The sequence below is a fragment of the Xenopus tropicalis genome, chromosome 1, assembly GCF_000004195.4.
Source record: "Xenopus tropicalis strain Nigerian chromosome 1, UCB_Xtro_10.0, whole genome shotgun sequence".
Taxonomy (NCBI): domain Eukaryota; kingdom Metazoa; phylum Chordata; class Amphibia; order Anura; family Pipidae; genus Xenopus; species Xenopus tropicalis.
The window spans coordinates 186,202,297-186,346,475 of NC_030677.2; the positions used below are offsets into that span (position 1 = coordinate 186,202,297).

At 38.9% G+C, this 144,179-nt stretch overlaps 4 protein-coding genes and 7 long non-coding RNA genes across 14 annotated transcripts; 5 read left to right on the forward strand and 6 right to left on the reverse strand.

Moving 5' to 3' along the window:
• Positions 1–10,361: 10,361 nt before the first annotated feature.
• LOC116407907 lies at positions 10,362–12,216 on the forward strand. Of its 2 annotated transcripts, XR_004220595.1 has the most exons (4): positions 10,362–10,782; positions 10,877–10,924; positions 11,382–11,417; positions 12,183–12,216. It is a non-coding gene; the product is annotated as an uncharacterized LOC116407907 (long non-coding RNA). The 2 variants fall into 2 exon arrangements; XR_004220594.1 differs by having other exon boundaries at positions 10,362–10,924.
• Positions 12,217–12,491: 275 nt separating this feature from the next.
• Positions 12,492–12,775, forward strand: LOC116407908. Its single transcript, XR_004220596.1, has 2 exons — positions 12,492–12,619; positions 12,708–12,775. It is a non-coding gene; the product is annotated as an uncharacterized LOC116407908 (long non-coding RNA).
• A 6,523-nt stretch (positions 12,776–19,298) lies between these two features.
• On the reverse strand, positions 19,299–34,004 carry cdk7 (cyclin-dependent kinase 7). Its single transcript, NM_001017219.2, has 12 exons — positions 33,874–34,004; positions 31,625–31,684; positions 30,949–30,982; positions 30,653–30,720; positions 29,129–29,197; positions 24,398–24,508; positions 23,754–23,872; positions 22,547–22,646; positions 22,331–22,417; positions 21,770–21,919; positions 20,274–20,421; positions 19,299–19,497 (listed from the first exon to the last, which is right to left on the reverse strand). The coding sequence occupies exons 1-12, from the start codon at positions 33,955–33,957 to the stop codon at positions 19,469–19,471; spliced, it is 1,059 nt and encodes a 352-aa protein (NP_001017219.1). The 5' UTR covers positions 33,958–34,004; the 3' UTR covers positions 19,299–19,468.
• Positions 34,005–44,496: 10,492 nt separating this feature from the next.
• LOC100486571 lies at positions 44,497–52,363 on the forward strand. The gene is made up of 3 exons (XR_004220599.1): positions 44,497–49,111; positions 49,756–49,969; positions 50,586–52,363. It is a non-coding gene; the product is annotated as an uncharacterized LOC100486571 (long non-coding RNA).
• On the reverse strand, positions 50,326–75,795 carry LOC105947847. Of its 2 annotated transcripts, XR_004220597.1 has the most exons (8): positions 75,693–75,795; positions 74,190–74,249; positions 71,991–72,024; positions 71,683–71,750; positions 71,103–71,171; positions 69,898–70,008; positions 53,400–53,620; positions 50,326–52,862 (listed from the first exon to the last, which is right to left on the reverse strand). It is a non-coding gene; the product is annotated as a cyclin-dependent kinase 7 (long non-coding RNA). The 2 variants fall into 2 exon arrangements; XR_004220598.1 differs by lacking the exon at positions 53,400–53,620.
• An 8,042-nt stretch (positions 75,796–83,837) lies between these two features.
• On the forward strand, positions 83,838–85,234 carry LOC116407909. The gene is made up of 2 exons (XR_004220600.1): positions 83,838–84,974; positions 85,063–85,234. It is a non-coding gene; the product is annotated as an uncharacterized LOC116407909 (long non-coding RNA).
• Positions 85,235–90,436: 5,202 nt separating this feature from the next.
• On the forward strand, positions 90,437–94,455 carry LOC116407910 (transcriptional regulator ATRX homolog). Of its 2 annotated transcripts, XR_004220601.1 has the most exons (4): positions 90,437–91,675; positions 92,116–92,151; positions 93,409–93,444; positions 93,656–94,455. XR_004220601.1 is itself a non-coding variant. In XM_031893971.1 (2 exons), exon 2 carries the CDS (start codon positions 93,827–93,829, stop codon positions 94,244–94,246), a length of 420 nt encoding a protein of 139 aa, XP_031749831.1. In that variant the 5' UTR covers positions 93,001–93,444; positions 93,656–93,826; the 3' UTR covers positions 94,247–94,455. The 2 variants fall into 2 exon arrangements, 1 of the variants encoding a protein (XP_031749831.1); XM_031893971.1 differs by lacking the exons at positions 90,437–91,675; positions 92,116–92,151 and having other exon boundaries at positions 93,001–93,444.
• A 9,627-nt stretch (positions 94,456–104,082) lies between these two features.
• Positions 104,083–117,878, reverse strand: cenph (centromere protein H). The gene is made up of 9 exons (XM_031893977.1): positions 117,638–117,878; positions 116,913–116,968; positions 115,471–115,519; positions 114,507–114,578; positions 110,229–110,285; positions 109,275–109,338; positions 108,300–108,351; positions 107,525–107,685; positions 104,083–105,285 (listed from the first exon to the last, which is right to left on the reverse strand). The coding sequence occupies exons 1-9, from the start codon at positions 117,769–117,771 to the stop codon at positions 105,190–105,192; spliced, it is 741 nt and encodes a 246-aa protein (XP_031749837.1). The 5' UTR covers positions 117,772–117,878; the 3' UTR covers positions 104,083–105,189.
• Positions 117,879–122,076: 4,198 nt separating this feature from the next.
• LOC105946425 lies at positions 122,077–131,992 on the reverse strand. The gene is made up of 5 exons (XM_012956147.3): positions 131,814–131,992; positions 128,081–128,226; positions 125,944–126,112; positions 123,527–123,662; positions 122,077–122,724 (listed from the first exon to the last, which is right to left on the reverse strand). Exons 1-5 carry the CDS (start codon positions 131,860–131,862, stop codon positions 122,439–122,441), a joined length of 786 nt encoding a protein of 261 aa, XP_012811601.1. The 5' UTR covers positions 131,863–131,992; the 3' UTR covers positions 122,077–122,438.
• Positions 131,993–133,298: 1,306 nt separating this feature from the next.
• LOC116408336 lies at positions 133,299–133,968 on the reverse strand. The gene is made up of 2 exons (XR_004220881.1): positions 133,805–133,968; positions 133,299–133,699 (listed from the first exon to the last, which is right to left on the reverse strand). It is a non-coding gene; the product is annotated as an uncharacterized LOC116408336 (long non-coding RNA).
• Positions 133,969–139,657: 5,689 nt separating this feature from the next.
• On the reverse strand, positions 139,658–139,918 carry LOC116408337. The gene is made up of 2 exons (XR_004220882.1): positions 139,830–139,918; positions 139,658–139,723 (listed from the first exon to the last, which is right to left on the reverse strand). It is a non-coding gene; the product is annotated as an uncharacterized LOC116408337 (long non-coding RNA).
• Between the last annotated feature and the right edge of the window lie 4,261 nt (positions 139,919–144,179).

Below are 144,179 nucleotides of genomic sequence, written 5' to 3' on the forward strand. Positions count from 1 at the left end.
ATACTGAGAATTGCCTCTGCTAAAACAAACATAGAGACAGTTATCAGTAAGGGTTGAAGCAGGGAGTTGGTGTGACACTGTGACATCACAATGAACAGAACAGGGTTGAAGCAGGGAGTTGGTGAGGCATTGTGACATCACACTATATGCAAATGAGCTGAAGAGGAGTCAGGAGACACTTGGAATCTTGAGTCATTTCCAATTGTTTGTTAACATGGAGACATTCAGATTTTTACTATTTTTATTTTTTTTTATAATATTCTTATTCTATTCAACTGCATATCAGACTACAGGTAATAATGTTGTTTTATAGAATATTTATCAATTTAGAACTAATTTGCAAGTGAATACGCAATATTAATATTTCTGTGTAATGTGAACTACCAATCCCATCATCTGTATTTATACTTTATACTAACTGAATGTATGTAACTGAGTGCTAATTCCTACCATACAGTGAGATATTTTTTGAAAAAAACAAATACTGGACAAAAAAAAAACATTTACATATAAATCAATTGACTTAATTAAAATATTCATTTGCAAAAACTGGAAGCAGCTGCGGGATTTATGATTAAGGAATAATTAGTTGTTCCCTCTCTTGCAGAATCAACTTTAAATAATGATGATGATGCTTATATAGATGAAGTTACTACTGGTGAGATATAAACTCATTTTTGCCCATTTCATCTATACTTATTTATGGTTAAGTTATATAAAGATTTAATTCATCTTTTTTCTTTTCATTGCAGTAGAAAATTCATTTGCACAGATTGAAACAGATGAAGAGCGCACAAATAGTAAGATTTCTGCTTCTCTTGTCAATATAATCACTCTCATGGCCCTTGTAATCCTAATTGCTATTTCTATTAACTATATACTTATCAGCTCATTTATTATGTTAGTAAATACATTACTATTTGTGAATAAGGTATCAAGGATTCTATATTTCAGTAAAGAAACAGATGAAATTGCACTAATTATGATTAGTGCAAATACATGAAATATGTTTCTAATTGCTACTTTATTAAATCATAGCTAATTCTATTAACTAAATAGTAGGGCTATAAAATGTAAACAAACACAGTGGCCATACAGTATGAGAGGTACAAAGCGAGACGATGATGAGCTTTTCCTCTATATATTTCATCCTTTCAAGCAGACAAAAACTAGCAGACAAATAACACCCACAGATAGTTAATTAAAAGCTCCATACTCTATATATTTAATATTATATAAAACTATTTTTATTTTCAGAAAAAAGAAAAGAAAACATCACTCCTGTTGATGAAGGTAACATTTTATTATGGTCTACCTACTATGTCTACTATATCAAATATACATAGGCATATATGTTTCTTAAAACTCATTCATACATTTTATAATAGAGCTGCTGAAGAATGAATCAGTCTTTTGAAGAACTGACTGTTAATCCATTATATACTAGGCAGGGTTAATTCATATAGCAGCCCATTGTGAGCCAGTTTTCATTAGACCTCCATAATGCCATTAATCTATACTGGTATATAGATTAAAATGATGAATTTATCAAAGATTCTGAAAAACGGCATATATTGGTTTATAGTAAAATATTGGTGAACTCAACGGCAAACTGTAGGGTTGGGATATTGTAGTTTCACAACAGCTGGATGCATGAAAAATGGGTATTCACAATTTGCATAGTAAATTAACCTTTATTTGACCAGTGTTTTATTATTTTTTATCAATTTTCGAGTTTGAGTGAATTTGAGTTTGTTTTTCTAAATGGAATAAATGAGTTTACAATCTCAAAAAAACTCAACTTTGCAAATATGGCTTGACTTTGCCTGGGACAACTGCCATTTTCTAAAGAAACTTGCAAGCTTTTAGATTTTTAGATTTACATTCAAGTTTTCAGGTTTTTTGCACTTAACTACCTGACATTCTCATTATTTAACCATAACTCGAATTCAAGTTTTTAAAGAAAAAATCTCGAATGCTGATAAATGTTCCCCTTAATGTCCATTCTGTAACGATGCTGATGCAGGCTTCAATTCTGAACTGATTGTATTTTTTTGCAGGAGACGATGAAGTGAAGTGCATTCCAGATGAGCCAGGTAAGATTTAAATGAACTTTTTTATATGTTTCAAGCTTTCCCTTGCCGAGACTATTAGTAAATATGAACTTATTGTATGCGCCAAACTTTCCTTCTCTCCATTTTGAAAACATACATTAAATGTGTGCTGCCATACTGTTTGTTTATTAACCTCCCAATGGAAGATGCATGCTATTCTGTAGGATAAAATGCCTAATGTGTTTTTGTATCTGCTGAACCTCAAGCATACATTCTAATACTATTCTGTAATCTTCTATAGTTTCAGGGATTGATAAAGGAATTTTTGCTGCTGAAATGGAAGGCGCCAATAAGCAAATAATCCTCACTGGGGGATGCTTAATTGGCTTGTTAGCAGCTGGAGGGCTAATCTATTATATCGTAATAAGGCGATATTTCAAGAAGTAAGTATCACTTTCCTCTTTTCTTTTTTATGTTGTACCCCAATAAAACAAACTGTTTATCCTATTCTTTTCCTATTTCCTGTTACAGAGAACCTAAAACTACAAAAGATGGATTAAAGGAAGCAGAGGAAGGTGAAGCAAAATAGCTCACCAAAGGCAAAAAGAAGACAAACACAGTGAATCAGAATGAAGAAAATGAAGAATTGGAGGCCGAAAAGAAAAACTGTGAAAAAGAAAAAACATCCTATCCAGGATGTGGCATCCTTGCAGCAGGATCTTGACCAACTGGCAATCTGGGCGGCTAAGTGGCAGATGAGATTTAATGTGGTTAAATGTAAGGTCATGCACCTGGGATGTAAAAATATTCAAGCCACTTATACCCTTAATGGGACTGCACTAGGCAAATCCATAATGGAGAAGGACCTTGGAGTCCTTGTAGATAATAAACTTGGCTGTAGCAAGCAATGCCAGGCAGCAGCTGCAAGGGCAAACAAGGTTTTGAGCTGTATTAAAAGGGGTATAGATTCACGGGAGGAGGGGGTTATTCTTCCCCTTTACAGAGCGCTGGTAAGGCCCCATCTAGAATATGCTGTTCAGTTCTGGTCTTCAGTGCTAAAACGGGACATTATTGAGTTAGAGAGGGTCCAGAGAAGGGCAACTAAGCTGGTAAAGGGTATGGAAAGTCTCAGTTATGGAGAAAGACTGGCCAAGTTGGGTCTGTTTACACTGGAGAAAAGGCGCTTAAGGGGTGACATGATAACTATGTATAAATATATAAGGGGATCATATAATAATCTTTCTAATTTTTATTTACCAGTAGGTCCTTCCAACGGACACGAGGGCACCCACTTCGTTTAGAAGAAGGGAGGTTCCATTTAAATATTCGGAAAGGATTTTTTACTGTGAGAGCTGTGAAGTTGTGGAATTCCCTCCCCGAATCAGTCGTGCTGGCTGATACATTATATAACTTTAAGAAGGGGCTGGATGGATTCTTAGCAAGTGAGGGAATACAGGGTTATGGGAGATAGCTCTCAGTACAAGTGAGGGAATACAGGGTTATGGGAGATAGCTCTCAGTACAAGTGAGGGAATACAGGGTTATGGGAGATAGCTCTCAGTACAAGTTGATCCAGGGACTGGTGGTCCGATTGCCATCTTGGAGTCAGGAAGGAATTTTTTCCCCTCTGCGGCAAATTAGAGAGGCTTCAGATGGGGTTTTTTGCCTTCCTCTGGATCAACTAGTAGTTAGGCAGGTTATATATAGGCATTATGGTTGAACTTGATGGACATATGTCTTTTTTCAACCCAACTTACTATGTAACTATGTAACTATATATGTAACTGAAACAGAGGACAAGGTAGAGACACAAAAAAGCAAAAAAAGTTTAGAAGAAAGTGAAAAAGAAAAAAGAAAATGGTTAATATGATGATGAGGAAAAGACGAGGAAGAGACACAAAAGAGGGAAAAATTACAAAAGAAGAAAAAGAACATATAATCTTTGTAAAGTGCTGCTAAATATGTCAGAACTTTATAAGTATATGATAATAATAAATCTAATATTTATTAATATAATATTTATATTCAGTGAATTGTTATTTGTAATTATATGATGAAATAAAACAAATCTAATGAAATAATTTACTTATGTTTCTGGTAGTGTTCCACATTACTAAAATATATATAACAAACTATTATTGCTGCCCATTAGGATCCACTCTACACGATATTTACATGGTAGTGTAACGCTAGTTTGGCTATATTTAGACAAAACCCAGGCTAGTGATAGGTTTAGAGCATGGGTTACATGCGACTCTCTTGAGCAGGATAGGCCTTCGCTAGGTGGAAGAGACCATGTGGTCTCCAAGGGTGTAGTGAAACTGCAACTCACTGTAGCTGTGTAGTGCAGATTTAGTAAAGATGGACGCCAGAAGCTTCTTGCAGTTGAACTATAGTACAGTTTACTGTCAAAGACAAGTAGCAATGCAGGGTTATACTCACAAATGCAGATATAGATGTTCAATGATAGTACAAACGCTGAGGACAACAAGAGAGGATGCACACCGGTTTATCCCACCTCTTTTTGGGAGTCTGGGCAGGGTAAATGCACCTGCCAGCTTGGCACCCCTTTGTTAACAGTCTGGATAGATACCTCAGTCCTCAGGTTGATAACCCCTAGCTCAAGAGTCCTCCAGGTGACTAGGGATTAGGGTTTATTCTAACCTGTCTCCTATGTCTACTCCGTGGCCCTACCCTGAGGCAACATTGTCGGATTGAAGGGTACTTCCAGAACTATTCTCCTTGGTGGGGCTTTTAAACTGCCCTTGCTTCCTTCCCTCTCTACCTCACTCTCCTAGAGAGTGCTCTTACAAGAGTAACTATATACCTGGTCCTTGTTCACGTGGCCCTGTTCCCGACTTCACCAGAGTGGATGGTAACATCCATCTGGGGCAATAAGTCTTTACTGGGGCCTAGTTCTGCTCCCAGGCTCAGTGCACCTGAGACACAAGAGGCAGCCAAAGAGCAAGTCACACCTCCTTGCTAGACACTATATGACGTTGCAAGGGGTGTGAACAACCAGACAAAACCATAAGGGGTAGTGACATAACTGAAAACAGATACAAGGTGCTTTGCCCAGTAACAGTGGATATGTGAAGAGGTAGGGTTTAAAGGGGAGCTTAACCCTATGGGTCCCTACAGTAGTTAAGGGTTAGAAAAAGACTAGCCTACCAGTTCAATCTAAGGAAGTGGTTTCTGACACCTCTCTGCTCAGTTTTGTCATTTCACAATAGCACAGAGCAAAGAAGCCTCAGGATACACTTCCTGCATCAGTAATTTAAGCTTTTGCTATTCTGTTTCATCGTCTCTGCCAGGACAGAACACATTTATCATATCATCGTTAAACTGCTAATATCATGAGAACTTTTCTGCTGATTCCCTACACAAGCTCTGGGCTGCTGTCAGTTACCTGAGCTTATGGACCCACTCATAAAACACTGTATATAGAATATAAAAGACACAACGCAAGGCTAATAGCTAATTCATTAGGATTTACATTACTTTGCAGCAGAAAAGTGCACTTTGTAGTAGAATTTAATATTCAGCATCAGCTTCTATGATGGATGATACTTATTTTCTGCTTGATGATTTGCAACTGCCCCTAAACTTAAGCTGTTATAGCAGCCTCAAAAGAGATATTCAAACCCCAGGTGTACGGATACCATTCTGTGTGTCTAGCTAGTGATAAGGCCTTAGATTGTAAGCTCTTTTGGGCTAGGCCCTCTTTGCCTCTTGTATTGGTTATTGGTTGTGTTGTATCTTTAATGTATACACCCCATTTATTGTAAATGTATGGGACCTGTTATCTGGAAACCCGATATCCAGAAAGCTCCAAATTATGGAAAGCCTGTCTCCATTTTAATAAAATAATTCAGTTCAGATGTTTAAAATTGATTTCCTTTTTCTCTGTAAAAATAAAACAGTGCTTTGTATTTGATCCCAACTAAGATATAATTAATCCTTACTGGATGCTATATAATCCTATTAAGTTTAATTCATGTTTTATTGATTTTTTAAAAGACTTAAGGAATGAAGATCCAAATTATGGAATGACCCCTTTTTTATATTTAGGGAGGCTAAGGCTAATGTCATACACAGTGGTGTTTATGATTAGGTTGGGCGTTACACAATATAGGCCTCAGACCCTGGTTACAATCTTGGATAATGGTATTATGCACTCAGCTAAAATAAAACTAAATAGTTTATCAGAATCCCTTAACACTATCCCCCCCTTATTGCATGTTTTGTGTATGGTGTTTTATTAGTAGCTGAGCAATGAAAAACACTAACATTTCACCACTGGGAATAAAAAAAAACCCAATCTAATGCATAAGCTGAAGATTTATATGAAATGATCAAACTATAAAATAAACATGGGTATTTAGCAATATTTCTACTGCCACTTATGGAACAACTGAAAAAAAACTTAAATGGCAACAAAATAAAGTTAAATATTTGCTTGTTTATGTACCAACTGTCCATCAACATGTCTATACTTATAATAAAAAGGGTCAGTATTAGTAGGAATCATTGGTTTAAGACTGATAAACATAGAAGAGGCACAATCCCATTGTGTAAGATTGTATAGGTACATTTATTTCAATAATCTGTTAGGGTGAAGACACACAAAGCTACTTAGTAGCAGCTACTTGTCACAGCTACTAAACATCAGAAAATACCCTGCCATAGACAATACTGAGAATTGCCTCTGCTAAAACACATTTATCAGTAAATGATCAGCATTATCTATTTAGGGCTCTGGTACACGGGGAGATTAGTCGCCCGCGAGCAGGGAGTTTTGCCGCGGGCGACTAATCTCCCCGTGTACCAGAGCCCTTAAGTAGCTGGGACAAGTAGCTGCTACTAGTAGCTCTCTGTATCCTCCTGCAGTCCTTGTGTGCAAAGCCCCCCAGTCATTGCTTTGTAATGTGATGGTGCCCATATTTTTAACGATTTGCAATATGTGCCTTGTGGTCTGTGTGCTTGTCTGGTAGCAAACCCACACGTTTCACACCTAAAGCACTCACTGAAACCTAAATCTAACAACCCAGCAGTAACGCTTTCAGTACTCTCGTGATTGTTAACCAACTAAAGGCTATAACAGAGGAACACATAATGGTGCAAAAAAAGTTACCCTTTAAAATGGTCACAGTGGAAAGTGAAATAATTATCACCAGTGGAATAAGATATCTATTATGGATGGACTTTGCAAAATACAAAGAGAATTTGCAATACCTCTATAATGCTTCCAGTGCGAGATGGAAGAACATAAGGTAAATGTAGCCATGTATATACCTTTTATTTAACAACCAGCTAGGTTTGGTTGCCCTGGGATAAGTAAAGGAGGGCTAAAGAAAGAAGGCCGGTGCCTATATAGGCATATGATTATGCTCTGAGAACCAGGATGAGGTAGAAGAAAATACAGTGTCATGTGCCTTAGATTTGACTTTTGGGTGTTTAGCAAAGGTTATCTTAAATATCCCCAATGGCACAGTATTTTCTGACATTAAACATACACTATGGGGCACATTTATCAAAATTGGCTTTCTTCTGACCTTGAAAGTCGTATAAATTCGAATTAAACTCGATCATTGCTGTATTTATAAAATGTCATGATAATGCTAATGCTAATGGTATTGTAGGGCAATAATATTTATTAAAATGCAGCTGTACAGACAATGAAAAACAGAACTATAAAGCAATGTAAATGTACAGAGTAAAATAAACTACAGAAAAAATCTAGAACCTTATGAGCTTTACTAAGGACTTTTGTATAAATCAAACAGAACAAGAGTAGGTTGCACTGAATCCAAGGTCAGTTTAATACTTAGCGCTGCTATTAGTATTAAGGTGTAATTGCCATGTCCCCTAATTTTCGGCCCAAGCAGAAGACCAAATGCCTCATTTACTGACACAGGAATCGTTTTTGAAGCTTCCCTGCTCAGTTTTACCACTCAAGTCACACGGTGGGATACAAATGAGCAGATACGCATCAGCAGCATTTCGGACCACCTGGTCCTTTCTCAAGCTAACAAATGATTCTTTGTTAGCTTGAGAAAGGACCAGGTGGTCCGAAATGCTGCTGATGCGTATCTGCTCATTTGTATCCCACCGTGTGACTTGAGTGGTAAAACTGAGCAGGGAAGCATCAGAAAATGAAAAAGGACCAGGAGGGCCGAAATGTTGCTGTTTCTGTGCCATATGTGAAATAAAGGCGGTTTTATGAATATGAAATGGGAGTTCTGCAATTTTGATATATTAAAAAAGGAAAACAGACCGATTTTCTTTTTGCACAGATATACCTGACTCCTTAGGGTAAAAGTATTTGTCCATGATAATTTATCCTATGTTTGCTAGGAACAATTCCCCACCCCCTCTGATACCTTGTACTGTTGTGAAGTGACAGATCTGTGCTCCAGCCACTTTGGAAACAGGGAATCCAGAATCCATCACTTCACAATGGAACAAGGTGAGGTAGGGGATTGAAGGATTCTGTGAGCCTAAGGAGGGTTGGCAAATGGTTCCTACGGATCAGAAATAGACAGACTACTGTGGTTTTCTTTTAAACTCCAGAGCCAGGTAAATATGTGTAAAAAAAACCCACACATTTATTTTTGGCAGTTCGGATAGCATTTATGCACCTTTTCTAAATAAGCCCGACTGAATGTGCTCATGTAAAAAAAGAGTGTATTTATTTCCTTTTAAGTTATGTGGTTGGTACATCTTGTCTAAAACAGTTGAACAGATTTTCTGCCCCCAAAAGCTGCATATTTTCACATTGAGTAGCAAAAATTCAAATTAAGCTCTTCAATTTACTTGGCCAATTCAGTATTCAGACAAGAAAGCTGTGATTGTGTACATCCCTTCCCATAATTCTTTCACTACATAAAACAATGTTCAAGTATAGAATCAACCTGTGCAAATGATCTCAGAATAAATGAAAGGTAATGGTGATGAAAGTAATGAAAGTCACACTGGCCAGTCTATAACCCAAGAAGTGTCAAAAAACTGTGGCTTCCCCCTAACACATCTGCCTGCTACACTTTGGGGCCTTTTTATCATACTGTGTAAAAAAATAAACCCCACACATCACTATGGACCACTGTGTAAAGAACGGTGCACTTATCAAGCTGTGCAATGATTTTCCGCGATCGAGGACCTCTGTGTGAAATCTGGTGTAAATAGAACGGAAGCAACAGTTTGAAAATACAATGGGGAGAATATGTAATTTATTCATCTCAATTTCTTCTGCTTTTTTTTCACCAGAACTTACTTGGTGCTTGAATTTTTCCCATTCACTTTAATGGATTATGCAAAGTCTGAAGTGGTTTAAAATAACATTGTCAAATCCGGCAGTCGGATGGTGTAAAACACACCTTGATAAATTTGTAATTTATTTTATACAACTTTTAACACCATTTTTCTGGAGCTAATTGGTTTACCTGTAAGATAAATAGGCCCATTATGTGTTCAAATAAAGAATTCTCATGTTATATCATCATATTGTGCCAAGGACTGGGCAATTTGTCTTTCAGACAGTTGGAGTGCAGTACTACCATTTGGTATGGTATGGGATAGCTGTACTAATCCTAAAGTGGCACAGTTTAGGTAGAGCTGAGGTAATGGCCTGTCATTGCAGCAGTTCTCTGTTATAGTATTTCTGTAAACATCTGGCCTCTCCCCTCAAACTTGCCTAACCCCCTGCTTTGCTTTTGACAGTTTATGTTGTGTCTGCTTTTGACAGTTTGACAGGGCTGCTGCACCTGGGCCAACGACAAACCTTCAGTGATTTAACTACTCTTCACAGAAACCCCTTATATGTAGGGATTGGACAGAGATTTTAAGCAATAGGCTCAGGGCTTTAGGTACCTGAGCCACACTTTTATTTTGGTGTGTAATTGTAAAAAATGTCACATTTGTTACCAGCTTTTAGTTAAAAGTATTAGTACTATAACTGAAAAGACAAAGGTGGATATCTGAAGTAGCCACAAGGACTATTATTACCAAGAAATTTAAGGGCAAAGACACATAGAGCTACTTGGTAGCAGCTATTTGTCACAGCCACTAAACACCAGGAAATAGCCCATTATAGACAATACTGAGAATTGCCTCTGCTAAAACAAACATAGAGACAGTTATCAGTAAGGGTTTAAGCAGGGAGTTGGTGTGACACTGTGACATCACAATGAACAGAACAGGGTTGAAGCAGGCAGTTGGTGAGGCATTGTGACATCACACTATATGCAAATGAGCTGAAGAGGAGTTAGGAGTCACCTGAAATCTTCAGTCATTTCCTATTGGTTTTCAACATGGAAACACATAGATTTCTACTATTTTTAATTTTTTTTATAATATTTTTAATACATTCAACTGCATATCCAACTACAGGTAAACAGTTGTTTTACAGAATATTTATCAATTTAGAACTAATTTGCAAGTGAATACGCAATATTAATGTTTCTGTGAACTACCAATCCCATTATCTGTATTAATACTTTATATTAACTGAATGTATGTAACTGAGTGCTAATTCCTACCATACAGTGAGATATTTTTTGAAAAAAACAAATACATATAAATCAATTGACTTAATTAAAATATTCATTTGCAAAAACTGGAAGCAGCTGTGGGATTTATGATTAAGGAATAATGAGTTGTTCCCTCTCTTGCAGAATCAACTCTAAATAATGATGAAGACGATGATGCTTATATAGATGAAGTTACTACTGGTGAGATATAAACTCATTTTTGCCCATTTCATCTATACTTATTTATGGTGAAGTTATAGAAGGATTTAATTCATCTTTTTTCTTTTCATTGCAGTAGAAAATTCATTTGCACAGATTGAAACAGATGAAGAGCGCACAAATAGTAAGATTTCTGCTTCTCTTGTCAATATAATCACTCTCATGGCCCTTGTAATCCTAATTGCTATTTCTATTAACTATATACTTATCAGCTCATATATTACGTTAGTAAATACATTACTATTTGTGAATAAGGTATCAAGGATTCTATATTTCAGTAAAGAAACAGATGAAATTGCACTAATTATGATTAGTGCAAATACATGAAATATGTTTCTAATAGCTTCTTTATTAAATCATAGCTAATTCTATTAACTAAATAGTAGGGCTATAAAATGTAAACAAACACAGTGGCCATACAGTATGAGAGGTACAAAGCGAGACGATGATGAGCTTTTCCTCTATATATTTCATCCTTTCAAGCAGACAAAAACTAGCAGACAAATAACACCCACAGATAGTTAATTAAAAGCTCCATACTCTATATATTTAATATTATATAAAACTATTTTTATTTTCAGAAAAAAGAAAAGAAAACATCACTCCTGTTGATGAAGGTAACATTTTATTATGGTCTACCTACTATGTCTACTATATCAAATATACATAGGCATATATGTTTCTTAAAACTCATTCATACATTTTATAATAGAGCTGCTGAAGAATGAATCAGTCTTTTGAAGAACTGACTGTTAATCCATTATATACTAGGCAGGGTTAATTCATATAGCAGCCCATTGTGAGCCAGTTTTCATTAGACCTCCATAATGCCATTAATCTATACTGGTATATAGATTAAAATGATGAATTTATCAAAGATTCTGAAAAACGGCATATATTGGTTTATAGTAAAATATTGGTGAACTCAACGGCAAACTGTAGGGTTGGGATATTGTAGTTTCACAACAGCTGGATGCATGAAAAATGGGTATTCACAATTTGCATAGTAAATTAACCTTTATTTGACCAGTGTTTTATTATTTTTTATCAATTTTCGAGTTTGAGTGAATTTGAGTTTGTTTTTCTAAATGGAATAAATGAGTTTACAATCTCAAAAAAACTCAACTTTGCAAATATGGCTTGACTTTGCCTGGGACAACTGCCATTTTCTAAAGAAACTCGCAAGCTTTTAGATTTTTATATTTACATTCAAGTTTTCAGGTTTTGCACTTAACTACCAGACATTCTCATTATTTAACCATAACTCGAATTCAAGTTTTTAAAGAAAAAATCTCGAATGCTGATAAATGTTCCCCTTAATGTCCATTCTGTAACGATGCTGATGCAGGCTTCAATTCTGAACTGATTGTATTTTTTTGCAGGAGACGATGAAGTGAAGTGCATTCCAGATGAACCAGGTAAGATTTAAATGAACTTTTTTATATGTTTCAAGCTTTCCCTTGCTGAGACTATTAGTAAATATGAACTTATTGTATGCGCCAAACTTTCCTTCTCTCCATTTTGAAAACATACATTAAATGTGTGCTGCCATACTGTTTGTTTATTAACCTCCCAATGGAAGATGCATGCTATTCTGTAGGATAAAATGCCTAATGTTTTTTTGTATCTGCTGAACCTCAAGCATACATTCTAATAATATTCTGTAATCTTCTATAGTTTCAGAGATTGATAAAGGGATTTTTGCTGCTGTAATGGAAGGCGCCAATAAGCAAATAATCCTCACTGGGGGATGCTTAATTGGCTTGTTAGCAGCTGGAGGGCTAATCTATTATATCGTAATAAGGCGATATTTCAAGAAGTAAGTATCACTTTCCCCTTTTCTTTTTTATGTTGTACCCCAATAAAACAAACCGTTTATCCTATTCTTTTCCTATTTCCTGTTACAGAGAACCTAAAACTACAAAAGATGGATTAAAGGAAGCAGAGGAAGGTGAAGCAAAATAGCTCACCAAAGGCAAAAAGAAGACAAACACAGTGAATCAGAATGAAGAAAATGAAGAATTGGAGGCCGAAAAGAAAAAACTGTGAAAAAGAAAAAAAAAAAAACATCCTATCCAGGATGTGGCATCCTTGCAGCAGGATCTTGACCAACTGGCAATCTGGGCGGCTAAGTGGCAGATGAGATTTAATGTGGTTAAATGTAAGGTCATGCACCTGGGATGTAAAAATATTCAAGCCACTTATACCCTTAATGGGACTGCACTAGGCAAATCCCTAATGGGGAAGGACCTTGGAGTCCTTGTAGATAATAAACTTGGCTGTAGCAAGCAATGCCAGGCAGCAGCTGCAAGGGCAAACAAGGTTTTGAGCTGTATTAAAAGGGGTATAGATTCACGGGAGGAGGGGGTTATTCTTCCCCTTTACAGAGCGCTGGTAAGGCCCCATCTAGAATATGCTGTTCAGTTTTGGTCTCCAGTGCTCAAACGGGACATGATTGAGTTAGAGAGGGTCCAGAGAAGGGCAACTAAGCTGGTAAAGAGTATGGAAAGTCTCAGTTATGAAGAAAGACTGGCCAAGTTGGGTCTGTTTACACTGGAGAAGAGGCGCTTAAGGGGTGACATGATAACTATGTATAAATATATAAGGGGATCATGTAATAACCTTTCTAATGTTTTATTTACCAGTAGGTCCTTCCAACGGACACGAGGGCACCCACTCCGTTTAGAAGAAGGGAGGTTCCATTTAAATATTCGGAAAGGATTTTTTACAGTGAGAGCTGTGAAGTTGTGGAATTCCCTCCCTGAATCAGTCGTGCTGGCTGATACATTATATAGCTTTAAGAAGGGGCTGGATGGATTCTTAGCAAGTGAGGGAATACAGGGTTATGGGAGATAGCTCTCAGTACAAGTGAGGGAATACAGGGTTATGGGAGATAGCTCTCAGTACAAGTGAGGGAATACAGGGGTATGGGAGATAGCTCTCAGTACAAGTGAAGGAATACAGGGTTATGGGAGATAGCTCTTAGTACTAGTTGATACAGGGACTGGTCCGATTGCCATCTTGGAGTCAGGAAGGAATTTTTTCCCCTCTGCGGCAAATTAGAGAGGCTTCAGATGGGGTTTTTTGCCTTCCTCTGGATCAACTAGTAGTTAGGCAGGTTATATATAGGCATTATGGTTGAACGTGATGGACATATGTCTTTTTTCAACCCAACTTACTATGTAACTATATATGTAACTGAAACAGAGGACAAAGTAGAGACACAAAAAAGCAAAAAAGTTTAGAAGAAAGTGAAAAAGAAAATGGTTAATATGATGATGAGGAAAAGACGAGGAAGAGACACAAAAGAGGGAAAAATTACAAAAGAAGAAAAACAACATATAATCTTTGTAAAGTGCTGCTAAATATGTCAGAACTTTATAATTATATGATAATAATAAATCTAATATTTATTCATATAATATTTATATTAAGTGAATTGTTATTTGTAATTTTATGATGAAATAAAACAAATCCAATGAAATAATTTACTTATGTTTCTGGTAGTGTTCCACATTACTAAAATATTTATAACAAACTATTATTGCTGCCCATTAGGATCCACTCTACACAATGATATTTACATGGTAGTGTAACGCTAGTTTGGCTATATTTAGACAAAACCCAGGCTAGTGATAGGTTTAGAGCATGGGTTACATGCGACTCTCTTGAGCAGGATAGGCCTTCGCTAGGTGGAAGAGACCATGTGGTCTCCAAGGGTGTAGTGAAACTGCAACTCACTGTAGCTATGTAGTGCAGATTTAGTAAAGATGGACGCCAGAAGCTTCTTGCAGTTGAACTATAGTACAGTTTACTGTCAAAGACAAGTAGCAATGCAGGGTTATACTCACAAATGCAGATATAGATGTTCAATGATAGTACAAACGCTGAGGACAACAAGAGAGGATACACACCGGTTTATCCCACCTCTTTTTGGGCAGGGTAAATGCACCTGCCAGCTTGGCACCCCTTTGTTAACAGTCTGGATAGATACCTCAGTCAGATGAGGTTGCCAAATAATCAGACCCACGTACGCATTACTGCTAGCTGTAGGCAATATGTGCCTTGTGGTCTGTGTGCTCGTCTGGTAGCAAACCCACACGTTTCACACCTAAAGCACTCACTGAAACCTAAATCTAACAACCCAGCAGTAACGCTTTCAGTACTCTCGTGATTGTTAACCAACTAAAGGCTATAACAGAGGAACACATAATGGTGAAAAAAAAGTTACCCTTTAAAATGGTCACAGTGGAAAGTGAAATAATTATCACCAGTGGAGTAAGATATCTATTATGGATGGACTTTGCAAAATACAAAGAGAATTTGCAATACCTCTATAATGCTTCCAGTGCGAGATGGAAGAACATAAGGCAAATGTAGCCATGTTTTATTTAACAACCAGCTAGGTTTGGTTGCCCTGGGATAAGTAAAGGAGGGCTAAAGGAAGGAGGCCGGTGCCAATATAGGCAAATGATTATGCTCTGAGAACTAGGATCAGGTACAAGAAAATACAGTGTCATGTGCCTTAGATTTGACTTTTGGGTGTTTAGCAAAGGTTATCTTAAATATCCCCAATGGCAGAGTATTTTCTGACATTAAACATACACTATGGGGCACATTTATCAAAATTGGCTTTCTTCTGACCTTGAAAGTCGTATAAATTCGAATTAAACTCGATCATTGCTGTATTTATAAAATGTCATGATAATGCTAATGATAATGGTATTGTAGGGCAATAATATTTATTAAAATGCAACTGTACAGACAATGAAAAACAGAACTATAAAGCAATGTAAATGTACAGAGTAAAATAAACTACAGAAAAAATCTAGAACCTTATGAGCTTTACAAAGGACTTTTGTATAAATCAGACAGAACAAGAGTAGGTTGCACTGAATCCAAGGTCAGTTTAGTACTTAGCACTGCTATTAGTATTAAGGTGTAAATTGCCATATCCCCTCATTTTCAGCCCAAGCAGAAGACCAAATGCTTCATTTACCGATGCAGGAATAATCCTCTGATGCTTCGCTGCTCAGTTTTATCGCATGGTGGGAAGCAAATGAGCAGATACACATCAGTAAAATAAGCTTTTGATCTCCTTAGTTTACAAATTCATGATATTAGCAATGTAAAAATGATTACTATAAAATCTGGAAAAAAACAGTCAATTTTTTAATACCCCTTTCACTTTTTGACAGGAGCTCATTCAGTTGGGATTATTTATAAAAGGGAAACACAGACTGATAGATTTTCTTTTTGCACAGATATACCTGACACTTTAGGATAAAAGTATTGTACTGTTGTGAAGTGACAGATCTGTGCTCCAGCCACTTTGGAAACAGGGAATCCAGAATCCATCACTTCACAATGGAACAAGGTGAGGTAGGGGATTGAAGGATTCTGTGAGCCTAAGGAGGGTTGGCAAATGGTTCCTACGGATCAGAAGTAGAAAGACTACTGTGGTTTTCTTTTAATATCTCATTTTTGGCAGTTAAATTATATGGTTAGTACATCTTGTCTAAAACAGTTGAATAGATGAGCATTTTCTGCCCCCATAAACTGCATTTTTTCACGTCAAGTAGCAAATATTCAAATTAAACTCTTCAATTTATTTGACAATATTTTTAATGGCTGATTCAGTATTCAGGCAACAAAGCAGTGATTGTGTACATCCCTTCCCATAATTCTTTGTTTAACTACATAAAACAATCTACAAGTAAAAAATCATCCTGTGTAAATTATCTCAAATTAAAAGTAATGAAAATCACACTGGCCAATCTATAACCCAAGAAAAACTGCAGAAAACTGTGGCAAAATAAGCCATTTTTGTGTCTGTTTAATCTCACAGAGATCAGTTTAAATTCCCAGACTAAAAGACTAAATCTGAGTTCTAATGCCCATTGCAGGTTCCATTACATGGCTTAATGTTCCATGAAAGAGCTTTGCTGGTGTGGTTAATAAGAGCTTCATGGCTCTAGCCAATGTGACTAATTGTAAGACAAGAACGGACATAGCAGCCCTTTATTCCCTACAAGAATGCAAAGGGCCTGGATCACGGCAGCAGTAAGTGAGCTTTATCCGAAGGCAGCCAACTACATGCAAATTAGGAAAAGCAGACAAAATCCAAGTAATTCATTTAAAATCAAAGTGGTCTTTCAATGCCTTATGCACACTGTCAATAGAACAAGTCTTGGCACCATAGGATGGTAATCGCACACAAAACAATGTACAAAAGCTGCTTGGAAAGTGCAAGCAATGAGTTCCCATTCAGATGATGCTGCAGCTTAGCTCATAAATCTCGCACACCAGCACATCCATCATGGGGTCTCCCCCAAAATAACAAAATCAGTTGCTAAGCCTGCTATATAGCCCCTTTAGTACAAAAGCGTCTTGTTTACGCTTCCATTTTAAAATGCTTTTTGTTCACCTTCCAATACACTTTTCAGATGATACACATGAACCTGTTGTAAGCATCATTTCAATTGGTCCTCATTATTTTGTATGGTTTTGAATTATGAGCCTATCCTTTCTAATTGTTTGGGGGGCCCTGACCCCAGCAATAAATAACAAATTGACTGTAATTGTTCTTTTTTTTTTTGTTATTGCTTCTCTCTCTCTACAGGCCCTCTACTATTCATCTTTCATTCTAACTTTTCACTGGTTGCAAGGATGAACCAAACTGCATTCCAGTGAGTGGCAGAATAACAAATGAATTTCCAATTATGGGGACCTGTTATCCAGAATACTCAGGACCAGGGGTTTTATGGATAGAGGATCTATCAGTAATTTAGGCCCCCATACCATACATCAGTTAAAAATCAAACATGAAATAAACCCAATATTTTTTTTTTGCCCCCAATAAGGATAATTTGGAATTGAGTACAATGTACTATTCTATTATTACAAAGAAAAAGGGAATATTTTTAAAAAATCCAAATTATTTGCTTATACCTTTTTTATATGTGGCCTTGTACAAAAAAGAACACACTGCCATATTTCCCTGTGATTTCATGCTAGCAAAAGCCTATATAGATTGAGTATTTCTTGTAATATAAATGTATAACTGAGTATTATTGTTCTCATTTTTATGAAACAAGTATGTAACTTTAAACTCGCTTAAAGGGATACTGTCATGATTTTTATGGTTTACTTTTTATTTCTAAATGACACTGTTTACATAGCAAATCTTGCTCCCTTCCCGTTGTTCTGCTGATCGGCTGCGGGGGGGTGATATTACTCCAACTTGCAGCGCAGCAGTAAAGTGTGACTGAAGTTTATCAGAGCACAGGTCACATGGCTGTGGCACCCTGGGAAATGAAGAATATGGCTAGCCCCATGTGAAATTTCAAAATTAAATATAAAAAAAATCTGTTTGTGTTTTTGAAAAACATAACAATGCCGGGTTCTGCTGGAGAAGCTCTATTAACGGATGGGTTTTTAAAAAAAACATGTTTTCCCATTGCAGTATTCCTTTAAGCAGTTGTAGATTCTGCTTCTACAGACAAACCTCAGTTTACTGAATTACCGACATCCAGTACTATATGCATAATTATGCCCCCTCAAGGTTCCCTGCAGAAATATGCTTACTGGAAGGGAATGCTTACGTGGTCACAGTCTAGCAAGTAAGGGGCAGTATAAGGAATATATCTGTACAGTCCCTACTATAGAGATGGCTAGCCATACCTCACTGAGGTCATACCATGCCCCCTGCTCTGTTAGGCCACTCCCTTTTCTGGCTTCTTATAATGAAACTGTTATCACAAAAGGAGAGCTTAAGGAAGCGGTAGAGAAGCTTATGGGCCAGCCAGCCTGAGAGACAGTTACATAGGGTTGAAAAAAGACCAGAGTCCATCAAGTTCAACCCATCCAAGTAAACCCAGCACACACAACCTATACTTACCAATCTATACACTCACATACATAAACTATATATACAACCAGTAATACTAACTGTAGATATTAGTATCACAATAGCCTTGGATATTCTGCTTGTTCAAAAACTTATCCAGGCCCCTCTTAAAGACTTAAAAAACTTAAACTGCAAGCTGAATCCAAAACACCTTCCTAGAGACCAGGGTCTCTTTTAGTCTAAAATCGGAATATGAAATACACTTAACCAAATAATATATTTATTATTATTCCAATATTCCATTGTGGCCTTTAAAATTGAGCCATAAACATAAAAAGTATATATTTAATGAAGTATTTTTGTGGTTCATAGCCTCGCCTATATTTCAGAAGGGCTCGTCCGCACAGAAGGTGTCATGACAGTGTTCTAGTACAACTGACTGATCAATTCTGTGGCTTCATCAGATTTTATATAAACACGGGAGAAACCAGCTGTTCATCACCATGTTACCAACAGTGTATTTTAGGTTTCTCTTTCCTTTAAACCATTGAGCATCTATTCAGATCAGGGAAATGTTATTGCAGGTTAGAAAGAATGTGCCATCATAAAGACCTAAATTCACTGAATTGCCAAAACAAAACTAAAGCCTTTTTTTTTTTTTTTTTTTTTAGAAATTATTATTTTAATGACTAAATCTGTTACCAACCACGTAACTCAGTATTTACATATATTACAAGTTTTTCATGGACCGCTCTCTGACATCTAGTTTATAGCAGCAGTTTTCTTTCATGTTATGCATGTGGTGCACATGGTCTGCATTCAAAAATTCAACTTCTTAGCAATGTCTTCTAAAAGAGAGAAACAAAAGCCCAGGTTACTTGCACAAACATAAAACAAGATAAGGGAAACAGGTAAACAATTCAGGCCTGGCTTCTACTCTTCTGCATTACAAGACAGGATAGCCAAAAACATAGATTTTTCTTAAATTATCTTTTAAATATTAATACAATAAGATAACCTCAGTCCTGGGGAACTAAAGTAAATGGATGAGAAAAATGTGTAGCAGTTTGGCATAGAAAAAAACATGTGTGTCTGTCTCCTGAGAAATGGGACATCATCCATTATAGCTTGTCAGAAAATACGCTTAAACAAATGTATTCTGTTTGTTTCCTGAAAAAGAAAAGTAGGATTTTTCATATGTTGCCGCTAGACCACAGCTACCAGCATTCTCTACCAACAGACCAAAGTACAGGAAATTTTGGGATATGTTAGAATACTGTTACTGTATATGCCTATATGAAAAGCAAATACATTCAGGAAGACTCTGCAACTCTATTCAAATTGTTTATTACAACTGGGTGCCTTCTGACTATGCAACACAAGCCTAAAAGTAGGCATGAATGAAACAATACAATATTATTCGCTAGAGTAAAAGTGCTTAGTTTCCCTGGAATGTGCCTAATAAAAGCCACTGTTTGTTATTAACTTGCCTTGCTCTTTGTCTGTCAATCATGAGGCTTCTTTATCTTTAATAAAACAGTGCCCTGAATCCAAGAACCCAGGGCTCTCTGCCCAAATACTCTGAATCCCAGGCAGCAGCAAACAAGCTGTGCCTGACACTTACTTTGATCCATGCCTTCTGTCCGCTTTCTCTTTATGCCTAGATTGAGATTTTGCTGCTCCTTTAACGCTTCTACAGAACAATTTGGTCTTGGCAAAAGGCTTCCTGGGGTTGGCGCCGGTCTGTTGCTAAAATACCTTTTTCTGAGTGCCTGTGGGAACATCAAGGAGACCATTACTGCTTTAAGACAAAGACACTTTATAATTAAAAACTAATTTCACACAAAATGTGTATTTTTTTCCAGTAAAAACTGCTTTAAGTAAGATTTTGTAAGAACTGCAAGAACCTTATTAGCTATTAAATCCACTCATCACTAATGGAAATGTGTAGCCTTGCCCATTATTAATGAATTAATAATGATCTGGCCAGAAGTTAAGCAGGAACATATTTAGCTGGCTGTTGGCACAATGGGCATTTTATCCTATAATGGAAAATTACAGCAACTGGATTTTTTTTTGCCACCAAGAACTTCTTTTTATTAATTGGAAAGGATATTGCCCATGTATCACTACAGAATGTTGTACCCACATATGTGGGTACAGATGATAACCCATGTACAACTAAGCTAAAAGCCCAGAGCTCCACAGCATGTAAAAACAGAATTAACACCCTTCTCCAATATTTTTCCAAGAACAGAAGCATTGTTCAGCTTTCGCTATTATAGTTGGACAATTATACAACATAATAAATACATGAGAATCAGATTCTTACAATGATGTCAAGCAATGAGTCAACATTAGAAACCTGGGGGTCATAAACAACCTCTTGGATGACCACATCCTGGCATGTAACTCTACCACTGTAAGGGGCCTTTTTATTATGCTGTGTAAAGTGAAATTCGCCAAATAAATGGTGTAAAAATCTGTGTAAAATAAATGGACTCTACACCGTTATTTTACGTAAGTTCTGCCAGAAAAAAAAACACAAAGAAATTACGCCATTTTCTACGCAGCGAAGCATGGAGAATTTTGAGGCCTTTTTTACACAGCATAATAAATAGGCCTCTAAATGTCACAAAGCAATGCCATGGCCAGATAACAGAACTCAGCATGAATGAGTGCATGCCTAGCAACCAAGTTGGATCATCTGAATTGGCTGCATCCATGCTGCGTTCTACATGGGAACAGGCATGGGGTTCAAATCGGAGTCTGAAATGTGATAGGAGTACAGTTGTTTCTCAACAAAAAGAGACCCTCAAAAAAACAAAAACTATTTTCTTGCCAACTCTGGCTGTTACTTTGTTTTATCCCTTACGATAAAATGTATTTATAGTACAGCTATTTTATAGTAATATATATATATATATATATATATATATATATATAGTAATATATGGACACACAAGTGGTATGTGAAAAAAAGATATTTTGTTGTTTTTATATTTTAGAGTGCTGCTGGTCCTTACCAAACATATGTATTTTCTTTTTTGACCACTACAGAGCGTTTGGACACTAGAAATTTTTTTTTTTTATGTGAGCAAATGCTGCAACTTTACATACCTGGGATGCTGTGCATCGTGCACATGGATTAAAGGTAAATAAGCCTTGCAAAAGTTCAAGAAGATCATCACCAGCTGCAATAAAAATATGGTGGAGCGGTGTCCCTGGAAAACTTTTAAAGGCAACGTAGTCTGGAAGGCTGGACATGCCCTGTACAATTTTAAAAAAATAGATATATTAAATATCATATATAAAAAAACAGATAAAGCATATATATTATTAAACAGACACTATTCCTATATATGAGCTCTACCTTTTCCCCTTATTTTGTCTTTTTTATCTTTCCTTTATAATCTTATGATTTTGTGCTGTGTTTTTTTTAACCCACTTTCTCCTGTTTCCTTTGTGAAGAAGTTTGTATAAAAAAAATGCAGGCTGGAGAAAGTGCTCCTAGAGAATAGCAATAGGAAGGGCCAGCTTCACTGTCATTTTTCAAGCATTTTAGCAGAAACCATTCTCTGCTGTTACAGCTCTTGTTTCCACCATGTGGCAGAATGCAGAATCTATACATAGTGTAAAAAGCAGAAGCGATTATTTCCCTTCAACTGTGAGTTTACATACCGGCCATTGCTCTTCTGTTGGTGTTCCCAAAGTTTCAAATATTCTTGTAAGTTGGTCTAGATCAGAGTCCCCAGGCAAAAAGGGCACCTTTTAAAATACATTACAGAAATTAAACCTTAGTTACTATGGTGATCTGATTTGTAGTTCCACAGGTAAAAGGTTCATGATTAGGACAACCATGGCAAAAAAAAAAAAAAAAAAGTGTCTGTAACTCACCCGAAGTAGCAGCTCTGCTAAGATGCAGCCAACTGCCCACATGTCTACTCCCACACCGTACATTCTAGCACCAAACAGCAACTCAGGAGATCGGTACCACCTATAAAACACAAGCTTATGGTCACTGTCTCTTAACCTAATTAAAAACATCAACACTAATTTTCAGACAGTTTTAGAAAGTTTACATTAAGCTTCAAAAATTCAAATACAATGAATGGGGTAACTACATCTTCCTCACCAACTCCAATACCAATTTAAAGGAGAGGGAGGGGCTAAGTCACTTGGGGGTGCCAAAATGTTAGGCACCCCCAAGTAACGTTAATCGATTACCTTTTACCCCGGGCTGGTGCCCCTGTTAGGAGAAAACTGCACCAGCTCGGGGCACCTGCAGCGAGTGTTTCCTCTTCCTGGTTGCGACTTTAACAAAAAAGTCAGCTTTTCACTCTACTGCACATGCGCCGGCCCAGGGATTTTGCTGGCAGCAGGAAGAAAGAAATCGCTCGCTGCAGGTACGCCGGGCTGGTGTGGTTTGCTCCTAACAGGGGCACCAGCCCGGGGTAAAAGGTAAGCGATTAAAGTCACTTGGGGGTGCCTAACATTACATGTGCGCAAAGATACTTATTCACTGTAAAGTTCATCAAGAATGCAGGCTTATTGAGGCAGAACTTACTTTAACAAAAGTCCTGCTTGGATTGAGCACTAATTGGTTAAGCAGAGCTCAGGACAGAACACCCCAGCAGAGTACACAAATAGAGCAGAGTTTCTATAGAAACCAGCACTGCCATCTCTTGACTGGTTGAATATAACTGAGCATGCTCAGAAGCCAAAAGCCAAAGTCACTTCCTAAGGGGAGGGCCAAGCAGGGTAGAGGAGAAGTTATCCTAAGTGATTAAGGGATGCAGCCTTACTATTAACCTTTCAACACTGGCAGGCATTTAGATATTTTAAATTAGGCTGTTCACGGATTACATTTTTTAGGGGGGGGGGTTACATGTCCTTTGACTAGAGAGAGTGCTACATTATTGCGTACAGGGTTCAGTATCTGGGATGAGTATACATTTGTCTCCTATGTAAAAACAACCAATAAACAAAAACTGAAAAAACAAAAATAACCCCCATAAGCATTCCCCATTCACCTGCATTAACATATAAAGTAGTTGTGCCTACAATACTCTGCAGCCCACTCCGGGGTATAGAAAAACTCTACCTTGTTACTACTTGATGAGTATATATTCTGTTTGGACTCCCAAATGACTTTGCAAGACCAAAATCAGCAAGTTTAAGGACCCCATTTTCATCCAGCAGCAAATTATTTGGCTTCAAGTCCTATAAAAATAAACACATTATTATACATAACCATATACTGTAAAAGAGACCTTCTGTGGGATACAGCGTGTGACAGACTGCCTCATCTCTTAGTGAGACCCTCTTCCAGGACAAAAAATGGAATTTTGCCCATAAAACATATAAAAAGTGCCTCCTAGTGTAGCTCTCATATCCAAGAGCCAAACTAGAGTACAAGAACTCAAAGGAACACATGTCACTTCTATAAGAGCATGTGCCACCATATCACAATATTTAGGTTTGAATGAGAATGTTCTACAAATTTTCATAGCTACAAAATATCTGAATTAAGGGAAGAGCAGAGTTTTTATAACTTGCAATATTCCAAATCACAGCAGTGCATGAATATCAAATCTGGTGTCCTAAAGTTTGTAGTACATTGAAAGCAGGAAGGCAATGTCTGTTATCTATAATATAATATTTAATATGGAAATGTAATGTGCCAGGCACCCTTGAATCATTGCATCTTCACAATCGACTGACATTTGTAATAAGACATTTACTTACTCTGTGCAGGATCCAGAGGTGGTGTAAGTATTCCAAGCCCTGCAGAGTCATCAGCATGTATGATTTAATATGAGCTGGAGTTAATACCAAGCTGGTATCTTTTATTATAACCTACACAAAACAAACATTAGAAGATCAAGACAAATCTGTCATATCCATTTATCATGGTTATAAGTAGGGATGCACCAATTCCAGAATTTGGTTCAGTATTTGGCAAAGAATTTGCCTTTTTCAGTTGGATTCGGATTCTGCCAAAGCCAAGTGTCTGGCCGATCCTAATCCTTAAAATCATGTGACTTGGTTACATGAACACAGAAGTAAAAAAACAAAAGTTTTTAAAATGTAACCCTTCCGTAGCCTAATTTTCATATGTTAATTAGGATTTGGTTCAGTATTTGATGCATCCCTAGCAGTTTTATCTAAATTGATTCCTAAACTGGAGCTTTTGCTCATATATAGCACATCAGACAGTAGTGTAACAACAGAGGAAGCAGTCCCTGTAGCTGTGGGGGGCTGTCTGCTTCCTCTGTTGTTGTATATAAATCCCCATTCCCTGCTGGCACTCAAGTAGGAGAGGGGGCAGCAAGCGGGGATTTATATGCAAGAGGGTGGTTCTTCTTGTGGATTCTCCAATCAGAGCACAGCTTTCTTGACAGACAGTAAAATTGACCAATGAAGGCACAGATGCAGACAGGGCTCGGGATATTACAAACTGAAGGCAGTGCAGAAATAAAGACTGAAAAAAACAATCTGCAGACTGTAACTTTACCTGAGAACCAACTCTCAACTTTTGCTGCAGATTTCATCCCACTCCCAGAGGTACTATACACAGGTACTATACACAGGCACTATACAGTTCTAAAGGATGAATCACTAGCTGAAATTCAATTTTTTTTGGCCTGACCTGACATCTATAATATGCCTATCACCTACCCTAACAGATGGATGTTAAGTTAACGCTTTCCCCCTGAAAAAACTTATTGTGCTTTTATATATTTGTTGTTTTTTGCACTCACTTTTTTTTTTTTTTTAACTTTTGTCATTGTTTTGTTCATTTCTAGTTAGTTACAGTTGGGCCAATGTTGTGTATCAGTGCCAGTGTTATAGTGCCAGGGCCTAAATATTTCCCATCTGTACCCACTGCATCTCACTGCATATAATGTGCTGGTTTAGTAAATACAGACTGCGTCTCACTGTATATAATGTGCCTGGGGTGTCAGTACCCACTGCCTTTATTGCTATAAAACTAACGTAAACACGTCTAAAGGGGTGGTTCACTTTTCAGTTGGCATATTCCTAGCAACTTTGCAATTGGTCTTCCTAATTAATTGTTTATTACTTATTTTTCTATGCAGGCCCCTTAACTATTCATATACCCATCTCTTATTTAAACCACTACCTGGTTGTTAGGGTAAAAACGACCCTAGCAACCAGATAGCTGCTGAAATACCAAATAGAGAGCTGCTGAACAAAAAGCTAAATAACTGAAAAACCATTAAAAATAAAAGAGGACCTCACCAAAAAAGCTATCCTATACCAATCCCAACGAACCTTTGAAAAAGGAGATAAAAACGGGAAACTCCTGGCCTTTCTGGCCAAGGCCCAAACTTCTCCCTCTGCAGTAGCAAGAATCCAAACCTCAACAGGGACATGGGTCAATGAACCCTCACTCATAGCACAAGAATTTGCAACGTTCTACCAAAAACTGTACACCTCCACAGTAAAGTATACCCCTACTCAACTCTCCCAATACTTAGACACTATTACTATACCAACACTATCCCCAGGCTCCCGGGCACTTCTAGACCACCCAATATCCACCCAAGAGATAGAGCAGGCCATTCCAACAAAACCCCAGGCCCCGATGGACTCCCCGCAGAGTGGTATAAAGCCCTGTCAAAAACAATCTCAATTCACCTTTTGGAAACCCTACAATATGCATACGACAACAAGACGCTCCCCCCATCCCAACTAGAAGCCCAAATAGTGGTGATCCCTAAACAAGGGAAGGACCCAGCCGATTGCTCCTCCTATCGCCCTATTTCCCTCCTGAATACCGATGCAAAAATATTAGCAAAAATCCTGGCTAATAGGCTAAAAAGGGTTATAGCTGACCTCATACACCCCGATCAATCAGGATTTATGCCAGGAAGGTCCACTGCCTTTAACATCAGACGCTTATTTACTAACCTGCAACTGACACACGCAGAGAAAGGATCCAGAATCATTGCCTCTCTAGACTCTGCTAAGGCATTCGACTCAGTCGAATGGCCATACCTCTGGGAGACACTGAAAAGGTTTGGCCTGGGTCCAAGATTCATTGCATGGGTAAAACTTCTATACAATGCTCCAAAAGCATGTGTCAGGGTCAATGGGATCACCTCGGCCTTGTTTCCCCTGACAAGGGGCACAAAACAGGGATGTCCCCTATCCCCTATTTTATTTGCCCTAGCAATCGAGCCCCTGGCTATACTCATTAGAGAATCACAGTCTATCAAAGGTCTCACGTATCAAACTATAACCGAAAAAGTCTCACTTTTCGCAGATGACCTACTTATATATCTAGCTGACCCCGACACATCCTTATCTACTCTGTTACAAACAGTCAACCAATTTGGTAACTTCTCAGGCTTAAAAATAAATTGGGAAAAATCGGTCCTCTATTCTCTAGATAATCCAAACCCCCCAGCCCTGACAGTAGATACTCCCCTCAAATGGGTCTCTTCCTTTAAGTACTTGGGCATTACAGTACACTCAAGACTTGATCAATATATACCCCACAACCTAAACCCTATCATAACGTCTCTCACGAATGACACGGAGAACTGGGCCAAACTCCCACTAACTCTATGGGGGCGAGTCAACATCTTTAAGATGATCTATTTACCAAAGTTTCTCTATATTTTTCACAATGCTCCAGTATATCTCACTGCCAAAGTATTCAAAGCTATTAACAAAATACTTATTCCTTTTCTGTGGGGTAATAAACAACCTCGTATTGCATGGGAAAAATTAACTGCCTCCTACACAGATGGAGGATTGGCGCTCCCGAATTTACAGTTGTATTATATGGCTTCACAGATATACTATCTGCACTGGTGCTTCCTCCCAGACCCTTACAACCCAAACATGACACTTCAGGCTCTTACTCTGGGCTCAATAGAAGGGATGAACAATTTTCCCTACCGGCACGTAAACGACTTCCCCAAAGTACCCACCACTCTCTCGGTGCCATACAGGAACTGGATTGCAGCCTTGAAACTATATAAAAGAGACCCACCACTGGTCTCAGCTAGGCTCCCAATATGGGGGAACTCCTACCTTCCACATCTCCGAAACCTGCAAGAATTTATATTATGGCCAACTCAAAATTTCAAATACCTCGGGGACCTGCTGATAAACTCTACCTTCCCCACATATGAACACATATCCTTGAGGTGCCAGCCCACAAAACCACAATTTTATAGATATTTGCAACTCAGGCATGCTTTCAATGCCCAATTTGCTACACTTAGCCCAGAAATAACATCACTCGACATAGAACATATCCTCCATAAGCCTGAGGCTCCTAAACTAGTATCACATATTTACAGTATTCTCCTTTCTACCAAACCCAGGCCATTTGAAACAGCCAGAACCCGATGGCTCACTGACATTCCACAACTGACCTCTGAGGTCTGGGAGGAAGCAACAGATAACTGCTACAATTATTTAATATCAACCAGAGACTGCCTGGTACAGTACAAAATTATGCACCAACTATACATCACACCGTACAGGCTACACAAAATGGGGAGGAAACCAGACCCCTCATGTCCCAGATGCAATGCTTCACCAGCAGGATTTTTCCATAGGATATGGAGCTGTCCTGACATCGCCAGGTACTGGTATAAAATCCTAAAAAATCGAGCTGATAACCTGGACTTTCCCCATGTCACGTCTCCCTCCATATGCCTTTTTGGAATACTAGAAGACATTATTCCAAGCAGTTACGCCAGAAATCGGTACCGAACCCTTCTTTTTTATGCTAGGAAAAACATCGCCATGCATTGGATGGGAGCACGGCCACCGTCCATAAAAACATGGACACAGTTGGTAAACCAAGCAATCCCACTAATTAAACTTACCTCAGAAGCAAGGGGAACACAGGCTAAGTTTGACCTGATCTGGAACCCGTGGATTGAGGCAGGGTTGGACTAACTCTATACAACAAGTCTTATATGCAAAGTGGAATTACATCTCTATGTAGTATGTCTTGCAGATCTGTATAACCAATTTAAACTATTGGGAAATGTACACTACTAATGTTTGGCACAACTGTCTGTTTGTTGTTAATAAAAAAATTACCTTTAAAAAAAAAAAAAAAAAAAAAGAGGACCAATTGCAAATTGTCTCTGAATATCAGTCTACATTATATTAAAAGTGAATATAAAGGTGAACTACCACTTTAAGCTAACTGATCACAAACACAAATGTTTGCAGATCCCCTCACAGAAGTGCACGTACGAATACTTTTACATCATAAGTATTTTAGGGTAAAATAAAGCCCTCTCATCCGCACTTTTGCGCAGTATCCCTGGGAGACAGTGGGAGCCGCAAGAGGGAGTTGGGAGGTTAATTTTTTACACCAGCAGCGAATCCACGAAGTCTCACATTAGCTTTAGGTCAGTCTGTGTACAGCCCATATTTAGCCTTCCCAGCTAAAACTGTATACAGCCCCCCATATCTCACCTCAAGATCTGTCTCCATAAAATCAAACACCAGGCTTATGTTTGATTTGTGTCCAAAAGCATCCAGAAGCTAAAAAGAAAAACAAAAAAAAACAAACATTTTTTTTTGCAGTTTAAGAAAAATATCTATTTTCCCTACTGACGTAACCTGTGGATAATCAATGGAGATTTTTAGCTTTGACAGAAGCTTCAAAATAGTTTTATCTTAAATACACAGGGTGCTGGGTTGTCAGGCGGCACAGTTAAAGTAAAACTATATCCACAGAATGAATACTTACCCAACAGATTTATAGAGACCTACATTGTTTGAGGCTATAGTTTTCCTTTAACTACAAAGAGTGCTACAAAGAGTGCTGAGCAATCAGGTGGCACAGTTACCTACACAGGGTGCTGGGCTGTTATGTGGTAAATTTAACTTCACAGGCTACACATTTAGCAACAGAAGATGCTGGGTTGTCAGGTCAAGCCCCTTGCCTATGTGCCAAAGGTGGAACAATACAAAGCAAACTCTAATAACCCCTGTGTGTTTTAGTGTCCAAAGACAAATGTGTTGGTTGATTGGTTTTATTGTATAGGGTTGTTGTAACTTCCCCATATAAAGCAGCCCTGTGAGTTTCTCACCAGCAATGACATCCAGGCTTACTTTAAAAACCCCTGCTAAGACAGCGGATATCACATACATTCACAGCAGAAACTGCTTTGTGCATGATAAGCCCAAAATTATGATAAGCAACATCAATACAGTCAGTAGTTCTTTCAATCTAATACAATGTAAATAGAATTGCTCTAGTCAGGGCCGCCATCAGGGGGGCACAGGGGGTACAATCGTCCCGGGCCCGGATGATTTTAACTTTAAAAGGGGGCCCGGCCGTGCTAAAGTTTTCCCCTTTAATCAATTCCGGGCCCTGTCATTGGTGGCCAGCGGGTAATCCTATTGGTTGCGCCCCGTGCGTACATGTACGTCAGTACGCACGGGGCGCAACCTTATAAAAGGGCCTGTCTTCTGTCGGCTCTCAGAAGCGCTGCGGTGTCATCCAGGAAGGACCTTGCCGAAGCCACCGCGAAGGAGCCGCTGCCGCATAAGACACCGGAGGAGCTGAACAAGACGCTGGCTACCAATGTACTGGGGGAAGGGGGGCACAGCTGGCTACAAATGTACTGGGGGAAGGGGGGCACTGTTGGCTACCAATGTACTAGTGGGGCACTGCTGGCTACCAATGTACTAGGGGGGGCCCTGCTGCCTACCAATGTATTAGGGGGGCCCTGCTGGCTACCAATGTATTAGGGGGGCCCTGCTGGCTACCAATGTATTAGGGGGGGCCCTGCTGGCTACCAATGTATTAGGGGGGGCCCTGCTGGCTACCAATGTATTAGGGGGGGCCTGCTGGCTACCAATGGCTCATGTCTGTGAGTCCTTTGTACTGGTGGGAGGGGGGCCCAGAAATTTTTTTTGTGAGGGGCCCCGTGATTTCTGATGGCGGCCCTGGCTCTAGTGCCGAGTTAACATTATTTAAACTTTACTCACGCCAATGATATTAGGATGGCTTAACTCCTGCAGCAGCTTTATCTCTCTGAGTGCTGTTCTGTTTATACCTGAAATAAAAACAAACGTCATAAGAAGACTTGTAATCTATTCACAAAAATTAAACCATGAGAAAAAAAAAAACATGAAAAAACCATGAAGCAAAAAAAAGGGCACCAATAAAAATAAAACCAGGGCAACACTGGTTCAAGTGCCGCCATATTGACATTCTAGATCTACCCCTAGTAATTTACTTTTCTTATGGTAGAAATATATGTAGCTGGCTAATAAGCACTTACCATCTTTAGCCTCTGCTCTATGTCCCAGTTTAATCTGCAACAAGAAAAACCACATGTGCCTTAATAGAGCTTAGAGCCATAGATTCTATGTTTTCTGGTTCAGTCTTGCCTATGCCTATAAACGTGAATTAAAAAAAAACAGATTGCTGCTTTACTAAAACAAACAAACAAACAATATATATATATATACACATATACACACACACACAAACATTTGATACAGAGATACAGGGGATGGGTATGTATTATCATCTGATAATATACTAATGAACACAATACTGCAGCCTATTGCTGTTGTGTTAGTGTTGTAATAGTATATACCCTCTCTCTTGTACCATTTCCTCCTTCGGTGTTGTTCGCTATTGTTGACATTATTCTGGATGTGTATAATTACTGTTGGGTAGGGCCACCTGAGATTTAATGTGGGTGTTTCTATGCTGCCCTGTACAACCCTCCTATTATACAAGATGGCTGCTGCATTTATACACGTTACAAGATGCTATCAGTCTCCAATATTATAGTCTTTTACCCTTTTACCCTTATTTACAGTGTGGGCATGGCAAAAGCACAATTTGTTTGCGACATTGAACATGTAACATATAATGTGCAGAACATGCAGGGTACATGACATTAATAAAGCATTTAGCTGTGAATAAGAAAGCAGTAAGAAACATACCTTTTTAATGGCCACAATTCTATCTGTATTCTTGTCTCTTGCTTTATAAACTGTGGCAAACTGAGAAACAGAACATTTCAGAACAATATGAGTGGGAAACAGTTTCCTGTCAGTTCCTATATACACCTCTCTACTCTGTCACAGCAGAGCCAACACTGACGGGACTGCCTGAGCAGCTTTTACTGTCACTGCCATTTATGAAACCTGCCAGAGTTTAAGGGAAGATAAAACCCAAACATAACAATTGTGCCAAAAAAGTACAAGTACAGCACTATGTAATGCCAGACTAAAAGCACTATGTAATGTCAGGATACTACAGGTACAGCACTATGTAATGCCAGACTAAAAGCACTATGTAATGCCAGGACACTACAGGTACAGCACTATGTAATGCCAGGATACTACAGGTACAGCACTATGTAATGCCAGGATACTACAGGTACAGCACTATGTAATGTCAGGACACTACAGGTACAGCACTATGTAATGCCAGGACACTACAGGTACAGCACTATGTAATGCCAGGACACTACAGGTACAGCACTATGTAATGCCAGGATACTACAGGTACAGCACTATGTAATGCCAGGATACTACAGGTACAGCACTATGTAATGCAAGGATACTACAGGTACAGCACTATGTAACCCCAGGATACTACAGGTACAGCACTATGTAATGCCAGGATACTACAGCTACAGCACTATGTAATGCCAGGATACTACAGGTACAGCACTATGTAATGCCAGGATACTACAGGTACAGCACTATGTAATGCCAGGATACTACAGGTACAGCACTATGTAATGCCAGGACACTACAGGTACAGCACTATGTAATGCCAGGATACTACAGCTACAGCACTATGTAATGCCAGGATACTACACCTACAGCACTATGTAATGCCAGGATACTACAGCTACAGCACTATGTAATGCCAGGATACTACAGGTACAGCACTATGTAATGCCAGGGTACTACAGGTACAGCACTATGTAATGCCAGGATACTACAGGTACAGCACTATGTAATGCCAGGATACTACAGGTACAGCACTATGTAATGCCAGGATACTACAGGTACAGCACTATGTAATGCCAGGATACTACAGGTACAGCACTATGTAATGCCAGGATACTACAGGTACAGCACTATGTAACCCCAGGATACTACAGGTACAGCACTATGTAATGCCAGGATACTACAGCTACAGCACTATGTAATGCCAGGATACTACAGGTACAGCACTATGTAATGCCAGGATACTACAGCTACAGCACTATGTAATGCCAGGATACTACAGGTACAGCACTATGTAATGCCAGGATACTACAGCTACAGCACTATGTAATGCCAGGATACTACAGCTACAGCACTATGTAATGCCAGGATACTACAGGTACAGCACTATGTAATGCCAGGATACTACAGGTACAGCACTATGTAATGCCAGGATACTACAGCTACAGCACTATGTAATGCCAGGATACTACAGGTACAGCACTATGTAATGCCAGGATACTACAGGTACAGCACTATGTAATGCCAGGATACTACAGGTACAGCACTATGTCATGCCAGGATACTACAGGTACAGCACTATGTAATGCCAGGATACTACAGCTACAGCACTATGTAATGCCAGGATACTACAGGTACAGCACTATGTAACCCCAGGATACTACAGGTACAGCACTATGTAATGCCAGGATACTACAGGTACAGCACTATGTAATGCCAGGATACTACAGGTACAGCACTATGTAATGCCAGGATACTACAGCTACAGCACTATGTAATGCCAGGATACTACAGGTACAGCACTATGTAATGCCAGGATACTACAGGTACAGCACTATGTAATGCCAGGATACTACAGGTACAGCACTATGTAATGCCAGGATACTACAGGTACAGCACTATGTAATGCCAGGACACTACAGGTACAGCACTATGTAATGCCAGGATACTACAGCTACAGCACTATGTAATGCCAGGATACTACAGGTACAGCACTATGTAATGCCAGGATACTACAGGTACAGCACTATGTAATGCCAGGATACTACAGGTACAGCACTATGTAATGCCAGGATACTACAGGTACAGCACTATGTAATGCCAGGATAAAAGCCGTAAAGCAGTATCCAATTACACGACATTACATACAGTGCCACTAAGCATCTCTGCGCAGTAGTAAAGCCCCACGTGTCCCACAGGGACCCGGAACCCCACGCAGCAGCACCCACCTGGCCTTCCCCCAGGAACTCCAGCTTCTCATACTGCTTGGAACGGGAGCGCACATCCACCCCTCTCGCCATTATCCCCTCCATTCTCCGCGCAACCCTTTCCCACAGGTCACTGTCACATCGCCATTTAACACTTTGGCCACGCCCACTGCATGCTGCTACCGGCGCGACGGGAGCGCGAATGTGACGTAAGAGGCATCTGGTTTCCTACAACTACCGGTTGCTATGGAGATCCCTGCTACAGGGGAGAGGCGGGAATTGTATGGTGTCAGTGGCAAATACCGGTTGTTCCTCAGAAGAATTCCTTCTCTCGAGGGTAACGGTTTATTCTGTACTAATGAGCCGCCCCTGGCTGGGACGCAGCCCCCCGCCCTTAGGCGCTGTAGCCAAGCAACACTGTATGTTCTTAGCCCTTTCTCCTTTGGTCCCGGCGCTAAAATCAAGTTGGAAAGGTGAATGCTGTGAGCACGCCATAAGGGCACTTCTCGGATAATACTGAGTGCTAAAACTCTCCCGCAATAAATAATGGAGACATGAAATGCTTTGCCAGGAGCTCATTCTGTGAGGTGCCCATTGTGCAGCCAAGTTACAGCCCCTGAATAGAAAAGCCTCAGCCACATTTTGGGATATATAATATGCTAAGGCCAGAAACAAAAGCTTTATAAGACATGACATGAGGGAGATAATGATTCCACTCCAGGCCTTTTGAGACCTTAATTCAAATGATCATCTAGGGGCATATTTATTATGCTGTGTAAAAAACAGCGAGAAAATTCACCACACTTCGCTGTGTAAAACAGGCGGGAAAAAACGGCGTCATTTTTTACGCGTTTTTTTTTTTTCACCAGAACTTATGGAAAATAACGGCGTAATATCTGGCGTTCAGACGGCGATCTTTTCCATTTATTTTACACAGGTTTTTACTCAGCGAGTTAGTTTTACACATAATAAATACGTCCCTTAGTGTGAAACTGAATTTGGTCCAAAAAAACAGGACTGGATCATTATCTCCAGAGCTGACAATTTTTTTTATTCCGCATCTAGGGGGCTTTGCGGCGTGCATAGAGCACCACACAATAATTGACTGTAGTGTGTGTGTGATATGGACCTTTAGAGTGTAAGCTCCACTGGGGCAGCGACTCATTTTTTCAATAGCCACTTAATCTTCTCTATGTTTTGAAGTGCAGGAAGGAAACTGGAGAACAGAGAATTCTCTGTTAGTGATGCCGGATATGTATACATTATGAATAAAGGATAATGATATATATATATGACTTAGTAAAATATATAGTTATTTGTAATTATATGATAAAATAAATCTAATGAAATAATTTGCTCCTGTTGTGTTCCACATTATAATTAACTTAGAGTTGGCGCTTCTCACAAATTTACAAGTACTCTATATGCATTAAAATCACAGATCACTTTATTTTCTCAGGTAACAGGTGTATAGATACAAAGACAGTTACGTTCTACATAGAGCAGTTATATTAAAATGATGTGGGTCTTTCTACTCTCCCAAACATTTAAAATACACCTTATATACAATGAGATTCCACACCTTAATTTAAATACCGCATAGTATAGATACAGGGTACATCTAAATTAGGATTTCCCAGGAATATAAAAATCCTTCATATTAATCACGGTTCTATATTTACCTACCAAATAAAATGATTAAGACCACCATATATCCAATGACCGAATGTACCTTAACAAGGGAATTGGTCTACTTGGGTTTTATTCCCACATGGAATAAAACAAACTAAAATGGAGGTATCCCCAACAGTTAACTACAACTCCTATTAAAGGAAAAAGAAAGGTAAAGTCACTTGGGGGTGCCAAAATGTTAGGCACCCCCAAGTGACTTTAACCGCCTACCTTTTACCCCGGGCTGGTGCCGCTGTCAGGAGAAAACAGCACCAGCCCGGGGTAGCTGCCGGCGCTTCCTCCTTCCGGCTTCGCTGCGCGCGCATGCGCAGTAGAGTGAAAAGCCGAACTTAAACATTTAAGTCGGCTTTTTCGCTCTACTGTGCATGCCCGGCCACCGGCAGTTTAGGAAGTGGAAGGCGGAAGGAGGAAGCGCTGCGCTCCAGCTACCCCGGGCTGGTGCTATTTTCTCCTAACAGGGGCACCAGCCCGGGGTACAAGGTAAGCGGTTAAAGTCACTTGGGGGTGCCTAACATTTTGGCACCCCCAAGTGACTTTGCCTTTCCTTCCCCTTTAATAGGCTATGAGATTGTCCAGGAACTTACTCAGACTCAAGTAGGTATCTTTCCCATATACTGTTCTCTCCACACGGTTGTTTCTTTGGCGTCTGATGTCACAGGTCTCCATAGTTATTGTGGTTTTACCTGCAAATATTTCCGAAGTCTGTCGCAATCTGCATGGGTACTATTCTTAGGTACTAAATATTAGATATATCCAACCCAACTACACATTTACAAAAATAAAAAGGGTGGGGGGATAGAAGGGAAAAGATTTTTCTGGAGACCCAGGGGAAGTATACTAGGCTGAATATTCTATACACTGACTCATATGGAATATTATTATCAATATGGAAAGCAAGTTCCACATTAGTAAAATATCTGTCCTTGCTGTCCTTTAGGATCCAGTCTACACAGTGGTAATTTTTTATACAGTGCTGTTATTTTACATAGTAGCCAAGAAGACATAAGGCTATCATTCCAACCCAGTGAAGCTTCTCTGACCCTTCTCTGCTAGGTTTTGTCACTCTGAAATAGACCCGGGCAGAAAAGTGTCACAGTTCACTTGAAGTTTACATGAATTGCTTTCTGTTTTCTTATTTTAGTTATCTTCATACATTCTTTGGGGATGCAGTAGAAAACCCTGTCCCTGTTAAGTTTCCCTTCAGAGTGTATAGTTTCACTTTAAAGTTGAGTTGCCTGTCCTTCCCACTAATACCATAGATCAGTGCTGTCCAACTTCTGTGGTACCGAGGGCCGGAATTTTTCCGACCTACGTAGTGGAGGGCCGATAATGGAAGCCAGTTTTGACTACTCCCCTTTTTGAAACCGCACCCACTTGAAACCACACCCATGTTATTACATGACCATACCCGTATTAATGGTTGTAGTACAGCAAAAACCTGCCATACTCTGCCTGCCCTACCCTGCCTGTGTGTGCCATACTCTGCCTGCCCTACCCTGCCTGTGTGTGCCATACTCTGCCTTCCCTACCCTGCCTGTGTGCCATACTTGGCTGGTTTGTGCCATACTTGGCCTGTGTGTGCCATACTCTGCCTGCCCTACCCTGCCTGCATGTGCCATACTTTCACTGTGTTTGCCATTCTTGGCTGGTTTGTGCCATACTTGGCCTGTGTGTGCCATACTCTGCCTTCCCTACCCTGCCTGTGTGTGCCATACTCTGCTTGCCCTATGATGCCTGTGTGTATGGCACACACAGGCAGTCTACAGTGACACAATGCTGGCACTGCTCCTACAGTCTGCACAATAACTATATATTAAAAAACTTTTTAATTGCAGTACCACCTCAGTATATGTTCCTTTTGTAGTGTGCAGGGATTATTTGTGGGTTTCTACTGCTCCTGAGGTGTGAACAGGGGAATAATGGGGGTGATTACAGCCTGAGCCTGAGGTGTGAACACTGCAGGGGGTGAACAATACAGAGATTAAAAGGTGTGAACAACACAGGGGATTACATATTTAAACAATACAGCCTGATTACAGCCTGAATCTGAGGTGAGAACCATGCAGGGGGCCAGTTAATCACAGTACTGATACCATTTAAAGCTTACACAAGAGTAAGCCATCAAAGCAGCCAGACAGGTGGGGGGCCACACAGAGGGGGGTCGCGGGCCGCCAGTTGGACAGCACTGCCATAGATTGTTTCTATATTTGCCAGTAAATAGGACTGTGTATGATTGCGTATGACCATGTTTAAGAAGATTGTGCCAGGGGTTAAAAGGGCTCATATGCAATATAAGTGCTAACAGGAGCAGTTGCAATAGCAACCAGTTAAAGGACATTATACGCTTAAAAGCACCTTTTCTAAAAACAAGCACAATAAATTGAACTTGTGTTAAGAATGCATTCTGCATATATTTTTATCTAGAAATAATCCACATTTTCCTAATTTTATTCCACTATTAGGGCTCTGGCACACGGAGAGATTAGTCGCCCGTGACAAATCTCCTTGTTCGCGGGCGACTAATCTCCCCGAAATGCCATCCCACCGGCGAAAATGTAAATCACCGGTGGGATGGCATACGCGGCGGCGCGATTTCAGTGAGATTGCGGAAGTTTACTCTCAAGGTTAATCTCCCCGTGTGCCAGAGCCCTTAAACATTAATTGTACACTTTTTTTACTAAACCGTTTGCCCTATCTCACATTATAAACAGGGCAATTGATCAAACAAACCCTTTTCTAAACTACAGGCTTTATGTGGCTCATTATCAGAGGGCTTATCAGCTATTCCTCTGCTCCTCTGAATCAGGAAGTGACAGGACACGCTAAACTAAATTGATTTCATTTTCTTTAGTTCCAGAAATAACAGAAAACATAAATATTTCTTTTTTTTTTTTTTAAAAGGTGTTTATTTTCTTTTTCCAACAATAATAACCATTTGCAGTCTAAATACATGGTACACTACCGATACTTTGTTATATCATTCTATTGTTTTGATAATTGCATATCAAAAGTCAGTTATGTTTTATTTCCAGTGCCATTACAAAACAGTATAAAATAACTAATATTTAGGAAAAAAATCACTTGCCTAGAATGCATAGCACAATGTTTAATAAGTTACTAAGTTAAACAAATGAAAGACAAGGTTTTTACCATGGAAACACTGAGATTTCTATAATTTTTTTGCTAATATTCTTAATAAAATATTTATCAAATCTTAGAACTAATTTGCAAGTAAATATAAGATATTAATATTTCTGTTTAATGTGACATCACACTATATGGAAATGAGCTGAAGAGGAGTCAGGAGTCACCTGAAATCTTGAGTCATTTCCAATTGGTTTTTGCTATGGAAACACAGATTTCTATTATTTTTTTGATTATATTCTTATTCCATTCAAGTGCATATCCAACTACAGGTAAAAATGTTGTTTTACAGAATATTTGTCAATTTAGAACTAATTTGCAAGTGAATACGCAATATTAATGTTTCTGTGTAATGTGAACAACCAATCCCATTATCTGTATTATTAACATTTATTTATAAAGCGCCAACATATTCTGCAGCGCTGTACAATAAGTGGGTTTCATACATTGGACATACAGAGTAACATATAAAGCAATCAATAACCGATACAAGAGGTGAAGAGAGCCCTGCCCAAAAGAGCTTACAATCTACAAGTTATACTTTATACTAACTGAATGTATGTAACTGAGTGCTAATTCCTACTATACAGTGAGATTTTTTTTTTAAAAACCAAACTGAATTTATTAACAAATATTGAACAAAAATCCATACGTATTGGACTTATAATAAATTGACTTAATTAAAATATTTATTAGTAAAAACTGGACGCAGCTGTGGGATTCATGATTAAGGAATAATGAGTTGTTCCCTCTCTTGCAGAAGCAACTCTAAATAATGACGACAAAGATAATGCTTACATAGATGAGATTACTACTGGTGAGATATAAACTCATTTTTGCCCATATCTTCTATACTTATTCATGGTTAAGTTATATAAAGATTTAATTCATCTTTTTTCTTTTCATTGCAGTAGAAAATGCATTTGCTAAGATTGAAACAGATGAGTGAAAGAGATAAAGATTGTACATTTCTGCTTCTCTTGTCAGTATTATTGCACTCATGGCCCATGTATATTGCATAATGTTTTTTGTTTCTGCTGAACCTTGACCATGTATTATAATTATATTGTATTCTGTAATCTTCTATAGTTTCAGAGATTGATAAAGGCATTTTTGCTGCTGAAATGGAAGGCGCCAATAAGCAGATAATCCTCACCGCGAGATGCATAATTGGCTTGCTAGCAGCTGGAGGGGCTAATATATTATTTCATAATAAAGCGATATTTCAATAAGTATCACTTTCCCCTTTTCTTTTTTATGTTGTACCCTGATAAAACAAACCATTTATCCTATTCTTTTCTTATTTCTTGTTACAGAGAAACTGAAAGTACAAAAGATGGATTAAAGGAAGCAGAGGAAGGTGAGGCAGAACAGGTCACCAAAGGTAAAAAGAAAGTGAAATAGAATGAAGAAAATGATGAATCTGATGATGAGGAAAAACCCATCACCACACTATATGGAAATGAGCTGAAGAGGAGTCAGGAGTCACCTGAAATCTTGAGTCATTTCCAATTGGTTTTTGCAATGGAAACACAGATATCTATTATTTTTAATTTGTTTTATAATATTCTTAATATATTCAAGTGCATATCCGACTACAGGTAAAAATGTTGTTTTACAAAATATTTATCAATTTAGAACTAATTTGCAAGTGAATACGCAATATTAATGTTTCTGTGTAATGTGAACTACCAATCCCATCATCTGTATTCAGAAGCAACTCTAAATAATGATGAAGACGATAATGCTTAACATAGATGAGATTACTACTGGTGAGATATAAACTCATTTTTGCCCATATTTTCTATACTTATTTATGGTTAAGTTATATAAAGATTTAATTCATCTTTTTTTCTTTTCATTGCAGTAGAAAATGCATTTGCTAAGATTAAAACAGATGAAGAGCGCACAAATAGTACAATTCCTGCTTCTCTTGTCAGTATTATTGCACTCATGGCCCATGTATATTGCATAATGATTTTTGTTCTGCTGAACCTCAACCATGTATTATAATTATATTTTATTCTGTAATCTTCTATAGTTTCAGAGATTGATAAAGGCATTTTTGCTGCTGAAATGGAAGGCGCCAATAAGCAGATAATCCTCACCGCGGGATGCATAATTGGCTTGTTAGCATCTGAAGCACTAATCTATTATATCGTAATAAAGCGATATTTCAAGAAGTATCACTTTCCCCTTTTCTTTTTTAACATTTATCCTATTCTTTTCCTATTTCCTGTTACAGAGAAACTGAAAATACAAAAGATGGATTAAAGGAAGCAGAGGAAGGTGAGGCAGAACAGGTCACCAAAGGTAAAAAGAAAGTGAAATAGAATGAAGAAAATGATGAATCTGATGAGGAAAAACCCAAAAGAGGGAAAAAGTGAAAAAGAATGAAGAATTAGAGGATAAGGTAGGGACCAAAAAGAGGAAAACAGTGAAGAAGAAACTGAAAATGAAAAAACAAAATGATAAATCAGAGGATGAGGTAGGGACCAAAAAGAGGAAAACAGTGAAAAAGAAAGTAAAACTAGGTTTTTACCATGGAAACATTCATTTCCAGTATGTTTTTGCCATGGAAACATTCACAACAAATTTCTATTATTTTTTTGATAATATTCTTAATACATTTTACTGCATATCAGACTACAGGTAACAATGTGGTTTTTCAGAATATTTATCAAATCTTAGAACTAATTTGCAAGTGAATACGCAATATTAATATTTCTGTTTAATGTGAACTACCAATCCCATCATCTGTATTCATACTTTATATTAACTGAATGTATGTAACTGAGTGCTAATTCCTACTATACAGTGAGATTTTTTTTTAAAATTTTTAAACTGAATTTATTAACAAATATTGAACAAAAATCCATACGTATTGGGCTTAGAATAAATTGACTTAATTAAAATATTTATTAGTAAAAACTGGACGCAGCTGTGGGATTCATGATTAAGGAATAATGAGTTGTTCCCTCTCTTGCAGAAGCAACTCTAAATAATGATGATGATGATGATGCTTATATAGATGAAGTTACTACTGGTGAGATATAGACTTATTTTTGCCCATTTCATCTATACTTATTAATGGTGAAGTTATATAAAGATTTAATTCATCTTTTTTCTTTTCATTGCAGTAGAAAATGCAATTGCTGAGAGTGAAAGAGATAAAGATTGTACATATAGTAAAATTTCTGCTTCCCTTGTCAGTATTATTGCACTCATGGCCCATGTATATTGCATAATGTTTTTTGTTTCTGCTGAACCTCAACCATGTATTATAATTATATTGTATTCTGTAATCTTCTATAGTTTCAGAGATTGATAAAGGCATTTTTGCTGCTGAAATGGAAGGCGCCAATAAGCAGATAATCCTCACCGCGGGATACATAATTGGTTTGTTAGCAGCTAAAGCACTAATATATTATATCGTAATAAAGCGATATTTCAAGAAGTATCAATTTCCCCTTTTCTTTTTTATGTTGTACCCCAATAAAACAAACCATTTATCCTATTCTTTTCCTATTTCCTGTTACAGAGAAACTGAAAATACAAAAGATGGATTAAAGGAAGCAGAGGAAGGTGAGGCAGAACAGGTCACCAAAAGGTAAAAAGAAAGTGAAATAGAATGAAGAAAATGATGAATCTGATGATGAGGAAAAACCCATCACCACACTATATGGAAATGAGCTGAAGAGGAGTCAGGAGTCACCTGAAATCTTGAGTCATTTCCAATTGGTTTTTAACATGGAAACATACAGATTTCTATTATTTTTTAGATAATATTCTTATTCTATTCAAGTGCATATCCAACTACAGGTAAAAATGTTGTTTTACAAAATATTTATCAATTTAGAACTAATTTGCAAGTGAATACGCAATATTAATGTTTCTGTGTAATGTGAACTACCAATCCCATTATCTGTATTCAGAAGCAACTCTAAATAATGATGAAGACGATAATGCTTACATAGATGAGATTACTACTGGTGAGATATAAACTCATTTTTGCCCATATCTTCTATACTTATTTATGGTTAAGTTATATAAAGATTTAATTCATCTTTTTTCTTTTCATTGCAGTAGAAAATGCATTTGCACATATTGAAACAGATGAAGAGCGCACAAATAGTACAATTCCTGCTTCTCTTGTCAGTATTATTGCACTCATGGCCCATGTATATTGCATAATGTTTTTTATTTCTGCTGAACCTTGACCATGTATTATAATTATATTTTATTCTGTAATCTTCTATAGTTTCAGAGATTGATAAAGGCATTTTTGCTGCTGAAATGGAAGGCGCCAATAAGCAGATAATCCTCACTGGGGGATGCATAATTGGCTTGCTAGCAGCTGGAGCACTAATCTATTATATCGTAATAAAGCGATATTTCAAGAAGTATCACTTTCCCCTTTTCTTTTTTAACATTTATCCTATTCTTTTCCTATTTCCTGTTACAGAGAAACTGAAAATACAAAAGATGGATTAAAGGAAACAGAGGAAGGTGAGGCAGAACAGGTCACCAAAGGTAAAAAGAAAGTGAAATAGAATGAAGAAAATGATGAATCTGATGAGGAAAAACCCAAAAGAGGGAAAAAGTGAAGAAGAAGAAAGTGAAAAAGAATGAAGAATTAGAGGATAAGGCAGGGACCCAAAAGAGAAAAACAGTGAAGAAGAAAGTGAAAATGAAAAAACAAAATGATAAATCAGAGGATGAGGTAGGGACCAAAAAGAGGAAAACAGTGAAAAAGAACGTAAAACTAGGTTTTTACCATGGAAACATTCACAACAAATTTCTATTATTTTTTTGATAATATTCTTAATACATTTTACTGCATATCAGACTACAGGTAACAATGTGGTTTTTCAGAATATTTATCAAATCTTAGAACTAATTTGCAAGTGAATAAGCAATATTAATATTTCTGTTTAATGTGAACTACCAATCCCATCATCTGTATTCATACTTTATATTAACTGAATGTATATAACGGAGTGCTAATTCCTACTATACAGTGAGATTTTTTTTTTAATTTTTAAACTGAATTTATTAACAAATATTGAACAAAAATCCATACGTATTGGGCTTAGAATAAATTGACTTAATTAAAATATTTATTAGTAAAAACTGGAAGCAGCTGTGGGATTCATGATTAAGGAATAATGAGTTGTTCCCTCTCTTGCAGAAGCAACTCTAAATAATGATGATGATGATGCTTATATAGATGAAGTTACTACTGGTGAGATATAAACTCATTTTTGCCCATTTCATCTATACTTATTTATGGTGAAGTTATAGAAGGATTTAATTCATCTTTTTTCTTTTCATTGCAGTAGAAAATGCATTTGCACAGATTGAAACAGATGAAGAGCGCACAAATAGTACAATTCCTGCTTCTCTTGTCAGTATTATTGCACTCATGGCCCATGTATATTACATAATGTTTTTTGTTTCTGCTGAACCTCAACCATGTATTATAGCTATATTGTATTCTGTAATCTTCTATAGTTTCAGAGATTGATAAAGGCATTTTTGCTGCTGAAATGGAAGGCGCCAATAAGCAGATAATCCTCACTGGGGGATGCATAATTGGCTTGCTAGCAGCTGGAGCACTAATCTATTATATCGTAATAAAGCGATATTTCAAGAAGTATCACTTTCCCCTTTTCTTTTTAACATTTATCCTATTCTTTTCCTATTTCCTGTTACAGAGAAACTGAAAATACAAAAGATGGATTAAAGGAAACAGAGGAAGGTGAGGCAGAACAGGTCACCAAAGGTAAAAGAAAGTGAAATAGAATGAAGAAAATGATGAATCTGATGAGGAAAAACCCAAAAGAGGGAAAAAGTGAAGAAGAAGAAAGTGAAAAAGAATGAAGAATTAGAGGATAAGGCAGGGACCCAAAAGAGAAAAACAGTGAAGAAGAAAGTGAAAATGAAAAAACAAAATGATAAATCAGAGGATGAGGTAGGGACCAAAAAGAGGAAAACAGTGAAAAAGAACGTAAAACTAGGTTTTTACCATGGAAACATTCACAACAAATTTCTATTATTTTTTTGATAATATTCTTAATACATTTTACTGCATATCAGACTACAGGTAACAATGTGGTTTTTCAGAATATTTATCAAATCTTAGAACTAATTTGCAAGTGAATAAGCAATATTAATATTTCTGTTTAATGTGAACTACCAATCCCATCATCTGTATTCATACTTTATATTAACTGAATGTATATAACGGAGTGCTAATTCCTACTATACAGTGAGATTTTTTTTTTTAATTTTTAAACTGAATTTATTAACAAATATTGAACAAAAATCCATACGTATTGGGCTTAGAATAAATTGACTTAATTAAAATATTTATTAGTAAAAACTGGAAGCAGCTGTGGGATTCATGATTAAGGAATAATGAGTTGTTCCCTCTCTTGCAGAAGCAACTCTAAATAATGATGATGATGATGCTTATATAGATGAAGTTACTACTGGTGAGATATAAACTCATTTTTGCCCATTTCATCTATACTTATTTATGGTGAAGTTATAGAAGGATTTAATTCATCTTTTTTCTTTTCATTGCAGTAGAAAATGCATTTGCACAGATTGAAACAGATGAAGAGCGCACAAATAGTACAATTCCTGCTTCTCTTGTCAGTATTATTGCACTCATGGCCCATGTATATTACATAATGTTTTTTGTTTCTGCTGAACCTCAACCATGTATTATAGCTATATTGTATTCTGTAATCTTCTATAGTTTCAGAGATTGATAAAGGCATTTTTGCTGCTGAAATGGAAGGCGCCAATAAGCAGATAATCCTCACTGGGGGATGCATAATTGGCTTGCTAGCAGCTGGAGCACTAATCTATTATATCGTAATAAAGCGATATTTCAAGAAGTATCACTTTCCCCTTTTCTTTTTTAACATTTATCCTATTCTTTTCCTATTTCCTGTTACAGAGAAACTGAAAATACAAAAGATGGATTAAAGGAAACAGAGGAAGGTGAGGCAGAACAGGTCACCAAAGGTAAAAAGAAAGTGAAATAGAATGAAGAAAATGATGAATCTGATGAGGAAAAACCCAAAAGAGGGAAAAAGTGAAGAAGAAGAAAGTGAAAAAGAATGAAGAATTAGAGGATAAGGCAGGGACCCAAAAGAGAAAAACAGTGAAGAAGAAAGTGAAAATGAAAAAACAAAATGATAAATCAGAGGATGAGGTAGGGACCAAAAAGAGGAAAACAGTGAAAAAGAACGTAAAACTAGGTTTTTACCATGGAAACATTCACAACAAATTTCTATTATTTTTTTGATAATATTCTTAATACATTTTACTGCATATCAGACTACAGGTAACAATGTGGTTTTTCAGAATATTTATCAAATCTTAGAACTAATTTGCAAGTGAATAAGCAATATTAATATTTCTGTTTAATGTGAACTACCAATCCCATCATCTGTATTCATACTTTATATTAACTGAATGTATATAACGGAGTGCTAATTCCTACTATACAGTGAGATTTTTTTTTTTAATTTTTAAACTGAATTTATTAACAAATATTGAACAAAAATCCATACGTATTGGGCTTAGAATAAATTGACTTAATTAAAATATTTATTAGTAAAAACTGGAAGCAGCTGTGGGATTCATGATTAAGGAATAATGAGTTGTTCCCTCTCTTGCAGAAGCAACTCTAAATAATGATGATGATGATGCTTATATAGATGAAGTTACTACTGGTGAGATATAAACTCATTTTTGCCCATTTCATCTATACTTATTTATGGTGAAGTTATAGAAGGATTTAATTCATCTTTTTTCTTTTCATTGCAGTAGAAAATGCATTTGCACAGATTGAAACAGATGAAGAGCGCACAAATAGTACAATTCCTGCTTCTCTTGTCAGTATTATTGCACTCATGGCCCATGTATATTACATAATGTTTTTTGTTTCTGCTGAACCTCAACCATGTATTATAGCTATATTGTATTCTGTAATCTTCTATAGTTTCAGAGATTGATAAAGGCATTTTTGCTGCTGAAATGGAAGGCGCCAATAAGCAGATAATCCTCACCGCGGGATGCATAATTGGTTTGTTAGCAGTTGAAGCACTAATCTATTATATCGTAATAAAGCGATATTTCAAGAAGTATCAATTTCCCCTTTTCTTTTTTATGTTGTACCCCGATAAAACAAACCATTTATCCTATTCTTTTCCTATTTCTTGTTACAGAGAAACTGAAAGTACAAAAGATGGATTAAAGGAAGCAGAGGAAGGTGAGGCAGAACAGGTCACCAAAGGTAAAAAGAAAGTGAAATAGAATGAAGAAAATGATGAATCTGATGATGAGGAAAAACCCATCACCACACTATATGGAAATGAGCTGAAGAGGAGTCAGGAGTCACCTGAAATCTTGAGTCATTTCCAATTGGTTTTTGCTATGGAAACACAGATATCTATTATTTTTCATATTTGTTTTATAATATTCTTAATATAACATTCAAGTGCATATCCGACTACAGGTAAAAATGTTGTTTTACAAAATATTTATCAATTTAGAACTAATTTGCAAGTGAATACGCAATATTAATGTTTCTGTGTAATGTGAACTACCAATCCCATTATCTGTATTGAGAAGCAACTCTAAATAATGATGAAGACGATAATGCTTACATAGATGAGATTACTACTGGTGAGATATAAACTCATTTTTGCCCATATCTTCTATACTTATTTATGGTGAAGTTATATAAAGATTTAATTCAGATTTTTTCTTTTCATTGCAGTAGAAAATGCATTTGCACAGATTGAAACAGATGAAGAGCGCACAAATAGTACAATTCCTGCTTCTCTTGTCAGTATTATTGCACTCATGGCCCATGTATATTGCATAATGATTTTTGTTCTGCTGAACCTCAACCATGTATTATAATTATATTTTATTCTGTAATCTTCTATAGTTTCAGAGATTGATAAAGGCATTTTTGCTGCTAAAATAGAAGGCGCCAATAAGCAGATAATCCTCACTGGGGGATGCATAATTGGCTTGCTAGCAGCTGGAGCACTAATATATTATATCGTAATAAAGCGATATTTCAAGAAGTATCACTTTCCCCTTTTCTTTTTTAACATTTATCCTATTCTTTTCCTGTTACAGAGAAACTGAAAGTACAAAAGATGGATTAAAGGAAGCAGAGGAAGGTGAGGCAGAACAGGTCACCAAAGGTAAAAAGAAAGTGAAATAGAATGAAGAAAATGATGAATCTGATGATGAGGAAAAACCCATCACCACACTATATGGAAATGAGCTGAAGAGGAGTCAGGAGTCACCTGAAATCTTGAGTCATTTCCAATTGGTTTTTAACATGGAAACATACAGATTTCTATTATTTTTTAGATAATATTCTTATTCTATTCAAGTGCATATCCAACTACAGGTAAAAATGTTGTTTTACAGAATATTTATCAATTTAGATCTAATTTGCAAGTGAATACGCAATATTAATGTTTCTGTGTAATGTGAACTACCAATCCCATTATCTGTATTCATACTTTATACTAACTGAATGTATGTAACTGAGTGCTAATTCCTAATATACAGTGAGATTTTTTTTTAAAACCAAACTGAACCTGAAGCAGCTGTGGGATTCATGATTAAGGAATAATTAATTGTTCCCTCTCTTGCAGAATCAACTTTAAATAATGACGACGAAGATGATACTTACATAGATGAGATTACTACTGGTGAGATATAAACTCATTTTTGCCCATATCTTCTATACTTATTTATGGTTAAGTTATATAAAGATTTAATTCATCCTTTTTCTTTTCATTGCAGTAGAAAATGCATTTGCTAAGATTGAAACAGACGAAGAGCGCACAAATAGTTATATTTCTGCTTCCCTTGTCAGTATTATCGCACTCATGGCCCATGTATATTGCATAATGTTTTTTGTTTCTGCTGAACCTCAACCATGTATTATAATTATATTTTATTCTGTAACCTTCTATAGTTTCAGAGATTGAAAGAGGCATTTTTGCTGCTGAAATGGAAGGCGCCAATAAGCAGATAATCCTCACTGGGGGATGTATAATTGGTTTGTTAGCAGCTGTAGGGCTAATATATTATTTTGTAATAAAGCGATATTTCAAGAAGTATCACTTTCCCCTTTTTTTTTATGTTGTACCCTGATAAAACAAACCATTTCTCCTATTCTTTTCCTGAAAGAAACTGAAAGTACAAAAGATGGATTAAAGGAAGCAGAGGAAGTTGAGGCAGAACAGGTCACCAAAGGTAAAAAGAAAGTGAAATAGAATGAAGAAAATGATGAATCTGATAATGAGGAAGAAACCCAAAAGAGGGAATAAGTGAAGAAGAAGTGAAAAAGAATGAAGAATTAGAGGATAAGGTAGGGACCCAAAAGTGAAAAACGGTGAAGAAGAAACTGAAAACGAAAAAACAAAATGATAAATCAGAGGTTGAGGTAGGGGCCAAAAAGTGAAAAAGAAAGTAAAAAAAGAAAATAATGAATTGGAGGATGAGGTAGAGCCCCTTAAAGAGGAAAAAGGGAAGAAGAAAGTGAAATAAGAAAAAAGAAAATGGTTAATCTGATGATGGGGTACAGAGGGAAAAATTACAGAAGAAGTCAATGTTGTACAGATGAGGATGAGGAAGTTGAGGATGAAAAGATTTCAACTGGGAGCGGGCCAGTGCACTGGAGGGTCTGGTTGCGGGTGGCCTAATTTGCACACAAAGGACAGAGGGTGCTAGTCTGGGGGGACACATGGAACCCGACTCGAGTATAAGCCGAGGGTGACTTTTTCAGCACATTTTGGGTGCTAAAAAACTAGGCTTATACTCGAGTATATACAGTATTTTGACTGCTGAAATGAAAGGCACTAATAATCAGATGGTAATAGGTCTGTTAGCAGCTGGAGCGCTGATATATTATTTTGTAATAAAACGATTTCTGAAGAGGTATCACTTTTCCCTTTTCTTCTTTATGTTGTACATCGATTAAAAAAAATGTATCCTGTTCTTTTTCTGTTACAGAAAATCTAAAGGCATGGAAGGTGGATTTAAGAAAGCAGAGGAAGGCAAGACAGGACAGGTCCCTAAAGAAAAAAAAAGGTGAAGGAAGTCAAAAAATCAAGAGTCAGAAAAAGAAAGCAAAGAAGAAAGAAACAATGTAGAAAATTATGGATCTGAGGATGAGGAATGGATGCAAAAGAAGGAAAAAGTGAAGAACAATTAAGAAAATTACAAGGTAGAGACCCAAAAGATAAAAAGTTTAAAACAAAATTAAGAAAGATAAGATATAAACTAATTTTACCCATATCTTCTATACATATTTATGCTGAAGGTATATAAGGAATATATTAATCTTATCCCTTTATATTGCAGAACAAAATGCAATTGCTAAGAGTCGAACAGATAAGGATATTATTATATTGCAAAACAAAAATGTTGCTCCTGTGTCTACTATGTATATTACATACACATTGGCATATAGGTTTTTTAAAGCGGATTCCTACTCTTTATTTTACTTTTATTGTTTTCTTTTATTACTGTTTCATCTCTTTAACCTACCAATGGATGATGGTTTCTATACTGTAAGGTAAAGTGTCTGTTGAACCTCAACCATGTACTTTAATTATATTTTTTCTGCCATGTAATCTATAAAGTTACAGAGATGAAAAGGGCATTTTTGCTGATGAAATGGAAGACATCAGTAAGCTAATGGTGTATACTGTGGGTTGCATATTAGGTTTGATAGCACTGATATATTAATATTATGACAATTATTCAAGCAGTAAGTATAGTTTTCTCCTTTTCTTCATGTTGTACCTTTATAAAATAATCCTATACTTTTCCTATTACAGAAAATCATCTGAAAGTACAGCAGATGGCTTAAAGCAGAAGCATTAGAACTGAAGCACTGAAGCAGAGGAAGACAAGGCAGGACAGGCCACCAAAAGAAAAACTGTAAGGAAGTCAAGAAAGAAGTCAGGAAGAATAAGGAACCAAGAAGAAAATTAAAAATGTAGGAATTCAGTATTCAGTATTACTAAATGGTTGTGCCATGAACATCATTTAAGGTAAAACTCCACACAGCTACCCCTAGTCCAGCGATACCCGCTTGTCTTTAAGGTGGTAGAAAGCAGAATGAGCCAAGCTGTTTCTCTGTATCACGCTAGGTTGGGGGTGGCATTATCCTTCCATAGGCTAACTATAAATGGAAACAGTACTCCAGCCTATTGAAGGATCAATCTGCCCCAACCCAGCGGGATGGACACAATTGCAAAGAATCCTTTTACTGTGTCGGAGTGTCACTTGGGACCACTTGGCTGGGGGCTCCTTTGGGGGACTTTTTGCTGGTTAGATTTTTTTGCTGCAACTCATTAGTAATACTAACATGTTCCTATGACTTTTCATTAGGAACATGTTAGTGTCCCTTTCTTGGGACTTGTCTCCTTATTTGAAGTAGACTAATTTGTAGCAGACTGCAAAGCTAAATGTTGATTGGTTGCCATTGGTAACTACTCTTGTTCAGAGATGGGACGAAAATCACTCGAATAGCCTGCATAGAGCAATGACATCAATATGTTAAACACCTGGAAGATGACATGAGCTAGGCCTGAATGCCTAATATCAGTGTCAACACCATGAGGCTTTAATAAAAGCAAATTCCACCACCAACATCAAGTGAAAGCCTTCCCCAAAGATTAGAGGCTGTTATAGCAGCAAAAGGAGGGACAAGTTGGTACCAAGGTATCCAGATACTTTTGCCTATTTAACATGTCTGGCTAATGTACAGGTGCAAAGAAAAGGCACCCATAGAAATAAGGCTATTGCCATTTTCATTAAAGTAGACTAATTAAACTTTAGTCCTATCTGGTTGCAGTTTGTTTCTGCACTGGGGCAAATTTTTCCTGGAGTACCTTAATCAGTAAGGATTTCTTTGGGGATACCAATACAAAATAACATATGTACCAGTTCTTCATAAAGGGATCACCTCTGAGTCGCTTATGGCATATTTCAAAACCAATAGTATATATTGGTATCCCCTAGAGAATTTCAGCAATGGTCCAATTAATTTTACAGTTATTCTTTCTAACAGAAACTCTGTGATGGGAAGAGGTACCAAGGGGATCTAAGATGTGGCATAGGCCCAGTTAACTAACACTCTGGGAAAGACCTCTTGAACTCTAAAAAACCTACGGAAATTAGGTTCTTTCGGTTTAGCACAGCCCAGGTGTCCTGCAAACACATGTGGGCCATATCTTATACCATTCTGCTACATGGTTGGGGTACTAATAGCTATTCTACTATTTCCCTGTGAATATCAACTTGGTACAGCAAATCTTGGATTTTTTAGCCAAGTGTGGCTATACCTCCAGGAAAATGAGGTTTTCTGTTTGTTTTATTTCCCCAGGCATTTATTAGCATCAGGTACCTTAATTGGGCAGTCCCAAAATTATTACACAAAACCTCTAATATGAACATATGGGTAAACAGCCTCAAACTCATAAGTCTCTGGAAGTACAGCTACCCTTCACACAGAGTCTGGCACAAAACTCTTTCTGCTGGCTCAGGACTGTAATCAATAGGTACAGCCTTAGTTATGCCTTAATATGAACTTATTTCTTTTTATACTGGGTTTTCCAAAATAAGGGGAAATCCCTTCACAGTATTACCTTATGCATAAAGTGATTTTACCACTCAAACCTTATGACAGATAGTACCACAGAGGGTTTTAATTGTAGCCATAGCTGTGTGGGATATTGCTTATATATGGTGATATTAAGGAATATATTATATATATATATATATATATATATATATATATTGGCTCGCTTACCCCCTTTATTAAAAATAGCAGTATTACCAGGATCGCTAGACATCTTACAATTTCTCTGACTGAAGTTGCTTATTGGAGTAAATCCTCTATTACTTTGTGCCTTCCCACTTAGTTTACCAACCATTCCATATTTTTGGGGTCCCCTTGTCCTACCAAGTGCTGGATTGTAGCAAGAAGAGACCTGATGTATTAGTCCAATGCCGCTCTATCAGTGATCCGTGCAAGTGTTGATTTCTCTAGTTGTAGTAATTTCTTCACCAGGTGAGCAAGATCAAACATCTGGGATCTCACTGGGAGGCTAGTAAAAGAAGACCAATAATGCACGTTAGACATAACTTCCAAATGTGAAAGGATCTCAGCTTTCATTTTACCATAGTCCTTGGCACCCTGTTAACAAAAAATCATAGCCTTTTTACCAGTTAGATATGGTGCAATCACCTTTGTCCACTGCACTATTAGTAACTTTTCTCTCTCCAAAACTTGTTCAAACACCATAAAGTATGCCTTAATGTCATATGCAGAGATCATCTTTGTAGAGACTTCTGTACTGTATTGTGAGCAGTTATTGATGTCTAGACCAGGGCAGAACCACTCAGCCATAGCCTGGATGTTTTTTTTTTTTTTTGCAGTAAATGGCAAGATTGTAAGCACTTTTGGGCAGGGCTCTCTTCACCTCTTGTATCTGATATTGATTGCTTTATATGTTACTCTGTATGTCCAATGTATGAAACCCACTTATTGTACAGCGCTGCAGAATATGTTGGCGCTTTATAAATAAATGTTAATAATAATAATAGTAATTAACCTGATAATGATCCAAGGCAGCTTTACTGACCTCTGTCTGTGCATTGATTTGATCCATTAGTAGTCTACTGGCTTCTAGCTGGTTTTGCTTTTGCAGAGCCATGGCTTGCTCGTGTCTTTTCAGTTAAGATCTCCGTGTAGCTTCCTTTGCATGTTTGCTGTTGTATAATGTTGGCCTAAATCAGCTGTTCTATAAATTCCTCCATGACTGCTGCCTTATACAGGTATTGGGATCTTTAAGAACACATTCTCCTTCATGCAAAAACAGAAAGATTGAACATAAATTTACCACACAAATTAACAAAATTGTTATCCCTTAATTTTGAATTTCAGTGGAATAAAAACTATATAACGATTTTAGGAATCCAGTTGACTAAATCATTTGAACAATTGTATCAGGCTAATTACCCCAAATTATACGGTAAAATAAGTAAAGTTCTGGAAGACTGGGGCAAATATCACATATCATGGATAGGGAGAATAACGGCAATAAAGATGGTCTTACTCCCTAAGCTTCTTTATCTATTTAGAGTGCTCCCCATCCCACTTAAGCGTATAGATCTTAAAAAAATAGAAGCCAACCTATCTGCCTTTATCTGGGCCAAGAAACCCCCCAGAATAAGGATTAGCATACTACAGAGGTCAACAATGGAAGGAGGTCTTGGACTTCCAAACCTTTGGAAGTATTATATAGCTGCCCAATTGACACATATTCCCTTTTTACACACCAATAACATTTCTCCCCTATGGGTCCACTTAGAAAACAGTATGGTAGCTCCTTATACCGCAGAATCCTTGCTTTGGACGCAATTGAAACAAAGACCAATTATCAATAGCCCTACGCTTAGGCACTCACTGGCAATTTGGGACACCTATACTGCCCTATATAAACTGCACTCGCATCATACTCCAGTATCGCCATTATTTAAACACCCGCAATTTATACCGGGACAGCAATCCTGCTCATTTCAATGGTGGAGGGATCAAAACCTTAGGAAAGTTGGAAACTTGCTTACTGTGAGAGGCCCCTTCACAACTGACTACTTGAAAGAGAACTATAAGCTCCCAAATTCGGAATACTTCTGGGCATCCCAAATACTTCACTTTGTATCACAATGTTGGAAACAAAAAACATCTCAATCCACAAAACAAACTTATTTTGAGAAATGGTGCACAGACGGTATCACCCCCTTGAAAGCTATCACAATCTTATATCAGCACATTAACTCCCCTAAAGAATTACTAAACCTTCAATATATTAAGTCATGGAACAAAGAACTAAATAAAACTCTCGGGGAATCCGACTGGAAGAAACTATGGGAAAATATACGGAAAAGCTCAAATAACACAATTTTATTGGAAGCAGGCTACAAAGTTCTTTTCCGATGGTATCTTACTCCTAAGAAATTAGCACATATTTATCCTAATAATAGTGAGAATTGTTTTAGGGGGTGCTTTACACCAGGGACCATGGCCCATATATGGTGGACATGCCCACAAGCAATTAGATACTGGATACGGGTATACAACATGATATTTGCTGTTCTAAATGTTAATTTGCAAAAAGACCCATATGAGGCACTAATGGGAGCACCAGTTCAAGGGGTGACCAGCACACAACAGAGATTAATCAACCAAATATTTTTAGCCGCAAGGCAAGTTCTAGCGAGATCCTGGAAGTCCCCATGTATTAACTATAACTTACTTAAACCCAAGATTGATTGGATATTTACAAATGAAAAGCTAACTAGTATTGCATTAGATAAATACCCACTGTTTATTAAAATTTGGCAACCATGGATTGATTATAGGTTTGGAGGAACCCTTTCTACTTCGATATTATCTGCCTAATAATTAGTAGTGAAATGTTTTTATATTGAACTATGCTTAACATTATACTCCTCTGTTATAAACTACCCCCCTGTTTTTTCCCGTTTTTCTCCGATATCGTTCAATACATATTCGTTATTGTCACTTGCTGGTCCTGATATAATATTTTGTGATAGGAAAGAAAAAAAAAAAAAGACTACAAAGTAGAGTACAGTAAAAATATGTAACATCATGATATTATTTCCTGAATGTTAACGATTGGAAAAAAAAAATGCAACCTTATGTATGTAACGTAAAATGTTTAACTGATTGCTATGAAACAATAAAAAAAAAATTAATGATAAAAAAAAAAAACACTCTCTCCTTAAGACCCTGCTTGTATTTAATACACTCCTTGGAATTCACTTAAATGGCAGCCTTGGTATTAACTTTTGCAGAGTAGAAGACAGCAATATCCAGGGTAACAGGAATCGATCTGCTGCATTCATAACAAATTTTTATATCATTTTAACAGTACATAACATTAATAATAGCAACTCACAAGTAAATGCTCTGTAACCATTACAGGCTTGTTCCTTGACAGACTACAGTCTTGCTTTCTGGTAAATCTTTAGCAATCTTTAAGCTTTTTTTCCAAAATAAGCTCAGTTTTAACAGGCCTGACTTGTCATAGGACTTTTCAAATTTTCCTGCCTCAGCAACTGCCTCATACATCCCTCACTTCCTGTTTCCTGCTTCCTTGTCAGAGAGCTTCCCTCCCCCCACCCCCTCATCACTCCCAGCACCTGCAATTGTTCATTTAGTCTGATTACACCCAAGATCTGTAATTCTCCTCATCTGCTAGGTCTCATAAAGCATTCTGGGAATTTTTTATCTTCCTTTTAGAGTTTTCCCAAACACTGTGCCACATTATCAAATACACTGTGGCATACACATTATCTCTACACCAGGCTCCCAAACCCATGATAGGTTATCAGCGTGACAGAAATTTAAGAGACATTTTAGTCAAAACTGACTTTGTTACACGCGGTGAGAAAGCCCAAAACTGGCTGACTTCACACACAAAATTGGGTTGCTATCGCTGTCCTGGCTGTGTCACATGCAGATGTTTGTTATCTGGACCTGACTTTCCCCATCCACACACAGGGAAACGTTTTAAGATTACGCACAGACTTACATGTACTACTTCTTATGTAGTTTATATCATTGTGTGCCCCTGTGACCTCTATTATGTGGGCAAGACAATTAACACGCTAAGAGACCGTATTGGGAATCACCGATCAGCGATCAGTAAGGCTCTGAAGGAAGGCATGGCAGGGCAACCTGTTGCCAGACACTTTCTATCCATGGGCCATTCCCTGCCAACTTTTAAATGTATGGTTATCGATTTTCAACCACCCCTGCCTAGAGGAGGCAATAGGGAATTGGCACTATTACAGAGAGAAACTCGCTGGATTCACAAACTTGATACTGTCGCACCTCGTGGACTTAATGAAACATTACCATTGAATTGTTTTGTTTGAACTGTTACTTACAGTTGTCTATATTATTGTTTTATCTTGGCATTTTTTTGTCTTCTTTATTTCCTTTTCCCTTGGGGATTCCGGTTACTGTGTCCTATCCCTCAGTGGTTTGTAATACCCCTATTTTGGTTCTCCTGCAAGTGGGTTTCAGCAAAAGTAAGTGCCCTTGGACCCGTTGGCGAACGATTGGCCTATTGAGTGCAGCCTGGTAACATGGTCTATTGAGTGCATCCAGATGTGTATAACCACACAAAGTCTCTGTTTGAGTGTCCTGGGAACACTGAAGGTGGTCCAAGTTTGGGCCCCAAGCTAACTCCCATAACTGTGCAGTAATTGTTGCCCTGAGTATAATAAGGGGCTTGGCCCTTCTTTACATGCCAGTTTTTGGTCACCTACACGGAGTGCACTGGGCCTAACAAAGGATAGGCTTGCCTCTTTTTTCCCTATGAGTGGGCATTGGTTGGCGGTGTCGCCCACCAGCAACACGACTGGTTGCTATGCACGCGGTGCCTAGCAACAGCACGCAGCTTGGGCTCTTTACAGATGCTGGGTGCACATGCACATCCACCAACACAGGACTAACCACAGGGGTTGTTTGGTGCCATGAGCGGTTAAATTGTTCCACTTGAGGGGGACACAATCTATACAAAGATGGTGAGTAAACAGTCCCCTTCTGCCTCTTTCAGTCTGCTGTTTTTCCTTTTCTTTTTTTCCCATTCTTTTGTTTTTACTTTGCCGATGCACTGGTTGTTTTTGCCCTGGACTGCTCTGTCTCGGCATTACCTGATTTTAACCTGGACTTACTCAGGTGATTTCATATGTTATATTCACTGTATTTGTTTACATCTAGGAGTTAGCCTCTGGTTGCCTAGCGACTTGTTTTGGCACCATGTTTAAATAAATGTGGGGGGAGGGAGTGCAGTGTTTGTTTTTCACTCCAGATGAAGGTTTCTGTGTGAGACCGAAATGTTGTGTAATAAACCTTTCTATTTTTGCATTTACATTTTGCTCACAATTCTTTAAATCCTAGGAGTGCTGTCCTTGTTCCAGTGCATTTTTTTGTACTAGCACAGGTTTTGTTGCTGCAAATGGTGTGCACCCTATGGACTATTTTGTATATACACTGTGGCATATATATTTTTTAAAGCATATTATTATGCTTCATAATAGAGCTGCTGAAACATACAAGCAATCTGTTGAAGACCTGACTGTTAATCCAGTATATTCTGCGCAGGCATAATTCATATAGCAGCCCACTGTGAGGCGTTTATCATTATACCTCCATAACCAGTGTGAAGAGGACATGTTTCTGTTCTTAGGCAAAGTCAGTTTAATGCATCAGACATTGCATAGATAGAGCCATGCTAGGGGTGGCTCTGGGGCTGTAGTTCTCTGTGAGGAATTAAATAAATATATGCTGCCAATTAAAAACACCATTAGGAAGCCAGACTATCTGATTGAACAAACACACTATATACACATGGGATTGCAGGACTATTGGAACTGCCTACTATGTGATTATAAAACACCTATGATAAGGTATAAAGTCTAAAATAAATCAATGGTGGCATGTTGGGCTAGCTTCATCCACACGATGAATTCATCTCAGATTCTGAAAAATATCATATACTGACCTTTAACCAAAGGCAAAATGTTAAAAAATGTTGCCAAAACAAATTGTTCCATTATTTACAAGCTTCATTAGCCACACTGATTTTAAACACCCTTTAGATAAATAACTTTTGTTGGTACATAGACAGTTATACAAAAACCTAGAACGGACCCTACTAACGGCAGCAGTTACAGGCTAATCTCATTACTAAAAATAGATTTTAAAATGTTTACAAAAATGATTTCATTGAGACTTTTATTATTTCTATAGATACACAGTGGAATGCATAATTTTGAGCCCATTAAGGAACACACAACAATGTCATTGCACTTCCAAGCTTTTGCAAATACGTCAGGAGTGCTGCGTCTGTGTGCCAAGCATTTCCCTTTTAAATAACGAATACATTGCTATACAGTTTACCCAATAACTTCCCTCCCTTCTCATCATCTAGATTTCTCCACACCCCTGCTGCACACTCCTGCTGGATTTACTATGGCTTTCCTGTCCCCTGGCAATGTGAACATCTCGAAATTTCTTGTTTTTTTACTTGTTTCCAAAGAATCAAAACAATGGGGGGCAGCAAATCAGCTATTTCTCCAGTGTTAGAAAAATGCAGGCAAAAAAAACACAGATGTGTGTGACATTAGCCTTAGCCTCTCTAAATATAAAATTTGCCCTCCTCCTATGATTAAGTGGGCTCAATGTTCGCAAAGGCCTATATATGGATATGAAATAAGCCTGCGTTTGAAAGACTAAATAGGGTGTTTTTACAACTGGCATTAAACAATATAGGCCTCGGACCCTGGATAATGGTATTTACACTGTCACATGTCTTACAGTTAAAATAAAGCTAAATGGTTTATTATCTGATTCCTTAACATCAGTAACAGAACAGGATGCCCACTATCCCCTTATTGCATGTTTTGTGTATGGAGTTTTTTTTTAGTAGAAGAACAACGAACAACGCTAACATCTCATGGCTAACAATTCACCACTGGGAATATAAAATCCCAGCATTTGATGACTTATTGTTTGTTATTATCAACCCCCATATTTCTCTGCGCAATCTAATGCATGAGCTAAAGATTTATATGAAATGGTGAAACTATAAAATAAACATGGGTGTTTAGCAATATTTCTACCTCCACTTATGGAAAAACAACTGAAAATAAACTTTTAATTTAAAATGGAAACAAAATAAAAGCAAATATTTGGTTCTATATTTACCAACTGACCTTCAATATGTCTATACTCATAATACCAATGATTCCTTTTAACCCTTTAAGTGCCAGCCGAATTCGTCATTTCGGTTCCCCCCAGTGCCAGACGTTTTTTAAGCATTTTGTACTCATTCACTTTAACAATGTTTTTTGGTAGGAAAACCTCCACGAAACTAGGGAAATTATATATCGTTTTTTTCGTCACTAATTGGGCTTCGACATACATACCAAATTTTATAACTTTTCTGGAGATATGATGTGTATTTTGGGTGAAATATGTAAAAAAAAATAAAATTATGAAAAATTTCTGTATATTTTGAGGTTTTTTTCCATAGAAAAGTTAATTTTACTCACTTTTTTTTATTGTTTGTAAAAGCCCTGATACTCCCAATTCCAACGATACCAAATATGTGGTGGTACCCCACAGTTCCTGTCCAGAAGTAACCCCCAAACTAAAGCAATACTTAGTACAATATCACACCAGAACAAAGCAGAAAAGCGCTTGTAACAGTTAATGCAGCATAACTTATATGTAAATCTAAAATATCCCCTCATGTTTGGTATCTTTAGAAACTACAGACCTTCAGGTTTCTAGGTGCAATGTAGTTTTCACTCAAAAGCCAAATACCTTTTGTCAGTGCATTGTGAAATTTGGAACTTTTTATGACATTTTTTTCTTATTCTAAAACGTAAACTTGGACGCATGATCAAATGTGGATTTGACAAAAAAAAATCTCATAAAAATTTTCTAACAAAGGCATATTTGAAAGACAAACTCCTCCTGAATAAAATGATGCCCCATATGTATGGGTGCACATAAAGACATGGGCACCAAACACTCCAAAGCAGGGGCAATGCACAAGGGCAATTACAGCTAAAAATGTGGGGGCTGCGCTCTATGTGCACTTCCTGCAGTTTTTCAGTGTTAACCCCCCCTACCTGTGAAATAACCCCCTCTATTCAGAGACACCATTCTTCTCTTTCTACATGGAAAATTGTGGCCGCAGTCCCTTGCAGAAGTAAGCGCTTTGGTCAGAAATCAAGGAAAAACCAGATAAAAAACCTAGATTTCTCCCCAAAATCTCCATGGCAACTACCAAAAACTTACTAAACATCGATCTGCAAGTTCCCCTGAATAAAACGATACCCCATATGTATGGGTGCACATAAAGACGTGGCCACCAAATGCCCCAAAACAGGGGCAATGCATAAGGGCAATTTCAGTTGAAATTTTGGGGGCTGCGCTCTATGTGCACTACCTGCAGTTTTTCATTGATAACCCCCCCTACCTGTGAGATAACCCCCACAATCTATATATTTCCGAAAAGTGCACACCTTCAGCTATTCAGAGACACCACTCTTCTCTTTCTACATGGAAAATTGTGGCCGCAGTCCCTTGCAGAAGTTAGCGCTTTGGTCAGAAATCAAGGAAAAACTAGATACAAACCTAGATTTCTCCCCAAAATCTCCATGGCAACTACCAAAAACTTACTAACCATCAATCTGCAAGTTCCCCTGAATAAAACGATACCCCATATGTATGGGTGCACATAAAGACGTGGCCACCAAATGCCCCAAAACAGGGGCAATGCATAAGGGCAATTTCAGTTGAAATTTTGGAGGCTGCGCTCTATGTGCACTACCTGCAGTTTTTCAGTGATAACCCCCCCTACCTGTGAGATAACCCCCACAATCTATATATTTACGAAAAGTGCACACCTTCAGCTATTCAGAGACACCATTCTTCTCTTTCTACATGGAAAATTGTGGCCGCAGTCCCTTGCAGAAGTCAGCGCTTTGGTCAGAAATCAAGGAAAAACCAGATACAACCCTAGATTTTGGTCAGAAATCAAGGAAAAACCAGATAAAAACCTAGGATTTCTCCCCAAAATCTCCATGGCAACTACCAAAAACTTACTAAACATCAATCTGCAAGTTCCCCTGAATAAAACGATACCCCATATGTATGGGTGCACATAAAGACGTGGCCACCAAATGCCCCAAAACAGGGGCAATGCATAAGGGCAATTTCAGTTGAAATTTTGGGGGCTGCGCTCTATGTGCACTACCTGCAGTTTTTCATTGATAACCCCCCCTACCTGTGAGATAACCCCCACAATCTATATATTTCCGAAAAGTGCACACCTTCAGCTATTCAGAGACACCACTCTTCTCTTTCTACATGGACAATTGTGGCCGCAGTCCCTTGCAGAAGTCAGCGCTTTGGTCAGAAATCAAGGAAAAACCAGATAAAAACCTAGATTTCTCCCCAAAATCTCCATGGCAACTACCAAAAACTTACTAAACCTCAATCTGCAAGTTCCCCTGAATAAAACGATACCCCATATGTATGGGTACACATAAAGACGTGGCCACCAAATGCCCCCAAACAGGGGCAATGCATAAGGGGGGGCTGTGCTCTATGTGCTCTACCTGCAGTTATTTAGTCTAAACACCCCCATACCTGTGAAATAACCCCCACAAACTATATATTTCTGAAAAGTGCACACTTTCAGCTATTCAGAGACGCCACTCTCCTCTTTCTACATGGAAAATTGTGGCCGCAGTGCCTTGCAGAAGTCAGCGCTTTGGTCAGAAATCAAGGAAAAACCAGATACAAACCTAGATTTCTCCCCAAAATCTCCATGGCAACTACCAAAAACTTACTAAACCTCAATCTGCAAGTTCCCCTGAATAAAACGATACCCCATATGTATGGGTACACATAAAGACGTGGCCACCAAATGCCCCCAAACCGGGGCAATGCATAAGGGGGGGCTGTGCTCTACCTGCAGTTATTTAGTCTAAACACCCCCATACCTGTGAAATAACCCCCGCAAACTATATATTTCTGAAAAGTGCACACCTTCAGCTATTCAGAGACGCCACTCTCCTCTTTCTACATGAAAAATTGTGGCCCCAGTCCCTTGCAGAAGTCAGCGCTTTGGTCAGAAATCAAGGAAAAACCAGATAAAAAACCTAGATTTCTCCCCAAAATCTCCATGGCAACTACCAAAAACTTACTAAACCTCAATTTGCAAGTTCCCCTGAATAAAACGATACCCCATATGTATGGGTGCACATAAAGACGTGGCCACCAAATGCCCCAAAACAGGGGCAATGCATAAGGGCAATTTCAGTTGAAATTTTGGGGGCTGCGCTCTATGTGCACTACCTGCAGTTTTTCAGTGTTAACCCCCCCTACCTGTGAGATAACCCCCACAATCTATATATTTACGAAAAGTGCACACCTTCAGCTATTCAGAGACACCATTCTTCTCTTTCTACATGGAAAATTGTGGCCGCAGTCCCTTGCAGAAGTCAGCGCTTTGGTCAGAAATCAAGGAAAAACCAGATACAACCCTAGATTTTGGTCAGAAATCAAGGAAAAACCAGATAAAAAAACCTAGATTTCTCCCCAAAATCTCCATGGCAACTACCAAAAACTTACTAACCATCAATCTGCAAGTTCCCCTGAATAAAACGATAACTATGTCTGGTTGCGCATAAGTACATGGCCACCAAACCTGAAAATGCATAATATTGGGGCTGCACTCTATGCACCCCTTTTTTTTTGCCTGCACCCGAATGAATGGAATACGCTGGGGTGCAGGCACATGTAGCCGATATACGCATGAAAACGCGTGAGAATGCAAAGTCTCGCGTTTTCATGCGTATATCGGCTACATGTGCCTGCACCCGAGCGTATCCCATTCATTCGGGTGCAGGCACAAGTAGCAGGCGTAGGGCTGAATTTTCGGCAAGCGTTTTTCCACTTGCTGAAAAAATCAGCCCTACGCCGTGTGTGGCATCAGCCTAACCCTTGGCAATAGAAACTACCAGAACAATCTTAGCACCTCTGGACCTTTCTAGAACAACTGAAATCAAATGAAGTTAAAATGGAATAAAACCACTAAAAGCAATCAAAGAACAATAGTTGCAATGAAATCGGTAAGAGCCCTGGATCCACCAATGTCACTGCAAAAGCAACCTTTTTGGGGGCACTAAACACACAAAGAACAATGCAAAGATAAAACACCATAAAATCAGTAAAATCCAATAAAACCACCTAAACCAACAGAAGAACAATAATTGCAATGAAATCGGTGGTCAGAGCCCTGGATCCACCAACGTCACTGCAAATTCAGCACCCAATAGCAATAAAAAAGTTACAGTGCAATAGAATAATTCAAAAACAGAAATCAATTATGAAAATGCCAAAAAAACACTAAAATGCAACCAAATAAATCAGATAATTATAGAGCAAGATCAGAAATAAAGTTTTAGTAAAAAAAAAAGACTGCCAAAGAAAGCAAAGAAAGAAAGAAAAGAAAAGAAAGAAAGAAAAAAAAAAAAAAAAGTGTAAGTGTGTGTGTAAGTGTCTGTGTGTGCTTGGGAAAGTTGTAAATAAGTGTGTATGTGTACAAAAGTGTAATAATGACAAAGATAGAAGAAAAAATTGAAAAAAAAAAAAAAAAAATTTTTAGACAGTTGAGATAGAAATAAGCAAAATAAACAGTGGTAGAGAGTTGTAGTTCAGCTTACCCAAGGCAGGCAGGCGATCAGAGGCGATCAGGGGCGATCAATCCAGCAGGAAGGCAGCAGGGGAGCTCCATCTCGTCCAACGTGCGCAGCAGGAGTGAGGGAGCCGACAGTAGGCGGCGCTATTTAAAGGGACAGCAGTGGACACGTCATCAACGCGTGCCCACTGCTGTCATTGGCTGGAGGACCCGATCGCCGGCGCTGGGGGACCGGATCGGTAAGTATATGTTCCTCTGCTCGTTGCCTAGGGGGATCTGAGGGGTTTACAAGCGCTGCGCTGCTTTAAAAGCGAGCGCAGCGCTTGTAAACCCGACAGTGCCATTGGACGTAGATTCTACGTCCCATGGCACTTTGGTCCCTTGGTACCTAGGACGTAGAATCTACGTCCCTTGGCACTTAAAGGGTTAAACATAGAAGGGGCACACTCCCATTGTGTAAGATTGTATAGGTACATTTATTTCAATGATCTATTAAGGTTAAGACACATGTAGCTATTTAGTAGCAACAACTTGTCCCTGCTACTAAATGCCAGTAAATCCCCTGTCATAGACAATACTGAGAATAACCTCTTCTAAAACACACATAGAGACGATTATCAGCAAATGATCAGCATTTTAGTAGCCGTGACAAGTAGCTGCTACTAGTAGCTCCATGTGTCTTCACCCTTACAATGCAATACTATAAGAATCCCTCATCTGAAAGTCTGTTTAGTGTATTCCCAAATGCTTTTGTGCTCTATTCTGACTATCTTCTGTTCAGAATTCACATGCCGGCAGAAACTTCGATTCTACCTCCAGAGATCTCCTGTCTTTTCAAATTCCACAACACCAAATTTTTATCAACTGGTATTTATTTTTTATTCTTTAGAGCTTTCTGATTATTTGTTTTCCTCTTTTAAAACAGCTTTTAAATGGGGGCCACTGAGCCAAAATACTATTATTCTTTGAGGCTAGAATTTTATTGTTAGCTTTTATTAACCCGTTATCCAGAAAGTTCCGAATTACAGAAAGACCATCACCCATAGACTCCATTATAAGCAAATAATTCTAATTTTTAAAATGTATTTTCTTTTTTTTTTTGGTATAATAAAACAGTACCTTGTACTTGATCCCAACTAAAATATAATTAATCCTTATTGGGGGCAAAACAATCCTGTGGTTTATTCAATATTGAAATGATTTTTAGAGGACTTAAGCTATGGAGATCCAAATTATGGAAAGATCCCTTATCCGGAAAACCCCAGGTCCCGAGCATTCTGGATACCAGGTCCCATGATCCCATGAAAATGATGAATCTGGAGAGGAGGATGAAACTCCAAAGAGAAAAAAAGTGATGAAGAAGAAAGTAAAAAAGAAAAGAGTAGATGATGAATCTGAGGATGAGGAAGAAGCACAAAAGGTGAAAAAAAGTGACGAAGAAGAAAGTGAGAAAAAAAAGGGGACTAAAAATAGTAAAAAGGAAATTGAAGGTGCAGAGATGAGGAAGAAAGCAGCGAATAATTGTTCCAAGACACAGGAGATGTAGAACAATAATTTTGGATGTCTGTGGTGTCAGTATTGGAAGCCAGTGGAACTGCAGCACAACGGCATCTTTTCTAGCTAATTGTCGGGTGGTGGGTGGGGGCCCAGTTGTAAAGTTTGCACTGGGTTTATAGCTATCCAAGGACACCACTGTTGCATGCCTTTCTCTTTCAAAAACTTTAGTTCACACACAAAATCTGCTAACTGGAGCACAAGTGCCAATTAATTATTCTATTTACACTGTATTAAGTTAATCACAAAAGCGGAGGGTGGGGTTTGAAAATAGATTAGTTAAATTAAAGCCTGCAATTAGAAATCAAATGGCCCACTGACCCTAACACACAGCCCGGTCCCTAGCCCCAATTCGCTGCCCCACAGCTTGCTACCCACCCCCAGGCTGTGTACCCAGATCTATGGCCAGAACAGTCAAAACTTATAGTAGGCAAAAGGCATCCGTGCCCAATCTCTCCTATAGCCACAAAGGCCCACTTCACATTTCAATGCACAGTTAATAGCAGAGAATTCCAGACCGCCTCAACACCACGCGGACCACGCTGCTTTGATTAAATACTATGGCGCTTGCAGCTATCAAAAGCCGCCTGAATAATTAATTATTAAGTTGTGTCCCACAGTTATCATGAGCAGCATTGAAGGACACCGTCGATTTGAAAAGCCCACAAGCTGTTGATGGCGTACTTCAATGCGGCTCATGATAGCTGCGAGACCCAATTTAATAATTACTACATTCCCCCAACAAATCTGTAAAGATAAAAAATTAAATAAATGATAAAAAATAAAATACTGCATATTCCTTTATTTAGTGTGGTGCTATACCATTATGTTGTTTTAAATATAATGTAAATTTTTATTTTCTGAACTACGGTTAATGAAATATTGAGCACTGTGGCCCCAAGAATCTGGTGTTGACATTTTCGTGACCCAATAGGAGATGCTGGGCGTTGTAGTATATTTATATCTAGAGGGCTGATGATTGCCTATTTCTGGAGTATATTCAAACACACACAGGCATGACAGGCCACTCATATACAATGTAAAATTGAATGCAAATGTTTTATAACATTTAATAAACAATCTCACATTATTATCCTGGGATATCCAGGTGCCTAGCAGCACTTATGGTGTTAGTGAGCAAGATGTGTAGTACATCCGTCTGTCCAGCTATGTAGTGCTGTGACTAGTCAGTAGCAATATCATAGGCCAGTTCTATCCAACTGATGAACCACGACCCCCCTTCTGTGGCCCCCTATTTGTCTGGCAATTGTGAGAGTAAGCTTTAAATGGTATCTGTACTGAGATTAATTGCCCCCCCCCGCCTGTGTGTGCCATACTCTTCCTGCAATACCCTGTCTGTGTGTGCCATACTCTGCCTGCCCTGCCTGTGTGTGTGTGCCATACTGTCTGCCCTACCATGCCTGTGTGTGCCATACTCTGCCTGCCCTGCTCTACCCTGCTTGTGTGTGCCATACTCTGCCTGCCCTACCATGCCTGTGTGTGCCATACTCTGCCTGCCCTGCTCTACCCTGCCTGTGTGTGCCATACTCTGCCTTCCCTATGCTGCCTGTGTGTGCCATATTCTGCCTGTCCTACCCTGCCTGTGTGTGCCATACTCTGCCTCTCATATGCTGCCTGTGTGTGCCATACTCTGTGTGCTCTACCCTGCCTGTGTGTGCCATACTCTGTCTGCCCTACCGTGCCTGTGTGTGCCATACTCTGCCTGCCCTGCTCTACCCTGCCTGTGTGTGCCATACTCTGCTGCCCTGCTCTACCCTGCCTGTGAGTGTCATACTCTGCCTACCCTATGCTGCCTGTGTGTGCCATACTCTGCCTGCCCTGCTCTACCCTGCCTGTGAGTGCCATACTCTGTCTGCCCTATGCTGCCTGTGTGTGCGCCATACTCTTGTGGGGGTTGCTGTACTATCCACAGGGTAGGAGGGGCCATATGAATTTAAGGGTGTGGCTTAATATGACTCGATAAACTTCTTTCACATATGAGTGATATCCCTGCAGTGAGCACCAGCCATTTGGATTAATGGTGGTAGCACACCAAAAAATGTGGGTATGGGCTTAAAAGCTCTGTTGGTTGGTTGGGATGGTTTAAAAAAGGGAGTGGTCAAAACTGGCTTCCATTATTGGCCCTCCACCATGTAGGCCAAAAAAAATCTGGCCCTTGGTACCAAAGAAGTTGGACAGTTGGTGCTGTCACCCGTGCTTTTACCTAGCTGGACAGTAACAGGTAGCAGAATTCTACTGTGTTTTCATCTCATCCTACTGTGCTGGGTTGCACCAAGGGGTTTGATAGTGGAATTCGTGCAGGTCATGCCCCTGAGGGGAAGGGTTAGCGTACAGCAATTCAGGTAAATAGAGAATATAACCCCAGTGTAGAAAGAAAGCTTAGTAGCCAGAGGTCAGCAAAATGGGTGTCATAGGGATAAGGATTGGCTAAAGGTAAAAGCAATGGAAAATGAATAACTGGAGATGGTGAGGATGGGGGAAGAACAAAGATGAAAGAAATGGAAGGTCAGGATTTAAGAGAAATATTGTAAAGATGGGGATAAGAGGTCAGAAATAGAAGGAGACTGATAAACAAACAGAAGAAGGGGCACACGTTAAGGGCGAAGACATATGGGGCGATTAGTAACACATTGAAGGTGGGCGATTAGCCACAAAATTCGCAACTAATCTATTCAGGGTAAAGACACCTGGGCTACTAGTAGCAGCTACTTTTTCAAGGCTACTAAACTCCAGAAATTGCCTTTGCTAAAACACACATAGGGGCAGATTTACTAAAACACGAATTCGAATCACGAATGGGAAAAATTCGGATTGGAAACGAAAATTTCTGAAGATCGCAAATATCCCAAAAATGCTTACAGAAAAATCGTATTGCTCACGATAATATCGTATTGGCGATACTAAAGTCACAAAATTTTCGTACTGACCATTGTAAACAGCGGCAGAGCCTTTCCGAATTTTTCGTGCAGGCGCGGAAAAAATCGGCAAGAATACGCTCGGAGCGTTCGTATGAATGTATTGTCTTATTAGCCACAACAAGTAGCAGCTACTTGTCACTGCCACTAAATGCCAGAAAATACCCTGCCACAGACAATACTGAAAATTGCATCAACAATATGTTGTATAAGAATTGCTACAACATATGTAGAGATAATTATCAGTAAACGATCAGCAGTGTCTATTTTAGTAGCCATGACAAATAGCTGCTACTAGTAGCTCCGTGTGTCTAAGGGCTGTGACAGACGGGGAGATTAGTCGCCGCGCGACAAATCTCCCTTGTCGAGGGCGACTAATCTCCCCAAAATGCCATCCCACCGGCTAGAATGTAAATCGCCGATGGGATGGCATATGTGGCGCCACGATTTGCCAAAGTTGCCTTGAGATGCAACTTCCTCTACTAATCGAGAGGAAGTTGCCTCTCGACTAATCTCCCCTAGGCATTTCGGGGAGATTAGTCGCCCGTGACAAGGGAGATTTGTCGAGCGGCGACTAATCTCCCCGTCTGTCACAGCCCTTAAAGTGGACTTGTCACCCAGACATAAAAACGCTGTATAGTAAAAGCCCTTTTCAAATTAAACATGTAACCCAAAGTTATTTTTTTATTAACACATCTATACCCATTATATAAGCATTTAAAAGTACCAGCTGTCAATCATATATTGCCTGACCCACCTCTATGCCTTAGGCATAAGGGTGGGGCAGACAGTTACTTTCACTTTCAGCTCAGAACTTCTTAGATGTCGCTGCACTTCTCACATTCCCCCTCCCTCCTCACCATCTAATTTTGTAACCAGTGTATGGATATGGCTATCAGGTCCCCCCATACTGGCACAGAAACAAGATTTTGGCAGGATGCACAGCTTGCCTTAATAACAGTGTCCACAAAATGGAGCCTGTCTGTTTTCTGCAATTGTGAATTCCAGTGCTGAAGGAAATAAGTTTAAAAACATGTATATAGTGTAACTGAAGTTTATTTTGCTCACAATATCACAATATTTAGGTTTGAATGAGAATGTTCTACAAATTTTCATAGCTACAAAATATCTGAATTAAGGGAAGAGCTGAGTTTTTATAACTTGCAATATTCCAAATCACAGCAGTACAATGTTCAATGTTGTACATTGAAACCAGGAAGGCAATGTCTGTAATCTCTAATATAATATTTAATATGGAAATGTAATGTGCCAGGCACACTTGAATCATTGCATCTTCACAATCGACTGACATTTGTAATAAGACATTTACTTACTCTGTGCAGGATCCAGAGATGGTCTACTTATTCCAAGCCCTGCAGAGTCATCAGCATGTATGATTTAATATGAGCTGGAGTTAATACCAAGCTGGTATCTTTTATTATAACCTACACAAAACAAACATTGGACAATCAGTTTTACAGCATAGAAGGATCTACTAGTCAATAAAAAAAGACACTGTATAGAAGATAAATCCTTAAAATCATGTGACTTACATGAACACCGAAGTAAAAATATTTTTTATTTACCCTTCCGTAGCCTATTTTCCATATGTAAATTAGGATTCGCTCGGTATTCGGCCAAATCTTTCACGAAGGATTTGGGGTTCGGCCGAACCCAAAAATAATCGATTCGGTGCATCCCTAGTTATAAGACTTTTTATCTAATTTGATTCCTAAACTGGAGCTTTTGCTTTAGATCTCATATATAGCACATCATTTAAATGTAAGTACTTCAGTCTGACTCTGAAGAGGTTCAAATGCATAAGTTAATAAGCTCCATGCACAGACTTCTCGTTATTACTACATAAACAGAATTTCCTCTATGAAGGAACACACTCAAGAGAATTCATTTATAACTTTAATATTTGAACAGATGCCCCAGCAGACAGTAATGTAACAACAGAGGAAGCAGTCCCTGTAGCTGGGGGGACGCGGGGGACCTGTCTGCTTCCTCTGTTGTACATAAATCCCCATTCCCTGCCGGCACTCATGTAGGTGTGGAGGCAGTGAGCAGGGATTTATATGCAATAGGGTGGGCGATAAGTGGTCCAACTAGATTTTGCTACACTGTGCCGGGCCCCCCACAGTAACTGGCACTGCTGTATAAATATGGTCTCTAGAAGATGAGAGCAAGAGAGACACAGACAAAAAATTAGATTAATTATAGTATTCTGGTTTAGGCTCCACATTTCCATTTAGAGGCCTGTTTCTTAAACCTGCTGGTAGTTGTAGTCCAACATATAGGGACCCAGGTATAAAGCTGGCCATACACGGGCAGATCCGCTCGCTTGGCACCCGATATCCCCACCTATGGGTAGGCGATATCGGGGAGGCATGTAGGCGAATTCGATCGGCCGATAAGCTGCCGAATCGGTCCAAGGGACCAATATCAGCTATAATGGGCCCATGTATGGGAACCTTAAGAAACAGTTAAAAGCAATAGAACCAGCACAAACTGTATACAGCCCCCCATATCTCACCTCAAGATCTGTCTCCATAAAATCAAACACCAGGCTTATGTTTGATTTGTGTCCAAAAGCATCCAGCAGCTAGAAAAGAAAACAAAAAAAAAAATATTTAAAAATATCTATTTTCCCTACTGACGTAACCTGTGGATATCCATCGGAGATTTTTAACTTAGACAGAAGCTTCAAAATAGCTTTAGCGCAAGCCCATTGCCTACATGCCAAAGGTGGAACAATACAAAGCAAACTCTAATAACCCCTCTGTGTTTTAGTGTCCAAAGACAAATGTGTTGGTTGATTGGTTTTATTGTATAGGGTTGTTGTAACTTCCCCCATATAAAGCAGCCCTGTGAGTTTCTCACCAGCAATGACATCCAGGCTTACTTTACAAACCCCGGCCAAACTGTGATGCCCTCCTAAGACAGCGGATATCACATACATTCACAGCAGAAACTGCTTTGTGCATGATAAGCCCAAAATTATGATGAGCAACATCAATACAGTCAGTAATTCTTCCAAACTGAATCAAGGTAAATAGAATTGCTCTAGTGAGAAGAATATTGTGCCAAGTTAACATTATTTAAACTTTACTCACGCCAATGATATTAGGATGGCTTAACTCCTGCAGCAGCTTTATCTCTCTCAGCGCTGTTCTGTTTATACCTAAAATAAAAACAAACGTTATAAAGTGACTTGTAATCCATTCACAAAATATAAAACTATGAGTAAAAAAAAAAAACATGAAAAAACCATGAAAGAAGCAAAAAAAAAAAAAAAGGCACCAGCAAAAATAAAAACAGGGCAACACTGGTTCAAGTACCACCCTATTGACATTCTAGATCTACCCTAGTATTTTACTTTTCTTATGGTAGAAATATATGTAGCTGGCTAATAAGCACTTACCACCTTTAGCCTCTGCTCTATGTCCCAGTTTAATCTACAACAAGAAAAAACACATGTGCCTTAATAGAGCTTAGAGCCATAGGGGGGAATTCACAAAAGTGGAGGTAGCCCTGTTTTGGAGTAAAAGTGGTGGAAAAACTGGTGGAAAATACTTTCTCCAGATTCACAAACAGAAATCCGCCTAAACTCCGACTCAACCGCCACTTTTCTGTGTTTGGTGAAAGAAAGACAGTTTACAGACACTTTTGTGAATTTGTCGTTTAAACGACATTTATACGACGTTTTAACGACATTTTTTCCTGATATTTTCAAAATGGAGTAAAGCTCAGACCAATTCTAAGCTCTTCTGTTTTGTTTGGTTTCCCCCAGTCTCCATTTCACACCTAAGGTAGGGGCCCCATTGGGGGATCATTAACATATTAATGGGGATTACCAGCCTATTGTTAGGGGACAAGTTTCTGTCTAACCCTAGAACAATAGGTGCAAAAAGCCTCATTAACATTTTATAAACAAGTAAACCACTGATTAAAAAAAGTTTAATTTATATCTTATATATAAAAAGTTTTTACCTCACATTTGCATTGTTATGTTAGTTTTAGCTTAATCAATGAGACAATAATAACATTTTGTGTGAATATATTGTAAACATTTTTATTAAAAGGAAAAGTAAAGCCTCCCAGGCAAATTTTTAATTTTAGCAGCAGTGCCCCCTCTTTAATCACTTCACTGACATTTGCCCCAACTTATTTGTGTCCCCATAGCATGTCCAGAACTACAGAGCTGCCTAACAGCATTGGTCCCCACCTGTTCCCAGCAGCCATCTTGGTGGCACATACACACTGGCACCCAAACTGGCATATTGGGGTACAGGGCTGGACTGGCCCAACAGGGCATTGGATAAAAACCCAGTGGGCCCTAGTCCTGTTGGACCTCTATTCACCGGGCATGTTGGTGAGTGGGCCGGATTGCTGCTGACCAGTTATGAGTAGGGGCTAGAGAAGACTGTATTTAGACCCTTAAATCTTGTTACAGAAGTGGAATTACACAGAAATATAGAAAACATTAGAAAGCCCAGCTTGGCCTGAAAAAAATGATGTATAGTTTCCCTGGGCAAACTAAAATTACCCCTCAGGAAATGCCCCAAAGTGAAATGGCAAATGGCATATGAAATGCAAAATCCTGCTGGTAAAATCCGTATCCCAAGGCTCCTGTAGCTGTGGGACTGGGTTTGATGGCACCGACAGATTTACTAAGAGCTAAAGGCAAATTCATAAAAAAATGTCGGGAAAATGACAAAATGTTTTCTGGTTTGGTTTTGCCTATGCTGCTTTGCTAAAACAAACAAAAACTATATATACACAACCATTTGAAACAGAGATAGGGGTTCCAGCACCCCAATACCCATTAAAGTGATGCAGGGGATGGGTCTGTATTATCATCTGATAATATATACTAATGAACACAATACTGCAGCCTATTCCTTTTAGTTTACTAGTTAGTGTTGTAATAGTATATACCCTCTCTCTTGTACCATTTCCTCCTTTGGTGTTGCCAGGAAGGTCTTCACTATTGTTGACATTATTCTGGATGTGTATAATACTGTTGGGTAAGGCCACCTGAGATTCAATGTGAGTGTTTATATGCTGCCCTGTACAACCCTCCTATTATACAAGATGGCTGCTGCATTTATACACGGTGCAGCAGGGGTGGGCAAACTTTTTGGCTCTGGGGCCACATTTACTTACAGACGGGACGAGCCAGGCCAGCATTACGCCCAGGGCTGCCATCAGAAATCACAGGCCTCTCAGCTCCCCCCCACCATCTCCACTCCCTAACATCCTGCACCTCCCCACCCCAGCATCCTCCAGCTCCCCACCCCAGCATCCTCCAGCTCCCCACCCCAGCATCCTGCAGCTCCCCACCCCAGCATCCTTCAGCAGGATGTGGCCCGTGGGCCATAGTTTGCCCACCACTGCGTTACAGGATGCTATCAGGCTCCAATATTATAGACTTTTACCCTTATGGGCTTTTTTCTTATTCTTAATTAATCTTATTATTTACAGTCCTGTGTAATTTGCATGGCAAAAGCACAATTTGTTCTGCGACATTGAACATGTAACATATAATGTGCAGAACATGCAGGGTACATGACATTAATAAAGCATTTAGCTGTCAATAGGAAAACAGTAAGAAACATACCTTTTTAATGGCCACAATTCTATCTGTATTCTTGTCTCTTGCTTTATAAACTGTGGCAAACTGAGAAACAGAACATTTCAGAACAATATGAGTGGGAAACAGTTTCCAGTCAGTTCCTATATACACCTCTCTACTCTGTCACAGCAGAGCCAACACTGACGGGACTGCCTGAGCAGCTTTTACTGTCACCTGCCATTTATGAAACCTGCTTTATTACAGAGTTTAAGGGAAGATAAAACCAAACATAACAATGTGCCAAAAAAGTACAAGTACAGCACTATGTAATGCCAGGACACTACAGGTACAGCACTATGTAATGCCAGGACACTACAGGTACAGCACTATGTAATGCCAGGACACTACAGGTACAGCACTATGTAATGCCAGGACACTACAGGTACAGCACTATGTAATGCCAGGATACTACAGGTACAGCACTATGTAATGCCAGGATACTACAGGTACAGCACTATGTAATGCCAGGATACCACAGGTACAGCACTATGTAATGCCAGGATACCACAGGTACAGCACTATGTAATGCCAGGATACTACAGGTACAGCACTATGTAATGCCAGGATACTACAGGTACAGCACTATGTAATGCCAGGATACTACAGGTACAGCACTATGTAATGCCAGGATACTACAGGTACAGCACTATGTAATGCCAGGATACTACAGGTACAGCACTATGTAATGCCAGGATACCACAGGTACAGCACTATGTAATGCCAGGATACCACAGGTACAGCACTATGTAATGCCAGGATACCACAGGTACAGCACTATGTAATGCCAGGATACTACAGGTACAGCACTATGTAATGCCAGGATACCACAGGTACAGCACTATGTAATGCCAGGATACTACAGGTACAGCACTATGTAATGCCAGGATACCACAGGTACAGCACTATGTAATGCCAGGATACCACAGGTACAGCACTATGTAATGCCAGGATACCACAGGTACAGCACTATGTAATGCCAGGATACTACAGGTACAGCACTATGTAATGCCAGGATACTACAGGTACAGCACTATGTAATGCCAGGATACTACAGGTACAGCACTATGTAATGCCAGGATACCACAGGTACAGCACTATGTAATGCCAGGATACCACAGGTACAGCACTATGTAATGCCAGGATACCACAGGTACAGCACTATGTAATGCCAGGATACTACAGGTACAGCACTATGTAATGCCAGGATACTACAGGTACAGCACTATGTAATGCCAGGATACCACAGGTACAGCACTATGTAATGCCAGGATACTACAGGTACAGCACTATGTAATGCCAGGATACTACAGGTACAGCACTATGTAATGCCAGGATAGTAAAAGTACAGTACTATTCAGTGCCAGGATAAAAGCCGTAAAGCAGTATCCAATTACACGACATTACATACAGTGCCACTAAGCATCTCCGCGCAGTAGTAAAGCCCCAAGTGTCCCATTGGGACCCGGAACCCCACGCAGCAGCACCCACCTGGCCTTCCCCCAGGAACTCCAGCTTCTCATACTGCTTGGAACGGGAGCGCACATCCACCCCTCTCGCCATTATCCCCTCCATTCTCCGCGCAACCCTTTCCCACAGGTCACTGTCACATCGCCATTTTACACTTCGGCCACGCCCACTGCATGCTGCTACCGGCGCGACGGGGAGAGGCGGGAATTGTATGGTGTCAGTGGCAAATACCGGTTGTTCCTCAGAAGAATTCCTTCTCTCGAGGGTAACGGTTTATTCCGTACTAATGAGCCGCCCCTGGCTGGGACGCAGCCCCCCCGCCCTTAGGCGCTGTAGCCAAGCAACACTGTATGTTCTTAGCCCTTTCTCCTTTGGTCGCGGCGCTAAAATCAAGTTGGAAAGGTGAATGCTGTGAGCACGCCATAAGGGCACTTCTCGGATAATACTGAGTGCTAAAACTCTCCCGCAATAAATAATGGAGACATGAAATGCTTTGCCAGGAGCTCATTCTGTGAGGTGCCCATTGTGCAGCCAAGTTACAGCCCCTGAATAGAAAGCCTCAGCCACATTTTGGGATATATAATATGCTAAGGCCAGAAACAAAAGCTTTATAATTCTAATAATAGCTTTATAAGGCATGAGGGAGATAATGATTCACTTTTAAAACCTTAATCCATGTTACCATTTGGTGTGAAACTGAATTCAGTCCTAAAAAAGGTGACAATTTTTTTTATTCGGCATCTAGGGGGCTTTGCGGCGTGCATAGAGCACCCCGAATAATTGACTGTAGTGTGTGTGATATGGACCTTTAGAGTGTAAGCTCCACTGGGGCAGCGACTCATTTTTTCAATAGCCACTTAATCCTGAAGTGCAGGAAGAAACTGGAGAACTGAGAGTAAAATATATACCGTGTATACTCGAGTATAAGTCGATCCAAATATAAGCCGAGCTACCTAATTTTACCTAAGAAAACGGGAAAACCGTATTGACTCAAGTATAAGCCTAGGGTGGGAAATACAGCAGCAACTGCTAAGTTTCAATAATCAAAATAAATACCAATAAAATGGCATTAATTGAGGCATCAGTGGGGTATTGTAAAGATACCTGGGCGGCGGGGACGCTCGCCTCGTGATGCACGCGTCCTGGAGCAATGGAACGTGGAAGTGCGTGCGCTTCCTTTTAAACCCGGCGCGCCGCATGACGTCATTGCGCTAGGCGCGAATTTCAAATATTTAAAGGTGCTTGTGCTTGTTTTCAGTGCCCAACTTCAGTTTCGCCTCCTGGTTCTCGTTTTTCTTCTATTTTGACTCTGATTCGTGTTTTGACCATTGCCTGACCCTGGCCTTGCTGATTGCTGCCTGTACTGACCTTCTGCCTGTTTTTTGACTATAATTCCAGAACCTGACCTTGTACTTCGCTGCCTGTTCGGTTTGACCTCGGCCTGATCACCTCGTCTCTTCTCCCCAAATTCTGCATAACGCTAAGTTCCCTTGCCTGCTCAGAACATTTGCCCTGGTCCTCTCACAATAAGTCCTGGCGGCACCCGAGTAGCGGAGGGCTCCTCCCGAAGTGAAAGGTGGCTGTTATAGGCAGAAGAGTGAGCTCAGACCGGGACCTTGGCTTTTGTTCTGAGTTTTGGGATACCGTGCGTGACAGTAAGTTGGGCCAAGAAAGAAAATGGATGCTGAAGGCGCCTCTGCTTCATCCGCTTCTCCCGAAGTTATGCTTAAGAACCTCCTCCAGCGTCCCAGGGAACAAGAGACTAAACAAGATCAAATTGTCCAATGTCTCCAGGGGTTGGCTGTTAGGTTAGATACTCTCCAACAGCAACCTGCTGCTGATGACCCAGCTCCTACTCCACTCTCTATGGGTATTCCCATTGTATAGCCTAAGATACCTTTTCCCGAGAAGTTCTCTGGGGATCAGAGTAAATTTTTTGCTTTCAAGGAGGTATGCAAACTTTATCTTAGTTTTTTGCCCTGCTCTTTTCCCACTGAAGTAATTTTGTGATCACTTTACTGTTAGGTGATCCCCAGGTTTGGGCTTTCACTCTATCCCCCTCTGACCCAGCCCAATACTCTCTTGAGGCCTTTTTTAAAGCTATGGCTATTATCTATGATGACCCTGATCGGGCAGCCTTTGCTGACTCAGCCATCCGTACCCTCAAGCAGGGCAGGAGGCTTGTTGAGTATTGTACGGAGTTTTGCCGCTGGGCGATAGAGACAGGGTGGAATGATTCAGCCCTTCGTAGTCAGTTCCGAACTGGTCTGTCTGATGCCATTAAAGACAGTCTCATTAATTACCCTGCTCCTTCATCCCTTGATGCATTAATGTCCCTTTCCATTCAAATAGATAGGAGACTTAGAGAGAGGCGTCAAGAAAGAACGACCTCTTCCTTAACCCACTCTCTTTCTCTGGTGCCTGAACCAATACGTAACATTGCTACTCCTATGCCAGTAGAGGAGTCTATGCAATTGGGTTCTACTCGTCTATCCTTGGAAGAGAGACTTCGTAGACGCACCAATGGGTTATGCATGTACTGTGGTGAGGGGGGTCATTTCCGCAAAGATTGTCCAAAGAGGCCGGGAAACTGCAAAGCCTAAACAAGTCTGGGGAGTCTTGTTTGGGTAATGCAGTTTCTACTCCCCAATCTTTCTCCTCTAAAATCTTCATTCCCGTGCTCCTCGACTGGGAGTATGGTAATGCTAAGATTCTGGCCTTTTTGGATTCTGGAGCGGCTGGGAATTTTTTGGATGTTAACTTTGTCCGTAAGCTGGGTATTCCTTGTACCACTGTAGTCCCTCCAGTCAGGTTACTGGCTATTGATGGGAATCCGCTAGGGTGTGGGTTCGTGTCTTCTAGATCTCAGAATCTAGTCGTGTCCATTGAAGGTTTTCATAAGGAACAGTTATTTTTCTATCTAATCAACTGTCCTGACACTCCTTTGATTTTAGGTCTCCCATGGTTACAAAAACACAACCCACAAATTTACTGGGTTACCGTTAGGATACGAGGTTGGGGAGTACACTATGAAGTGTCTTGTTTAAAAGATCATCGTTGTCATGTTCAGGAAGTACTATTGAGACTTAGACAGCATCAGTTATATGCTAAGCTTGAAAAATGTATTTTTGAGGTTCCTTTCATTCATTTTCTGGGGTACATCATTTCTCAACATGGTTTAGAAATGGAACCAACCAAGGTAGAGGGTATTTTGAATTGGGCTCAACCGCTTTCCTTACGTGCCATTCAAAGATTTCTAGGTTTTGCCAATTATTATAGACAAGGGGTTTTCTTCCCTGGTGGCCCCAATCACGGCCCTTACAAAAAAGGGGGTTGATACTAGTATTTGGTCCATTGAAGCGATTAAAGCTTTTAAACTTCTTAAAGAAGCTTTTATTTCTGCTCCAGTGCTGCATCACCCAGATTCCACCTTACCATTCCTCGTTGAAGTTGACGCTTCTGAGGTGGGAGCCAGGGCGGTTTTGTCCCAGCGTCACCCTGTTACCTGTAAGGTACATCCTTGTGCCTTCTTTTCAAGAAAATTCTCCCCTACTGAGGCTAACTATGATATTGGTAACAGAGAATTGTTGGCAGTTAAATGGGCCTTTGAGGAGTAGAGACATCTGCTAGAAGGCGCTAAACATCCTGTTACCGTCTTCACTGATCATAAGAATTTGCTGTATATTGAATCTGCTAAACGTTTGAACCCTAGGCAGGCAAGATAGGCTTTGTTCTTTACCCGTTTCAATTTTATCCTGACATATAGACCTGGGTCCAAGAATGTAAAAGCCGATGCCCTTTCCAGGAGTTTTGTCACTTGTCCTAAAGAACACCTTGAACCTGACACTATTCTTCCTAAGGAAGTGTTTGTGGCTGCCCTGAGACCTGACCTGTTGGCCTCTCTCTCTGAAGCTCAAACTAACTTGCCTAGAAATGTACCATCTGGTAGGCTTTTTGTCCCAGAAAATTTACGCGAGGCTGTTTTGTCTGAGACTCATGATTCTAGGGTAGCAGGGCATCCTGGCCAAAGTAAGACTTGTTCACTGTTATCTCGTTCCCTTTGGTGGCCTACTATGAGACAAGATGTTGGCAAGTATATTAACTCTTGTGCTGTTTGCCAACGTTCCAAACCATCTAGGTCTCTACCTTAGGGCTTATTACAACCACTCCCTATTCCTGAGAGGCAGTGGACTCATATTTCCATGGACTTTATTGTTGAGCTGCCGTCCTCTAATGGTAATACTGTTATTTGGGTGGTAGTAGATCGCTTCAGTAAGATGTGTCATTTCATTCCCCTTCCCGCCCTCCCCTCTGCCAAAACTTTGGCTGGTCTTTTCATTGCTAATATATTTAAATACCTTGGAGCTCCATTGAATATTGTTTCTGATAGGGGGGTTCAGTTTGTCTGTAGGTTCTGGAGGGCATTTTGCTCTCTTTTGGGTACTGATCTGTCCTTTTCTTCAGCCTATCATCCTCAAACTAATGGTCAAACTGAAAGAACTAATCAGTCTCTGGAACAGTATTTGAGGTGTTATGTGTCCAATAATCAGTCTCAGTGGAGACAGAGAGTTCTTCCGTGGGCTGAGTTTGCCTTTAATAATGCCACTCATACTTCCACCGGGGAGTCTCCTTTTTTTTATTGTTTATGGTCTCCACCCAAGAGGTTTTTCTTTTTCTGAACACGTTTCTGCCGTTCTTGCTGCCAATTCTATGGTGGAACATTTTTCACAAGTTTGGCAGAAAATTCAAGATTCTCTGTCTTCGGCTGTGAGTACCCAAAAAAAAGCGGCTGATAGACATCGGAAGGAGTCACCAGAATATCAAGTTGGTGTGGTTATCTTCAAAGAATATATCACTTAGGGCTGAACTGGGGGCTCCACCCTGGTGTGTGATGCCCAACAATGTAGGGGGCTAATATTTTTTTATAAAGACTATTGCGGGCTCTGGTGAGGAAAAAAATTTCAGGGTGACAGGTTCCCTTTAAAGATTGGTCCTCTAAGCACTTCACCTGGTCTGGGAAAATGATTGCTATAATTAGTGATGAGCTAATTTTTTCGCCAGGCCTGGATCCATAGTAGAAATTCCACATTTTGCCATGAGCAAATTTTTTTTTTTTGCCGAGATATCTGTTCCGAAATGGAGTGATGAGCCACTTCAGAAGGCAGAGATTAAAAACAATTAGTATCTTAAAGGGAAAGTTCAATAATTTTCAATTGGTTTTCATTTTTTGTGGTTTTTCAGTTATTTAACTTTTTGTTCAGCAGCTCAGCAGTTATCTGGTTGCTAGGCTCTTGTCTATCTTAGCAATCAGACAGTGGTTTGAGTGAGAGACCGGAATATGAATAGGAGACAGTCTGAATAGAAATACAAGGAATAATAATTAAATAAAACTATAGCCCTAAAAGCTCGATAAACATGTTCTGACAGCAATTTGCATCTCCATTGGCTCTAAATGGAAGTAAAGCACTATCCCCTCCTGGGTCGAGATTGATCAATCAATAAATTGCCATGTGTCAACTAGCGCTCCTGTATGTGTATATTATCATTACTGTTGCCCTGACAAGTGTATCTTTTTTTACTAAGCGATTGATACCACATGTTCTCTGCTCCTTTGTTTTTCTTCTTGTAATTATACTTGTATAATTAATAGAAATTTTACCCTAGAAACCAGGCAGTTTGTGTAGCTCATATGTAGCTCAGAACAGGAGACAGGATCAAGTTACACACATGCTCAGAGAATAGGAAGGCTGCCGCTGGCACCTACAGGAAGGGGAGAGAGATTTCAGTGATGTCACTGTAGGCTTTACACTGCTGTAGGCTGCCAGCACCATATCTCAGAGAAGCAAGCAGGGATCTGGGAATTTAGATATGCAATAAGTACTTAAAAAGAATGCCTTTAGACTTATTTTTAATGTATATTAACCTTTCATTGTCCTTTAAGTCCGCTAAAAATCATTTAAATATTGAATAAACCACAGGATTGTTTTGCCTCCAATAAGGATTAATTATATCTTAGTTGGGATCAAGTACAAGGTACTGTTTTATTATTACAGAGAAAAAGGGAATCATTTAACCATTAAATAAACCCAATAGGGCTGTTCTGCCCCCAATAGGGGGTAATTATATCTTAGTTGGGATCAAGTACAGGTACTGTTTTATTATTACAGAGAAAAGGGAATAATTTAACCATTAAATAAACCCAATAGGGCTGTTCTGCCCCCAATAAGGGGTAATTATATCTTAGTTGGGATCAAGTACAAGGTACTGTTTTATTATTACAGAGAAAAGGGAATAATTTAACCATTAAATAAACCCAATAGGGCTGTTCTGCCCCCAATAAGGGGTAATTATATCTTAGTTGGGATCAAGTACAAGGTACTGTTTTATTATATTATACCAGAAAAAAAGAAAATACATTTTAAAAATTAGAATTATTGGCTTTTAATGGAGTCTATGGGTGATGGCCTTTCCGTAATTCGGAACTTTCTGGATAACGGGTTAATAAAAGCTAACAATAACAAAATTCTAGCCTCAAAAAATAATAGTATTTTGGCTCAGTGGCCCCAATTTAAAAGCTGTTTTAAAAGAGGAAAGCAAATAATCACAAAACTCTAAAGAATAAAAAACGAATACCAGTTGCTAAAAATTTGGTGTTGTGAAATTTGAAAAGACAGGAGATCTCTGGAGGTAGAATCGGAAGTTTCTACCGGCATGTGAATTCTGAACGGAAGATAATCAGAATAGAGCACAAAAGGGTTTGGAGGGTTTTCAATACCCTCTTACAAACATAGTTGTACCAGGCTCTGTAAAAGAGTTTTTGGGAGTTAACTGAGGGGTAGAACAAAGCCTTGGCAACCAAAAAGGAGTTTCAGGACTGTGTCCTTGCAGCTGGGCTGTATGAAGGTAAATCAGTACACTACAAATGATAAGACCCACCGCTCAGGATGCACTCTGGAATGCAGGGTACCCTGTTTCCCCAAAAATAAGACACTGTCTTATATATTTTTAAGCTCCAAAATATGCACTAGGTTTTATTTTCAGGGGATGTGTTATTTTTCCTCATGTGCCCTTTGATTGCCCCCTTTGATCCTCATGTGCCCTTTGATTGCCCCCTTTGTTCCTCATGTGCCCTTTGATTGCCCCCTTTGTTCCTCATGTGCCTTTTTTCATTGCCTCTCTGTTCTTTCTGTGGCCCCCAATCCTCCCGTGCACATTCTCATTCTTACCGGTACCTGCCCCTTGTCTACTCCTGCCTTCTCTCCCCTGTGCGCTGCCTGCGTGATCTCTCTCGCGCTGTCGCACCATCACAGCACATTGAGTGGTGACGTTGCGACAGTGCGAGAGAGATCACGCAGGCAGCGCACAGCGGTCGCAGTGCTAGACGGCTTCCATCGGTGGGTGTCTTATTTTCAAGGGGGTGCCTTACTTTCCGAGGGGGGGCGAAAAGGGGGGATGCCTTACTTTCAGAGGATGCCCTATTTTCGGGGAAACACGGTATCAGAAAACTGTCCATGAGATATGTCATGGGCCACTTGAAACCATACTAGCCACTGACTGGGTGTACAGCTCGGCAGGTTAACCCCTGCCGTGCTGGCTTACCCACAACATTGGCATTCTATAACCCCTTCAAGTTATGGTGATCTATTTTTAGGGAAAGATGCCTTATCTGGAAAACCCCAAGCCCCAAGCATTCAGGATAAGGGACGCTATACCTGTATCTATCAAACGTAAAGATTGTAGGGGCCCTAATAGCTGATTTACATTTTTCATATGATATCTGAAAGTGCCCGTTGGAGGTGTGTAGAAGACGATTTAGCAATTTATATCCAACAGTCACCAAATTTACTAACTGTATTAGTTTTTTTTGTTTTTTATTTGGAAAATAAACCAGGCTTGTGGAGTCGGTAGATAAATTCTCTGACTCCTCAGTTTCTGATACTTCCGACTCCACGACTCCGACTCCTCTGTTTTTAATATGCTAATGTATTTTATACATTCATACAGTCAATGAAAAGCAAGCTTCATGGTCACTCAACGTGTTCGTTTATACACTGCGTGCATTGGGCTTTATTCTTATAGCAGAGAAGTAATTAATTATGACTGTTTGTGAATTGGGACATTTAAACTTGCTTTATTTTTTTTTTTATTCCCATTTAAATTTAGTAGGAGTCGGAGTCGGTTCATTTTTTGCCGACTCCGACTCCAGGTACCCAAAATTGCCTCCGACTCCACAGCCCTGAAATAAACACAGTTATTTAAACAGTTAAAAGTCACAGTTATTGTAAAAAAAAAACAGTTTTCACAACTTTTTTTTTATTTGTGATTTTTCAGTTCAGACCTTTTGATAATGACTTCCATTAGTGGAAACTAGTTTTTTTTTTTGTGGTTTCAAACAAGTTTTTTTTGTTGATTTCCTGTGCCGTTACTAAAATGTATCAAATGACTGATATTTAGAAAACAAATTGTCAAGAAATCACTTGAAATAAAGTCAGGACCATGTAGGATTTTCTTATTATTATTGTCTGTGTACTGCTAATCAGTATTCACTATTCCATTCTGTGACATAACAATTAACAGCAGGGTTAAAGCAGGGAGTTGGTGACATCACACAATATGCAAATGAGCAGAGGAGGAGTCAGGAGTCACATGGAATTGTGAGTCATTTCCAGTAGGTTTTTGCCATGGAAACATTTAGATTTCTATTATTTTTTATTTTTTTGATAATATTCTTACTCTATTAAAGTGCATATCCGACTACAAGTAAAATGTTGTTTTACAGAATACTGTATTTGTTAAAGCATAGTAATTTGCAAGTAAATACACATTATTAATGTTTCTATTTAATGTGAATTACCAATTTCATCACCTGTATTTATATTTTATAAATAACTCACTGCTATTGGAGATATATAGATTTGGGTCAGACTAAATTGACTAATTAAAGTATTAATTAGTAAACACTGGAAGCAGCTGTGGGATTTATGATTAAGGAATAACAAATTGTTCCCTCTCTTGCAGAAGCAACTCAATATAATGACGACGATGATGCTTATATAGATGAGGTTACAACTGGTAAGATATAAACTCAGTGAAGGTATATAAGTAATTCAATATTTTATTTTTCATTGCAGTAGAAAATGCATTTGCTGAGAGTGAAACAGAAAAGAATGTTACATATAGAGGCATTGTGGCTGCTGAAACAAAAGGCACCAAAAATCAGATAATCAGCACTGCAGGATAGCTAATTGGTTTGTTAGCAGCTGGAGGGTTAATATATTATTTTGTAATAAAGCGATATTTCAAGTAAGTATCACTTTCCCCTTTTCTTTTCTATGTTGTACCCCGATAAAGCAAACCATTTATCCTATTCTTTTCCTATTTCCCGTTACAGAAGATGAATTAAATGAAGCAGAGGAAGGTGAGGCAGAACAGCTCAAAGAGAATGAAGAAAATGATGAATCTGAGGAGGAGGATGAAACCCCAAAGAGAAAAAAAGTGATAAAGAAGAAAGTAAAAAAGAAAAGAGCGGATGATGAATCTGAGGATGAGGAAGAAGCACAAAAGAGAAAAAAAGTGACAAAGAAGAAAGTGAGAAAGAAAAAGGGGACTAAAAAATAGTAAAAAAGACAAAGAAATTGAAGGTGCAGAGATGAGGAAGAAAGCAGCTAATATTTGTTCCAAGACACAGGAGATGCAGAACAATAATTTTGGATGTCTGTGGTTTCAGTACAGGAATGGGATCCATTATCTGGAAACCCTTTATCCAGAAAACTCTGAATTACGGAAAGCCTGTCTCCCATAGACTCCATTTTAATTAAAAAATTCAGATTTTTTAAATCGATTTCCTTTTTCTCTGTAATAATAAAACTGTACCTTGTATTTGATCCCAACTAAGATATAATTAATCCTTATTGAATGCAAAACAATCCTATTGCATTCATTAATGTTTTACTGATTTTTTAGTAGGCTTCAGGTATGCAGATCCAAAATATGGAAAGACCCCTTATCCGGAATACCCTTGGTCCCGAGCATTCTGGATAACAGGTCCTATACCTGTATTGGAAGCCAGTGGAACTGCAGCGCAAAAACGTATTTTCTAGCTAATTGTCGGGTGGTGGGTGTAAAGTTTGCACTGGGTTTATAGCTATCCAAGGACACCACTGTTGCATGCCTTTCTCTTTCAAAAACTTTAGTTCACACACAAAATCCGCTACCTGGAGTGCAAGTGCCAATTAATTATTCTATTTACACTGTATTAAGTTAATCACAGAAGCGGAGGGTGGGGTTTGAAAATTGATTAGATAAATAAAGCCTGCATTTAGAAATCAAATGGCCCATTGACCCTAACACACAGCCCGGTCCCTAGCCCCAATTCACTGCCCCACAGCTTGCTACCCACCCCCAGGCTGTGTACCCAGATCTATGGCCAGAATAGTCAAAACTTATAGTCGGCAAAAGGCATCCGTGCCCAATCTCTCCTATAGCCACAAAGGCCCACTTCACATTTCAATATACAGTCAATAGCGGAGTCATTAGTCCGACATTCTCTACTATTGACTGTGAAGTAAGAATGGGCTAGAGGGAAAAGCATTGGAAAATAAATAACTGGATATGGTGAGGATGGGGCAAAGGAAGAACAAATGTTAAAGAAAAGGAAGGTCAGGATTTAAGAGAAATATTGTAAAGATGGGTATAGTAGGTCAGAAATAGAAGGAGACTGATAAACAAAAACAGAAGAAGGGGCACACATTAAGGGCGAAGACATACGGGGAGATTATTCGCACACTGAAGGGGGGCGATTAGCCACAAAAGTCGCGACTAATCTATTCAGGGTGAAAACACACTGGGCTACTAGTAGCAGCTACTTTTTCAAGGCTACTAAACTCCAGAAACTGCCTTTGCTAAAACACACATAAAGACAATTATCAATATATGATATCAGCATTGTGTTTTTTAGTAGCCACAATAAGTAGCTGCTACTAGTAGCTCAGTGTGTCTTCCCCCTAAGGGCTCTGGCACACGGGGAGATTAGATGCCCGCGACAAAACTCCCTGTTCGCGGGCGACTAATCTCCCCGTGTGCCAGAGCCCTAAGACACATGGAGCTACATAATAGCAGCTACTTGTCACTGCTACTAAATTCCATAAAATACCCTACCGTAGACAATACTGAGAATTGCCTCTGCTACAACACATGTAGAGACAGTTATCAGTAAACGATCAGCATTGTCTATTTTAGTAGCCATGACAAATAGCTGCTACTAGTAGCTCTGAGTGTCTAAACTCTTACATTTACAATGTAATAATAAAAGAATCCCTCATCAGGAAGTCTGTTTAGTGCATACTCAATGCATTTTGTTGGTGTTCCATCTTCCTTAAGGGCAATGTGCTGTATATGACCGGCTCTGGGCTGCGCCATTTAAAACAATAAAATTCAGCATGAAAAATCATTGTGGGCGAAGAGACAAGTTAAAGTAAAACAAACAAATCCATTGGATGTGTATGATGTCAATCAACTTAGGAGGCGATCTTCTTAAAGGGCACCAATCAACCCTAAATTTGCTTTCCCCACTAGGGGGAAACAATAGTTTCTTTCATAAACCAATCCCCCTCGGTGCGAGGGCGCCCACACTAGGAGTGAACATTATGTGCATAAGCAGTGAGACTCCCCAAACGCTCATTATACACGTGTGTGTGATGCAGGAGCGCTGGATACGTCTCACTCTCCTACGTCGCACGCAAACACATGAGCGAGTTATACACACGTTAGTGCCACAGCATGGCTGCCTGAACTGGGGGCCCCATCCTGGTGCGTGAAGCCTAGCACTAACACCTAACACTATTGTTTCCCCCATTCGGAGTGTGGCTGACTTTAAAGAGATACTGACACCAGAAATAATATCTTTTTTTAATATCTATCCTAACATTGTCCTTGCATGCTATCTATAATGTTGCCATAAGAGTATTTCCTGATGCTTTTACATTCCCTATCTGATCCCCCATGTTCCTCTGAGGGGGCTGCCATATTTGTGCAGCAGGAGCCCATTAGCATTAGAAGCTGTAACTGACAGGCTGAGAAGGGGCAGTTGCATTTGGAGTAAGAAAAAAAAAGTTGAGCATAAAAATTGTTGCATGTAAAAATTTGTTGACTTCAATGCGTTTGCCGAATTTTTAACCATTTTTCAGGAGTTTGCAAATTTTTCGGTAGAGCAAAACAGGACAAATTCGCTCGTCACTGGTTATAATAATGTCGGCTCTAACTAAAGTCCTCTATATTTTTTTAAACACTGCGAATTTTCCTTCCCCAGTCATTCTTTAAAGGGGTGGTTATAGTATGTTATAGAATGGCCAATTCTAAGCAACTTTTCAATTGGTCTTTATTTTTTCTTTTTTTATAGTTTTGGAGCTTTTTGCTTTACTCTTCTGCATCTTTCCATCTATCAAATGGGGCTTACTGACCCCATCTAAAAGTCAAATGCTCTGTTACAATCCTGGGTTACCAGACTTTATTTGTATTACCAGCCCTGTGTCTGAGCTAAAGCAGTGGAACACTACAATGTGCAATCCAAGATCCAATGGATCAGAGATTAAAAATATTTAGTATCTTAAAGGGAAAGTTCACCTTTAAATTAACTTTTAGTATGACATAAACATTCATATACTGAGACAATATGCAATTGGTCTTCATTTTATATTTTTTGTGGTTTTTCAGTTATTTAACATTTTGTTCAGCAGCTGTCCAGTTTGCAATTTCAGCAGCTGTCTGGTTGCTAGGGTCTTGCTTACCTTAGTACTTAGAGTTTTGAGTGAGAGAGTGGAATATAAACTGGAGATATTTTATCTTTTCAAAATAGCAGCAGAGCTTTGGGCTAAATGGTTATTATGGAGACAGGCCTTAATGTCAGCCTTTCTAGTATATAAAATGTTCTTATGAGGAGAGTCAGAAATGTTATACATAGCATAGTTATAGCATAATAATCTGTAAAGCTTCAGCAATTTTTTGTGGGATAATTTGCAAGTCTTATTTATCATTTTTATTAAATAGACAGGTGCGTTGGAACTGGGTACCAAGAGGGCCGTGCTCCCCCAAAAATTGACATCATCGAGTCCGATTTTAAAATGGAAGATTATTATTATACTGAGCATCCTCTCCTGCGCTGTCCTCCCCAGTACATGCACCTTATAATCAGGGTCGGACTGGGCCGGCAGGGACACTGGTGAACACTACATGTTTGCATTTTTAGTTTTTTAATACATGACTGATGTGTAGCAAATATCCAATGGAGAAGACAATTTAATGCTTGTCATCTACGGGTGGGCGATATCTACGATTTGGTCGTTTGGCCCTGGGGCCAAACGATCGAATTAGAACACCGGTGATAGGAGCAGTTGGTTCGGGGACCGCATCAACGAGCCTATGGGGTTCCCGATCTGACTAAATTTTTTAACCTGCCCGATCACTATCTGGTCGATTTCAGGCCAGATATCGGTCGGGCATGCCCCTCGTTGCTGACCCTACACGGGCTGATAAGCTGCCAAAACGGTCTAAGGGACCGATATCAGCAGCTACAAATCATAAATCTGCCCCAAAGTGTCCAGTGCCAAGGTGCTGTAGGTTTGGCAGAAATATTTAGTTTTATGTCAACATGTCAATTTGGTATGTTGTAAAACAAGGAAGTAATTTAATCAAGAGTTGTTATTTTAGGGCGCAGAGAAACATGTAAATTGTTTAGTATTAGTCTCTAGAAAGCTATGGGATCCCTTATCCAGCAACCCTGTTATGTAGAAAGCTCAAAACCACAGCAAGGCCATCGCCTGTAGAGTCAATTTGATTTCCCTTCTCTCTGTAATAAAACCAGTAGCTCGTACTTGATACTAAGCTGCATGAATCCATATTGGTGGCAAAACCGTCCTATTGGGTTTATTTCATGTTTAAATAATTTTAGCAGACTTAAGGGGCTTCAACTTTAATAAACTTTTAGTATGTTGTAGAGATTGCTTTTCTAAAACAATTTGCTATTGGTCTTCCTTTTTTATGGGTTTTGAATTATTTAGCTTTTTGTTCAGCGGCTCTGCAGTTTGGAATTATAACAGCTATCTGGTTGCTAGGGTCCAAATTACCCTAGAAACCAGGCAGTTTTAATGAGAGGCAGGAATAGGAATAGAAGAGGGGCTGATAAAAAGATAAATAATAAAAGCTAACAATAACAATACAATTCTTGCCTCAAAAAATAATTGTGTTTTGGCTTAGTGGCCCCATTTCAGTCAAAAGAGGAAAGCAAATAATCAAAAAACTCTAGGGGCTCTGGCACACGGGGAGATTAGTCGCCCGCAACAAATCTCCCTTGTCACGGGCGACTAATCTCCCTGAACTACCATCCCACTGGCGAAAATGCAAGTCGCCGGTGGGATGACACACGCTGCGCAGGCGATTTCAGCAAATCGCCTGCAACTAATCTCCCCATGTGCCAGAGCCCTTAAAGATAAAAAGTCAATATCACTTGCTAAGAGTTGGGCATTCTATAGCATACTAAAAGATAATGTAATGGTGAACCACCCCTTCAAGATATGGTGATCTATTTTAGAGAAAGATCCCTTATCTGGAAAATCCCAGGTCCTAAGCATTCAGGATAAGGGATGCTATACCTGTATCTGTCAAACTTAAAGATTGTAGGGGCCCTAATATTATTTATTTAATAACATTTATATCTTTGCCATTAATATCCAACATTCACAAAATGTACTACTTTTATTAGTAAAATGGGTTAGATGGTTTGTTTGGAAGTATACTGGGTTGTCAGCCTTAAGGTTTTACTGTATAATCTGGCTTCCCTGTTTTGCTCTTGGTTTTGAGGGAAAAGGACACTTTGGCTTTTGTGCAAAAATACAAAAAAGTCACAGTTATTGTGCGACAAGTCAATAATAACCACAACTTTCACGACTTTTCACAATTTTTTTTTATTTGTGATTTTTCAGCTCACACATTTTGATAAATGACTGATTTGTGGTAATGAGTTTTTTCCATGGTTTTAAACAAGTATATAGATAGGTCAATATTTATAAATACTAATTCTGCACAACAGTAAAATATTAAATACAACAGCAGCACAAATCAGAGTTAAGTTTTTTTGTTGATTTCCTGTGCCTTTTTAAAAATGTATCAAATAACTGATATTTAGAAAATCACTGGAAATAAAACCGGGACCATGTAGGACTTTCTTATTATTATTGTCTGTGTTCTGCTAATCACCTTCATACCATTCTGTGACATCACATGAACAGAAGAGGGTTTAAGCAGGGAGTTGGTGTGACACTGTGACATCACAATGTACAGAACAGGGTTGAAGCAGGGAGTTGGTGAGGCATTGTGACATCACACTATATGCAAACGAGCAGAAGAGGAGTCAGGAGTCACTTGGAATCTTGACTCATTTTCATTAAGCTTTGCAATGAAAACAATCAAATATCTATTTTTCTTTATTTTTTTGATAATATTATTATTACAACTTGGCAAATATCAGACTGCAGGTAAAAACGCTGTTTTACAGAATACTGTATTTGTTAATATTATTAATTTTTCTGGTTAATGTGAATTAGCAATTTCATCACCTGTATTTATACTTTATATAAAACTCACTGCTATTCCCTTTAGTATGATATCATGCAATGACATAGTGAGATATTTTTGAAAAAACTGGAGAATAAACCATACAGATTTTGCTCAGAATAAATTGACTGAAGTATTTATTAGTAAAAACTGGAAGCAACTGTGGGATTTATGATTAAGGAATAACAAATTGTTTCCTCTCTTGCAGAAGCAACTCAAAATGACGATGATGATGACGATGCATATATAGATGAGGTTACTACTGGTAAGATATGAACTTATTTATGCCCATATCTTCTATACCTATTAATAGTGAAGGTATATAAGTAATTCATTATTTTTTTTTCTTTTCATTGCAGTAGAAAATGCATTTGCAGAGAGTGAAACAGAAAAGGATGGTACATATAGTAACATTTCTACTTTTCTTGTCAATATAATCACACAAATGGCCCATGTAATCCTAATTGCTATTTCTATTAACTATATACTTATCAGCTCATTTATTATGTAAGCAGATATAATTGCACTAATGCTGATGAGGATAAATGATAAATATATTTTAAGGGGAATCCTGCTTCTTCCCTTACTATAGATATAGCACATATGTTTCTAAATGTTGTTTAATTAAATTATAGCTAATTCTATTAACTAAATAGTAGAGCAATACCATTTAAACAAACATAGTTGCCATATGAGAGGTACAAAGGTCAGGCAGTGAAATGATGAGCTTTCCCTCTATATACTTCATCCTTTCAAGCAGACAAATAACACCCACAGTTGGTAATTAAAGCTCCAAACTTTATCTATATTTAATGTATACATCTCTTTTTATTTACAGAAGAAAGAATCCAAAATGCTGCTCCTGTTGATGGAGGTAATATTTTATTATGGTCTGATATTTACTGTATATATCTGCTATGTCCACAATATATATATATTAAATATACATTGGCATATATGTTCCTAAAAACTCATTCCTATCCTTTATAATAAAGCTGCTGAAGGATGAAGCAGTTTTTTGAAAAACTGACTGTTAATCCAGTATATTCTAGGCAGGGGTAATTCATATAGCAGCCCTCTGTGAGCTATTTATCATTAGACCTCCATAACCAGTGTTTGGATGCATTTCTATTGCTAGGCAAAGTTAGTATAATGCATCAAACATTACATAGTAAGAACCGTGCTAGGGGTGGATCTTTAGGGCTCTGGAACACGGGGAGATTAGTCGCCAGCGGCAAAACTCCCTGTTCGCGGGCGACTAATCTCCCCAAGTTGCCTTCCCCTGCCATCCCACCGGTGAACATGTAAGTCGCCGGCGGGATGGCAGACGCGGCGGCGCGATTTCGCTGAAAAAGACTCGTGAGTCTTTTTCGGCGATTTCCCACAATCGCCCCGCCGCGTCTGCCATCCCACCGGCGACTTACATTGTCGCCGATGGGATGGCAGGGGAAGGCAACTCGGGGAGATTAGTCACCCGCGAACAGGGAGTTTTGCCGCGGGCGACTAATCTCCCCGTGTGCCAGAGCCCTTAAGTGTAGCTATCTGTGGTGAATAATATAAATATATGCTGCGAATTAAAAGTGCCATTAACTGTCTGATTGGACAGACACACTATACACATATAGGCAGGGGCAGGCCAAGCCGACCAGGTACCCTAGCCGAGTGTGCATTTGGGCAGTAACATAGTGGGGGGTGGGTTGCACACAAAAACAGCCAGTGGGGGTAAGGGAGTGCAGGCCAGGTGTAGGCAGAAGAGGAAGCTGCCCCCCATCTTTGCACCCTAGGCTAGTGCCTCTTCTGCCTACCCCTAGTTCTGGCCCTGCAAATGGGATTGCAGCACTGTCTAGATCATGTGCTATAAAACATCTATGGTTAGGCAAAATGATACATTTATCATAAAATGTGGAAAAATATATATTGTTTGACAGTAAAAATTTGGTGAACTAAACAGAAAACTGTAGGCTTGTGATGTTATAGTTTTACAACAGCTTGATGTATGCAAAATAGGTATTCACAATCTGCATGATAAATGGACCATTCTTTGCCAAGAAATGTTCTTTAAATGTCCATTCTGTAACGATGCTGATGCAGGCTTCAGTTCCCGAACTAATTGTATTTTTTTTTTATGCAGGAGACGATGAAGTGAAGTGCATTCCAGATGAGCCAGGTAAGATTTAAATGAACATTTTAATATGTTTTAGGCTTTCCCTTGCTGAGACTATTAGTAAATATAAACTTGTTGTACTATTTGTTTCTTTAACTTACTAATGGAAGATGCATGCTATTCTGTAGGATAAAATGCCTAATGTTTTTTGTATCTGCTAAACCTCAAGCATGTTTTATAATTATATTTTGTTCTGCCATGTAATCTTCTATAGCTTCAGAGAATGATAGAGGCATTGTGGCTGCTGAAAAAGAAGGCGCCAATAATCGGATAATTAGCACTGCAGGATGGCTAATTGGCTTGTTAGCAGCTGGAGCACTTATATATTATTTTGTAGTAAAGCGATATTTCAACAAGTAAGTATCACTTTCCCCTTTTCTTTTCTATGTTGTACCCCAATAAAGCAAACCATTTATCCTATTCTTTTCCTATTTCCCGTTACAGAGAAACTGAAAGAACCGAAGATGGATTAAAGGAAGCAGAGGAAGGTGAGGCACAACAAGAGAATGAAGAAGATGAATCTGAGGAGGAGGATGAAACCCCAAAGAGAAAAAAAGTGATGAAAAAGAAAGTAAAAAAGAAAAGAGTAGTTGATGAATCTGAGGATGAGGAAGAACCCCCAAAGAGAAAAAAAGTAATGAAGAAGAAAGTAAAAAAGAAAAGAGTGGATGATGAACAAACCCCAAAGAGAAAACAAGTTATGAAGAAGAAAGTAAAAAAGAAAAGAGTGGATGATGAATCTGAGGATGAGGAAGAAGCACAAAAGACAAAAAAAGTGACAAAGAAAAAGGGGACTAAAAAATAGTAAAAAAGACAGATAAATCGAAGGTGCAGACATGAGGAAGAAAGCAGTGAATAATTGTTTGCGCTCCGTTACTACATTCCCCCAACAGATCTGTGATAGGGATTAAATTACTAAATGCTGTGATAGGGGTGATAGGATTGATAGGATTTATAGGGTTTAAATTGCTTAATGCTGAATTTACACAATTTTGTTTTCAAGCATGAAGGCCTGTGAATGTGTTACTTCAATTGTTATGATTATCCTCACTATCTTGTCTTTGTCCAAGTTGCTCTTGGCCTTGATTATCTCAGCTAATATTCAAGGCTAAGAGATCATAATAAAGCTTCAGCAGCTAATTAAATAATTTCTGTATTTCTACTAATAATTGCAATGTACCCACCCATGATACGTAAGCATAATGGGATGTGTTTTTCTATCTACTATATAAGTAATATCAAAACAAAATAAATTTGTACTTGTTTGCAATACACATACTGGTTGTATCGTTTGTACAAGTTCCCTGATCAGCGCACATGCGCAGACGATATCAGATGTTTCACCGACGCACAGATTAAATCGGACCGGTCCATGACTGCTTATAGGGACAGTGCTACAGGTGCACAGACAGAGTTACAGAGATTTACCCTAACAGTTCGTGCTACAGGTGTTACGAACAGAGATTACAGGATTTAACCCTTACAAGGGGTTTAAATTGCTTAATGCTGAATTTACACAATTTTGTTTTCAATCATGAAGGCCTGTGTATGTATTACTTCAGTTGTTATGATTATCTTCATTATCTTGTCTTTGTCCAAGTTGCTCTTGGCCTTGGGTATCTCAGCTAATTTTCAAGGCTAAGAAATCATAATAAGCTTCAGTAGCCATTTTAATGAATTTCTGTTATTTGCTAATAACTGCAAGGCATATGTACCGCTACTTAATAAGAAAACAAATAATAAAGCCTCTACTCTAAATAGTATTTATAACAAAGTAAATGTAAACGAATGACAAATTGAAGCCCCAAACAAATCAAAACCCGTACCAAATAAAATATAAAGGTCTGGGTGTGAACACCCCAGACCTAGCGCAGTTGTGAAAAAACTCTAGGGGGCCCCAATGGAAATTTGTAATTAATGCAGAATCAGAAAAAGCTCACCAGAGTCCACAGTTGGTCCGGGTGCTCAGGGCCCCGAACCCGTAGCTGAAGGGAGAAGTTATATCATATACAGTTGAGCTCCAAACATCTCCGGACACGACATGCTGCTAAAACCAGGTCTTTATTGTTCCATCTAAAAACTAGACGCCTGACATGTTTCGTGCGCGAACGCACTTACTCATAGGCATACACATACAACAGTAGGAGGGTTTAAATAGTGTCATAAGCAATTAAACATGCAAATTAAGACATCAATACATACACCCCCATCAGTAAAAAAGCACACATAGTGGAATCTGGAACCTGTATAAATCAAAACAGTAGGCTATATTTACAAGGCCAATCATTTAAAGAAGACTTTTTTTTGTAAAATACATATGTAGAATACATCCAATTAATCCAAGTAAACTGTTCAATACATCAATATCAATAAATATAGTAAAAAGTAAATAATATTAATTTAATACATGAATGGCAACATTAAATGTTAGAAATTCTTTTATGTACAAGTAAATAGACTCATAAATTCAAACATAGCAGCTAATGTCAAAAATAGAATTGAGGCCATTAGGATGTCGTGTATCAAGAGTAAATATCCATTTGACTTCAGAACGTAAGAGCCTAGCATATAAGTCACTGCGCCTTGCATCAGGAAGAATTTTATCTATGACTTGAATGTGCAAAAACGATACATCAGATTGGCAACATTGTAAAAAGTGTCTAGCCACGGGACTGTTGCTACTTCTAGCAGCTATATGTCTAATGTGTTCCCTCATCCTGCTCTTAAGGGAGCGTGTTGTACAGCCAACATATTGAATGCTACATCTTGAACAGGTTAAAAGATACACAACATATCGCGTATTACAGTTGGCATAAAAATGCATGTTAAATACTGTCCCAGACACTGAACTACTAAAGGTAGTGGATTGCCTGATATGTGAACAGGTAACACATCTGCGTGCTCCACAGCGATATGTACCCTTTACTGTAAGCCATGTCGCTCTCAAAGGCCGGGACCGCCACAGAGTTGGTGAAAGTATATTACCCAATGTGGGAGCTTTTTTTGCAACAATATTGTAACCACCTTGTAATACCAATGCCAAGTCAGGATCATTATAGAGAACAGGAATTAAATTAGAAACTATACGTTTAATCTTATAGAACTGATTAGAAAACGAAGTTACAAAAGTAGGAGAAACATAACCCCTTCCAACTCTGCCATGATGTTGACCTTTCCTATCAGTGAGTAAGTCTGATCTCTCCATCCGTAAGGCCTTAATAAAGGCTGAGGACAGTGACCTCATGCTATACCCACGATCAAGAAATCGATCTCGCAGTATGACGGCCTGCTCCAAAAAGGCACTCTCTGTGCTGCAATTTCTCCGTAAACGCTGAAACTGTCCCACAGGGATGCCCCTAAACATATGTGCTGGATGGCAAGAATCTGCCCTTAGCAAAGAATTACCAGCACAAGCTTTACGAAAGGTTGTGGTTTCCACCACAGTGCCCCTAGCAACCAGTTTCAAATCTAAAAAAGAGATAGTATGGGTATTAAATTCACTGGTGAATCGTAAATTAAGCGTGTTCGTGTTCAGCTCAGTGACAAAAAGTAAAAATTCTGAATGTGACCCCTGCCAAACCAAAAGGAGGTCATCCACATATCGCTTATAAAAGACTATATTGTGTAAGTAAAGTGAATCACCTCCATAGATGTGGGTCTCCTCCCACCAGCCCATGTACAAATTGGCATAGGCTGGTGCAAACTTAGCACCCATCGACGTACCACACCTCTGGAGGTAAAAAACTTGATCAAAAAGAAAAAAATTGTGAGACAATAGATAACTAATAGAATCTAAAATAAAGTGCTTGGTGCCCTCATCATAAGTGCTATACATATCCAAGTGATAAGAGATCGCTAGCATTCCTTTCTCGTGTGGGATGCAGGAATACAATGATGCTACATCAATCGTGCCCCAAGAAAAAGTGTCAGACCACTCTAAATGATTAAGCAATTGTAAAACATGTTTTGTATCCATGACATACGAAGTTAACCGTTTAACCAAAGGCTGTAAGTAAAGATCTATATATTCCGAAAGTTTCTCATTCAAAGATGCTATACCAGATACAATTGGTCGCCCTAAGGGCGGACGCTCAGACTTATGGACCTTAGGTAAGTGGTGAAAAAGGGGGACTCTCGGAGAAGTCGGTATCAAATAATCCCTGATTCTCTCATTGAACAATCCAGACTTATAAGCATCATTAACTAATTCCACCAAATTTTTAGTAAACTCAATGGTAGGGTCAGTACTCAGGGGTTGGTAAGTAGAATTGTCATTCAACTGGTTTTGGTGTTGACCCTGAGGAGATAAGGGATGGCTTACGTATGACTTCTGATTTCTATCCACTGCATTGTAGGGGCAGTGTTGTTGATAGATTTCAGGAGCTAATAGAGAAGGAGCTGTTGTCACTTAAAATGGAGACTAGGAGTCAGTTCACTGGCTTTAATTTGACTTCTCAAGAAAAGGCAGCCCTTAAACAATTACAGGATGATAAGTCTATAGTTATAAAGAATGCCGATAAAGGGGGGATGGTAGTCGTGTTAGACAGTGAGACTTATAAGAATGAAGCCATGCGCCAGTTGAATGACAATTCTACTTACCAACCCCTGAGTACTGACCCTACCATTGAGTTTACTAAAAATTTGGTGGAATTAGTTAATGATGCTTATAAGTCTGGATTGTTCAATGAGAGAATCAGGGATTATTTGATACCGACTTCTCCGAGAGTCCCCCTTTTTCACCACTTACCTAAGGTCCATAAGTCTGAGCGTCCGCCCTTAGGGCGACCAATTGTATCTGGTATAGCATCTTTGAATGAGAAACTTTCGGAATATATAGATCTTTACTTACAGCCTTTGGTTAAACGGTTAACTTCGTATGTCATGGATACAAAACATGTTTTACAATTGCTTAATCATTTAGAGTGGTCTGACACTTTTTCTTGGGGCACGATTGATGTAGCATCATTGTATTCCTGCATCCCACACGAGAAAGGAATGCTAGCGATCTCTTATCACTTGGATATGTATAGCACTTATGATGAGGGCACCAAGCACTTTATTTTAGATTCTATTAGTTATCTATTGTCTCACAATTTTTTTCTTTTTGATCAAGTTTTTTACCTCCAGAGGTGTGGTACGTCGATGGGTGCTAAGTTTGCACCAGCCTATGCCAATTTGTACATGGGCTGGTGGGAGGAGACCCACATCTATGGAGGTGATTCACTTTACTTACACAATATAGTCTTTTATAAGCGATATGTGGATGACCTCCTTTTGGTTTGGCAGGGGTCACATTCAGAATTTTTACTTTTTGTCACTGAGCTGAACACGAACACGCTTAATTTACGATTCACCAGTGAATTTAATACCCATACTATCTCTTTTTTAGATTTGAAACTGGTTGCTAGGGGCACTGTGGTGGAAACCACAACCTTTCGTAAAGCTTGTGCTGGTAATTCTTTGCTAAGGGCAGATTCTTGCCATCCAGCACATATGTTTAGGGGCATCCCTGTGGGACAGTTTCAGCGTTTACGGAGAAATTGCAGCACAGAGAGTGCCTTTTTGGAGCAGGCCGTCATACTGCGAGATCGATTTCTTGATCGTGGGTATAGCATGAGGTCACTGTCCTCAGCCTTTATTAAGGCCTTACGGATGGAGAGATCAGACTTACTCACTGATAGGAAAGGTCAACATCATGGCAGAGTTGGAAGGGGTTATGTTTCTCCTACTTTTGTAACTTCGTTTTCTAATCAGTTCTATAAGATTAAACGTATAGTTTCTAATTTAATTCCTGTTCTCTATAATGATCCTGACTTGGCATTGGTATTACAAGGTGGTTACAATATTGTTGCAAAAAAAGCTCCCACATTGGGTAATATACTTTCACCAACTCTGTGGCGGTCCCGGCCTTTGAGAGCGACATGGCTTACAGTAAAGGGTACATATCGCTGTGGAGCACGCAGATGTGTTACCTGTTCACATATCAGGCAATCCACTACCTTTAGTAGTTCAGTGTCTGGGACAGTATTTAACATGCATTTTTATGCCAACTGTAATACGCGATATGTTGTGTATCTTTTAACCTGTTCAAGATGTAGCATTCAATATGTTGGCTGTACAACACGCTCCCTTAAGAGCAGGATGAGGGAACACATTAGACATATAGCTGCTAGAAGTAGCAACAGTCCCGTGGCTAGACACTTTTTACAATGTTGCCAATCTGATTTATCGTTTTTGCACATTCAAGTCATAGATAAAATTCTTCCTGATGCAAGGCGCAGTGACTTATATGCTAGGCTCTTACGTTCTGAAGTCAAATGGATATTTACTCTTGATACACGACATCCTAATGGCCTCAATTCTATTTTTGACATTAGCTGCTATGTTTGAATTTATGAGTCTATTTACTTGTACATAAAAGAATTTCTAACATTTAATGTTGCCATTCATGTATTAAATTAATATTATTTACTTTTTACTATATTTATTGATATTGATGTATTGAACAGTTTACTTGGATTAATTGGATGTATTCTACATATGTATTTTACAAAAAAAAGTCTTCTTTAAATGATTGGCCTTGTAAATATAGCCTACTGTTTTGATTTATACAGGTTCCAGATTCCACTATGTGTGCTTTTTTACTGATGGGGGTGTATGTATTGATGTCTTAATTTGCATGTTTAATTGCTTATGACACTATTTAAACCCTCCTACTGTTGTATGTGTATGCCTATGAGTAAGTGCGTTCGCGCACGAAACATGTCAGGCGTCTAGTTTTTAGATGGAACAATAAAGACCTGGTTTTAGCAGCATGTCGTGTCCGGAGATGTTTGGAGCTCAACTGTATAAGGCATATGTACCCACCCATGATACGTAAGCATAATGGGATGTGTTTACCTATTAACTATAAAAGTAATAACAAAACAAAATAAATTTGAACTTGTTTGCAATACACATACTGGTTGTATCGTTTGTACAAGTTCCCTGATCAGCGCACATGCGCAGACGATATCAGATGTTTCGCCGACGCACAGATTAAATCGAACCGGTTCGTGACTGCTTAGATATAGTGCAGAGAAGCACAGACGGAGTTAAAGAGATTAACCCTTACAATCTGTAAAGTTACAAAAATTAAATACATGATAAAAAAATAAAATACTGCATATTCCTTTATTTAGTGTGATGCTATACCATTATGTTGTTTTAAATATGTCAATTTTTATTTTCTGAACTACAGTTAATGAACTATTGAGCACTGTGGCCCCCAGAATCTGGTGTTGAGATTTTGGTGACCCAATAGGAGATGCTGGGAGTTGTAGTATATTTATATCTAGAGGGCTGATGATTGCCTATTCCTGAAGAATATTCAAACACACACAGGCATGACAGGCCACTCATAGCCCTGGGGGAGGGGGTTATAGTTTTTATTTTCGTTTTAGTTTGCTTATTTATATGATACAGAAAAAGTTTATTGTGATTATCTGAGAAAGCTATGCAATGAGAAACTTAATGTAAATGTTCTTTAATAAACAATCTCACATTATTATCCTGGGATATCCAGGTGCCTAGCAGCACTTATGGTGTTAGTGAGCAAGGTGTGTAGTACATCTGTCTGTCCAGCTATGTAGTACTGTGAAAAATCAGGGTCAGTAGCAATAACATAGGTCAGTGATGTCCAACTAGTGACCCACAGCCCCCTTGTGTGGCCCTCCATCTGTCTGGGGATTGTGAGTGTAAGCTTTAAATTGTATATGTACTGAGATTAATTGCCCCGCCCCTGTGTGCCATACTCTGTCTGCCCTACCCTGCCTGTGAGTGCCATACTTTGCCTGCCCTATGCTGCCTGTGTGTGCCATACTCTGTCTGCCCTACCCTGCCTGTGTGCCATACTCTGCCTGCCCTGTTCTGCCTGTGTGTACCATTCTCTGCCTGCCCTGTTCTGCCTGTGTGTGCCATACTCTGCCTGCCCTATGCTGCCTGTGTGTGCCATACTCTGCCTGCTCTACCCTGCCTGTGTGTGCCATACTCTGTCTGCCCTACCCTTCCTGTGTGTGCCATACTCTGCCTGCCCTACGCTGCCTGTGTGTACCATTCTCTGCCTGCCCTGTTCTGCCTGTGTGTGTTATACTATGCCTGCCCTATGCTGCCTGTGTGTGCCATACTCTGCCTGCCCTACCCTGCCTGTGTGTGCCATACGGTGCATGTTATATTATCCCCATGGGAGGTGAACCTGGTGGGAGTTTGTAAGCATTTGGAAATAGTGCTGTGCCATCCGCAGGGGAGGATGGGCCATATTAATTTAAGGGTGTGGCTTAACTTCTTTATAACTTAATAAACTTCTTTCACATATGAGTGATATCCCTGCAGTGGGCACCAGCCATATGATTTTATGGTGGGAGCACACCAAAAAATGTGGGTATGGTCTTAAAAGCTCTTGAGATAACATGGGTGTGGTTTAAAAAGGGGAGTAGTCATAACTGGCTTCCATTATTGGCCCTCCACCTTGTAGGCCAGAAAAATCTGGCCCTCTGTACCACAGAAGTTAGACAGTACTGCCAAAGGCAGCTTCGATCATTATTACTATTGGAAATGTGCTTACATTATACATAACACTGAACCAAACAGAAATGAATATCACTATTGATACACTAGTATATTAATGATGCCCTATAATGTATCTGTGTATTTATTGGAGCAGAAAAGAAAAGTATGTCCTGTGAGACTCTGGATATAACCAGTGTAGAACAAAGCTTAGCAGCTAGAGGTCAGCAAAATGGCTGTCATAGGAAGTAAGGATTGGCTAGAGGGAAAAGCATTGGAAAATGAATAACTGGAGATGGTGAGGATGGGGGAAAGGCAGAACAAGTGTGAAAGAAATGGAAGGTCAGGATTTAAGAGAAATATTGCAAAGATGGGGATAAGAGGTCAGAAATAGAAGGGGATAATAAGGAAGGAAATGAGTGACATGGAACATGAGTGGGCAAAAAATAAAGAGGGAGTTAAGGGGGAGCCCAAATGGGTCACCAATCACTAAGAAGCACTGCACATACCACATTCGGGAAACCTCTGATACTGAGCCAAAGTCTGCCCACAGCAGTGCATTTTTAGTTCTCCCTGCCTGGATGCCAGCAGATCAGTCAGTACCCGGGACAGTATGATGGATGCTGTGCTAATGACAGAACTATCTGTGCTCCGATATGAAGCTCTTTAAACGGGGCTGCAGCGGGGCCAAACAAGGGCACAGTGCCCCCTGGTGAATAGAGGGCAACTTAGCAGAACACCAGAATCTGCACAGACAGGGGCAAAGGCTCCCAGGATTTACAAACATATGAGTATAACCAGGTTTAGACTGAGATTCAAAATATGTTAAATCCTGGATCCTCTGTTGATATGGAGCCATTGCACAATAGGGGATGGGGCAGAGTTCTGCTAGATGAAATGATTGGCACAATATTAACTGATCTTAACTGTACTTCATATATTTTATGGCCAAAAGGAAGGGGCAGGACATTATTTGAATAGCTTCACACACAAAATATTCTTAATATATTGATATAGGTGAGTGCAGAGGATTTCTTGTTTGTCCAAAGGACACAATATACATGACCAAAATATCTGTTCAACTGTTCTAAAAAGCACATTACTTCAGTTTTAACACTCACTGCTGAGTTCTACATGGTTTCTGAAAGTAACGGCAACACAAGAACCATTCTTCGGAAGCATGGGGTTTTCTTATATGAATGAGCAGCCATACAGACACCTGACATTGCCATGCCACAAAGAAATGGCATAAAGATCACTGGGAAAGTGGAAATAGGTGATAAACCATGCTTCACATTTGGCTGTCTAGCAAACAAGCCTGGTTTTGGCAGATGAATGTAAATTTTCTACCTGCCTAAACGTGTAATGTGTCAGTGGGGCCATCTATAAAGCTTGGTGGGGGAGGAATACTGGTGTAGGGATGGTTCTCATAGGTTGGGCTAAGATCCTTGGTTCCGGCAAAACCAAACTCATGAACAAAGTAAGGTCTGCACAAAATGTAATTGCTGAGATGGGGTGGAAGAAACAGAATGGCTGTCACAGAGCTCTGACCCAATATGGCAGCTGTGGCATGAATTGGAATGCCATTTGGAAATGCAAGCTAGGCGTGATCAGCTAAAGGCTCAACCTCACTAACTATAACAGCAAAGGCCGGTCCAAATTCATATTAAAACCTGGGTTTAAACAGTGAAACAGGTGTTGAACAGGCAAGGTATCTGGATATTTTGGGCCATATGGTGCTCCTGCAGCAAGAGTCTCTGGGCTAACAGCCCCTTATATTATGATGTGTAATGTGCAATACCTGCTCATATTTACAGCTTTCCTGGCCTACTATATATGTTGCTGTTTTGGCCTGTGGCATGTCCAACACAGAAGCAATGGGCACAGTATTTGTCATTCATTTTAATGGGAACTGGCTGCAGACTGAGAATGGTATCTTGACCACCACAGTTCTCCTTGAGAGAAGAGGCATTTTAAATGCAGCACATCTCTTCGTATGTATCTCTTACTGTTAAAATGGAAAAATAAAAAAAGGTATATACACATTACATTCATATCACGTTGAGGGTATAGCCTGAGAACAAAAAATTATTTGCATTAGATTCACAAATTCTTTATTGCATCGGGCATCATACAGAATTAGTGTGGAAACATTGCACTCTTTGTCACGAGGTCAGACACTGTATATGTAGCCTTCTATGCAATCAGTTGCACCAAGACAAGCCAGACGCTACAGCTACACATAGCTGCAATGTTACTTCTTTGCGCAGCAGCAACCCGAGTAACAGGGCAGCCAGAGAACATAAAATATTGCAGCTCTTTTGGATAAAATGCTGGTAAACAAAAATTACCATAACTAGTTCTCCAAGAAAGAGGCAGCCAGCCGCAACTCTCTATGGACAATGGCACTCGGAGTGGTTGAAACCTGAATGACAGTGGAGGATCAACTGCAAGTGGGCAAAGCTTGCTATTGCCTTAAGACTTAGTAAATACTTATGCAGCATTTAATACTACTGTTTATTGTAGAAATCTCTCATTTTTTCTTTGTAAGTGGGATAATGGAGACCAACAGCATGAGTATAGAATTTTGAGCCCTGACTGCTTTTGCGCAACAGAACATAAGAGCACAAAAGACTAATGTCTGCCTCACCTTGACTATTGTTCCATTAGATGTAATTTTCTAAAAGGTCTAGTCTAGAGGCATTCACCCTCCTGTTAGTTCTTCCAATTACACCGCACCACAGCCAGCTGGCTAAAAATAGAAAACCAAGCCTGAAAACTCAAATTACTGGGTATTGTGGGACGGTAGAGACTTGCACTATTTACTAATAGCAGGCCAGTCAGGCTGGTTATCAGGTCACCCACAAAATATGGCACAAATATCCTAGTGTGTGGGTATGCCAAATTAATCTGTTGTGTGACTTCCTTTCATTAACTTTTTTTCTGATTTGCCACCTGCTGGTTTTCTCCGCTCTTATTCTGAGCAGAAGTGTTAAAAGATGTATATACAGACATTACTCTATGTACAAATATCTACAGTTAAAAAAACAAAGAAAAACTTACAAAGAAACAATTAAAAATACAAATAAAATGTGCATAATTTAAATTAACATACATAAAACTAGGGGAGCTCTACAGCATTTTACACAGAGCAATTAGCGTCACTCTTTTCAATTAAAAAAATTATTTGCCGAAAGAAAACAATTATACAAACGAGCTTGCATTTGTTTCCAGCCTCAGAACGATATCTTTTAGTTGTGGATACTTTGCCCAATCAACGTGGCTGGCAAGAATGATATTCTGGAGAAAAAGGAAAATAGAATTTTGAATTCCAAGTAATGCAAAGCAAAGAAAGCAGAGTAGGGCTGCACTCACTAGAACCCTTTGCATCTCTACAATGTAAAGTATTGCTGGTTGTACAGTTTTGGACTCATAGAACTATGGCTGCTTGTATTGCGACATCCTTAGCGAGATTCTACCTAATGCACCCAAGGCCCTTCCCTCTATATACAAAGTCATAAGTTACTGGAACCAGGTTATCTATAGACAGTATCAAGGCACGGAACTTTACCCATCATCTATCACTTTCTGGCTTTGGCCACAGCACAATCCTAACACAGACAAAGGCCTTAAAGGAAAAGTAACACTGAAAACACTTTTTTTATGCATTGAAACATAAGTCATTGTTAGCTTACACTAACAATGGCACAAGGGGAGATTAGTCGCCTGCGACAAATCTCCCTGTTCACGGGCGACCAATCTCCCCGAAATGCCATCCCACCGGCAAAAATGTAAATCGCCGGTGGGATGGCATACGCGGCGGCGCGATTTCAGTAATATCGTGGAAGTTTCCTCTCAAGGATTTACCGCCGATTTACATTTTCGCCGGTGGGATGGCATTTCGGGGAGATTAGTCGCGGGCGACTAATCTCCCCATGTGCCAGAGCCCTAAAAGCTTCCCAAATACTACTAAAGGGTATATAAATAAGCTACACTGTAGCCATTCAAGCTGAACAGGGCAAAAGAGCATGATAACACAAAAGATAACAGATAGCTACATAGAATACAACAGGTTTAATTCTAACATGGGAAGATTATAGGGGGCAAATATCATTTATGGCATAAAATCAAACATCCCTCATATAAAATTAAAAATGTTTGTAGGCATTTCATTTTTTTATGTTACTGGTTCTTAAAAGGGTGGTCCACTTTCAAATTAACTTTTAGCATGTTATGGAATGGCCAATTCTTAGCAGCTTTTCAAATGGGCCATATTTTTTATAGTTCTTGAATGATTTGCCTTCTTCTGACCCCAGGAGCCCATAAGCTATTGTTCTGTGAGGTTACAATTTCACTGTTGAGCACTGCCTGGTTGCTAGGGTAATTTGTAATTAGCAACCAGATTACTGCTAAAATTCCAAACTGAAGAGCTGCTGAACAAAAAAGCTAAAGAAAAACAAATAAAAAATGAAGACCAATTTCTAATTGCCTCAGAATATCACTCTCTACATCATACTAAAAGTTAATTCAAAGGCAAAAAACCTCTTTAAACAGAACTCACTCAAAACAGTAAAAAGCAGAATCTCCAACCATCTATATTAGGGAAGATCACCAAACAGGGCTGTATTTATATACACACACACACACACACACACATATATCCTCCTTCAGAAAGCACTCACGGTATTTAGGAAAAAAGAAAATATTTACACAAAAATGTCTACGCGTTTCGATCCATATAGGATCGTCATCAGGACAAAGACAGGAAGTGAGGTGTGTGTTTAAATGTAGATGCTATCCAATCAGTGTATCCATGTAAGTAAACTAGTGTTAACCCATTATGTGCTCATAAAAAAACCACAGAATCACTATTGTGACCAGTAAATAGGTCAATTTAAATATAAAGAACTCCTCAATGTGTAACCAACATGTCTATTGCATTTAAAACAATCAATGAGTGTTTATATCCTTATTGTAGATATATGTGTACATCCTTTTTATAAATATGTCACCACTAAAAGGTGAAATAAAAACATATTCAGAAAATATTCAAATTAACCTCAAATTATGAGCACATAATGGGTTAACACTAGTTTACTTACATGGATACACTGATTGGATAGCATCTACATTTAAACACACACCTCACTTCCTGTCTTTGTCCTGATGACGATCCTATATGGATCGAAACGCGTAGACATTTTTGTGTAAATAAATATTTTCTTTTTTCCTAAATACCGTGAGTGCTTTCTGAAGGAGGATATAGATATATATATATATATATATATATATATATATATATATATATATATATATATATATATATAGATAGATAGATAGATATATATATATATATATATATATATATATATATATATATATATATATATATATATATATATATATATATATATAGGACCTTTGTCTGCCCCTCTAAAGCTGCCAACTAGGCACCTAGTTGGCAGCTTTAGAGGGGCAGACAAAGGAATTCTCAATGGTTATTTGACTTTGGTTAGAAAGATGTTATCAAAGTAATTACCTGAAATACGTTCTGTAGGACTGTTACACTGTCTATTTCTTCTTTAAGGACTTTGTGCAACCGCTTTATTTTCTCATTTTTCATTTCTTCTCTGTTAGCCTTCCAGTTGCTTTTCATCGTTTGAATCTCTAACATTTTAGCAGAGCCTTGTTCCTTGAGCACTATATAATAAATACATATGGAAATAAGTATTTTATTAAGAATTTTGAATTCTTTGTAAAAAAATTTAGAACATGTTTCACCCAAGATGAGTTTCTTTGGAGATATGGGTAAGCTGATGTTATTGTAAGGCAAGTTGATGATGAAATCATAATAAAGTTGAAATGCACAAATACAAAGTGAGTTGGGGAAAACCCTCCAATACCAGTAAAAGCACAGGTATTGGAACCCTTATCAGGTAAAGTGTTATCCAAAATAGCAGGAGGGAATAATTCTAATTTTGTATATTTTCTCTGTAATAATAAAATAATACCTTGTACTTAATGGTAACTAAGCTGCATGAATCCATATTGTTGGCAAAACAATACTATTGGGTGTAGTTCATGTTTAAATGTTTTAGCAGACTTAAGGTATGGGATGCAAAATATGCAAAAATCCCTTATCCAGAAAACCCTAAGTCCCAACCATTCCAGAAATGAACTGATCCAATGCCTGTATTAGTAAACTAGAATAGAAGTGACCGATCTGGCTAGCATTACAGGGAGTACACCCCAAACTAACATTGCTACGAAAGAGCAGCTATATAATGTGCATAAAGTTTACACCATAAATTTACCTAATCTCTTCTTTCTGATGTCATACATTTTTTCCTCCAAATCTCGTGTCTCCTGTAAAATACCAGTATATATGTTATTGTCATCTTAAAGCACATAACCTCCTTTAATGTTTTTCTAAGAATAATGGCAACATGCACAGCTGTGAGAAAACCCTGATACTTCAAAGTATCTTTAATCCAGATATTATTACACTTAAACAACTGTATCATTGTGAGCAATATCATGGTTAGCTGTAGGTACCTCATATAACATAACATCCCTTCTTTCTCCAAAGAGGTGCAAGTAAACGCTGACATTTAAGTTGGATTGCAGTGGCAAAATGATACGTAACACCAGTACGGATGGCTTGGCAAGTCCACAGCCTTATTGTCTAACAGAGGAGGTTGGAGCTTTTAGCCAACACACAAGTGCTTCCAAGATCTGACATGCTACAGATATTTGTGATCAAGAAGTGCTGAGTGCATGCATAATAGGCAAATCTGCCAAATATGACATCTATTAGGGGACAGAGTGGGACTAATGGCAAACACAAGACTACCTGCACCCAACACACTTTTTAAAGGCAAATTAAACCACCTGAATGTAGGTGTACATAAAAAATAATCTAAATAACTCATATCATAAAAATATACTTTAGTAGTATGGGTAATCCTATATAAAAGTTGCCATTTTACGTACTAAGGGCTGCCCCCTGGGATCATATGATTTATGGCGCACACAAACAAACCAAGGGCACAGATACATGCTAGGCAACTTCAGCCAGTTAATGTAAAGGTCTGTCTTTTACTCCCATGCTACTTCCTGTTACAGTTAGAGCTGCATCACTTCCTGTCAGGTGAGCTCTGAGGGAGCACACAGCCCATCACTAAATGGTGGCTCAAGGGAAAAGATATATAGCATATAACTATAGACAACGTTGAAGCATGCTTCAGTCTGCAGTTAAGACTCAAGGGAAAAACCCTAACTGCACTTGCCTGTTGTAAGTTCATTACTGAAGAGGAGAGCATCAAAATGTGAGTGAATTTCTCTTGTATTAACCTAAAAAATACAAACACAAGCGGTCATTTTATTATAATTCGTTTAACTTAACTAGCAAATTCATGCCCACTTCTGAAACCAAGAGAATCTTCTAGTATGGCTATTTAGAAACATTAGCAAAAAATACCCTTTTCAAACATGAATTACTACTGAGAAGTTTTACATCACAGACACCCTAGCTTTAAAATGAACATACCCTCCCTAACACTTACAGAAAATTTTCTTAAAAGTAAAATAAAATTGCAAAAGTAATTCTACACTTGTCTATATTAATATTAATAAGTTGGTGTCAAATAGTTTATAGACAAGGTCTCAACTATCTAAATTATCAGTAAAATGGTGGCTTCTTTGGCTTGGTAAGGCTTCAGGGGGGTGGGGGGGTGGGTGGGAAGGCTTTTTGGCAGTGGCGTTAGTTTAATATTAGTGAGAGCACACAAGAGATTAAAGAAAATGTAACCAGCAAAACAGATGAATATAAAATTGCTCAGAGTGTTCTTCTATGTGCTTTTGCAATTAATTTTTGCACTAGAACAAATGCTGTTTCAGTTTTATTATATTAGCAATGTTTTATACATGCAGCATTGATTGGTAGGGGTTACAGGTTACATCATGTAGGGATTTGTAATACTTATCTGTTCAGAATGTTGAATATTTTACACACAGCAATAACATTACATTAACATTTAGATATTTGATGGCATACACTTTGTTATGCACATGGGTGAGTCTATTTGCTGTACTTTAAGAAGGCAGCAGTCCTGTGATGGTAGCTCAAATAATGCAATTCTATGGGTACCTTATATAACAGTAAACTGTTTACTTGTCTATAAATAAAAACTAAAAGTAAATAAATAAGAGGTATATCGTAGGCTAGCGGTTTAAAACCTTACTTTGATTCACCGTTGGCTTCTTGTATTTTACTGAGAAGTGCATTCACAATCTGCATTCTGTAAAAGGAAATTAAAGCATAAATAAACATAAGCGTGTTTAACCCTTTAAGTGCCAGCAGAATTTGACATTTCGGTTCCCCTCAGTGCCAGACGTTTTGTAAACATTCTGTGCTCTCTCTCAATTTAGGGGCTTTTACTGGGGGCAGGGTTAAGTCTAGGTAGGCAAACTATATATTGTTTTTTTCAGGAGAACCTGAGCTTTCCAAATCTGCCTGAGTTTTTGTGTATTTCCACTTCTGGAACAAGATTTAGAGCTTGAAATACAAAAAAAAAAAAAAAAGAAAAAATGCTATTTTTAATGATATAGGGATTCATACCAGAAACATATTTTATTTTATGGACAAAAATTCAACTGATTTGGAAAGCCTCATGTCTCCCAAACGTGCCAATACCTGATATGTATAGTTTTATTGAGATTTCTGACTTCTACAGATCAAAAACTCCCAGCAGTAAATTACTAAATTTTCAAACCATTACAGCAGAATACGGCATACTTTACATTCCAAAGCCAAAAATCCTGGAACATTAGGTTTATCCCAGGAAACCATACATTTTTGAAAAGTACACATTCTGACGAATCCGAAATGGGTAACTATGTCTTCCAACTCCTAAGTACCAAACGGCAATGCTTTACTGAATTTAGCATTTTCTATAAAAAATTATGAAAATTCTAAAAAATCGCCTCAAATCTTCCACTTTCAAGCATCATATCTCCCACATAATATTAGGTACCAAGAAAATACATCATAAATACATAAATATGAAAGCCAAAGGTCCACTGAACGGTTTGATGCCCATTGTGCATAGGATCACTGATGTATCTGGAATTTAGAAACCCCAAAAGGAAGTTAGTACATACAAATTGCCCCGCAGATCTCTTTAGCTACTGAAAATTCAACACATTTACTGCATTTTCTGTGGGGTAAACACACAAAAAAATACATTGACCCCCCAAAACCATATATTTTTGGAAAGTGCACATTCGGACAAATTCAAAATTGGTACCCATGTCTTTCTACTCCAAACTACAGAGTCGCAGTGCTTTCCCAAAATTGCCAGTTTTTACGAAATACCTAAAAATCACATCAAATCTTCCACTTTCAAGCACCTTATCTCCCACATAACATTAGGTACCAAAAGAACACACCCTAAATATGAAAGCCAAGGGTCCGCTGAACAGTTTGATGCCCATTGTGCATAGGATCACCAATGTATCTGGCATTTAGAGACCCCATAAGGAAGTTAGTGCATAGAAATTGCCCCAGAGGTCTCTTTAGCTACTGAAAATTCAACACGTTTACTGCATTTTCTGTGGGATAAAAACATAAAAAAATACATTAACCCCACAAAACCATATATTTTTGGAAAGTACACATTCGGACGAATTCAAAATTGGTACCCATATCTTTCTACTCCATACTACAGTCGCAATGCTTTCCCAAAATTGTTGGTTTTGATGAAATACCTGAAAATCACATCAAATCTTCCACTTTCAAGCACCTTATCTCCCACATAACATTAGGTACCAACGGTCCACTGAACAGTTTGATGCCCATTGTGCATAGGATCAGCGATGTATCTGGCATTTAGAGACCCCAAAAGGAAGTTAGTGCATACAAAGTGTATACGCTGCAATATAAGCTACCGGCATGTGCATTATGTGCCATAAGACCCCCTAACAGTGACCCTAGAAAACTATACATTTTCCGAAAGTACACATTCTGACAAAACAAAAATGGGTAAATACAACTTTCTACTGCAAACTACCAAACTACAAAGCTATGCTAAACAGAACGGTTTTTATGACATTTTTGAAAATTGTCACAAAGCTTGCATTTTACCTCATATGTACCCCCACATTTTGTAACGTATCAACATAAAACTTTCTAAATATGAACGCCAGGGGCCTACTGAACAGTTTGATGCCCTATATGCATATATTGGCCAAACTACGTGCCGTACAGGGGCACCCAAATTAAAATAGTGCATATGAATTTTCACATGACACTCCGGCTCATGCAATTTTTGCACCCGGTATGTGTATTATGTGGCATAACACCCCCTAACAGTATGAAGACCCTAGAAAACCATATATTTTCCGAAAGTATACAGTCTGACAAAACAAAAGTGGGTAAATACAACTTTCTACTGCAAACTACCAAACTACAAAGCTATGCTAAACAGAACGGTTTATGTGACATTTCTGAAAATCGTCACAAAGCTTGCATGTTGCCCCATTATGTACCCCACATTTAGTAACGTACCAACATAAAACACTCTAAGTATGAACGCCAGGGGTCTACTGAACAGTTTGATGCCCTATATGCATAGATTTACCAAACTATGTGGGGTACACAGGATGCCAAATTGAAATAGAGCAGACAAAATATCCATGTGCAAAGACAAGTAATATAGAACAATGTGAAATGCAATAAAATTGATAAAAATAAAAAATCACTAAAATCATTTTTTTTTTTTTTTGCCTAATCTAATAATATCTGCGGTCAGAATAACAGTTTGAGTATTTTGGCTTGGGCAAATAAGTTTTACAGACAAAGTCAAGCGAACAACAACTGTGCATAACTGAAAATGCAATAAAATACCTAAAAATGCACCAAAATCACAGAAAATGTAGTAGAAACACCAAAATAATAAACAAAAAGGTATTGCGCAGTGTGGTTAGCGAATACGCTATCCGCAATGGCAATAAAACATTTTTTTCAGGCAAGAATAAAAACGATGCGATAAAAAAAAAAAATTACAAAATTACATTAGTGTGTAAGTGAGTGTGTACACATGGTAAAATGTGTTTTGTGTGCATGTGTGTGAGTGTGCAAGCAAGTGTGAGCACTGCAAGTGTTCTGAATATTTGAAACCCACCAACCCCCCCCCCCCCAAAATGTATGTGTTTGTGTGTAAGTGTGATTATAAGTGTGTATTAGTGTATTATGTGTGTTTTTTTTTACACTTGTAACAAGCAGGCACACACATCAGCTGGAGGTGGGAGGAAGGACCCAGGAGCCATGCTGCAGCTTCTTTCTGCACCCGATCATGAGTATTCAGAAGGAGGAGGGAGGGGGGAGAGAAGGTAAAGCAGGAAGTGTCAGGCACGCACAGACAGCGTGTCCTGACATTTCCTATGGGGCCCCTGGGCGATCGCGCCCCAGGGGCCACTCGTTCCCCCCCCTCTGACTGTTGCCTAGAGGCTGGGGAACGAGCGGGGAGCGAAGAAGCGGCTTGAAAAGCCGCTTCTCCGCTCCCAAACCCAGAAGTGCAGGACGTAGAATCTACGTCCTGTGGCACTTAGGTACTTTGGTACCCAGGACGTAGATTCTACGTCCTGTGGCACTAAAAAGGTTAGAGAGAGAGATAAGGGGCCAAGCAAAAGTCTTTGTAATGTATAAATACCAGTTCATACTAGTGGCTCTCAAAAGAGTTTGCAGACCTTACCCACTTAAAGGAGAACTAAACCCTAAAAATAAATATGGCTAGACATGCCATATTTTGTATAATGAACTTATTGAACCAGCCTAAAGTTTCAACATCTCTATAGTAGTAATAATCTAGTCCTTTAAAGTTGTCACAGAGGGTGACCATACTGGACACTTCTGTTAGAAGTGTCTGTGACACTCACATGCTCAGTGTGTTCTGAGCAGCTGAGTTGAGAAGTTAAGCTTAGGGGTCGTCAGAAATGATCACGCAAAGAAAATGACGTTTGTCTGTCATATAAGCTGATCCTAATGGGCTGATGATTAAAGTTTAATGCTAATGGAACTGGTTTCATAGCTGCCATGCATTAATCATTTGTGTTAATCAATCAGCCTTATAGTGTGACGTTTATACAGTATATTGTGAGTCGGTCCCTAAACTCAGGAACTGACAGCAGCACAGAGCATGGGCAGGGAATCAGCAGAAAAGAAGTTGGGGTGCTACTGGGGCATCTTTGGAGGCACAGATCTTCCCTTATATAAAGGGCTGGGGTTGCCTTGGGCTGGTACAGAAACACATAATTTACAACATTTCTAGCCTTAAGCTTTAGTTCTACATATGATATGTTGTATTTGTACTATTTGCAATTAAATATAAAGTTTAAATAATTTGCAAATCTTCCCATTTTCTTTTTATTAATAATTTACACAGTATCCCAAATTTTTTGGGAAAGAGGTGGTATATCTAAACATATACTAGTAATAACATAAACCACAACACACACCTTACCTCTGGAGCACCATTGTTTTATTTTGGAACGAAACTTTAACATCTTCAATATCTTTTAATAATTCTTTTGCTCTATCATAAAAAAAAAAAAAGTTAAAGTGAATCTTTACTGTCAGATTGTCTTCAAGGTTAAATACTTTTTATGCAGTATTATAGCTACAGTTCCTTTTGGCTCCTCCCCATTCTACAAGTTCTTTTTCTGCTAAGGCAGAGGAAAAGGCAAGGGGAATACACAGACAGAGCTCTAATCTATATGGACCTATGATAGCACCAGCAAAAAAGAGTACAACACTGTCTACAGGATATTTCATGTTTATTACATGTATGGGACCCGTTATCCAGAAAGCTCTGAAATACAAGAAGGCCATCTCCCATATACTCCATAATAATCAAATAATTCAAATTAAAAAAAAAATGATTTCCTTTTTTCTTATAATATTAAACAGTACCTTGTATTTGATCCCAACGAAGATAGAATTAATCTTTACTGGTAACAAAACAATCATATTTGGTTTATTTAGAGTTTAAATGATTTCTTATTAACCTTAGGGCTTGTACTCACAAGTGTTTGCTTTTGCTCTTCCCTGCATTGAGTTCCACCTGAGGGAAGCGCAGAAACAAACGCATCCTGTACTTCCTAATGTGCTCATTCTCACACAGGTGTTTGTAAGTACCGAACGCAGGTGGAACACAACATGCTGTGTCTTATTGCGGTTACATGCTCCTGAGTGAGGATGAGCACATTAGGAAGAATAGGATGCATTTGTTTTTGCACTCAGGTGGAATGCAACACAGGGAAGCGCAGAAGCAAACAATTATGTGTACGAGCCCTTAAGGAATGGAGATCCAAATTATGGAAAGCCCACTTTTCTGAAAAACCCCAGGTCCAAAGCATTCTGGATAACAGGTCCCATACCTGTATAAGGAATTTACAGGGAAAATAAAGGGAAGCTAAAATACTTACATTTCAGACAGCTTTTCTGATGAAAGGGCTTCTGGGGAAATTTCTTCACCTGCCAAAACAAATGAAATTAGTCTTTTTACAGATGCATGCTGCCACAGAGAAGACAGAGCTGCGCTCACACAAAAACAATTCTTGTTGGGGGCATTGCTTGGCATTTCCCCCACACCCTAGCTCTGCTCTGGACCTTGTCTCACACACCACATTCTATTTTTAAAAGCTGGTCAAGACTTAAAGCTTTATTTGCAGACGTGTACAGTCCAAGTGGCAAGAACGGTCATATTAGGACTGGAAAGGTGGGGGGAAGGCACATAATTTTTTATCACTGCCTACAGCACCCATTGAGCCATCTTACCTATATTTCCCAAGGTTTCCTTGCAGCTTCATCACACTCCCAGACTTGTGCATGTGTAAAACAGTAATATTTTCTATAAAGTGCATGCACAAGCCTACTGGGTAAAAAAAAAGTGATTTAATAAACTAGGGAATGGCACCATCAAGTCTATTAACTTATTGTTGTCAAGCGCGAAAATTTTTCCACGGACCGGGGGGGGCTTTATACACCCGACGTGTTCATTCGCATGTTCATCTGCGTATTCCTACGTGCCTCTACATGCGCCCCACGTTGATCGGCGCGGCGCTTTTATACAAGTATTATTCAGGTGGAGCTTCGTTTACTTTGCATTTTTACCGTGGCCGGTAACAGAGCCGGCCCACTAGAAAGAAGCCCGCGGACCGGCGGTTGGGGACCCCTGCTTTAAACTGTGCTACACTTTCTCCAGGAGCAGCAGTCTTTGCTTTACAAAAAGTGCATATTTGTCTGTTTTTTATTGCCTACAACCATTAGTAGCATCATGCAAGTTTCCAGTGTAGATCACTGCCCAAGCACAACCTCCAGATGCTTCTATCCTAATCCTAGGGCAAATGGCACGCAAATTGTGAGCCTGATGGAACAGCCCCCAGCCCACATAATAAATTGGGCCTGTGACAATACCCTAAGCTGCAGAAAACTGCTATAGGTGGGAGATAATACAGATACCATATACACCAGCTAATAGAGACAGCGCTCTGGTCGGTGGGAAACGCTTTATTTATATTTTCTTAAAAAATAGCCCCCTACAGTTAAAGGCTGCCCACACCGGGAAGGAGCTCCTGGTTCAGGCAGCCATGTTGTGGCACTAGCACGCATATAAGCAGTGAATTCCACAACTCGCTCAACTATGTGCATGTGTGTAAAGGCAGCATGTGTGCTCTGGCAACCAGAGCGTGGGCTACACCTCTGGTGGGGGAAGCAAATTTAAGGTCATAATGATACACAGTGAAGGAGGGATTACAAGGGTAAACAAATACTGACTACAGATGTACTCCGAACATCATTTGGCTTCACAGTCAGAACACAAGTATCACTCTATATAATTATTGGCACAGTAAATAAGGGGACTCACTGGCTTCATTCACAGCCTGGACCTCGAGGCGCTGGTGTTTCACTTGTTCTCGTAACCTGCGGAAAGATAACACACCCATAGGGGCAGGAAGGTGTGAGAGGTAGTTCGGCACAATATGTGCAAAATATAATAGTAACACAGGAGGCAAGGATATCCTGAATATAGGGAACAATACTCCTGTAAAATATTAAACAGGAGTTTATGGTCCAAGGCCTCATGCCTTTATAGAGATGTCAACTTTGAAGCGCATCAAATGATGTCATTAAACACTTACTGTGCCAAAACAAATGGGGGGGGGGGGGGGGGGGGGTTTGACACCTCTATGACGTCTTATATCTTTATACTTTACAACAGGGGCGCACAATCTATATATACTATATATTATGGCACTCACTGTACCAATGATACCTTCATGGGATGTTTGTTCTTTTTCTACACATAAACACAATTCAGAACCAATAATACTCTCTGAATCTCCCCACAGCCTGCAGTCCTCTAGTTATTGCTAGACTACAACTCCCATAATCCCCCCCCCCAGCACTGAGGAACCATGCCAAGAGCAAATACCAGGACTTAATCCATTGACTTTATTTGTTTGGGTTATTTGGAGGCTGAATAATAGGAAATAATGTTACGCTGTGTGGGGGTAGAGAGGAGGAACTGAGCAATCAGGCTTAGCGAGCATTTAGCCCCGGCAGGCTAGGGTACGATCCCCCGATACTCACCGCAGGAGCCTGTGTAAGTGCAGTTCCGGCGCCTCCTCTTCTGGCGACTCCTGCCCGCAGGCTCCTAATAAAGACACTCTGTGCAACTCCCTGCTCAGCTCCTGCATGTCCCCTAGCGGCTCCGGGAACTCCATGGTACCGGCAAGGGAACGCCAGCACTACAGCGGCACCCACACCCCCCTCCCTCCGTGCAACTATAGTAGCGCCCCCACACCCCCCTCCCTCCGTGCAACTATAGTAGCGCCCGGATTCTACTAACGCGGAAGCTGAACTGCGTCTCAATGAAACTACCGGCACCAGGAAAGGGCGGGGCTAAGCGCACAGGGAAACAGCGAGAGCGGGAAATTTGAATCGTGCTGAGAATGAGCTGCACTGGGAGAGAGGGAGGCTGGTGGGAATGGGCTGCAATGGGAGAGAGGGAGGCTGGTGGGAATGGGCTGCAATGGGAGAGAGGGAGGCTGGTGGGAATGGGCTGCAATGGGAGAGAGGGAGGCTGGTGGGAATGGGCTGCAATGGGAGAGAGGGAGGCTGGTGGGAATGGGCTGCAATGGGAGAGAGGGAGGCTGGTGGGAATGGGCTGCACCGGGAGAGAGGGAGGCTGGTGGGAATGGGCTGCAATGGGAGAGAGGGAGGCTGGTGGGAATGGGCTGCACCGGGAGAGAGGGAGGCTGGTGGGAATGGGCTGCAATGGGAGAGAGGGAGGCTGGTGGGAATGGGCTGCAATGGGAGAGAGGGAGGCTGGTGGGAATGGGCTGCAATGGGAGAGAGGGAGGCTGGTGGGAATGGGCTGCACCGGGAGAGAGGGAGGCTGGTGGGAATGGGCTGCAATGGGAGAGAGGGAGGCTGGTGGGAATGGGCTGCAATGGGAGAGAGGGAGGCTGGTGGGAATGGGCTGCAATGGGAGAGAGGGAGGCTGGTGGGAATGGGCTGCACCGGGAGAGAGGGAGGCTGGTGGGAATGGGCTGCACTGGGAGGGTGAGAGGCTGGTGGGAATGACCTTTTTTGAGAGCTCAAGATGGCGGAAAGTCTAAGTAAACTGAATAAGATACCTGCATATGATCAGTTGAAGCTCAGCAGTTGGCATAGTTGCCTTGCAGAACTGGGCTTTCTTAGAATGATTCTGAACAGGGCAGTTTGTAAGCCTACTCCGTGGTTTAGAGGATTTCCTCTGGGTACTCGTTTCCTGGGTACTCCATCCACACTCCAAAAACATACTGTACAGACAGGTTATTTGGCTCCTGATAAAAAAATGGCCCTAGTGTGAATGTGCACTAGGTCCCAGTCAAGATTGTAACTTTGACTGGGACTGATGTGAATGATTAACAAACTGTACATAATGTCAGTGCTATGCAAATAAAGGTTTATACCAATACAAATGTGTAAACCTGGCCATACACGTACAGATGAAATTGTACGACACCTAGTTTCATATGATTTTCGGACTGTGTACAGTCTCCGAATTATTGTCCTGATAGTTTTTCTGTCAAGTAATGCAATGGCACTCAAGGCTACAAACGGGACAAGCCCTTAATTCAAACTTTATTGCGGTAGTGCACTACCGCAATAAAGTTTGAATTAAGGGCTTGTCCCGTTTGTAGCCTTGAGTGCCATTGCATTACTTGACAATTCTGGACTTTTGGAGGGTGCCGATCCCTTTGGCAGTGAGCACCGGGCGCTTAACTCATTCTGGAGAGTTAAGGGCTCTGGCACACGGGGAGATTAGTCGCCCGCGGCAAAACTCCCTGTTCGCGGGCGACTAATCTCCCCGAGTTGCCTTCCCCTGCCATCCCACCGGCGAACATGTAAGTCGCCGGTGGGATGGCAGACGCGGCGGCGTGATTTTGCGCAAATCGCCCCACCGCGTCTGCCATCCCACCGGCGACTTACATGTTCGCCGGTGGGATGGCAGGGGAAGGCAACTCGGGGAGATTAGTCGCCCGCGAACAGGGAGTTTTGCCGCGGGCGACTAATCTCCCCGTGTGCCAGAGCCCTAAGGGTGTGCGAGGAAGGTCTCTGTTGTATTCTACCTTTTTCTATCATAGTTGTTTAGTCGAAAATTTTGGTCGCCTAACAAAAAAATCTGCGCATGTATTGTGTATCGGACAATATCCTTGGGGGACCTAAAATGGAAGTCACTTTCATACGATTGATATCCGCCAACTATTTCATGTTCAGAACATCCCTTGATTTGTATTTTAAGGGCAGTTTCAGATTGTTGCTTTTAAATGTACGACCAATATCCGAAGGTCCATTGGAAGAAGATTAAAATCTGATTGTGTATGGACACCTTAAAAGAAAACTATACCCCCAGAATGAATGCTTAACCAACAGATAGTTTATGTCATATTAAGTGGTCTATTAAAAAATCTTACCAAACTGAATTATAAATATATATATATATATCAGTATACTGCCCTTTACATCCTTTCCCTTGAGCCGCCATTTAGTGATGGGCTGTGTGCTCCCTCAGAGATCAGCTGACAGGAAATAATGCAGCTCTAACTGTAACAGGAATTAGTGTAAAAGACAGAACTCAGTCCATTCATTGGCTGATGGGGCCTAGCATGTATATGTGCCTTGACTTGTTTGTGTGCACTGTGAATCCTATGATCCCAGGGGGCGGCCCTTAATTCTTAAAATGGCAATTTTCTATTTAGGATTACCCAATAGCACACACTACTAAAAATGTATATTTTTATGAAAATGGTTTATATCTGCACTTAGTGGTGATAGTTCATTGAAAAGTGCTATTATGTCACTATATAACATGCAAGACCATAACAAGCACCTTTGTAGTCAAAAATCCAAAAAAGGAAAAAAAAAAGTGCAACTTTTCAAAGATTTATTACGCAGAACTGTGACAATTCAGAGTCTTCTAAAACCTGTTGAAATCATGTAGAAGCCAATGGCAGATCCTTTTACAATTGGAAGATCTTTCTTTGCTTTGTGGTTTTCCAGGTTTTCGGCTGTTTTGATGGTTACTTTTGTGTGAAATTGCAGTTTTTGCAACTGTTCTCCTGTTTGTGTTTTTCAGTTCAGATCTTTTAATAAATGACATTTGTGGAAATGAGTTGTTTTTTGTTTTTTTTAATAAAAATTAGTAAAAAAAAAAATTGAGTTTTAGTAAATCCCCTCTAGATGTACACTTTCTAGGGAACAAACGGGGGGCTCATGGGCAGTATTACTGAATGTTTATTGGAGAGACACATTGTACACCCTCCATTCAATTTTATCTGTGATAATAACATGAATTGCAAAATTTGATTAAAACTTATCTTTTACTTCATTGGTAATCCATTCCACTACAATATATACAGTATACCAGGGATGCACTGATAGCAGGATTTGGGTCAAGATTTGACTTATTGGCCAACCCATAGCTGAATCCTTAAAGTCATGGGATTTTAAAGCTCTGGGCAACTGCACTAATTTTTACTAATCACAAGTTCATATCCAAATATGAAAATTAGGGTTTGGTTTTGGTTCAGGATTTGTCTGAATCTTTTGTGGAGTATTGGTTGGAGTCTAAAAATAATCCCATATACACATACAGGTATGGGACCAGTTATCCAGAATGCTTGCTAATAAAATTATCAAGAATGCTTGCTAATAAAATTATTTAAACAGTAATTAAACCCAATAGGATTGTTTTGACTCCAATAAGGATTAATTATATCTTAGTTGGGATCAATTACAAGGTACTGTTTTATTATTACAGAGAAAAGGGAATCATTTAACCATTAAATAAACCCAATAGGGCTGTTCTGCCCCCAATAAGGGGTAATTATATCTTAGTTGGGATCAAGTACAGGTACTGTTTTATTATTACAGAGAAACGGGAATCATTTAACCATTAAATAAACCCAATAGGATTGTTTTGGCTCCAATAAGGATTAATTATATCTTAGTTGGGATCAATTACAAGGTACTGTTTTATTATTACAGAGAAAAAGGAATCATTTTTAAAAATGTGTATTATTTGATTAAAATGGAGTCTATGGGAGATGGCCTTTCCATAATTTGTAATTTTCTGGATAATGGGTTTCCGGATAAGGGGTCCGATACCTGTATGTGCTTTACACATATAGTATAACAAGGGATGCAAGCTAAATACATATATGCTATCTACTGTATGTAGCATTGTCCAATTTAGCTAGAACACCATGAATTTCAGCCAGTGGACCCTATAGTGATATCATGGCTATACAATCCATACACTTTGTGAAAGTGTTTCATATGCCACAAAACAAAGCATTATAAAGAAAATTAGGCACCTGAAGGGCCATTTAAGAATACAGCTGCAGTCCAGTAGTGCCAAAATATTGCAGTTATTGACTCCATTAATCAAAATTCAGATCAAATTAAATTAACATTTAAACACCCAGCCAGTGCATTCTTTTTCCCAAAAAGGAACATTCTTTTGGACATAAAAGTGAGTGGTGATATGAAGCATATATTCGCTGCCACATCATGCATTTACTTGTAATTATGCAATTTTACAGCATAAATACTTGATGTATCTTTTACGATTCAAAGCATTAATGTATATGGGACAAAATTAAGAGCACTTTTGCTTGTCAGTATCAATTTAAGAGTGATTCACATGCATTTCACTCTGTACAGGTACCATCTGTAGGTTTGCTACTTGTATTTACTCAAGCTGCTTTATGTAACAAGTATGATGGCAGTGCATTTGTAAAGGAAAGGCTATAGATCTTGTTATTAAGTACATACATGCATGAACGTTCTAACCCAATATGGTATTTACATCTTTTAAAAAAGAAAATGTGTGAAGAATATTTTAGATTCCAGTTATCTGCTGGTGAGATTTGGATCCCGTGTAAGTTAAATATACATGCTTTAAAGGTTGAAGCCTTTTAGCTCTTCCTTCTTTATAGTCAGCTGGAATTTCCAGGTTTTTTGTCTTTGAATGGAGAGTTGTCTCTCTCAGTTTCATGATCAGTGACTGTAGTTCAGTGTTCAGGTTCTGGAGACCTCGGTTCTCGTTCAAGGTAATGTCCCTCTCTCTTATAGCAAGGTCCCTTTCCCATTTGGCTAATGATATTCTTTCTTCAAGTTTTTGCAAGCTGTGGAAAAAATGTAGAAGAAATTTTCAATATTTTCAGATACAAGGGGAAGCAATGGGAAAGGGCTGTATTCACTGTCCAATGCAGTGTTTACCACGTGGGATTTTCCAGCTGTCCCAAATGATAAACTAGGGCCCTACCTGATATTGGCCAATAAGTTACTGATTCAGTGAAGAATACCAATATCAGCTAATCAGTTGCCATTTTAGAGGGGTGCTTTACCTTTAAAAGTTAATTTTTTATAAGTTATAGATTATCCTATTCCTAGCAATTTTGCAATTGGTCTTCATTATTTTTTTTTATCATTTGAATTATTTGCATTTCTCTTCTATGTCTTTCCAGCTTTCAAATAGGGGTCACTGACCCAGCAGCCAAAACACTATTGCTCTGTGAGCTTACAATTTTATTGTTACTTTTTATTTTTTAGCTTTCTATTCAGTCCCTCTGAAATCCATATTTTAGTCTCTCATTCAAACCACCGCCTGGTTGCTAAAGTAAACAAGGCCATAGCCAAATAGCTGCTGAAATTCCAAACCTTAGAAAGCTGCTGTACAAAAAGTTAAATAACTGAAAACCATAAAAAATGAATACCGATTTGAAATTCTTTCAAAATATCATTGTCTATGTCATACTAAAAATTAATTTAAAGGTGAAGTACCCCTTTAAAGGACATGTAAAGCCTATTTTACTAGGTGTTGCCAAGTAATGTTTTCTCTTGGGCTGGTGCTTCTGGAGAAAACTGCACCAGCTCATGGAAAATTTTATTCATTTCTCACATCAGTAAAATATCAGCATCACATACTTAGCCAAATACTTGCTCCTCATGCCTTGCATTTTTTCCCTCTTCTTTATAGTTTCCTCTTTTATTGCTCTGTCGTATTCATGATGCCATGACAAGGTTTCATTTAGGACGTGCTTTGGTTGCGGTACCAAAGATACTGAAAAGGAAAAAGAGCAGTATATTTACCCCTTTTGCACAGTAATATATGTACTGTTATCCCTTAGTAGAGTCAGTTTTGTTGTATATGATGATTGTTAGAAAACAGTTTGTGTTGGTGTCCACTCTGCAATGCAGTAGCGCCTTCCACTAACTTAGGCTTCCATATGCTGCTTTGGGGAAGGCGACTAGTGATGAGTGAATCTGTCCTGTTTTGCTTTGCCGAAAAATGTGCAAAACAGCAAAAATTTGCGTAATGCATTGAAGTCAATGAGTGTTTTTTTATGCTGCTCCCATGTAATGTATTTTTTTTTTATTTTTATCGCTTGGGTCCTTATGCTTTACTACGGTGTAATATTGGAAAGCAAAAATTGCACAGAATCGACACTATGTCAAGCGGTGCTGGTAGAGATTATTCCCACTGAAAAACTGTGCAAATGAGAGAGCTTTACAAAAGGTATAATTCCCTGAGTTATTTTTATGGTTTTATATCTCATAAAAGCAGAGGTTTTCTAACTTTTTCAGTACAAGCTATGGAGGCCCTGACCAAATGTTGGGCTTCTAAGCTTATCTTAAGTTTGTCAGTAGCTTATCTCTCCATGTATGGGATACTGTGAGGTTTGATATAATATCCTATATTCTCATATTCATATAATCATATATTCATATATGCATGTATTTTGATACTTTGATACACTTTGATGCTTAGCATATCATACTCCATTTTAGAAATGTATCTCCATTTTGTAACAGCAAACAGCAAGGCTTGAACATCCCATAATAGTTGTTTTTCCCAATTAGTGCCCTTGCACAGCTTGCACCTTACAAAATATAAACCTTCAAAAACAACTTTATCTTATCTATGTACTAACGCCTCTTCTACTCATCGTGTTCTATGTAAAATGTATTTCCCGCATTGGCCATCCTTGTAGGACATCCTTGAAGATAATGAGGTTCTACTCTATTTTTTATGATTCCTTTGTATCTGCATGTACTCAAAAGGGTATAAAAGCTCCGATCACGTAAGAATAAACTGTGTGAACTTCCATTTGGTTGTGTCCTTCTTGTTCCCGTATACGTCTTTGTCCTGGCAGGAGGGCTCCCACGGATTACTAATAGAGATGTAGCGAACTGTTCGCCGGCGAACTAATTCGCGCGAACATCGGGTGTTCGCAAGTCCGCAAATTCGCGAACTTTTGGCGATGTTCGCCATTTTGGGTTCGCCGTGTTTTTTTTTGCGCCGCATTTTTTTGCCTCATTTTTTTCCGCCGCGTTTTTTCACTTCGGTTTTTCGCCTTTGCGTATACATAGGAATAGCTTGCGGTTTTTTTTTGGCATTATTTTTTGGCGTTTTTTTTTTTGCGGTTTTTTTACAAAGTATTTTTCAGAGAAATTTTTGCCCTTGATCCCCCTCCTGCATGCCACTGTCCAGGTCGTGGCACCCTTTAAACAACTTTAAAATCAGTTTTCTGGCCAGAAATGGCTTTTCTAGGTTTTAAAGTTCGCCTTCCCATTGAAGTCTATGGGGTTCGCAAAGTTCGCGAATATTCGCGAGTTTTGGCGAAAGTCCGTGAACGGGTTCGCGAACATTTTTGGCGATGTTCGCTACATCCCTAATTACTAAATTCACAGTTTGCGGTCAGGAACCCTAACAGATACTCTGAAAGGCCTACTACTACAGGCCTAAATCGGCTTGTTGATGTGGTCCTGTTCCCGACAGCCTATATCCCCATCATTTATCCCTGAACATTTAGCCCTAGGGCCAAATAATCGGATCAGCTCAATATCGCCCACCTCAAAGTGGGCATATCAGGGAAAGATCTTCTTGGTGGGGACCTCACCAAATAATACATTTCAATGGATGTCCAGCTTTACAGCTGCCAGTTAACCCTTATATTTTCCGATTAATATAAGTTATGCATGCATATTTATTTTTAAATAATACTGTGTGGAAACAGTAGTTTGGGATTTGGTTTCATTCAAGTCAAACTTAGCATTACTGGTTTAATTATTACTCCCCAAACCTTTTTGGGCATTACACTGAGCCTCTAACCCAACCACTGTTTCAGGAACGCCCAGAGAGGCTGGCCTCACAATTTGGGAACCACTGATCTAGATCACACGTTTAGACTTAAAGATTTGGATATATTTAGAACTCCCATCTTCTAATACAAATTTTAACATAGTTTGTACTCAGTGACCAGTATCCAGGCTAATATTTACAAAATCTCACTTTGTCCTTGTGTTTCTAAAACTGTTCCTATGAAGCTAAAGAGGCTTACTGTTGGGTAACACTGGTCCATTGTCACTTGCTGCCTTATGCAAGGTTTGTGCGAGATGATGTTGACCCGTTTCATGAAGAATCGCACAAAACATTGTGAAGGTATGATTGTTGGCACTTTTTAAAATGTCTAGCAGTTTGGATATTCTTTTGTCTGGAGACTCTTCTATCTGTAAGATACAAAAGAGGCTGTTTGACTTGCAGGAGACAGATATGCTATATGGGCACTGCAGTAGGACACGCTAAGAACACTCACCAGAGGAAAAAACTATAGGCAATACCAATTGTCAGTCACTGCCACTGAACTCAGGAAACCATGGAAATGCATCCTCTGTAGTATTAAATGTGTATGTTTAAAGGGGAAGGAAAGGCTAAGTCACTTGGGGGTGATAAAATGTTAGGCACCCCCAAGTGACTTGAATCGCTTACCTCGTACCCCAGGCTGGTGCCCCTGTTAGGAGAAAACAGCACCAGCCCGGGGCACCTGGGGCTATGCGCTTTCTCCTTCCGCCTTCGTTTCGCTGCGACTCCGAGTCCGGCACATGCGCAGTAGAGTGAAAAGCCGACTTCTCTGTTAAAGTTCCACTATTCACTCTACTGCGCATGCGCGCGCAGCGAAGGAGGAAGCGATCGTTGCTACCCCGGGCTGGTGCTGTTCTCTCCATACAGGGGCACCAGCCCGGGGTAGAAGGTAAGCGATTCAAGTCACTTGGGGGTGCCTAACATTTTGGCACCCCCAAGTGACTTAGCTTTTTCTTCTCCTTTAAGTTTGATGTTGAAGTAGAAGCAGCTATTTTCCATGGGTTGTGCTAGGGCCACAGGTTTTATTGAAACCAAACCTAAAGGCTACAACGTACAGTGACATTCTTGACAATTCAGTATATTAAGGGAAAGTATACACCTAAAAACACATTTGCTGAAAAAGAGCATAGTAAATGAAACCTGTGTTAAAAATGCATTCTGCCTATTCTTTTGATATTCCTTTGATTAAAGTGAAATACATAGTTTCCAATTTTATTGCCATTATAAAGCACTAATTGGGTTTCTTTCACTGAACACCATCCCCCTCCCATTATAAACAGGACTCCCTTCATAAACTACAACCTTTCAGTAACTTAATATCAGAGGGGTTTTCTGTGGACTAATTAGTTTTATCAACCACTCGTCAGAACCAGGAAGTGACAGAAAGTACTAAAGTGAAACAGCCTTTATTTTGTTGCTTAGTGCCAGAAATAGCAGAAAACATAGTTGTTTCATAATTAAGACAATAGACAAAAAAATATGCTCAGCATAAGTCCTATTCATTGAGCTCATGTAGAAAATGGGTGTATGCTGTCCCTTTAACAGTTATTGCACAGGCTGTGTTCTACTGGCATTTGCCGAACTCAGACTCATCCATCAAAATTCATCACTCCAGACAATGGCTCTTGTCCCACTCTAACTGATGCTTGGCATTGTACATGGTGATATTAGACATGATTAACTTCTCATCCATAAAAAAAAAGATAGTTCTGATGAATAGTTTGGGACAGTTCATGAATTTGGGTTCAGTCCACTAATATATATGTCACCACTGAAACGAAAATAAAGGAATCCCTGAAACCACCACCAGTAACTTGAACAAAAGCAAATGTCATTCTGTGTCCTAAAGCTATGGGAACTGTCCGGGTAAACTGGGTGTGTTGAATACCTACAGTTGTTTGTACAAATTAGGTGAAAATGACATGCCTATCAGCCAACATAGTGTCGAAGTTCAGCACAACTCCTTATTCACAAGCACGTCTTCTTATTTATAAACTGCAAAATATTTATATACATTTTACTGTTTTATTTATAGCTTAATACTTATAGCTTTATGCTCAACAATTCTTATTTTGCTTGAATAAATATATAAAGTACATACATATGTCAATAGTCTGGTGTACTGTATATATACTAAGTTGTCAGATATTTTCAAACCCTTATTTGCCACCAACTGTAATATCTACATAACACTACCATAGTACTGACACCATGGATTCAACCTAACATTTGCCTAATAGAAACCTGCCTAACTCTATCTCCCGAGTAGGAGAGGACTGAAGCAAAAGATTACATTCTATGAAAAATAATTATGAATGCACAGAGAAATGTATTACCTCAAGTAAACCAATTTGTTCAGTAGTTAGAATTCCATGTTCCTGCAGCTTTCTATAAAGGTGAGATGTAAGAGATAGGTGTTTGATGATGAACTGATGGTAATGTTGTAGGATCCCAGAATGGACGCTTTTGCTAGCAGAACCTACTGGAATAATATTTCCTATTAGAACTTATAGTCCCATACCGAAATGCTTCATATACATAAAACTATGAAGATTTTCATTCATCCAGGTCATGGTATATCTAGATATAAATCTAGAGCAACTGGACTTGTAATTGAAGACGTTTCACTACTCATCCAAGCAGCTTCTTCAGTTCAACTGACTGGTATGGGAAGTCCTCAGCATATAAACTCTTCTATTAATCCAATCACAATGGCACATTGTAAAGGTGGCCATACATGTAGCAATTCCCACCCTCCACTGACGTTCAGGGCTGAATCGTCAGATGGAGGTAGAAACAATAGAAATTCTACCTCCACCTGGCGATTCAGCCCCGAATGTAGATTTTGCTTGGGCACTTTCAATGGCACCCGATCTTTTAACCTGGCCGATCGGTGAGTCGACCGGTATCTGCAGCCTTCTGCGATATCGGTCGCCTCTTCGAGCCGCCATACATGCACCAAATATCGTACAAAACGAGGTTTAACTCTTTAGAGAGGTGACACCTAAAACTCAAAATCAAAAACTGGACTGGTGCTTTATAAAAAGCCTCTACATATTCTAGAGAAAAGTCTGTAAAGATTTTTGACTTTTTGATGTTACTGACCCTGTCAACAATATGAATGGTATCCTATGGATTCTCATTTTGCCTTATACAGCATCAAGACATTACGCAGCAGCATTAGGGCTTACAATCCAATTCCCTTAACAGAGACCCACAAGCCCAGAGAGGTCAGGTTTTTTAAAACCCATTTATAGAGTCCTAGTCAGAATCAAACCCAACACAAAAGGAGTGCAATACGGCTATAAGCTCTTCTAAGCCCACATATTCATAGCTTAAAGAACTCTGCTGTTTATTTAGCAGGGTGGTGGTCCAGATAACTCTGACACACAATAAATAGCTATAACAACCATACCAGGGTTACCAATGAGCTAAACAAAACATTTCATAGCATAGAAAGTGTTTACTACTGACTCTTTTTGTTTACTTTGATTTTCTTTCAAAGCTTTTCCATCTGCAAAACCCCAGAAAGGCAGTCTCTTTCTTTCTCCTAAGTAACAATGGTAATGCAGTAAGTACCTTTGTATAATAGCATTGTATAAGGGGTGCTTTGGGGCATTTTTTAGCTCATTGGTGGAGGACAAAGTGCTCAATTCATGTTAATGGCAATTACCTGCAAGTGCACAGTTTACTTTCTTGACATGTGAATATTACTTGAAAATACAGCAGTCAAGAGAAAAATGTCATGTCAGCACATACACTGGCTGGTTTATAGGCAATTGTGATGCAAGTGAATGATGGGGCAATTTCTATAATGTTTAGTTCCTCCTGCCCACATAAAGTGCTTTTCATTTCCTTTACTAACAGTAATAGTCAGTCAGCACCTTCAGCAGCCCATTGAGCATAGAAGCTCATGGTAAAATGAATGTCCACTTCAGATAAATCAACCACGTGAAGGCATATATAAAGACAAGTCCAAGAGATAGGGACCCTATTTCATGTCCTCTGGTCGTGCCCTTTAATCCAAAGATTCTGGAGCGAGGTACTTCAATACATTATTGAGAAATTAGCTCTTCCAAATATTTGCTCCCCTGAACTATGCTTATTAGGAATAACAGGAGCCCTACAGCTCCGGTCCGGGCATGTCACCCAGACATAAAAAGCTGTATCATAAATGTAATGTTCAAATTAAACATAAAGTCCAGATACATTTTTTCATTAACACTTCCATACCCATTATAAAGGCATTTAAAAATCTCAGCTGTCAATCATATATTGCCTGCCCCACCTCTATGCCTTAGGCAAACAATTAGTTTCACTTTGTATTTAGCACTTCTAGATGTCACTGCACTCCTCACTTTTCCCCTCCCTCCTCACCATCTAATTGTGTAACCAGTGTATGGATATGGCATCAGGCCCCCCATTCTGGCACAGAAACAAGATTTTGATATGATGCAAAGCTTGCCTTAATAACAAAATGGCACCTTCTTGCTTGCTTTAATAGTGTCATTCCAAGACTGAAGGAAACAAGAATTATATAATTTATATAGTGTAAGTGAAGTTTATTATGCTTGACTAAACTGATAGAAAAGAATTTGGAATAATTTCTTAGGGTGTCAGGTCCCCTTTAACCAGGATGTGGTATTTACAATTGTTATATTATGCTAAAAAGGCAATCCTAATGCAATGGAAATGTCTTGATCCCCCCCCGCTACAATTCTAGCAAAAATTAGTAGATGATTGACTTCCACGTCAGAAACTTACCTATCTAGCACAAGGGTGGCTCGAAAAATTTAATGTTTGATTATATATAAACCTTATACTGTCAAAGTACACTAAACGCACTTGCCTCACCTTAGTTACTTCTAACTTCTACTATCTCTTTCTGTAATTGTTTATATATTTGTTTGAAAAATTCAAGTCCATATTATACACATTAGCTATTGCCTTAAATAACCCTAACTACTTCACAATCACATACAAATGAATATTAAAGACTCATTAACAACCTCATATGGAGAGCTCTCCTAATGGGGTTGTTAAAACTTTTAATGGATTAAAATACATTTAATATTTTTTATTGAGTTGCAAAGGAGTCTTTAATATTCATATGTATTACACTCTTTTAATTGCTATGGGGTTTGTCCTAATACTACTTTATTTAGTCTATACAAATTCAAACTAAGTTTTTTCCTTTTTGTTCTTGGACCTTTGCTTTATTCTTCGCAATCACATACAAGACAAATATATTAGAGCCTTGTAAAACAATATATTGAGGTGTCTAGAATACAGCTTGTGGCAAAGTGCCTAATAACTATATTATTGGCTTTTTGTACCTACACAGATAGTACATATGACATATTTATAACTTCAAATGATTTTTAGCATTGGCCATTAATTTCACAATAATGGACATTTCTTGGGCACAAATGTCACCTTTTTTGACAATTATGAACTGTCACACTGTGGGAGAACTAGTAAATTACATTACTTTGTCCTCTGATTGCTTTGTACACTTGACAAAAAGCAAGGCTCAAACTATATTATGCCAATAAAGAAAAATTCCAGAGTGACTGGTGCCCTGTGCAAATTTAAGGTTACTGCCAATGCACCTGATGCGTCAGAATAAACACAATTTACATGAGCATTTTTAAAATTTGGACAAGAATTATAAGCCAAAATTGTCAGAGTGGGGTTTGCATTATTTCTGTTGCTCAGCAATAAAATGATGTTTACAGGTGATTCTTCTAACTCAAGTCTGTTGCACATATTGGCACAGCACACTGTGGGACCTCTGAAATTACCTCCATGTTCCAGGGTTCCCTTGTATCAATAGGCACTTGTATGTGATGCAGCAGAAGAGACAGGATAGAAGCAATGCACTTGCTCAACTATACAGAAGGGCAAGAAGCGTGTAAAGAGAAGGCTATTCCATTTTCACTTGGAGATGCTTAACAGACCAATCAAAGCCACTACAGTTCCTGAAACTGCCCCCAAATTTTAACATCAACTCAGAAGTCAACCAGAGATCAAACGCAGTCAACATTACATTACAGAAGTGCTACTTACAAACCACAGGGGCCTCACTGAATGTCACCTTCTTTTTGGATAGGTTCATTTTGCATTGCCCCAATAACTTCCCAGTGGCAAAATGTAAATACTTGGGTCAAAGCCCAGCAGATTCCAGAAGTTATAATGGCATCTTCAGTTTGTGGCTCCTTGCTTCATTTCTTATGAATATGGTACTGCACCATGTATATGGAAAGCAAGCCACTATGGGCAGACACTGCTTTCTGTGAGAATGGCATGTTCTCACCTTTCTTACATATTGTTTGGGTTCCTATGCTTGGTTGCCATGAGAGAAAAAAAGTCCCTCCTCTAGGTAAATGAAAAGTTGCTTAGCACTGTTATCTCGATCAGTGCAATCCCTTAAATTGTGCCTGGGATATAATATGCTTTCTTTGTTTGCTCTTACACCATACTATTTACATTGATCTGTGCCTGGGTAATGGCACTTTTCTCAACATAGTGAGTACATTCCTCATTTTATTGCTCCTTCTCAGATGTCATTTTCTTTAAAGCAATACATTTTTAAAGGCTGAAGCTGAAATCCTAAGCAAAACAAAGGGCTCATTTATGACTGTGGTTTAGTAGTGTTATTTACAGAGGTACTTATACTCATGCCTACTCCTTAACATCTTACTGTGAGTGCCAGTGTCCAGCCTGCTGTTATGAACAATACAAAGGGAGTCCTAGAATGAATACCTGCCTTGAGTAGCTAGTACCTCCAGAGTTCCCTAAGGGTGAAGGGTGAGCTATTATAGATGCCCCAAAAGGCTATTATAGACTTCCCAAAAACAACACCATTGGAACGCAAATAAAAACAGGCACCGCAATATGTGCAGTATTGACAAAAGTGCCGGGCACTTAATAATATTCCAAAACCTGGGTACACATTCCTATAGTCATTCACTTAATTTATCACACACCAGGAATCGCTTACCCATAAAATATTAAGACCAGGGTAAGTTTACAGCACAGAGCATATAGAAGCTCACTCATCAATTACACAGCATGGTCTGGGTGAAAAGGCCCCAGACCCTTGGATTGGGGAGAAGAATGCAGCATTGTGCAAAGGGTTAATTTCTGTAAGACTGTATATTCTACCTAGCAACAACAAAAAAAGGCGTCAAACGCTTTCTAAAAACTATATAATGTATCTACCAGAACAACCACTTTAAAAAAAGAAGCCCAAAATAGTGGACTTTAGCCCTGTAACTTGTTACATTACATAAACTCTCACAGATTTATAAAGCTGTGATTGTATTTAAAAAAAAAAATCCAGTATATATTTGTCTCAGGTAAGTCTACCCCATGGGATTACTCAAGTGAAAAAACATAAAATGCTGGGAAAATTGTTAGGCAGTTGGCAACTTCATTTGTGCAAAATCGTCTGGCAGTGAAAGGGTTTAAAATAGACAAAAGCAGGATGGTCTCACAAATAAAAGTGAAGAGGAAAAAACCTTTGTATATGAAGCATAACTGAAACTAATATACAAACTAAATGACTTTTATTGATATAATTACTTCAGAAATACATGTAATATATGATACAAACAAATATAACTTTATAAGACACGCAGCCACCTTCGGTGTTTGGCTACTTAGTCTTCTGTGGTTGTGTCTAACTGGTCCAATCAGGGTGAAGCCTGTTGTTCTGTTGCCCTGGAAACTGTTCTTCATTTATTTTTGCAGATTCTCTTCACACTGATAACTGATTCTGCATATATATGGCAAATATACGCAGTGTCCACATTGGCTTGAAATATGTCTACTTCTCTTTTGTTTATATTTAGTGGATACATGTAGCCTTTACTTTCTTGTTGTTTCTTCACTTCACATTCTGTACAAACCCAGTCTTGCCTTCCTCAGCTTCCTTTGGTCCAACTTTTTAACTTTAAAAAAAAAAAAAAAAAAGGAATAAAGGGATAAGTATAGAGTTGAAATTTTATATATGTAAATAAAATAAACAAATCAACAAAGAAAAAAGTAATACTTACGTCTTGGCTCTGCACCATTTTATCAGAAATACTGTGAGTATGGCGCTAACTACACCAAGTATGACACATGCAATAAAGACAGTTTGCATGATTGGATGGTCCAGCATCCTCTTAAACTTATCAAAGAAACCATCTGTAAATAAATAAGATTGCATGAAATAAGTGACCAACATATTATTATTTCAGTATTAGAGAGAAGGGATTAATTCTGCACCCAATATGTGGTGAATTTTGACTTTTGTGTTGAAATTAGAAATAGAAATATTTGAGTTTATTTGTGCTAATAACATGAGAGACAAATGAAAGTTCACTTGGTTTCCATGTCCTATTTAATTGCCCTGTGCCCCGATGCTTTTATATGTCTGTGGAATTATTCAGTGATCTCTAATATCTAAGATGCTTTTTAACAATCTTTGAAAAAATAAAAAATCTTTTATTCTTACCTGAAATGTCCTCCTCTGTAATAGAATAACCAGTAGTAGTTGTGGTAGGAACAGCAGTCACTGCATCGGGGAAAAACAAAAAACTCAATCACAAATTCCCCACATTTGGCATTTTAACTGCTAAATATATGTATTTATTATAAATCATGGGTTAAAGAATCTTAAACTCAACAATGGTGCATTTTATACATTTGCGCCTTCTGAGTAATGATTGGTATAGTAATTAATCTAATCAGCTTTTATGGAACAGTCAGGAACATTTGCCAATCCAAATAAAAATTAAAATACAGTATAACTGTTAGATTCCATTTTTTTCTTCTTCAGTATGAATTAGATCTCACACCTGCCTCTATCTACATCATGAATAGTACTGTACATGCACAGTCAATTGGAAAATACTTGGCAAGAGCTATAGGGGGGCTGTATGCTTGGTAACTGGAAAATAAACTGGAATTGATAAACCTAGTCATAAATATCATAAAATTCTCACCTTTATCATCCAAATAAACATCATCGATATAATCATCATCCTCTTCAATCTCAGGAGTTGTTACGCTGAGTGTTTCTGCATTGGGAAAAGCAGAATCACATTATACATACATTAAGCACATATCAATAATCATATATAAATAAGTCCTGGTCAGTGCGTTGCTTTTTAAACGTTATATATACACACTCACTGTGGTTCCTGGTAACGATTTTTTGTACCCTTTTAGCCAGTTGAAAAAGTTGTAGGATAGAACTTTTCATGTGAAAGGTGATACAGGTATGGGATCACTTATCTGGAAACCCATTATCAAAAAGTTCTGACTTACGGAAATAGACTTAATTTCAACCAAATAATGCACATTTGTAAAGATGATTTCCTTTTTCTCTGTAATAATAAAACAGTACCTTGTACTTGATCCCAACTAAGATATAATTACCCCTTATTGGGGGCAGAACAGCCCTATTGGATTTATTTAATGGTTAAATGATTCCCTTTTTCTCTGTAATAATAAAACAGTACCTTGTACTTGATCCCAACTAAGATATAATTACCCCTTATTGGGGACAGAACAGCCCTATTGGGTTTATTTAATGGTTAAATGATTCCCTTTTCTCTGTAATAATAAAACAGTACCTGTACTTGATCCCAACTAAGATATAATTACCCCTTATTGGGGGCAGAACAATCCTATTGGGTTTATTTAATGGTTAAATGATTCCCTTTTCTCTGTAATAATAAAACAGTACCTGTACTTGATCCCAACTAAGATATAATTAACTCTTATTGGTAGCAAAACAATCTTTTTGGGTTTATTTATTGTTTAAATTATTTTTTTAGTAGACTTAAGGCAGGAGATCTGAATTACGGAAAGATCCTTTATCCAGAAAACCCCAGGTCCCAAGCATTCTGGATAATGGGACCCATACCTGTACCTTTATTAGATAACTAGGATGATAATCACAGCAAGTTTTCACAATATTTTAGTTTTTTCTTCAAAGTTGATTACCATTAAGATTTGAAAAAGGAACTAAAATGTTCTGAAAGTTTGCTGTGATTATCATCCTAGTTAGCCAGTAATGGTATCACCTTAATACCGCTTTAGTTATGCTTCATATCAAAAGTTCTACCCTATAACTATACACACACATATATTATACACTCTCAGGCCTGATCATCTGTCTACGTCCGTCTAAGCTGGTTTAATTAAGTATATAAAATAAAGAAGAATTATATCTTACCAGTAATAGAATTTTACATAGTTGTTGTGACAATTGTACTTGCATCTGGAAAAAAAGAAACAAACAGTTGACATTTTGCGCTCTTATTGGTTGCTTAATAGCATATAGTTAGTTCTTGTGGGGATACACAGTAACCAGATACACAGGTGATTTTAGTGGTCTTTCATGCATTCTTAATGAAGATGTAAGGTGTTTTAATTTCATGGCTTATGATGATTTATGCAAAATGTAATTAATAAAAACACAATTTATAAATATATAGATTGCAAAGGTTATTGAGAATAACAAATGGTTTAAGCACATTATTTATAAAAATCTTACCTACGATATTGAATTGTTTTGTTTGAAATGAGGAAATTATAAAGAAAATTGTTAGAAAAATGTTAGCTTTATCCATTTTCTCCTGGCATGGGAAAAATGGAAATGGCCTAACAAGTCATGCACTCTCAGGCCTGAACATCTGTCTACGTCCGTCTAAGCTGGTTTAATTAAGTATATAAAATAAAGAAGAATTATATCTTACCAGTAATAGAATTTTACATAGTTGTTGTGACAATTGTACTTGCATCTGGAAAAAAAGAAACAAACAGTTGACATTTTGCGCTCTTATTGGTTGCTTAATAGCATATAGTTAGTTCTTGTGGGGATACACAGTAACCAGATACACAGGTGATTTTAGTGGTCTTTCATGCATTCTTAATAAAGATGTAAGGTGTTTTAATTTCATGGCTTATGATGATTTATGCAAAATGTAATTAATAATGTAATTTATAAATATATAGATTGCAAAGGTTATTGAGAATAACAAATGGTTTAAGCACATTATTTATAAAAATCTTACCTACGATATTGAATTGTTTTGTTTGAAATAAGGAAATTTTAAAGAAAATTGTAAGAAAAATGTTAGCTTTAACCATTTCCTGGCATGGGAAAAATGGAAATGGCCTAACAAGTCAGTTGTCTCCTCCTAACCTAATTTATAAAAATCTTACCTACAATATTTAATTGTTTAGTTTGAAATAAGAAAAATATAAAGAAAATTATTAGAAACATTTTGACTTTTTCCATGTTCTCTTGACTTGGAAAAATGGAAATGTCTTAACTGAGTTGGCGCTACTCTTATATAAATATAACCACAAGTGTTATTGTTTTAAAAATTCATTTTTATTATTTTATTATTAAAAGCAGATTCAATAGATATATCTATGTATACACCAGATATAAAAAAAATAGAAATATAAAATATGTAAAAAAGAAACTAGACAGCTTATATATACCAAATTTAAAATAGATAATTCATGCCTTATTTTGATATTAAGAACAATTTCCAGCTGAAAACTCAATAATGAGTCTTAGATTCACCCCCAATGGTAACTTGATGGGATAATCCATTCACAAAAGTGGAGGCAGCTCTTCTTTGGAGTAAAAGTGGTGGAGAAACTGGTGGAAAACACTTTCTCCAGATTCACAAACAGAAATCTGCCTAAATTCTGACTCAACCGCCACTTTTCCTTTTTTGGTGGAAGAAAGACAGTTTACCAGACACTTTTGTTAATTTGTCGTTAAAATGACATTTATACGTCGTTTTAACGACATTTTTTCAAAATGGAGTAAACCTCAGCGTAACTTTGTCAGGTCAATTCTAAGATCTTCCGTTTTGTTTGGTTTCCCCCAGTCTCCATTTCACACCTAAGGTAGGGGCCCCATTGGGGGATCATTAACATATTAATAGGGATTAGCAGACTATTGTTAGGGAACAAGTTTCTGTCTAACCCTAGAACAATAGGTGAAAAAGCCTCATTAACATTTTATAAATAAGTAAAACACTGATTAAAAAAGTTTAATTGATATCGTATATATAAAAAGTTTTTACCTCACATTTACATGATTATGCTAGTTTTAGCTTCATGAATGAGCCATTTTGAGTATAACATTTTGAGTGAATATATTGTATACATTTTTATTTAAAGGAAAAGTAAAGCCTCCCAGGTAATATTTAGTTTTAGCAGCAGTGTCCCCTCTTTAATCACTTCACTGACATTTGCCACAACTTATCTGCTCCCCCATAGCATGTCCAGAACTACAGAGCTGCTTGACAGCATTGGTCCCCACCTTTAGCTGCGCCCCTTCTGTTCCCAGCAGCCATCTTGGGGATCAGCAAACAGTACATACACACTGGCACCCAAACTGGCATATTGGGGTACAGGATTGGACTGGTCCAACAGGGCACTGGATAAAAACACAGTGGGCCCTAGTTCTGTTGGACCTCTATTCACTGGGCATGTTGGTGGGGGGGCGGTTTTTGGACCCTTAAATCTTGTTACAGAAGTGCAATTACACAGAAATATAGAAAACATTAGAAAGCCCAGTTTGTCCTGAAAAGAATGATGTATAGTTTCCCTGTGCAAACTAAAATGACCCTTCAAAAAATGCCCCCAAAGTGAAATGACAAATGCCATATGAAATCCTGCTGGTAAAATTCATATCCCAGGGCTCCTGTAGCTGTGGGACTGGGTTTGATGGCACCGACAGATTTACTAACAGCTAAAGGCAAATTCATAAAAAAATGTTGGTAAAATGACAAAATCTGAAAACTGTCTGTTTAAAAGACAAATTCACAAAAGTGGAGATGGTTTGTGAATACGGTGGAAAATCCGAAAAATCTATCTCCACTTTTATTTTGTCTCAATATCACCACTTTTGTGAATTCCCCCCTTAGAGTTAAAATGTAAAACCTGTTTCCTCTTATATAGTAAGTTTTAAGATTAGCTGAACATTTTTTCTAGTGCCTGTAACTAAGCTACTCGCTACTCAATAATTACATTTACCCACGGGGCTTCAGGCGTTCTCTCCTGCCCTATAAAAAGTATAAAAACACTTGTCCTGGCCGGGGGCTTATGATGATTTATGCTAAATGCAATTAATAAAAATACAATTCCTAAATATTTAGATTGCAAAGGAGCGCGGGTTATTGAGAATAACAAATGGTTTAAGATGCCTTCAGGTCATGTGACAAAGATCTAGTGAACAGCTGTGATGTCACATGGGGAAAAACAAGGAAGTACAGCAGAAGATAGGGAAGAAACAAAAAAACATTGCCATTAATTGACTCATTCTTCAATGATGTCATATTGTCATTGAATTGTTTAGCTGTGATTGTATTTAAAAACAAAACAGTATATATTTGTCTCAGGTAAGTGTACCCCATGGGATTGCTCAAGTGAAAAAAACATAAAATGCTGGGAAAATTGTTAGGCAGTTGGCAACTTCATTCGTGGTTTCTCCACTTTAAAATGAATAGCCTCTACCTCAAAGCCTCTACCGCAAAGGCTATTCTTTATTCTTTATTTATATTAGATTGGTCTTCTGTGGTTGTGTCTAAGTGGTCCAATCACGGTGAAGCCTGTTATTTTGTTGCCCTGGAAACTTTTCTTCATTTATCTTTGCAGACTCTCTTCACACTGATAACTGATTCTCAAAGCCCAATAAAGGTTTCTGTTGCATGTTTGTATTGGGCATGCTTCAGATCCGGGATTTGGTTTGGGATTCAACGTTTTTCAGCAGGAACTGGCTGAATTTAATTCATATGCAAATATACGCAGTGTCCACATTGGCTTAAAATATTTCTACTTCTCTTTTGTTTATATTTAGTGGATACATCTAGCCTTTACTTTCTTGTTGCTTCTTCACTTCATTCTGTACAAACCCAGTCTTGCCTTCCTCAGCTTCCTTTGGTCCAACTTTTTTACTTGAAAAAAATAAAAAAGGGATAAGTATAGAGTTGAAATTTTATGTATGTCAGAAGATTAAATAAAATAAACAAATCAACAAAGAAAGAAAAAAGTAATACTTACGTCTTGGCTCTGCACCATTTTATCAGAAATACTGTGAGTATGGCGCTAACTACACCAAGTATGACACATGCAATAAAGACAGTTTGCATGATTGGATTGCCCAGCATCCTCTTAAACTTATCAAAGAAACCATCTGTAAATAAAAAAATTTTTTTTTAATGTGCCAAGCAGGTTTGGGGAGGCTTAGCCTACCCTAGCCTTATGGAAAATCCGCCTATGAACACGAGCAATAGCAGCACTTCTACTATCATCTGCATTGGAGAAAAAAAAGAACAAATGTTAATCTATTTATATAATTAATCTGGCTGAAAAAGTAAATTCACTATGCAGAATTAATTCATTCTCACTATATAAAAGGCAAGTGTACAAATTATCTTTAATAAAACCCAGTTTGCATATCTTATCTAGTTTTCACTAGACGTTTATTGATTGGGTAATTACACCTATTTATAGATGTTTACCCTCTTTTAATTCAGTCCTCACACAATGCCCACCATCCATAGGCCCCTATTTTACCATGGATCTGAATACCCATTATGTGGCACATCACCATAATTACTTAGTAATATAAATGTCTAATTTAAACTGGTAACTAGAGAGCACAATCTATGGGCCTGATAGTAGCCAGTATGTCAATGAACAGGGCAGCAATATGAATCTCACCTGCATTGTCCTCTTTCTCATTATCATCATCAAAAATAAACTGAGCGTTCCTACGAATTGCTTCTTCATCTAAATTTGGGAAGAAAAATCACAAATAAATACAAATCAATCAGCCAATATGTATTTGATATACAGAACAAATAGAAATACATTAATATAATATAGAATATATTAATCCTTTCCCGTGACCTCAGTATTGCTATCATAATTATCATGGGTTGCTGTATGAACAATTTTAGCTTTTAGTGTTTTTTTTTCAATTCCTGAATTAAAACCATATAGTTTGTCTGGTTATCCAAACTCTTATAATGGCACCTTTATATTATTTAGATTTGGGAAATTGAGATTATGAGAACCTGAATATAAAAATTCTTTACAGAAATTTTCATTTATAATATCTAATTTACTAGAAATAAGCACAGGGTGCCTAGACCACCTTTTAGCAATTTTATATGTGTATTGACTTAATCTAAAAATACTAAATGAGTAAAATGTAGGTAATTCTCAGAAACCAAAATAGTCATTAGGAACATTTAAGCAAATATAGTATAGTATAACATAGTACAGGTATGGGATCCCTTATCTGGAAACAGTAAAGTTCAGAATTACGGGAAGGCCATCTTCTATTGACTCTGTTTTAATCAAATAATTGAAATTTTTTTACAATGATTCCCTTTTCTTTGTAAAAATAAAACAGTACCTGTACTTGATCCCATCTAATATATTGTCAACCTTTATTGGAGGCAAAACAATCCGATTGGGTTTATTTAGGGGCCCATTCAATAAAGTACAACAGGTTCAATTACAAAAAAATCGTATTTTTTCTAAAGCTTAGAACTTTTGTGTAATTTCCACTATATTTTCTTTAAATTACGCAACTTTTTCATGCTTTGTGACAATTTGTGCGACAAAATCGTATTAGTAGCAACGATTATGAAAGTTTTGGAATTCATTCAAGCTTCGGTATTGTGACTTTCCTTGGGCCAGGTTGGAGCTGCAGAGTGCCATTGAGCCCTATGGGAGACTTTCCTTGGGCCGGGTTGGAGCTGCAGAGTGCCATTCAGCCCTATGGGAGACTTTCCTTGGGCCGGTTTGGAGCTGCAGTGTGCCATTGAGCCCTATGGTAGACTTTCCTTGGGCCAGGTTGGAGCTGCAGAGTGCCATTGAGCCCTATGGGAGACTTTCCTTGGGCCAGGTTGGAGCTGCAGAGTGCCATTGAGCCCTATGGTAGACTTTCCTTGGGCCAGGTTGGAGCTGCAGAGTGCCATTGAGCCCTATAGGAGACTTTCCTTGGGCCAGGTTGGAGCTGCAGAGTGCCATTAGGCCTATGGGAGACTTTCCTTGGGCCGGTTTGGAGCTGCAGAGTGCCATTGAGCCCTATGGGAGACTTTCCTTGGGCCAGGTTGGAGCTGCAGAGTGCCATTGAGCCCTATGGGAGACTTTCCTTGGGCCGGGTTGGAGCTGCAGAGTGCCATTGAGCCCTATGGGAAACTTTCCTTGGGCCGGGTTGGAGCTGCAGAGTGCTATTGAGCCCTATGGTAGACTTTCCTTGGGCCGGGTTGGAGCTGCAGAGTGCCATTGAGCCCTATGGGAGACATTCCTTGGGCCGGGTTGGAGATGCAGAGTGCCATTGAGCCCTATGGGAAACTTTCCTTGGGCCGGGTTGGAGCTGCAGAGTGCCATTGAGCCCTATGGGAGACTTTCCTTGGGCCAGGTTGGAGCTGCAGAGTGCCATTGAGCCCTATGGGAGACATTCCTTGGGCCGGGTTGGAGCTGCAGAGTGCCATTGAGCCCTATGGGAAACTTTCCTTGGGCCGGGTTGGAGCTGCAGAGTGCCATTGAGCCCTATGGGAGACTTTCCTTGGACCAGGTTGGAGCTGCAGAGTGCCATTGAGCCTTATGGGAGACTTTCCTTGGGCCAGGTTGGAGCTGCAGAGTGCCATTGAGCCCTATGGGAGACTTTCCTTGGGCCAGGTTGGAGCTGCAGATTGCCATTGAGCCCTATGGGAGACTTTCCTTGGGCCGGGTTGGAGCTGCAGAGTGCCATTGAGCCCTATGGGAGACTTTCCTTGGGCCAGGTTGGAGCTGCAGAGTGCCATTGAGCCCTATGGGAGACTTTCCTTAGGCCGGGTTGGAGCTGCAGAGTGCCATTGAGCCCTATGGGAGACTTTCCTTGGGCCAGGTTGGAGCTGCACAGTGCCATTGAGTCCTATGGGAGACTTTCCTTGGGCCAGGTTGGAGCTGCAGAGTGCCATTGAGCCCTATGGGAGACTTTCCTTGGGCCGGGTTGGAGCTGCAGAGTGCCATTGAGCCCAATTGGAGACTTTCCTTGGGCCAGGTTGGAGCTGCAGAGTGCCATTGAGCCCTATGGGAGACTTTCCTTGGGCCAGGTTGGAGCTGCAGAGTGCCATTGAGCCCTATGGGAGACTTTCCTTGGGCCGGGTTGGAGCTGCAGAGTGCCATTGAGCCCTATGGGAGACTTTCCTTGGGCCAGGTTGGAGCTGCAGAGTGCCATTGAGCCCTATGGGAGACTTTCCTTGGGCCAGGTTGGAGCTGCAGAGTGCCATTGAGCCCTATGGGAGACTTTCCTTGGGCCAGGTTGGAGCTGCAGAGTGCCATTGAGCCCTATGGGAGGCTTTCCTTGGGCCGGGTTGGAGCTGCAGAGTGCCATTGAGCCCTATGGGAGACTTTCCTTGGGCCAGGTTGGAGCTGCAGAGTGCCATTGAGCCCTATGGGAGACTTTCCTTGGGCCAGGTTGGAGCTGCACAGTGCCATTGAGCCCAATGGGAGACTTTCCTTGGGCCAGGTTGGAGCTGCACAGTGCTATTGAGTCCTATGGGAGGCTTCCAAAATCATGCACTGAAGTTTCAAAGCCAGAAAGGGTTTTGCACCGTTTACGATCATTTGGCTACAAAAATTTCATAACTTTCGAATCTTAAGTGCGAAATTTTCATACGTCTACGAAAAGACTTTTTGTAACATTTTCAATCACCAGAAATTATCGTATTTACTCTGAATTTTTCCAATCGTACTTTTAAAATCATGGTTTAATGAATGGGCCCCTTAATGTTTAAATTATTTTTAGTAGACTCAATGTATGGAGATTTAAATACACAGAAAGACCCGATCCGCAAAACCCCAGCAAGCTAAAAATCTTTTATTCTTACCTAAAATGTCCTCCTCTGTAATAGAATAACCAGTAGTAGTTGTGGTAGGAACAGCAGTCACTGCATCGGGAAAAAAAAATCTTCAATCACAAATTCCCCACATTTGGCATTTTAACTGCTAAATATATGTATTTATTATAAATCATGGGTTAAAGAATCTTAAACTCAACAATGGTGCATTTTATACATTTGCGCCTTCTGAGTAATGATTGGTATAGTAATTAATCTAATGAGCTTTTATGGAACAGTCAGGAACATTTGCCAATCCAAATAAAAATTAAAATACAGTATAACTGTTAGATTCCATTTTTTTCTTCTCCAGTATGAATTAGATCTCACACCTGCCTCTATCTACATCATGAATAGTACTGTACATGCACAGTCAATTGGAAAATACTTGGCAAGAGCTATAGGGGGGCTGTATGCTTGGTAACTGGAAAATAAAACTGGAATTGATAAACCTAGTCATAAATATCATAAAATTCTCACCTTTATCATCCAAATAAACATCATCGATATA

Bases quoted from the DNA above. Each gene is read 5' to 3' on its own strand.
- cdk7 (NM_001017219.2), bottom strand. From the start codon at position 33,957: ATGGAGGGGATAATGGCGAGAGGGGTGGATGTGCGCTCCCGTTCCAAG. The intron at 31,685-33,873 runs GTGGGTGCTGCT...TCTGTTTCTCAG, and splicing joins AGTTCCTGGGGGAAGGCCAG to TTTGCCACAGTTTATAAAGC. The intron at 30,983-31,624 runs GTATGTTTCTTA...TTCTTGTTGCAG, and splicing joins GAATTGTGGCCATTAAAAAG to ATTAAACTGGGACATAGAGC.
- LOC116407910 (XM_031893971.1), top strand. From the start codon at position 93,827: ATGTTGTACCCCAATAAAGCAAACCATTTATCCTATTCTTTTCCTATT.
- cenph (XM_031893977.1), bottom strand. From the start codon at position 117,771: ATGGAGTTCCCGGAGCCGCTAGGGGACATGCAGGAGCTGAGCAGGGAG. The intron at 116,969-117,637 runs GTGAGTATCGGG...ATCTTTCCGCAG, and splicing joins CACTTACACAGGCTCCTGCG to GTTACGAGAACAAGTGAAAC. The intron at 109,339-110,228 runs GTAAGGTTTTAA...TGTATTTTTTAG, and splicing joins GAAGCCAACGGTGAATCAAA to GTTAATACAAGAGAAATTCA.
- LOC105946425 (XM_012956147.3), bottom strand. From the start codon at position 131,862: ATGAACCTATCCAAAAAGAAGGTGACATTCAGTGAGGCCCCTGTGGTT. The intron at 126,113-128,080 runs GTAATACATTTC...TGTATCTTACAG, and splicing joins AACAAATTGGTTTACTTGAG to ATAGAAGAGTCTCCAGACAA. The intron at 123,663-125,943 runs GTAAGCCTCTTT...TTTCCTTTTCAG, and splicing joins TGGACCAGTGTTACCCAACA to TATCTTTGGTACCGCAACCA.